The sequence below is a fragment of the Ylistrum balloti genome, unplaced genomic scaffold (genome assembly GCF_031769215.1).
Source record: "Ylistrum balloti isolate Yb309-2 unplaced genomic scaffold, AGI_CSIRO_Ybal_v1 Utg370512, whole genome shotgun sequence".
NCBI classification, from domain to species: Eukaryota; Metazoa; Mollusca; class Bivalvia; order Pectinida; family Pectinidae; genus Ylistrum; species Ylistrum balloti.
Genome location: NW_026782330.1, coordinates 709,833 through 854,011, shown reverse-complemented (window position 1 = coordinate 854,011; position 144,179 = coordinate 709,833). Strand labels below are relative to the sequence as shown.

General features: G+C 36.9%; 1 protein-coding gene across 1 annotated transcript; it reads right to left on the bottom strand.

The window, feature by feature from the left end:
- Nucleotides 1-87,034: 87,034 nt before the first annotated feature.
- Nucleotides 87,035-143,193, bottom strand: LOC132555754 (thioredoxin domain-containing protein 11-like). The gene is made up of 14 exons (XM_060220116.1): nt 142,982-143,193; nt 141,802-142,021; nt 139,069-139,189; nt 135,869-135,975; nt 134,422-134,515; nt 131,735-131,847; nt 131,237-131,305; nt 129,840-129,971; nt 127,855-128,616; nt 124,850-124,898; nt 120,470-120,624; nt 120,067-120,179; nt 112,390-112,470; nt 87,035-87,566 (listed from the first exon to the last, which is right to left on the bottom strand). Exons 1-14 carry the CDS (start codon nt 143,191-143,193, stop codon nt 87,035-87,037), a joined length of 2,760 nt encoding a protein of 919 aa, XP_060076099.1.
- Nucleotides 143,194-144,179: the final 986 nt, after the last annotated feature.

The window sequence follows — 144,179 nt, the reverse complement described above, 5'->3', positions numbered from 1 at the left end:
TAAACTTTCCTGTGACATCAATGGGAACAATCTGATATACTGTCGAGGTAAACTTTCCTGTGACATCAATGCGAACAATCTGATATACTGTCGAGGTAAATCTCCTGTGACATCAATGCGAACACTCTGATACACTGTCGAGGTACACTTTTCTGTGGTATCGTTATGAACACTCTGATACACTGTCGAGGTAAACTTTTCTGTGACATCAATGGGAACACTCTGATCTACTGTCGAGGTAAACGAGGTTTCCTGTGACATCAATGAACACTCTGATACACTGTCGAGGTAAACTTTCCTGTGACATCAATGGGAACACTCTGATACACTGTCGAGGTAAACTTTCCTGTGACATCAATGGTAACACTCTTATACGCTGTCGAGGTAAACTTTCCTGTCACATCAATATGAACAATCTGATACACTGTCGAGGTAAACTTTCATGTGACATCAATGGGAACACTCTGATCTGGTGTCGAGGTAAACTTTCCTGTGACATCAATGGGATACACTGTCGAGGTAAACTTTCCTGTGACATCAATGGTAACACTCTGATCTGCTGTCGAGGTAAACTTTCCTGTGACATCAATGTGAATAATCTGATACACTGTTGAGGTAAACTTTCCGGTGACATCAATGCGAATAATCTGATACACTGTCGAGGTAAACTTTCCTTGATATCAAAGGGAACAATCTGATACACTGTCGAGGTAAACTTTCCTGTGGCATCAATGCGAACAATATGATACACTGTAGAGGTAAACATTCCTGTGACATCAATGGGAACACTCTGATCTACTCTCGAGGTAAACATTCCTGTGACATCAATATGAACACTCTGATCTGCTGTCGAGGTAAACTTTCCTGTGACATCAATGCGAACAATCTGATACACTGTCGAGGTAAACTTTCCTGTGACATCAATGCGAACAATCTGATACACTGTCGAGGTAAACTTTCCTGTGACTTCAATGGTAACACTCTGATACACTGTCGAGGTAAACTTTCCTGTGACATCAATGCGAACAATCTGATATACTGTGGAGGTAAAGTCTCCTGGGACATCAATAGGAACACTCTGATACACTGTCGAGGTAAACTTTCCTGTGACATCAATGCGAACACTCCGATCTGATGTCGAGGTAAAGTTTCCTGTGACATCAATGCGAACAATATGAAACACTTTCGAGGTAAACTTTCCTTTGACATCATTATGAACACCCTGATCTGCTGTCGAAGTAAACTTTCCTGTGACATCAATGGGAACACTCTGATGTACTGTCGAGGTAAACTTTCCTGTGACATCAAAGGGAACAGTCTGCTACACTGTCGAGGTAAGAGTCCTTGTGATATCATTATGAACACTCTTATACGCCATCGAGGTAAACGTTCCTCTGACATCAAAGTGAACAATCTGATACACTGTCGAGGTAAACTTTCCTGTGACATCAATGAGAACACTCTTGTCTACTGTCGAGGTAAACATTCCTGTGACATCAATGGGAACACTCTGATCTGGTGTCGAGGTAAACTTTCCTGTGACATCAATGGGAACACTCTGATCTGCTGTCGAGGTAAACTTTCCTGTGACATCAATGCGAACAATTTGATACACTGTCGAGGTAAACTTTCCTGTGACATCAAATTGAATACTATGATCTGCGGTCGAGGTAAATATTTCTGTAACATTAATGGAAACACTCTGAAACACTGTCGATGTAAACTTTCCTGTGACATGAATGGGAACAATCTGATACACTGTCGAGGTAAATTCTCCTGTGACATCAATGTGAAGACTCTGATGTGATGTCGAGGTAAACATTTCCTGTGACATCAATGGGAACAGTCTGATACACTGTCGAGGGAAACTTTCCTGTGACATCAATATGAACAATCTGATACACTGTCGAGGTAAACTTTCCTGTGACATCAATGCGAACAATCTGATACGGTGTCGAGGTAAACGTTCCTCTGACATCAAATTGAACACTCTGATACACTGTCGAGATAAATTTTCCTCTGAAATCAAAGCGAATAATCTGATACACTGTGGAGGTCAACTTTCCTGTGGCATCAATGCGAACAATATGATACACTGTCGAGGTAAACTTTCCTGTGACATCAATGGGAACACTCTGATCTGTTGTCGAGGTAAACTTTCCTGTGACATCAATGGGAACACTCTGATCTGGTGTCGAGGTAAAATTTCCTGTGGCATCAATGGAAACACTCTGAAACACTGTCGAGGTAAACTTTCCTGTGACATGAATGGGAACACTCTGATCTGATGTCGAGGTAAACATTCCTGTGACATCAATGGGAACAGTCTGATACACTAGCGAGGTAAATTTTCCTGTGATATCATTATGAACACTCTGATACGCTGTCGAGGTAAACTTTCCTGTGACATCATTACGAACACTCTGATACACTGTCGAGGTAAACTTTCCTGTGACATCAATAGGAACACTCTGATACACTGTCGAGGTAAACTTTCCTGTGACCTCCATGGGAACACTCTGATCTGCTTTCGAGGTAAAATTTCCTGTGGCATCATTATGAACACTCTGATCTACTGTCGAGGTAAACATTCCTGTGACATCATTATGAACACTCTAATACACTGTCGAGGTAAACTTTCCTGTGACATCAATGGTAACACTCTGATACACTATCGAGGTAAACGTTCCTGTGACATCATTATGAACACTCTAATACACTGTCGAGGTAAACTTTCCTGTGACATCAATGCGAACACTCCGATCTGATGTTGAGGTAAACATTCCTGTGACATCAATGCGAACACTCTGATACACTGTCGAGGTAAACTCTCCTATGACATCATTATGAATAGTCTTATACGCTGTCGAGGTAACTTTCCTGTGACATCAATAAGAACACTCTGATACACTGTCGAGGGAAACTTTCCTGTGACATCAATGGTAACAATCTGATACAATGTCGAGGTAAACTTTCCTGTGACATCAATGGTAACACTCTGATCTGCTGTCGAGGTAAACTTTCCTCTGACATCAATGCGACTAATTCCGTGACCTACACTACTGTTTCTGTTTGATACACTGTCGTACTCTAATTCCGTGACCTACGCTACTGTTGGATACACTGCCTTACTCTAATTCCGTGACCTACACTACTGTTTGATACACTGCCTTACTCTAATTCCGTGACCTACACTACTGTTTCTGTTTGATACATTGTCTTACTCTAATTCCGTGACCTACACTACTGTTTTTGTTTGATACATTGTCTTACTCTAATTCCGTGACCTACACTACTGTTTCTGTTTGATACATTGTCTTACTCTAATTCCGTGACCTACACTACTGATTGATACACTGTCTTACTCTAATTCCGTGACCTACACTACTGTTTCTGTTTGATACATTGTCTTACTCTAATTCCGTGACCTACACTACTGTTTCTGTTTGATACATTGTCTTACTCTAATTCCGTGACCTACACTACTGTTTGATACACTGCCTTACTCTAATTCCGTGACCTACACTACTGTTTGATACACTGCCTTACTCTAATTCCGTGACCTACACTACTGTTTTTGTTTGATACATTGTCTTACTCTAATTCCGTGACCTACACTACTGTTTGATACATTGCCTTACTCTAATTCCGTGACCTACACTACTGTTTGATACATTGCCTTACTCTAATTCCGTGACCTACACTACTGTTTGATACACTGCCTTACTCTAATTCCGTGACCTACACTACTGTTTGATACATTGTCTTACTCTAATTCCGTGACCTACACTACTGTTTGATACACTGCCTTACTCTAATTCCGTGACCTACACTACTGTTTCTGTTTGATACATTGTCTTACTCTAATTCCGTGACCTACACTACTGTTTCTGTTTGATGCACTGTCTTACTCTAATTCCGTTCCGATATCAACATAAATAAACTGGACAATCCTGATATCTTCATAGATTGGTGTGCCTGATATTAACAAGAATATATATCGGACCGTCCTGATATCAACATGGATTTATCTGATTTTATTGAAACATGAAAATGAATACCAAGTTCGCTTCACTAGGCCCGTCTTACATGACTAACCTCCCTTTTACTTCTGTTGGACAGACTTTAAATCAGCTGAGTAGTTTATTGTACGCTTCGGTCCAATTCTGACCACGTCTACACCAGCCGTTATAAAACCTGTATTGTTCTGGACACCATTAGACTATCTGAGTTCTCATCTGAGCCTCCTGTCTCGTCCCTTTTTACCCTCCTATCTCACCCGGTCGATAGTGTAACCCCGGATAGTATATAAGGAAAGATACATAGTATGGATATTGCAGTTAATTTCAGCTAATTGTTGTATTTCTAGACTGAACACCGAATCACTGTCTATGTAATTCGTTTACTGAACATCTGAAAGATTTAACTGACATATTTGTCGTCTGGTCGATATCAAATATTGGTCCTGCAACATGTAAACAAAGTAATTAACATGTACAGTACATAGCCAATGTATAACACGGTGCAATCACTGGGTAACATTTCCTAGATATAGAACCTCCCACAATACTATTATGAAGAACCTCAAACATTATTTCTATGTAGAACCCCAAATATTATTTCTATGTAGAACCCAAAACATTATTTCTATGTAGAACCCAAAACATTATTTCTATGTAGAACCCAAATCATTATTTCTATGTAGAACATTAAACATTATTTCTATGTAGAACCCAAAACATTATTTCTATGTAGAACCCAAATCATTATTTCTGTGTAGAACATTAAATATTATTTCTATGTAGAACCCCAAACATCATTTCTCTGTAGAACCCAAAACATTATTTCTATGTAGAACATTAAACATGAATTCTATGTAGAACATTAAACATTATTTCTATGTAGAACCCAAAACATTATTTCTATAGAACCCAAAACATTATTTCTATGTAGAACCCAAAACATTATTTCTATGTAGAACATTAAACATTATTTCTATGTAGAACCCAAATCATTATTTCTATGTAGAACATTAAACATTATTTCTATGTAGAACATTAAACATTATTTCTATGTAGAACATTAAACATTATTTCTATGTAGAACATTAAACATTATTTCTATGTAGAACATTAAACATTATTTCTATGTAGAACATTAAACATTATTTCTATGTAGAACCCAAATCATTATTTCTATGTAGAACATTAAACATTATTTCTATGTAGAACATTAAACATTATTTCTATGTAGAACATTAAACATTATTTCTATGTAGAACATTAAACATTATTTCTATGTAGAACCCAAAACATTATTTCTATGTAGAACATTAAATATTATTTCTATGTAGAACCCCAAACATCATTTCTCTGTAGAACCCCACAAAGACTGACTGGCAAATCCTATACAGCCAACCTCCACAGGGAAGGACCATACCCTCCAAATTTTTTGCTGACAATCATCCACCAGCTCCTGATATTTTCCCCTCTTCATCTCGTATGCCTCCTCCAAACGTTTTTCCCATGATATTGTCAGTTCCACAATGATGGCCTGTTTGGTTGTCAGTGACCTCAGTACTGTCTGGTATCTGGTTTGTGGTGATGATTTCTCAGGGAATTTCCTTCTGCCGTTCCCTAACATGGTCCCTGTTCCCTCGACTCTTTCCTTTACAATTTCACCTGCTCAAATAAAATTAACAAACCTAGGCCCTTTGCCACCTTTGCTGTTTTTTACCTATGTACTTCCAGTGTTACTGCAAGTGAAGAAAGCCTTTTGTCGTGGCGCCAGGTATGTCGCCTGTCCTTCAGAGCCATTAGGCAGCATGATAAGACATATTCAAGGGCCACCTCTCTCTGGCACAAGGTACACTTCGGATGTTCAATAAGACCCAATGTACAAAGGTTGTTTGGGCTTTGCAGCACATCATACATTGGCCCCAGAAGAAATCTGATAAGCTGCTCCTCCATGAGAGTCCTCTCTCGAACCTCCTGGTAGTTCAGCCAACTCCCCTGTTTCTTCATGCATGCTGTCTTTACCATTCTCTACTCCTCTTCCATTTCCCTCACTTTCTGCACCAGTCCTCTCTATTGTTATGTTCATGCCTTACTCTGCATATGCTCGGCCAATGTTCCCAGTCTTTTATAAGAGGATTTTCCTGACCTTGGTAACCTTATATTCTTCTGTAAGAGATTTCAGAGGAATAAACAGCTTTGTACCTTCTCCATACAAGTCAAAGCTGCTAAAGCTTCTAGATACTCCCATCCATCTGCGTAGAAAGCTTGTCACCACGCGTTCCATCTTTTCAACTGCTGACATAGGTACATTATATACCAGAATTGGCTATAATATCCGTGGAAGCACACAATGTTGGTAATTCCAGGCCATTGTAATCCATCCCTTTACTTGTTCAAATATAGCGAGCTGTCTTATCGCTTTCCAAGGCACTTGATTGGTTTATCTGAGACAGTTGGAATCGTATCGCCTCCAGTCCTGAATTTTTCATCCCTCAGCTTTCCTTTCTTCAAGACCAAACTTCTTGATTTCGGTGGCGTGAACATTATAGTGCCCATGTGATCACTGTATCCAGCTTCTGCAATGTCCATTTTGCCTCCACCACTGTTTTGTTGGTTATCGTCATATCATCCACGAAGGCCTGTGTTGGCGGTTGACATATACCGGAAGCCATGTATGGTCCTCGGCTCAGCTTTTCGACAGACTTCACCACCAAATGCATTGCAGCAGAGAACAAACTAGTAACGATTCCGACTTCCACGCGCTGCCTTGATATTGTATAGTCCTGAACCGTGAATATCATTTTGAATTGGTTGTAGAATTCTTCCAGCATCTAACGAATCTTCACTGGCACCAGGTACCTCTCGAGGGTTAACTACACCATTGTATGCGGCAATGAACCGTAGGCATTTGCCTATACGTCTCTCTCAGTTACCTCTCCACTTCCTCTCTCTTGCATGTCAGTTTACCCGATCCCTTGATTCCTAGTATTCGTGCTCTAAACTAGTATGAATTTGATGTAAACAAATCCCTTTTCCTCATTCTACCTTTCCTTCGATGTCTAGACCTGCGCAGAACCTTCAGACTTTCCCTCAGAGTGACCCGTAACTCTGATAGTCCAGCCTTCTATTTCTTATATGCTCTCTTGAACTACTTAGTTAAAGCCCTGAGATCCTTCCAGATAGTGGATATGCTTTCCCCCTGGATTTTTCTATTTGCTCTGTTCTTGACGTGTCCTTGCCTTTCCAGTCCAAACCTGTCTATACATTTTTTAAATGTGATCGTTGTCATTGACTCCATTTTCCTGTCCATATTACCTGGTAATGAGGTGTTGAGTATAATATCCACATCCTTGTCAAACTGCTCCCATGTCAATATGTTATCGTTTGCTGGCCATTTCACTTTTCCTTATGAATGTGTGTCGTCTCTGCTCCTCCTTAGCGTGCACAATGCCTTGTTCATCCTCTCTGCTGTGCTCATCCTCCACCTCAGACACATAAAAGCTGAGATCACTGGGATGTTCATCCTGCATCTCCTCCTCCGTCTCACCAGATTCACCTGTGCTTTGTGCCTAATTCAGAGTTGTTGTCCATCTTGCCTCTGTAGGCCTTAACCAAACCTCTTTCGTCCTTTCCCGTCAGTCACTTGGTGTTCAGAATAGATAACCTTCATACATCTTGATGTTCCTGATGCCGGAGGTTTCATCTTCAGGTGGATCCTCTATCCTTGGTTTGCACCGCACTGTCCACTACACCCTTCAGAGGTGCGCCGAATAGGGTGATCAAATCCTAGCCTGTTCCACCATGTACCACTGCTGATGTTGTCACGGTTCTTTTGTAATTGATGTTGATATCACTAAACAAATGCCACATACTTCACTCCAAATCACAAAGTCTATATTGGTGTGATTCTGAAGAGTCACACAACACTACTTTGATGTCCCCAATTCTGCTCGCTTCCTCCACAGCCACATTGATACTGATTCTGTGATCTTCTTGCTGATATAGTGGTTAAAATATATTGGTGTAAAATACCATATTTGTGACCCAGTTCACATTCATTACTAAAGAAGTTACACAAAATTTTAATAGCGTAGTAGTTTGGCCCTCCATTCCCAAGAATTTGTATTTGCAAGCTTTCACAGTGACATTAGTGATCATTTCTAAATCTGTAAAACTCACTATCACGTGACATCCGATCTCTTGATTCCTTCGACATTGCAATAATGCTTTCCGTTGGATTTTACAGAGGAATACACGCGTGTGAATAAAAGTGTCCAATGTATCATTGACATTGTACTTTATGTTTATCCCGCGAATACATGTATCCTGTAAAACCCCAGCATTGTTTTCAGATAAATTTGATATTGAAGCACATAGTCTTCTTAAAAATACCAATAATATCAATGTTTTTCTGTCTACATAATACAAATAACTATTTTTTGTCAATGAAACTTTCTGTTGATGTCCAACCAACAAGATGTGGGAACTCGGAAGCGAACGTGGAGGGGATAAATATTTTTCATCTGCGAAGCAATATATCAGACGAAACTGAAGCAAAGCAAAACTGTTCGGTTGTCACGAAAAAATCATATATGGCGGAGTGTGAGGTACCGAAAGATGGCGCTGAGTACAATTTAGAAAACAGAAAAAAAATAATCTTGCTTCCTTATAAAATCACAAACCAATCACTATGAATTCGTCTTAAGAACCTTCGGTTTTTCATTTTAGCACTATTTTGTAAGGTAGTGAACTCAAAAAGACAAAAAAGCTTACTATCTGTATCAGTGTACAATGAGCCCAGATTATCCTAAACTCAGCCTCTCTGCACGTCCTTTCGTATCTCTCCCTTCTGTTTTACGTGGCCGTGTTAGACGGCAGAAAGAAATATAGCGATTTTAAACCTGTTATATCAAGGTCATATCAGTTAACGCCAAACTAAATCAGATTTTATATCGCTGAAAGAAACATACACAGTAATTGTATTGAGAAAGAGATGTCCTAATCAGCTGTAGATATCTGTAGATCGCTGGCAGAGACAAATTACACAGAATCCCATTTTGTTTACTGACAGCATTGCCTTTCCGTGACTGATGGTTTCTTATGCAACTTGGGTGAACTTTGTGAATTCTCTAGACGAACTACATAAAAAAAAACCTAGCACACGTTTCAACTTGATGACTCGCGGTGATATTACTCGGTAAGATATGGAGCTGGACTCCCGGGAGTGCCATTTTATGACAGACAAATCATCTGACGACAGATGTTTTCTCGCTAATTTTTCCTGAGGTCAAGATCGAAGATGATGTGTTATCAAATAAATAAAGCAAAACGGAGCCATCACATTGTCAGAAACATAATTACCCACATAATTGTGGACTACATATTACTGCAAAGACGATTTTTACATTTACCCAAATGCGGCAGTTTTCAATTGGGTTTCGTTGGGTATATTTCCTTGGGCGTTTGGAAATTCAACAAATGAGGACGTTATTAATTATTAGAACAGAATCTTGATGTGAACTGCTGCCTTTAAACAGCGTTCATTTGCAGAATTACCGGAAGTGTCATCAGTCATCCATCATTCACACAAGATCCACACGTTTTAATCTCTTTGACTTCCGATCACCAGTGTGGAATGGTGGCGCAGTGGTATTACACTTGGCTTCTACCAATGTAACAAGGACTGGAGTCTTAAGGTTAAGATAGTCCTGTGCAGCCATTTTTAATGTCATTTGTGCAGTGCCGATATTCCTGCAGATGACATTTCGGCTATTCCGGTATTTTTGGATTTTTTTTCTATCAATCGCTGACTAGTCCAGCTTCCCTTGACAATTCCATAACAATGACAAATGGCTAGTTTTGCCTTTTTTAATCTATGGGGTATATTTCAGTGTGTAGAAGAGCTTGGTTGTCCTCGTCATTATCTGGTAGTAATAACTATACACTTTGTTAGCAGTCATGTCTTATTTATCATTTTATTCCAATACATTGAAGATTTACTATTTTTAGACCTATGACTAATAAACAGTTCGCATCTAGGAAAAGAAATGACCAATCGCTGTCAGTCTATCTGTCTATAGACCTTAGAAAGAATAAATTACATAATTTTACTAGAATACCCATAAACAATTTTTTTTACTGTAACCTCGTTCTATTCCTTCATAGTTCCTTTGTTACACAGTGCGAATTGATTAAAGATAATACTTCTTAGTGTGAAATAAAAATTATTCTTTTAAATTTCGCGCGAAAATTCGAACTCAGACACATTGGCCCATTGATTAAACAAAGTCACCAGGTCTACAACGACAAATAAAAATCGCGAAAGGTTGTATAGGCAACAGGTCTGGGAAGCAACAGTAACATATCCTCGATACTATGGTGTTACAAACATTTCATGTCAAAGTGGAAGGTTCTTTGTGTGGATCAGACGAGAAGACCAGGTAGATGCTGTGATGTACATCAGACGAAGGTCGCATAACGGTATGTTCTACTGGCTTTTAGGCTGGATGTGACTCCTTTGTTTTCTTCAACGGATTGTATCAGCTTGTGATTGGTCTTTTATTTTCTCCCAAATTCCACACTAGACCAATCAAATTACTTCGCTTGTGCCTTTGGTTTTGCCAGGGAATGTCTCAGAAGCGCAGAGAGCGATAGTGATCGTAACCCCTAGAGTATAGAGGATGAAATCTACATTACGACTGGTTGAAACTGAAACAACACACAATTTTCGAAAACAGAGTTTAAGATAATGCCATAAGACAAGTGAATTGCAGTCTGAAAAGGACGATGGGATTTCCCGAGTAATAGGGTTGGCTTCACGTCACAAACACTACTTATTAATTTCATTGGCCTTCTCTACTGCCTATTTAGATACACACCATTCTGTTAATCCTATACACATGAATGTAGAATGTTTGCTTGAAGTGAAGTAATTTTTTGGGGTTGCCAACGAAGAATCTCATCTTTCTTCCTTATTGTAATTCTCTGTGTACTACGTCATCAAATCTGACGTTCATTGTTTTCGTGTATGAGAAAATAACCTAAATTTCTAATCCAGTACAACTGCGTGCTATAAATTAGATTAAGTGATCGTCCTTTCCCTCCATATATCCCTTGTCTAAATATAAAATGTAACTAAGAAATACTTCGTATCCTCTAGAGTGTTAGATAGTTTTCGACTCATTCCCGTGGAACAGTTGCAAAACAGTTATCTCCTTCTCCTGGTCTCCTTCCCATTGACAACGTTTTGTGTTGCTCGAAAGTCGTATTTTTGTTAAAACGATGTAATATCGCTAAGGGAATACCACTAATATAAAACGGTTTTTCGGAATATGTTCTATGTTCGGAAAATGTTATGGGCTTTTTTTATACTGGGGAATCAATTTTTTACTGTGGATATATGTTTTTAAAGTTGCCTTTAGATTTAAAATCTCATGCTATTTGCATATTTGTAAAAGACATCAGTCGGACAAACTTAGATATAAGATACATCTAAATCTATATTGTTTCGAAATAAACCCTTTTTCAATTTCTTCGCCGTAACCATTAAGTTCCCAAATGGATTCGTCACGCGCAGGTTTTGTATATGGAAGTACACGTGATTTACATGTCTGTGTGACTTATTATCGAGACAGCGTATTTTTTGTCTTGTTTCAATACATTGAATTGCATGGAGGTCTCGTTAATACCCGCCAAATACTATGTAAACGATGCCGATATACCAGATACAGTGACACAGCATTACCAAGGAAAATAATGACGACCTGCAGGTACGGCTATATATGGTTAGTGTATACCGCGGTATTGTGGAGAAGGGGATGCTTTATTTTTGTCTAATTTCTTCTTGTTTAAACCTAAAACATGCGGGACCATTGTAAACATTTGTACTTTATTTGACGTCTTTACACACATTAGATAAATTTCCTATCAATTTCAGTTAGAAATTCAATGTTTGTTGTCGATTGTTTAATATGATTTTAACGTAATGAATATTTAACATCAATCAGCATCAGTTGATATCGATCTCTCAGATGTATATGTTGAAATGAGACTTTGAAAAGGATCCACGTTATATCAAAACTCAATATCTGTACCACAAGGTTACAATATCTGTACCACAATGTTACAATATCTGTACCACAATGTTACAATCCTTGTCAATATCTGTACCACAATGTTACAATATCTGTACCACAATGTTACAATATCTGTACCACAATGTTACAATACTTGTCAATATCTGTACCACAATGTTACAATATATGTACCACAATGTTACAAAACTTGTCAATATCTTTACCACAATGTTACAATACTTGTCAATATCTGTACCACAATGTTACAATACTTGTCAATATCTGTACCACAATGTTACAACATCTGTACCACAATGTTACAATATCTGTACCTCAATGTTACAATACTTGTCAATATCTGTACCACAATGATAATTACTTGTCAATATCTGTACCACAATGTTTCAATACATGTCAATACCTGTACCACAATGTTACAATACTTGTCAATATCTGTACCACAATGATAATTACTTGTCAATATCTGTACCACAATGTTGCAATATCTGTACCACAATGTTACAATACTTGTCAATATCTGTACCACAATGTTACAATACTTGTCAATATATGTACCACAATGTTACAATACTTGTCAATATCTGTACCACAATGTTACAATATCTGTACCACAATGTTACAATACTTGTCAATATCTGTACCACAATGTTACAATATATGTACCACAATGTTACAATATCTGTACCACAATGTTACAATACTTGTCAATATCTGTACCACAATGTTGCAATATCTGTACCACAATGTTACAATACTTGTCAATATCTGTACCACAATGTTACAATACTTGTCAATATCTGTACCACAATGTTACAATATATGTACCACAATGTTACAAAACTTGTCAATATCTTTACCACAATGTTACAATACTTGTCAATATCTGTACCACAATGTTACAATACTTGTCAATATCTGTACCACAATGTTACAACATCTGTACCACAATGTTACAATATCTGTACCTCAATGTTACAATACTTGTCAATATCTGTACCACAATGATAATTACTTGTCAATATCTGTACCACAATGTTTCAATACATGTCAATACCTGTACCACAATGTTACAATACTTGTCAATATCTGTACCACAATGATAATTACTTGTCAATATCTGTACCACAATGTTGCAATATCTGTACCACAATGTTACAATACTTGTCAATATCTGTACCACAATGTTACAATACTTGTCAATATATGTACCACAATGTTACAATACTTGTCAATATCTGTACCACAATGTTACAATATCTGTACCACAATGTTACAATACTTGTCAATATCTGTACCACAATGTTACAATATATGTACCACAATGTTACAATATCTGTACCACAATGTTACAATACTTGTCAATATCTGTACCACAATGTTACAATATATGTACCACAATGTTACAAAACTTGTCAATATCTTTACCACAATGTTACAATACTTGTCAATATCTGTACCACAATGTTACAATATCTGTACCACAATGACAATAATTACTTGATAATTACAATATCTGTACCACAATGTTACAATACATGTCAATATATGTACCACAATGTTACAATACTTGTCAATATCTGTACCACAATGTTGCAATATCTGTACCACAATGTTACAATACTTGTCAATATCTGTACCACAATGTTACAATACTTGTCAATATCTGTACCACAATGTTACAATATATGTACCACAATGTTACAAAACTTGTCAATATCTTTACCACAATGTTACAATACTTGTCAATATCTGTACCACAATGTTACAATACTTGTCAATATCTGTACCACAATGTTACAACATCTGTACCACAATGTTACAATATCTGTACCTCAATGTTACAATACTTGTCAATATCTGTACCACAATGATAATTACTTGTCAATATCTGTACCACAATGTTACAATACATGTCAATACCTGTACCACAATGTTACAATACTTGTCAATATCTGTACCACAATGATAATTACTTGTCAATATCTGTACCACAATGTTGCAATATCTGTACCACAATGTTACAATACTTGTCAATATCTGTACCACAATGTTACAATACTTGTCAACATCTGTACCACAATGCTACAATACATGTCAATATCTGTACCACAATGATAATTACTTGTCAATATCTGTACCACAATGTTACAATACTTGTCAATATATGTACCACAATGTTACAATACTTGTCAACATCTGTATCACAATGCTACAATACATGTCAATATCTGTACCACAATGATAATTACTTGTCAATATCTGTACCACAATGTTACAATACTTGTCAATATATGTACCACAATGTTACAATACTTGTCAATATCTGTACCACAATGTTGCAATATCTGTACCACAATGTTACAATACTTGTCAATATCTGTACCACAATGTTACAATACTTGTCAACATCTGTACCACAATGCTACAATACATGTCAATATCTGTACCACAATGATAATTACTTGTCAATATCTGTACCACAATGTTACAATACTTGTCAATATATGTACCACAATGTTACAATACTTGTCAATATCTGTACCACAATGTTAAAATATCTTTACCACAATGTTACAATATCTGTACCACAATGTTACAATATCTGTACCACAATGTTACAATACTTGTCATTATCTGTACCACAATGTTGCAATATCTGTACCACAATGTTACAATACTTGTCAATATCTGTACCACAATGTTACAATACTTGTCAATATATGTACCACAATGTTACAATACTTGTCAATATCTGTACCACAATGTTAAAATATCTGTACCACAATGTTACAATATCTGTACCACAATGTTACAATACTTGTCAATATATGTACCACAATGTTACAATACTTGTCAATATCTGTACCACAATGTTGCAATATCTGTACCACAATGTTACAATACTTGTCATCTATCTGTACCACAATGTTAAAATACATGTCAATATCTGTACCACAATGATAATTACTTGTCAATATCTGTACCACAATGTTACAATACTTGTCAATATATGTACCACAATGTTAAAATACTTGTCAATATCTGTACGACAATGTTAAAATATCTTTACCACAATGTTACAATATCTGTACCACAATGTTACAATATCTGTACCACAATGTTACAATACTTGTCATTATCTGTACCACAATGTTACAATATATGTACCACAATGTTACAAAACTTGTCAATATCTTTACCACAATGTTACAATACTTGTCAATATCTGTACCACAATGTTACAATACTTGTCAATATCTGTACCACAATGTTACAACATCTGTACCACAATGTTACAATATCTGTACCTCAATGTTACAATGCTTGTCAATATCTGTACCACAATGATAATTACTTGTCAATATCCGTACCACAATGTTACAATACATGTCAATATCTGTACCACAATGTTACAATATCTGTACCACAATGTTACAATATCTGTACCACAATGTTACAATATCTGTACCACAATGTTACAATATATGTACCACAATGTTACAAAACTTGTCAATATCTGTACCACAATGTTACAATACTTGTCAATATCTGTACCACAATGTTACAACATCTGTACCACAATGTTACAATATCTGTACCTCAATGTTACAATACTTGTCAATATCTGTACCACAATGTTACAATATATGTAACACAATGTTACAAAACTTGTCAATATCTGTACCACAATGTTACAATACTTGTCAATATCTGTACCACAATGTTACAATACATGTCAATATCTGTACCACAATGTTACAATACTTGTCAATATCTGTACCACAATGTTGCAATATCTCTACCACAATGTTACAATACTTGTCAATATCTGTACCACAATGTTGCAATATCTGTACCACAATGTTACAATACTTGTCAATATCTGTACCACAATGTTACAATACTTGTCAATATATGTACCACAATGTTACAATACTTGTCAATATCTGTACCACAATGTTAAAATATCTCAATATCTGTACCACAATGTTACAATATATGTACCACAATGTTACAAACTTGTCAATATCTTTATGTACCACAATGTTACAATACTTGTCAATATCTGTACCACAATGTTACAATACTTGTCAATATCTGTACCACAATGTTACTGACAATATCTGTACCACAATGTTACAATATCTGTACCACAATGTTACAATATCTGTACCACAATGTTACAATACTTGTCAATATCTGTACCACAATGATAATTACTTGTCAATATCTGTACCACAATGTTACAATACATGTCAATATCTGTACCACAATGTTACAATATCTGTACCACAATGTTACAATATCTGTACCACAATGTTACAATACTTGTCAATATCTGTACCACAATGTTACAATATATGTACCACAATGTTACAAAACTTGTCAATATCTTTACCACAATGTTACAATACTTGTCAATATCTGCACCACAATGTTACAATACTTGTCAATATCTGTACCACAATGTTACAATATCTGTACCACAATGTTACAATATCTGTACCACAATGTTACAATATCTGTACCACAATGTTACAATACTTGTCAATATCTGTACCACAATGTTACAATATATGTACCACAATGTTACAAAACTTGTCAATATCTTTACCACAATGTTACAATATATGTACCACAATGTTACACAACTTGTCAATATCTTTACCACAATGTTACAATACTTGTCAATATCTGTACCACAATGTTACAATATATGTACCTCCATGTTACAATACTTGTCAATATCTGTACCACAATGATAATTACTTGTCAATATCTGTACCACAATGTTACAATACATGTCAATATCTGTACCACAATGTTACAATATCTGTACCACAATGTTACAATATCTGTACCACAATGTTACAATACTTGTCAATATCTGTACCACAATGTTACAATATATGTACCACAATGTTACAAAACTTGTCAATATCTTTACCACAATGTTACAATACTTGTCAATATCTGCACCACAATGTTACAATACTTGTCAATATCTGTACCACAATGTTACAATATCTGTACCACAATGTTACAATATCTGTACCACAATGTTACAATATCTGTACCACAATGTTACAATACTTGTCAATATCTGTACCACAATGTTACAATATATGTACCACAATGTTACAAAACTTGTCAATATCTTTACCACAATGTTACAATACTTGTCAATATCTGTACCACAATGTTACAACATCTGTACCACAATGTTACAATATCTGTACCTCAATGTTACAATACTTGTCAATATCTGTACCACAATGTTACAATATATGTACCACAATGTTAAAAACTTGTCAATATCTTTACCACAATGTTACAATACTTGTCAATATCTGTACCACAATGTTACAACATCTGTACCACAATGTTACAATATCTGTACCTCAATGTTACAATACTTGTCAATATCTGTACCACAATGATAATTACTTGTCAATATCTGTACCACAATGTTACAATACATGTCAATATCTGTACCACAATGTTACAATATCTGTACCACAATGTTACAATATCTGTACCACAATGTTACAATACTTGTCAATATCTGTACCACAATGTTACAATATATGTACCACAATGTTACAAAACTTGTCAATATCTTTACCACAATGTTACAAAACTTGTCAATATCTGTACCACAATGTTACAATACTTGTCAATATCTGTACCACAATGTTACAACATCTGTACCACAATGTTACAATATCTGTACCTCAATGTTACAATACTTGTCAATATCTGTACCACAATGTTACAATATATGTACCACAATGTTAAAAACTTGTCAATATCTTTACCACAATGTTACAATACTTGTCAATATCTGTACCACAATGTTACAATACATGTCAATATCTGTACCACAATGTTACAATACTTGTCAATATCTGTACCACAATGTTGCAATATCTCTACCACAATGTTACAATACTTGTCAATATCTGTACCACAATGTTACAATACTTGTCAACATCTGTACCACAATGCTACAATACATGTCAATATCTGTACCACAATGATAATTACTTGTCAATATCTGTACCACAATGTTACAATACTTGTCAATATATGTACCACAATGTTACAATACTTGTCAACATCTGTACCACAATGCTACAATACATGTCAATATCTGTACCACAATGATAATTACTTGTCAATATCTGTACCACAATGTTACAATACTTGTCAATATATGTACCACAATGTTACAATACTTGTCAATATCTGTACCACAATGTTACAATAACTGTACCACAATGTTACAATACTTGTCAATATCTGTACCACAATGTTACAATACTTGACAATATCTGTACCACAGTGTTACAATACTTGTCAATATCTGTACCACAATGTTACAATATCTGTACCACAATGTTACAGTATCTGTACCACAATGTTGCAGTATCTGTACCACAATGTTACAGTACGTGTCAATATCTAAACAATGTTTATACATTATTATCATTACTTGGTATTATATAGCGTTGATGTTTGATAACTGTTATACAATATACAAATGTTGTATATACTTCCCCAACCTGGTATTTACATATCAGAGTTGATTCGATATTCAATGACCTGTTCCCATTATCACGTTTTTCCTGCAAGATCAAGGGTTCAAATGATGCAGGCTGATGCATTGGGGAAGCTTGGGGGTTACCATAGTGATTTCACTAAGAAATATTTCATTTCCTAGTGTGATATGAAGCTGGGCGTGTTTTCATTAGAGAACGTGAAATTATTTACTTGGTTTGGCCAAGGTTTACACGGTGGGTGGCGTCGATGAAGCAGAAGACGCTTACTCTTCCGGAACACCTGGACTTATTCTTTTAGTACTTTTTTTCTGTAGTCGCCATGTACATCTTTCTTTTGTTTAAATTTTGCCCTAGTTGACTCGAATTAGAATTCGGATTATGACTATGTTGACATGTTGGTATTTTCTTGTTTTTTGTCCGATAGAAACACTTCATTAGAGGAAATCGTAATCCTTAGAGACCTGAAGCCATTTCTCATCTTAGGTATGTTTTACATGGAAACAGCTCGAAGCTTTTTATCAGTAGCATTGTTTCAACAATTCCTGTTTTTTGTTGTTTTGTAGTAACTAGATAGATGCAGACTGGAGCTGCCTCGATTGTAGGCGAGATATACCAAGGTTCAAAAGATTTAGATAGCATTGATGGTACCGATCATGTGTCGTCTGTTTAATCTACATCCTATTTAGTTGAATATCTCCACGTATCTTTCTAAATCGAAGTTCGGTTGTGTACACTGAAACCTGACTAAAGCTGTTCCCACGGAATATGAAATATTTTTTCAAGTCAGCTGGATTCGTCTTACATGTATGACGCTGACAAATTAATCATCGATAGCAAAATGGATACAGCCAGTGTGATGAATACGTGTCTTTGAAAACCCGTCAAAAAGTTTAAATCTCTGCAGAAAGCTAATGTATCGGTTGGTTTTATAGCTCGAGAGAAGTCCCAAGACACTCAGATATACATTAAATGAGACTACCACAGCGGCTGAAAGCTTCGGCAAAACCCAGGCTCTTTTGTACCAAAGCTAAAGAGTACTAGAATGGTGTCTACACATAACATTGTGGCTTTTCAATTTTATGGTCCATTTCGTAATGGGTGCAAATATAAAAACATCCTATTGCTCACTTCACAAATATAATGACGGGATTTATGGTCGAAATCTTGGCCGTTTGAGACAGGACTTGGTGTGTATGACGTGCACAGTAGTGGTACGTTATCCAACGCCACAAAATACATCTTAAGCGACCTTATCGATCCATTGCTGTAGCGACTAACAGTCCTGTCGCTCATAACGTTACAAATCTGGTCAGAATTAACACAATTGGACAATTAGTATGCTTCACATATCCAAGGAAATTCCATTCAAGAGTTTATTTTAAATTAATCAATGATGTTTAATGCACGAGTGCGGTTCCCTGGTTTCATATTTCTTCTCGTGCTGTCTCTATACAGAAAGTACATTCCATCAAACAACAACTGTCATAGTATCAGTGGTCATTGTATTGTCTTTTTCACTCTTTTTTAACCATTCTGTCTGTCCTTTACAAAATACATACATTCCTAAATCTATATATGCAACTGCTATCATCACACAGGAAATTACTCCGAAATAATAAACAATCGCACTTCTCACTGGCGTTTCAAGTGCTCCATATTCCCTAAAGAAGCGACGGTTCTCTACAGTTCCACGGAAACTATTTTCATCACAGTTCAGCTTGCCATCGATTGGAAATAAGCATAGTTGCCACAAACAACGATATTTACATTACAAACTTTGTATAGATATAAATTTGATACCAAACAACTTCCAGTTGAATGAGAGAGTCTTACCGGAGAGACTGTCCCATCTTGTTTCCCGTCACTCTTTGACGTTTGATGTTGTGTTAGTGTAACTCAGTGACGTTTGATGTTGTGTTAGTGTAACTCAGTGACGTTTGATGTTGTGTTAGTGTAACTCAGTGACGTTTGATGTTGTGTTAGTGTAACTCAGTGACGTTTGATGTTGTGTTAGTGTAACTCAGTGACGTTTGATGTTGTGTTAGTGTAACTCAGTGACGTTTGATGTTGTGTTAGTGTAACTCAGTGACGTTTGATGTTGTGTTAGTGTAACTCAGTGACGTTTGATGTTGTGTTAGTGTAACTCAGTGACGTTTGATGTTGTGTTAGTGTAACTCAGTGACGTTTGATGTTGTGTTAGTGTAACTCAGTGACGTTTCATGTTGTGTTAGTGTAACTCAGTGACGTTTCATGTTGTGTTAGTGTAACTCAGTGACGTTTCATGTTGTGTTAGTGTAACTCAGTGACGTTTGATGTTGTGTTAGTGTAACTCAGTGACGTTTGATGTTGTGTTAGTGTAACTCAGTGACGTTTGATGTTGTGTTAGTGTAACTCAGTGACGTTTGATGTTGTGTTAGTGTAACTCAGTGACGTTTGATGTTGTGTTAGTGTAACTCAGTGACGTTTGATGTTGTGTTAGTGTAACTCAGTGACGTTTGATGTTGTGTTAGTGTAACTCAGTGACGTTTGATGTTGTGTTAGTGTAACTCAGTGACGTTTGATGTTGTGTTTGTGTAACTCAGTGACGTTTGATGTTGTGTCAGTGTAACTCAGTGACGTTTGATGTTCTGTTAGTGTAACTCAGTGACGTTTGATGTTGTGTTAGTGTAACTCAGTGACGTTTGATGTTGTGTTAGTGTAACTCAGTGACGTTTGATGTTGTGTTAGTGTAACTCAGTGACGTTTGATGTTGTGTTAGTGTAACTCAGTGACGTTTGATGTTGTGTCAGTGTAACTCAGTGACGTTTGATGTTGTGTTAGTGTAACTCAGTGACGTTTGATGTTGTGTTAGTGTAACTCAGTGACGTTTGATGTTGTGTTAGTGTAACTCAGTGACGTTTGATGTTGTGTTAGTGTAACTCAGTGACGTTTGATGTTGTGTCAGTGTAACTCAGTGACGTTTGATGTGTTAGTGTAACTCAGTGACGTTTGATGTTGTGTTAGTGTAACTCAGTGACGTTTGATGTTGTGTTAGTGTAACTCAGTGACGTTTGATGTTGTGTTAGTGTAACTCAGTGACGTTTGATGTTGTGTTAGTGTAACTCAGTGACGTTTGATGTTGTGTTAGTGTAACTCAGTGACGTTTCATGTTGTGTTAGTGTAACTCAGTGACGTTTGATGTTGTGTTAGTGTAACTCAGTGACGTTTGATGTTGTGTTAGTGTAACTCAGTGACGTTTGATGTTGTGTTAGTGTAACTCAGTGACGTTTGATGTTGTGTTAGTGTAACTCAGTGACGTTTGATGTTGTGTTAGTGTAACTCAGTGACGTTTGATGTTGTGTTAGTGTAACTCAGTGACGTTTGATGTTGTGTTAGTGTAACTCAGTGACGTTTGATGTTGTGTTAGTGTAACTCAGTGACGTTTGATGTTGTGTTAGTGTAGTGTAACTCATTGTCGTTTTATGTTGTGTTTGTGTAACTCAGTGTCGTTTGATGTTGTGTTAGTGTAACTCAGTGACGTTTGATGTTGTGTTAGTGTAACTCAGTGACGTTTGATGTTGTGTTAGTGTAACTCAGTGACGTTTGATGTTGTGTTAGTGTAACTCAGTGACGTTTGATGTTGTGTTAGTGTAACTCAGTGACGTTTGATGTTGTGTTAGTGTAACTCAGTGACGTTTGATGTTGTGTTAGTGTAACTCAGTGACGTTTGATGTTGTGTTAGTGTAACTCAGTGACGTTTGATGTTGTGTTGTTTAGTGTAACTCAGTGACGTTTGATGTTGTGTTAGTGTAACTCAGTGACGTTTGATGTTGTGTTAGTGTAACTCAGTGACGTTTGATGTTGTGTTAGTGTAACTCAGTGACGTTTGATGTTGTGTTAGTGTAACTCAGTGACGTTTGATGTTGTGTTAGTGTAACTCAGTGACGTTTGATGTTGTGTTAGTGTAACTCAGTGACGTTTGATGTTGTGTTAGTGTACTCAGTGACGTTTGATGTTGTGTTAGTGTAACTCAGTGACGTTTGATGTTGTGTTAGTGTAACTCAGTGACGTTTGATGTTGTGTTAGTGTAACTCAGTGACGTTTGATGTTGTGTTAGTGTAACTCAGTGACGTTTGATGTTGTGTTAGTGTAACTCAGTGACGTTTGACGTTTGATGTTGTGTTAGTGTAACTCAGTGACGTTTGATGTTGTGTTAGTGTAACTCAGTGACGTTTGATGTTGTGTTAGTGTAACTCAGTGACGTTTGATGTTGTGTTAGTGTAACTCAGTGACGTTTGATGTTGTGTTAGTGTAACTCAGTGACGTTTGATGTTGTGTTAGTGTAACTCATGTTGTGTTGTGTTAGTGTAACTCAGTGACGTTTGATGTTGTGTTAGTGTAACTCAGTGACGTTTGATGTTGTGTTAGTGTAACTCAGTGACGTTTGATGTTGTGTTAGTGACGTTTGATGTTGTGTTAGTGTAACTCAGTGACGTTTGATGTTGTGTTAGTGTAACTCAGTGACGTTTGATGTTGTGTTAGTGTAACTCAGTGACGTTTGATGTTGTGTTAGTGTAACTCAGTGACGTTTGATGTTGTGTTAGTGTAACTCAGTGATTTTCATGTGTTTGTGGAACTCATTGACGTTTGATGTAGTGTTTTTGTAACTCAGTGACGTTTGATGTTGTGTTAGTGTAACTCAGTGACGTTTTATGTTGTATTAGTGTAACTCAGTGATTTTCATGTGTTAGTGTAACTCAGTGACGTTTGATGTTGTGTTAGTGTAACTCAGTGACGTTTCATGTTGTGTTAGTGTAACTCAGTGACGTTTGATGTTGTGTTAGTGTAACTCAGTGACGTTTGATGTTGTGTTAGTGTACGTTTGATGTTGTGTTAGTGTAACTCAGTGACGTTTGATGTTGTGTTAGTGTAACTCAGTGACGTTTGATGTTGTGTTAGTGTAACTCAGTGACGTTTGATGTTGTGTTAGTGTAACTCAGTGACGTTTGATGTTGTGTTAGTGTAACTCAGTGACGTTTGATGTTGTGTTAGTGTAACTCAGTGACGTTTGATGTTGTGTTAGTGTAACTCAGTGACGTTTGATGTTGTGTAAGTGTAACTCAGTGACGTTTGATGTTGTGTTAGTGTAACTCAGTGACGTTTGATGTTGTGTTAGTGTAACTCAGTGACGTTTGATGTTGTGTTAGTGTAACTCAGTGACGTTTGATGTTGTGTTAGTGTAACTCAGTGACGTTTGATGTTGTGTTAGTGTAACTCAGTGACGTTTGATGTTGTGTTAGTGTAACTCAGTGACGTTTGATGTTGTGTTAGTGTAACTCAGTGACGTTTGATGTTGTGTTAGTGTATGTGACGTTTGATGTTGTGTTGACGTTTGAGTGTAACTCAGTGACGTTTGATGTTGTGTTAGTGTAACTCAGTGACGTTTGATGTTGTGTTAGTGTAACTCAGTGACGTTTGATGTTGTGTTAGTGTAACTCAGTGACGTTTGATGTTGTGTTAGTGAAACTCAGTGACGTTTGATGTTGTGTTAGTGTAACTCAGTGACGTTTGATGTTGTGTTAGTGTAACTCAGTGACGTTTGATGTTGTGTTAGTGTAACTCAGTGACGTTTGATGTTGTGTTAGTGTAACTCAGTGACGTTTGATGTTTAGTTAGTGTAACTCAGTGTTAGTGTAACTCAGTGACGTTTGATGTTGTGTTAGTGTAACTCAGTGACGTTTGATGTTGTGTTAGTGTAACTCAGTGACGTTTGATGTTGTGTTAGTGTAACTCAGTGACGTTTGATGTTGTGTTAGTGTAACTCAGTGACGTTTGATGTTGTGTTAGTGTAACTCAGTGACGTTTGATGTTGTGTTAGTGTAACTCAGTGACGTTTGATGTTGTGTTAGTGTATGTTGTGTTACTCAGTGACGTTTGATGTTGTGTTAGTGTAACTCAGTGACGTTTGATGTTGTGTTAGTGTAACTCAGTGACGTTTGATGTTGTGTTAGTGTAACTCAGTGACGTTTGATGTTGTGTTAGTGTAACTCAGTGACGTTTGATGTTGTGTTAGTGTAACTCAGTGACGTTTGATGTTGTGTTAGTGTAACTCAGTGACGTTTGATGTTGTGTTAGTGTAACTCAGTGACGTTTGATGTTGTGTTAGTGTAACTCAGTGACGTTTGATGTTGTGTTAGTGTAACTCAGTGACGTTTGATGTTGTATTAGTGTAACTCAGTGACGTTTGATGTTGTGTTAGTGTAACTCAGTGACGTTTGATGTTGTGTTAGTGTAACTCAGTGACGTTTCATGTTGTGTTAGTGTAACTCAGTGACGTTTGATGTTGTGTTTGTGTAACTCAGTGACGTTTGATGTTGTGTTTGTGTAACTCAGTGACGTTTCATGTTGTGTTAGTGTAACTAAGTGACGTTTGATGTTGTGTCAGTGTAACTCAGTGACGTTTGATGTTGTGTTTGTGTAACTCAGTGACGTTTGATGTTGTGTTAGTGTAACTAAGTGACGTTTCATGTTGTGTCAGTGTAACTCAGTGACGTTTGATGTTGTGTTAGTGTAACTCAGTGACGTTTGATGTTGTGTTAGTGTAACTCAGTGACGTTTCATGTTGTGTTAGTGTAACTCAGTGATTTTCATGTGTTTGTGTAACTCACTGACAATTTTTTCACTATTCCTTCAGGTCAACTTTTTATATTCTACTTTACGTTGTGTCTCTCGTCATCATTTCCAGGATTCCCGACTCTCAGAGAACGCTTTGCTTTCTGTAAGGTTATCTGTTGTAGGAAATGATTGATTTATGAAGGAAATGCTAATTTACAGAGTTATGATGTATGTTGGATGTTCAGAAAGATGTTCTCCACCAATACAGTACACGAACTAAACCCAGTGACTGTCCATCATGTGTCATCGACAGTGATCCGGATATTAAATGATAAATGACATTATAGACAATATGGTTGGTAAATCGAATTCTTTTACAAAGGAACATAACCCATATAGAAAATAAATCGACTACCGTGTAAAATTGAAGAACGACTTGTATACACGAAATCATATGACAGTTATGTGTTAGGAACGTATATGTATATATATATATATATAGTATAGTTTTATCTTGTCATTATCTCACTGCTCATATATCAGGTCAAAAGATGCACATTTCTCACGTCATGTCAACTAAAATGTACAGGAAAATCCGAACCAGAAACGTTCACGTCACCAGGTTTCCTTGAAAATTTGTCAATCATTGCTAACAATTATTGCAAAAATATTGCCGGGGAATTTAAGTGTGGCCGTCATATAATATGATGGTGGTGCCACATGAAATTCTATCACTGCTAGCTATCATAAAGTCTGCAAATGGATAAGTTATCTACCATCTACAGTAACAATTTGGTAATGGGTTCGGTGTGGTGGAAAGCTAAGCCGCCATTGATGTGTGGACACCAATACCCATGATACTTCCGGAAGTCACAAGTCATTGCCGAGTTGCATGTCGCACCGACATTACACGCACAAATTCTGTCAGAATTTCATAATAAACACTGGCTTGTAATTCAACGACTGATTTTCAAATCAGAAAGTGTTTTTTTATTATTTGTAACGCAGGCTATATGGTCACAATACTCCAAGTAGAGGCTGTAAAATCTCCATCTCCAAAGTACCAGTCCACACGCCCTCTATGTCTCCTCCCTGGTTACAGACTGTGTAATCTCCGTCCCTCAGTACCAGTCTACACGCCCTCTATGTCTCCTACCCCGGATACAGACTGTGTAATCTCCGTCCCTCAGTACAAATCTACACGCCCTCTATGTTTCCTCCACCGGATACAGACTGTGTAATCTCCGTCCCTCAGTACCAATCTACACGCCCTCTATGTCTCCTCCCTTGGATACTGGTTGTGTAATCTCCTTCTTCGTGTGGTCAGGAGTCTCATTGACGGCAGTTTTCACGGACCTATTACCCTGGTCAGGAGTCTCAGTGACGGAAATTGTTACTGTCCTATTACCCTGGTCTGGAGTCTCAGTGACGGAAGTTTTCACTGTCCTATAACCCTGGTCTGGAGTCTCAGTGACGGAGGTTTTCATTGTCCTATTACCCTGGTCTGGAGTCTCAGTGACGGATGTTTTCACTATTACCTTGGTCTGGAGTCTCAGTGACGGAATTTGTTACTGTCCTATTACCCTGGTCTGGAGTCTCAGTGACGGAAGTAGTCACTGTCCTATTACCCTTGTCTGGAGTCTCAGTCCTATTACCCTGGTCTGGAGTGTCAGTGACGGAAGTTGTCACTGTCCTATGACCCGTGTCTGGAGTGTCAGTGACGGAAGTTGTCACTGTCCTATTACCCTGGTCTGGAGTCTCAGTGATGGAAGTTTTCACTGTCCTATTACCCTTGTCTGGAGTCTCAGTGACGGAAGTTGTTACTGTCCTATTACCCTTGTCTGGAGTCTCAGTGACGGAAGTTGTTACTGTCCTATTACCCTTGTCTGGAGTCTCAGGGTCTGGAGTCTCAGTGGACGGAAGTTTTCGCCGTCCTATTACCCTGGTCTGGAGTCTCAGTGACGGAGGTTTTCACTGTCCTATAACCCTGGTCTGGAGTCTCAGTGACGGAGGTTTTCACTGTCCTATTACCCTGGTCTGGAGTCTCAGTGACGGATGTTTTCACTATTACCTTGGTCTGGAGTCTCAGTGACGGAAGTAGTCACTGTCCTATTACCCTTGTCTGGAGTCTCAGTGACGGAAGTTGTTACTGTCCTATTACCCTGGTCTGGAGTGTCAGTGACGGAAGTTGTCACTGTCCTATTACCCTTGTCTGGAGTCTCAGTGACGGAAGTTGTCACTGTCCTACTACCCTGGTCTGGAGTCTCAGTCACGGAAGTTTTCACTGTCCTATTACCCTGGTCTGGAGTCTCAGTGATGGAAGTTTTCACTGTCCTATTACCCTTGTCTGGAGTCTCAGTGACGGAAGTTGTTACTGTCCTATTACCCTTGTCTGGAGTCTCAGTGACGTAAGTTGTCACTGTCCTATTACCCTGGTCTGGAGTCTCAGTGACGGAAGTTTTCGCCGTCCTATTACCCTGGTCTGGAGTCTCAGTGACGGAAGTTTTCACTGTCCTATTACCCTGGTCAGGAGTCTCAGTGACGGAAGTTGTTACTGTCCTATTACCCTGGTCTGGAGTCTCAGTGACGGATGTTTTCACTATTACCTTGGTCTGGAGTCTCAGTGACGGAAGTTTTCACTGTCCTATTACCCTGGTCAGGAGTCTCAGTGACGGAAGTTGTTACTGTCCTATTATCCTGGTCTGGAGTCTCAGTGACGGAAGTTTTCACTGTCCTATTATCCTGGTCTGGAGTCTCAGTGACGGAAGTTTTCACTGTCCTATTACCCTGGTCTGGAGTCTCAGTGACGGAAGTTAAACATAAAATTATTACTGCCTATTAATAAAGATCATTACGCATATTTTGATGAGTCAGTGTCACCGTGCTGTACCGTACTGTTTTGTTTAACTGAGGGATAACACTGAGCTTGCAAACCCAGAATTCGCGTGATGAATGCATGCAATATAAGGAAGCTCCACAAATTAATAGAAGAAACAGGTTTTAATATTTCCATAAATTCATCATTCACGATCGAGGAGACTGCTAAGATATATCATTAGTGTCCCACGTTGTAGGTTATTATCACATCACAGTTGACAAGTCCCCATACACAGAGGCACTCATGTGCTCTTATACTGTGCGGTCTGTGGCATCGATTTCTGACCGAGATAAGACTGACTTCAACTAAACAGCTCGGATGAATTTCAATACAAAAATGATGTGATTAATGATAGATTGTATCAAATGAAACTATGTAAGAAACGCATAGACTAGAGAAAATATATTCCATTGTTACGAACGCCGGTATTTTTTACCAAATATGGTAGTACTTAATTTGGTATTGGTAGTATCAAATATAGATTAACACAGCACTGAGAGAACGACATTATTGGAACTACATATAGGATATCGCCCAAACTGATTACAACAAAAACAGCCTTTTCCCGTATGCCACTGTAAAATTCTCTCCCACACAATTCCATCAGAAAAATAAGGACACCACTCTAGCCTATTGGATGTACAGCCCTGGTTCTTAACCCTGTTTCTTCTAATTCTATTATTGTACCGTCCTATTAATATCCAAATTCTTTGTACTTATTAGTTCACGTCGCTGTATAAACATCAATTTTGATGGACACAACGTAAATGTAGATTTAGATCGCTGAGAAATGATACCTGCATTTAATTTAATTTTATTTTACAACTTATTCGATAAATACAATTTACAAGAATATTAGATAATGTCTATTAAAAAAACTCCTCCACCTGTGAAACAGATCATAGTGTTTAACAGAGTGTAGCCGAATTGACTACAGTACATTATAATCTTGTGTAATTTCTAAGTCTAATTTTTTTTTGCCATCTCGTCACTCTGTTTTCAATTTAGTGTACATAGCATTATAGTTCAGTCGCAGTACGCTCCATACTGATACACGTGACCGTATAGTCATGGAAACGTCACAATCTAAATTTCTATTGGTTGTGTTATATGATGAAGGTGACCGTGTAGTCATCGTCACAATCTAATCTTCTACTGGTTGTGTTATAAGATGAAGGTGATCGTGTAGCCATCGAAACGTCACACTCTAATCTTCTACTGGTTGTGTTAAAAGATGAAGGTGACCATGTAGTCATCGTCACACTCTAATCTTCTACTGGTTGTGTTAAAAGATGAAGGTGACCATGTAGTCATCGTCACACTCTAATCTTCTACTGGTTGTGTTATAAGATGAAGGTGACCATGTAGTCATCGTCACACTCTAATCTTCTACTGGTTGTGTTATAAGATGAAGGTGACCGTGTAGTCATGGAAACGTCTCACTCTAATCTTCTACTGGTTGTGTTATAAGATGAAGGTGACCATGTAGTCATCGTCACACTCTAATCTTCTACTGGTTGTGTTATAAGATGAAGGTGACCGTGTAGTCATGGAAACGTCTCACTCTAATCTTCTACTGGTTGTGTTATAAGATGAAGGTGACCATGTAGTCATCGTCACACTCTAATCTTCTACTGGTTGTGTTATAAGTCACACTCTAATCTTCTACTGTTTCTGTTATAAGAACTTCTTTTCTACATGCATATGACCACATTTACATATCAATGTGTCTGATTCTGTCAAGTAAACAAGATAAAAATATTTTTGAATATGTATTTTCATTTCAATCTATGTGAAAATTATTTCGACAAATGTACACGCTTTAACGTTCGTGTTCCATCCTGTATTCCAACACAAAGTAAAGGAAAGTAGGAAACATACATCTATCTCAAGTTTTTATCAGTGTATGAAAAGTTCCGCAATACAAAGCTGTTTCTCCTGTTTTTATGTTCGGCAGAACACAGGAATTTAAAGCCTGCCTCCATCTAACCCATACGTCCAACTTTACCGCGTTTCTGGTCCCGGGGGGCGGGGTAGAATCAACCATCGGATTAGTTTTCAATGCTCAGTGGTATTTATCTTTGCATATGAAATAGGGCAAAAGCTTAAGCTAATAAGAGAAGCTGAGGGAGGAGATAACGTCAAATTTGTAAGAAGCACAAGTTTTCTCTACAATTCGCGAAAAAGGAGTACTGGTTTAGGGTTCCCTGCTTACGGTTCCGTTATTTTAAATTGTAACACGCATGTGTACAGTCAAACAGTCTGAGTCCCAAGTCAATTTGTGTATATTAAAGCATTTAGAGGGTTTAAAGACTTTGTCTTATACAAAATCTATCAGTGAGCTCACGTTCCGATTGGGCCATTCTATAATTGAAAGTTATGTAAATTTGCAACTATAAGACAAAGCTTACACTATACGAATGCCTGTGTTGTCGAACACCGTAAACCCCGAGTATCTCCTAGGCATACCGATGTAAGCTTCTTATTCCAACAACTTTGTCAAACATTTTAAACTCATGAAATGGAAATAGCATTATACAATTACAGCCTTTTGATGAGGTGGATAAACCACGTATTAACCGAAATCAAAAGGCTTTAAGAGTTTTATTATAAAATGGCATTTTTGTTTTTAGTTGATGAAATGAACGTGTTGTGCTTAGTGTTATAAGATCCCGTGTTATCGAGAGAACGGCAAACTGTTCTGTTGTCAATCAGTGTCAAGGTCGATGAAACACGTTTACGTCATCAATCTATTTTTAGAAACTTTCAATCAACCAGCTTTTTTTTACTATACAATAACAGTATGTTGATAAAGTCGATCCATGATTTCATTTACCAACCAAGAACAATACTGACCGAGGATGAAGTCTGAGGTTGACATTTTTTTTTTTTTTTTTTTGCGTTTGTGCGATAAAAACATGGATTGACCCATATCAACATGCTACAACTGCTATATAATTTAACTAATAATAAAATTTCTGCTGATTGGAAACGAAATTTTCAAGTTAGTCTTGATATTTCGAATGTTATCAACAACCACAAGAGATAATTATGGTTCTTACTTGGTGGAAAATCACAGTAAAGTTAGCGAAAGTTGAAAAAGTGGAGAGACAATTATTTACAGAGGGAAGAAGCGGTTCACATCTCGAGGTAGAAGTTTGATATTTTCCCATCTATATTCCATCGAGAGGAAATCTGCAAAATCTGCGCATCCTTGCTTGAAGAATTTTCCCTGAATCCGCACCATTTTGTAACGTCATACTTCAAACTGTGTTGTGATGACAGTCTAATATACTTTGACATAGCCAACCCTGTCCGTGAGTTTCTAAAAATTGCTGGCCTTCTAGTAACAATCATTGTTGTCTTGTAAGCATCTGAATGGATAAAAATTAGAGGTGTTCCGACAACTAAAAGCAAGACCTTCCAAATATATATCTATTTATAGAAACATCAGGTTTACAATGTTCTCATAGCACATTTTATGACTTGTTATGATTTGTCACGTGTGTCCTTCCTGGCCAATAGAAAACGCGGTATTACAATGAAAAATAACACATGCACGGCCGGTCAATATGATTGAATTTGAATGAAATTTTGCAGGAAAAGAAGTCTGTTATCAGAGATAATCTTTGAACTGGATACTTCTTGTCTACGATTTCATTTTTATATATTTAAATATATAACTGAAAGCTGTCACCTGTAAGTGAGTAAATACATGTCCTACACGTGTTTACTGGACAGAATCTGTACACCTACATCGGGAAAATCGTCTGTCAGTGAGTGAAAACTTTGTAAATGTAGTTTATTGTTATTGATCTTGTCTTTTCCTTGTAGGTCATTTTGGTACTTAAGATGTAAAAATCGAACCGTATTTGGTTAAACACACCTCCGATCTGCACGTGAGGTCGATTATACCAACTCTTTCGACAGAGTTCGGTTCATCAAAGGAGCTAACCCGTTTAATTAGAACTCACTTAACGCGAATATTCGGTTATCTCGAAATTTTCCCTTGGTCCCGCCGAGTTCGAGTTAACAAGGTTCGACTGCATATACCCCAGATATTACTTTATTTGGCTAATTGAGCCCATCTTATCTTGTTGATCGTTAATACTTATAACTGTTGTATGTTGTAATCCTTGATAACCAAGGAGAGTCGTTTTCCGGACGTAGCTCAAAATTTATCAAGAATACACCCATAAATCATTTTAGCTACTTCTGGGATTTTAAAGAAAACTTGCAACAATATTGACAAAAAGGATGCATTGCACTTTTGTAGTCATGTAGCGGTCTAAATGACGCATGCTGTGCATTTCAACACTTGACAATTGGCCAATCTTTGGTAATTGAAATAGATGGTTCTTGATCAATTAATAATGGTTGCCAATTAACACGGCCAGATTAGGAATGATAAACAGTGTTTTACTCTGGCAGTCACCTGATTTTTAAAAAAAAAAAATTTTCTTTTTTTTATTCTGTTACATTAAATGAATGATTAGTATCCGAAGAGAGAGTTTTCCTAAATAAAATTGTCATGGAGCTGACTTTTGTCGAGTGCTGATTTGGAAAGACGAAGGGTACATGTAATTATATATGTATGGAGTATGATAGAGGAGGAGGAGAAGGAGGAGGAGGGAGGAGGGAGGACATCTTAGTCATCTCTAATCGTCAGGATTATTGATGGAGGTAGCTACTCCCTCTGGAGGAGTGAAAATATACAGAGCTAATTTGCTTCACGTGTGTACTTTCCTTTCTCCGAAAATACGCCATAATGGTGGTGATCCCGCCTCATATATTTTATGGCAACTACGATCTTCTGTCGACGTCGATACACCAGACAAGGAAGATATCGTTCATGACGTCGATACACCAGACAAGGAAGATATTGTTCATGACGTCGATACACCAGACAAGGAAGATATTGTTCATGACGTCGATACACCAGACAAGGAAGATATCGTTCATGACGTCGATACACCAGACAAGGAAGATATTGTTCATGACGTCGATACACCAGACAAGGAAGATATCGTTCATGACGTCGATACACCAGACAAGGAAGATATTGTTCATGACGTCGATACACCAGACAAGGAAGATATCGTTCATGACGTCGATACACCAGACAAGGAAGATATCGTTCATGACGTCGATACACCAGACAAGGAAGATATTGTTCATGACGTCGATACACCAGACAAGGAAGATATCGTTCATGACGTCGATACACCAGACAAGGAAGATATCGTTCATGACGTCGATACACCAGACAAGGAAGATATCGTTCATGACGTCGATACACCAGACAAGGAAGATATCGTTCATGACGTCGATACACCAGACAAGGAGGATATCGTTCATGACGTCGATACACCAGACAAGGAAGATATCGTTCATGACGTCGATACACCAGACAAGGAAGATATCGTTCATGACGTCGATACACCAGACAAGGAGGATATCGTTCATGACGTCGATACACCAGACAAGGAAGATATCGTTCATGACGTCGATACACCAGACAAGGAAGATATCGTTCATGACGTCGATACACCAGACAAGGAAGATATTGTTCATGACGTCGATACACCAGACAAGGAAGATATCGTTCATGACGTCGATACACCAGACAAGGAAGATAGTGTTCATGACGTCGATACACCAGACAAGGAAGATATTGTTCATGACGTCGATACACCAGACAAGGAAGATATTGTTCATGACGTCGATACACCAGACAAGGAAGATATTGTTCATGACGTCGATACACCAGACAAGGAAGATATTGTTCATGACGTCGATACACCAGACAAGGAAGATATCGTTCATGACGTCGATACACCAGACAAGGAAGATATTGTTCATGACGTCGATACACCAGACAAGGAAGATATTGTTCATGACGTCGATACACCAAACGCAGAGGAAGTTCAACTCGACTTGGATTTACAAGGTGAGGGAAATATTTAACACTATCTACACGAAGCCAATATGTAGCGCCTGTTGCTGATCGTAAACGTCCAAAGGAGATGTACATGATATGTATGTTTCTATACGACATGATCTAAAGTTCAAACAGATGATATTTTCTACGACAACTATTTATATATACTCTAGTATCCGATAATCTAACGAGTAGTTCAGCTTTGTTAACCATCACTATAGATATATCCAAATCGGTTTGGTGAAAACCTGTCACCACGGAGGAAATTTATGATAATACTAGTTGTTTGGTGACCCCCGGGGACATGTGATCTACCAGTAGTATAACAGACCTAGTATAGTAATACTAGATGTTTGGTGACCCCCGGGGACCAGTAATCTACCAGTAGTAAAACAGACCTAGTGGTAGTAATACTACGTATATGGTGACCCCCGAGGACCAGTGATCTACCAGTAGTATAACATACCTAGTAGTAGTAATACTAGGTGTATGGTGACCCCCGGGGACCTGTGATTTACCAGTAGTATAACAGACCTTGTGTAGTAATACTAGATGTTTGGTGACCCCCGGGGACCTGTGATCTACCAGTAGTAAAACAGACCTAGTGGTAGTAATACTAGGTATATGGTGACCCCCGGGGACCAGTGATCTACCAGTAGTATAACATACCTAGTAGTAGTAATACTAGGTGTATGGTGACCCCCGGGGACCTGTGATTTACCAGCAGTATAACAGACCTAGAGGTAGTAATACTAGGTATATGGTGACCTCCGGGGACCTGTGATCTACCAGTAGTATAACAGACCTAGTGGTAGTAATGCTCGGTATATGGTGACCCCCGGGGACCAGTGATCTACCGGCAGTATAACAGACCTTGTGGTAGTTATAGAAGGTGTATGATGTTCCCCGCAGATCCGCAATCTACCAGTTGTAACATCAACTTAATGATGAACAGAAAAAGATGATTTGATTGACAAACAGAACATGATTTGTGTTTGTGTTCGTACACGTCTGTTCTGGATGTGACAGTTGGACAGTTACATGGATGCCAAACTAAACGCTCTTGTCACGATAATTAGTTGTTAGACTTTAATTGAAAATTCTCCTTGATTACACCTTTAATATTGATAATTTTCTACAGCATGCATTATCCGAATGAACTTGTCATGATTAATATTAGATCAGCTGAAACTAGATATGAAACGATTCTAATTATTTTGATGCTTTTGAACTCCGTGTCAGTAGCACTCGAATATTCCTAACATACAACAAGATATTGGTAACTGAATTTTATATTTGAAAGTGTATTATAGGAATAATAATACTGATAGCTGTGAGAGGTGGGGGTGGGGGCTTGGGGTGGCGTGGGGTGGGGGTTTAATACAGCTTACTTCCAGTGGATTGCATGTATCCGGGGGAATATGCACGAAGCGAATGTAGACTGATACTGGGGGACGGGGATTACACAGTCTGTATCACGGGTAGACAAAGGGGGGGCGCGTAGACTGGTACTGGGGGACGGGGATTACACAGTCTGTATCCCGGGTAGACAAAGGGCGCGTGTAGACTGGTACTGGGTGACGGGGATTACACAGTCTGTATCCCGGGTAGACAAAGGGCGCGTGTAGACTGGTACTGGGGGACGGGGATTACACAGTCTGTATCCCGGGTAGACAAAGGGCGCGTGTAGACTGGTACTGGGGGACGGGGATTACACGGTCTGTATCCCTGGTAGACAAAGGGGGCGTGTAGACTGGTACTGGGGGATGGGGATTACACGGTCTGTATCCCGGGTAGACAAAGGGGGCGTGTAGACTGGTACTGGGGGACGGGGATTACACAGTCTGTATCCCGGGTAGACAAAGGGGGCGTGTAGACTGGTACTGGGGGACGGGAATTACACAGTCTGTATCCCGGGTAGATGTCACAGGGTAAATTGGAGTAAGTGTCTGTAACGTCCTGTTTAATTTGTATCCGTTACTGTCAGTGCATTAACGTGTATGTCCTTATTTGGAGTGTTCCCTGTTAGGTAGTGTCCGTGTCTGTCCTTATATGGTGTTGTCTTGAGACGCGTACATATCCAGGTGTGACAGGTGAGGAAGTCGTGCAAGAGTGAGTGTGTAGGGTAATAAAACTAGGGATACCCCTAGGTGCTGGGCAGAATCACAGATTAGCCACGTCGCTCTGGACGTCCTCGGGAGTCTAGGCGCCACATATAGCTACGGTTAAGTTACTGACACGACCCGACGGTCGGTGTAGTGAGGTGGTTGTAATCCTAAACCAGGGGTATTAATAAAAACGTTCAACACACAACGAATTCGATTTGATTGTGTGACATAGACATAGGGGGCGTGTAGACTGGTACTGTGGGACGGAGATTACACAGTCTGTATCCAGGGTAGACATAGAGGGCGTGTAGACTAGTACTAGGGGACGGAGATTACACAGTCTGTATCCAGGGTAGACATAGAGGGCGTGTAGACTGGTACTAGGGGACGGAGATTATACAACCTGTATTCAGGGGAGGAGACATAGAGGGCGTGTAGACTGGTACTAGGGGACGGGGATTATACAACCTGTATTCAGGGGAGGAGACATAGAGGGCGTGTAGACTGGTACTAGGGGACGGGGATTATACAACCTGTATTCAGGGGAGGAGACATAGAGGGCGTGTAGACTGGTACTAGGGGACGGGGATTACACAACCTGTATTCAGGGGAGGAGACATAGAGGGCGTGTAGACTGGTACTGTGGGACGGAGATTACACAGTCTGTATCCAGGGTAGACATAGAGGGCGTGTAGACTGGTACTGTGGGACGGAGATTACACAGTCTGTATCCAGGGTAGACATAGAGGGCGTGTAGACTGGTACTGTGGGACGGAGATTACACAGTCTGTATCCAGGGTAGACATAGAGGGCGTGTAGACTGGTACTAGGGGCGGAGATTACACAGTCTGTATCCAGGGTAGACATGGAGGGCGTGTAGACTGGTACTAGGGGACGGAGATTACACAGTCTGTATCCAGGGTAGACATAGAGGGCGTGTAGACTGGTACTAGGGGACGGAGATTACACAGTCTGTATCCAGGGTAGACATAGAGGGCGTGTAGACTGGTACTAGGGGACGGAGATTACACAGTCTGTATCCAGGGTAGACATAGAGGGCGTGTAGACTAGTACTAGGGGACGGAGATTACACAGTCTGTATCCAGGGTAGACATAGAGGGCGTGTAGACTGGTACTAGGGGACGGGGATTACACAACCTGTATTCAGGGGAGGAGACATAGAGGGCGTGTAGACTAGTACTAGGGGACGGAGATTACACAGTCTGTATCCAGGGTAGACATAGAGGGCGTGTAGACTGGTACTAGGGGACGGGGATTATACAACCTGTATTCAGGGGAGGAGACATAGAGGGCGTGTAGACTGGTACTAGGGGACGGGGGTTACACAACCTGTATTCAGGGGAGGAAACATAGAGGGCGTGTAGACTGGTACTAGGGACGGGGATTATACAACCTGTATTCAGGGGAGGAGACATAGAGGGCGTGTAGACTGGTACTGTGGGACGGGGATTATACAACCTGTATTCAGGGGAGGAGACATAGAGGTGTGTAGACTGGTACTAGGGGACGGGGATTATACAACCTGTATTCAGGGGAGGAGACATAGAGGGCGTGTAGACTGGTACTACGGGATGGGGGTTACACAACATGTATTCAGGGGAGGAAACATAGAGGGCGTGTAGACTGGAACTGGGGGAAGAGGATTTAACAACCGGTATCCAGGGGAGGAGACATAGAGGGCGTGTACACTGATGCTGGGGGTAGCATCATGGTGATGATCTACATTGTAAAACATCTATTAACATCTTGGTAATAATCTACATGGTAAAACATCTATTAACATCTTGGTAATGATCTACATGGTAAAACATCTATTAACATCTTGGTAATGATCTACATGGTAAAACATCTATTAACATCTTGGTAATGATTGGTAAAACATCTATTAATATCTTGGTAATGATCTACATGGTAAAACATCTATTAACATCTTGGTAATGATTGGTAAAACATCTATTAACATGAAAGACGAAAAATAACGTTTTGTAGAATTACAATATCTAGAAACATAAAACCTTCTGACAAACTGGATCTAATTAATAGCTGATCAAACACATTAGTTTTATGTTCAACTGTCTCATGTGTCTTCGGCTGTAGCGTGGCAGCGTGTTAACGCCATCATCAGTCTCCTGCCTCCAAACTCATTCGGCACTTTTATATCAAAAGCTATAAATGTCTTATCCATTTTCGTGCATCTTTTACAATCGACAGGAACTTTGAAGTTTTATGGGTTTTAGATGACTACATTCCACTAGAACATTACGCTGTTCTTAGAACTATGGAAATTGAGCAACATTACCGAAATATTGCGCCCTCAAACCCCCATGTGTTTTTTCCATGGATCTGCTGGCTTACTTTGGGCAACAATGTCTTCTTTAAAAAACTTTCTGAGTTTACTAGTCTACATCTCTGCACGCAATGCATTTTAGATACCCAGGATCACAGAGGAGTGTCAAGGAATATAAGAGGGGCGACAACCCAAACAATTCATCTCTAAATACATGTTGTTTCTGTGTAATATTTGTGTAAATAGCGAGTAAATTCAGTGTAATCAGTGGTTACTGTAAATAGGAGGAGTCCAGACAAACAATCTAATACTGTATATACCATAACACCAGATGTAACATGGAGAGGCTACAATCCTAATCTTATCCGGTATAATACAATGGTATCGTGACAACCAACACACTATACTGAACTCGCCTTATTAATCAATTCGTAAAGCTAAGGAACACCAACACTTACTTATATCTGTCATGTTCAATTTTCTAACCAAAGGTATATATTTCATTTAATATTCTACTCTGCTGGCAGTTCATGATCTGATAATACATATCTTACTTTGGTCATGTTACACAGTAGCAAAGCCATACAATCGTAAATATTGCTTTATGAAAGTGATGTGATCATCGGAAACCTCGAGCTGGCGCTAAACTCCGAAACATCGACATTTGAATATCGTTATGATAAGGAGTAACTTTACATATATAACAATGACTTTAAACTTTGGTATTTCGGAGCTTCGTTAATTTTCTTGATTTCGCTATCTGTGATTAAAAGTCGACTGTATATTTCTATGTTATGCTTAGGAGCACTGAGATACATGACCTTACAAGGTCAAGAAGCTGGTGGATACTAAAATCGACATTCTCCGTGTTATATCGGTATTTCCCGGAAGCGTCACCAGGAGAGAATTTTTAATGTCTTCTGAAGGCATTTTTGTGTAAATATAGTGATGTTAAGCCACTTCGAGTTTCACGTCATTACATTTCTGTAGACTTTGTGTCATACGTCTATATACACTCTCAATCATACGTTTGTTGATGTTGTCTTTTATCTTTGTACACTTTGTGTAACATGACTGCACTTTCAGGATTACTTCTGTATACGTTTTGTTGCACGAATTAGAACTGTGTTTAACACTTCTGTAAATTGTGTGTTATACCTCTCTATACTTAATATCACATGATCATTTTGTAATACACGTGTGTACTTTTTGTGTTACCCGCCTGTGCAGTTTGTGTTAAATGTTATATTCGTAATACACGTCTGTAAACTTTGTTATGTGTACACTTTGTGATACACGTCTGTACACTTTGTGATACACGTCTGTAAACTTTGTGATACACGTCTGTAAACTTTGTGAAAACTTTGTGATACACGTTTGTAAACTTTGTGATACATGTCTGTAAACTTTGTGTTATATGTAAACGTTGTGATATATGTAAACTTTGTGATACACGTCTGTAAACTTTGTGTTATATGTAAACGTTGTGATATATGTAAACTTTGTGATACACGTCTGTAAACGTTGTGATATATGTACATTTTGTGATACACATCTGTAAACTTTGTGATACACATCTGTAAACTTTGTGATACACGTCTGTAAACTTTGTGATATATGTACACTTTGTGATACACGTCTTTAAACTTTGTGATACACGTCTGTAAACTTTGTGATACACATCTGTAAACTTTGTGATACACGTCTGTACACTTTGTGATACACGTCTGTACACTTTGTGATACACGTCTGTACACTTTGTGATACACGTCTGTGTACACTTTGATAAGCACTGTCAGTGCATACGCGTAGTAATATCGGTATACGGACAGTTGGGCCGTCGTCATGGTAACAAGACACGTCCACATTAAAACAAATCAAGCTATTAATACGCCATACAACTCATTTTATTGCCCATCTTTCGCTTTGTATTTTGGGATCACCATAAAAACCAATACTTATGTAAAATATGATATAGATAATTAAATAAGAAAGATATTAAACGGTATTAATGAATAGGGCTGACATTTTCCATATGGCATAACGTGACCAATCGGCTTTAATGATTGCTTTTTAAACCTTCGAAACTGAAAAAATGGATTTCTTTTGTCGACGAAATATACCTCTGAGAGTACTATCTAAAGCTACAATAACGGTTTGGCTTGATGTCTCTGCATGGAGAACGCAATACATTCTTTGTAGAAGTTTTCATTGGAAAAACTGTATTCCATAAAATATTGTTTTGAAGGTCATGATACAAGACAGCCTGGATGTTTTAATGCTATATCGGGTGTCATCACTCATTGTGCTGTACTTTGGTTTATTTTTTTAACTTGTCTGTAAGTAGATAAGTATTCTGTGTACTGTGAGTAACGATATTTATATATACATATATATCATATATAAAAGTGAAATCCTTTCTTCTTTGATTCACGATCATTCCGTCAGTAGAAAATGCTTTAAAATGTTCCCGACGACACCTATGTCCATTTATCTGGTGTGTTGTTGGTAGTGTATGTAATTATATATTTTACACACTTTTGTTCATTTAGGTGTGATTTTGTAAATGTCATTTATTTAATCAACAACTTGATGAACAATCGTTTCTCTACAACTGGGACAGGTTTTGACATTTTGAAATTTTTGTGATATGACAGCATTAATTTGAATCCCTCCCACGGTTGACAATCAGTACAGTACAATGTCCTTGGTAACTTAATCACTTCAATGAGCCATAGATTTTATTTTCTTCTGTCAGGCCCGTACTACCAGACAGACTATGAGGATGATGGAGATGAAAGATTGTACAAAAGACTCACAAGTAGATAACACTTTTTACTTAGAGTTAGATACAGTAGAGTCAAATGATGAATTAAACTTCATCATACAGTTGTTTCGTCCTTCTATGACTAGTCAGTGATGCTGTATCATACAGCTGTTTCATCCTTCTATGACTAGTCAGTGATGCTGTATCATACAGCTGTTTCGTCCTTCTAAGACTCGTCAGTGATGTTACATCATACAGCTGTTTCGTCCTTGTAGGACTCGTCAGTGATGTTACATCGCACAGCTGTTTCGTCCTTGTAGGACTCGTCAGTGATGTTACATCGCACAGCTGTTTCGTCCTTGTAGGACTCGTCAGTGATGTTACATCGTACAGCTGTTTCGTCCTTCTAGGACTCGTCAGTGATGCTACATCGTACAGCTGTTTCGTCCTTCTAAGACTCGTCAGTGATGTTACATCGTACAGCTGTTTCGTCCTTGTAGGACTCGTCAGTGATGTTACATCGTACAGCTGTTTCGTCCTTGTAGGACTCATTAGTGATGTTACATCGTGCAGCTGTTTCGTCCTTGTAGGACTCGTCAGTGATGCTACATCGTACAGCTGATTCGTCCTTGTAGGACTCGTCAGTGATGCTACATCGTACCGCTGTTTCTTAATTGCAGGACTCGTCAGTGATGTTACATCGTACAGCTGTTTCGTCTTTGTAGGACTCGTCAGTGATGTTACATCGTACAGCTGTTTCTTCCTTGTAGAACTCGTCAGCGATGTGACATCGTACAGCTGTTTCGTCCTTGTAGGACTCGTCAGTGATGTTACATCGCACAGCTGTTTCGTCCTTGTAGGACTCGTCAGTGATGTTACATCGTACAGCTGTTTCGTCCTTCTAGGACTCGTCAGTGATGCTACATCGTACAGCTGTTTCGTCCTTCTAAGTGATGCTACATCGACTGTTTCGTCAGTGATGTTACATCGTACAGCTGTTTCGTCCTTGTAGGACTCGTCAGTGATGTTACATCGTACAGCTGTTTCGTCCTTTTAGTATTTGTCAGTGACGACATTTTGAAGCCTAGGAGTCGACAGAGGGAAATGGAAAGTCCATATCTATATCATCATTTATGATAGGTGCCGTGATAAGCTGTCGTCCTCACCACACCGTTAGTGAAACATGTGTCACATGTACTCTCTAAATCCGACGTCCATTAAAGTTAGATCTTAGATAACACATACGTAATGTGTCTCTGTATTTACATCAGATGGTAACACAAGACATTCAAGACTCTTGCGATGTCTTGTTCTTCTCTGTGTCCAATGGACTTGAATTGATTCCCTATCACAAAGATACGACAGCCGCGGTAAACTTCTGCTGTCTCCTCATATTCAGGTGTAGGAACATGGAATGGTAAACAAAGTTTGGTGGGATAAATACCAAACTATCATCATCCAGTGTATCGGTTGGAAAATGCCACAATTCAGCTCCACATCGACGGGTCTTTACTTGTGTCGTCTGTTTACCAACTCCTGATCTGGCCGACATACATTCAAGGGAAACGTGATGAATAGCACATCACATCAGCAACCAAGGTCAAAGTCACAAAACTGAAGGTCAAAGACATATAAGATCCTGGCTTAGATTTTGAAAGATGTCGATGTTATCTTTTTGATACACTGTAATTTGGAATCTTCATATCCATACTTCACGTAAAATGTCTTTGAGATTACAGAATACCTTATGATTTATGCCGTCTCATAATGCTAGTCTAATCAGGGGTTTCTGGACAACCAACCACAAAAGCAACACATTTTGGCAGTATATAGTACAAATGTAGATATTGTGTCGGTAAGGCAATCAGGCCTATTGGGACTCTTTGTTTTGAATACTTATAAGCGATCTGATCCCGAGTTGTCGCGGAGGTTCAGCCGCTGTACATTCATCTTTCCTGTTTGAACCAAATCGTTTATTTTTTGGAAGGAACGACTGTGGTTTTGACGATCCAATATGCTTGTGACTGAGTGGTTTAGCAGTATGTTGGTGGCTTGTTGTTTCAGAGTAGACTGAAGTCTTGGCGAGACTTCCCGAGACTACCCGAGACTACAAGGTCAACTTTTGCACTCATCCTGCTTGGTGATTTTCTGAAAAACATTTTTTTAAGACGTATCGCAATTTTGTTTTGCTAAGTCTAGACGAAGACGTCTGCGACTGCCTGATTATGTTGAATCTGCTGGGAAAACAACATAAACACTGGTCTCTCATTTGTCTGACTGGTCGAGGGAAGACGATCCTCATTTTATACCACTATATATCACAATGGCGATCAGAATTTCCTCTGCTTATATCTACTTTATTGATAGTATTTTTATCGAGACAAAGCAATACCCAATTGGAATATGATACCTTTCTCGAATGGGATACTTGGTCCTGTTCGAGCCGCTTAATATCGCTGTTTTATATAAAAACCAATTTCAAATGGAAGCCGTATTTATGGCCCCCGAGTGCTGACAGTCATGTCCCCTCCTCGTGGTTTCATTGAGGTACCGTGACACCGCAATGCTTCAACACCAACGGCTGACGCACTCGTGACAATGGATTTTCCAACCAGGTAAAAAGTATCGTAGGGGTATCAAGTTGACTGGCGATATTTTCACTTAATATGGAAGGATATAAAATCTAGCGCACATGTTGGAGCAGACAAAGAGTTAATCTCGATTGTCGTATCGATGTTTCTTTTTAAATGACTATACATATTTGATCTGAGACGAAATTACAAACCTGCTGCTATCATTGATATGTCTGCTACCCATCCTTGTTTAACTTAATCATAAAGGTCACTAGGATGATAAAAGGATGGGCTGGAAGTGAAATTTATGACTAATTCCAGATCAATGATATAGATGAAATGTGTATTTATAATTTGGTTTGAGTTATATGAATAATATATAGATGTTATCGTCCTTTTGATATTGTATTTATCTATTGATGCAGTTATTGATTTCTTTTCAATCAGTCTAATTTTTTCCAGCATTCATCTTTTCTTCATACAATTCACACTATTTGAAACGGTTCCATAAAGTTTGGTGCCGTCTTCACCCTATCTGTTATGTCGAAAATCTGTAATCCTCCCAATCAATTATTATCATACATGTAGTTTCAAATCTCAGTGTCTGGTATCTAGAATCCTGATGATTAAACCCTCTTCAGATCACACGTAGAAAACGCTGTCACTGAAGACATGATGATGGTGTTTTCATTCTTAAGACAAGTGTTCCGAGTAGATATTTTACTTTCGAGCATTCTTTACCATTATCATGCTACTTTACACATGATTTTTCGATAGACGATGAATTTATACTAGTCGAAATGATTATTGGCTTCGTGGTTAACAATGCTTGGATTCCTGACGTGACATCCTTAATGTGTACAAACCGTTTTATCGTCACCCGGTAGCCGCTAAAGCGAAAGAAATGGAATTGTGTGTCGCGTAATGGAGATTCAGCTATTTAAAACCTACAGTGAAACTGTCAATATCCTCCTTATACTCACCGTTCTCAAGCGTCCTATAAAACCTGGTAGACGTTCAGAGAAAAAACACCATTGTCTACTACTGTATAAGCGATAAAGAAACGCTGGTCCCATATGTCCCTGGGAGAAATCTGAAATGGGGTCAACCCTCCAAGTCAGTATACCCTAGGGATTCTACAGTGTTGGAGTCTCGCAACTCGCGCACCTGGGAATTCATCCTGGTGTCATTTTTTACTATCTGCTGGGAGCGGATTACAATGCGCTCCTATGTGACATCAGGCCTGGTTGTGTTCTGTCATCACCATGGTTAAGGTAATATCGATACCTATCACATCAGGACATTTTCTCAAATCAACAATGCAGAAAGATCCGACATGATGACATGCCTAATTCAGGTGACTCAGTACATCAGTTTGTCTTCTGACTTAAGATTTTTTTTTTTTTTTTTTATAATCCCGTTTTTTCACCTCTATGTTTCCCGGATTACTACCAGCTCATGTTGTCATGTACTTTGTTTTGGTGACGTGTTTGGTTGTCTACACGTGCAATACACATGCCGAATGATGACAAAATCTTCATGGTATAGCTGTCTTGTCTCTCTTGGAATTTTCAGCATAGATAGGATCACATAAAAAACAAATAAGGGGGAAATTAAAATGGTCAAATTTTAAAACCAAAGTGCATTTTCATTTCATTCCGTATTTGTTTGCACTTTCACCATTCTTATACCAGTTCGCCTTCATCTTAAAACTGGTCCTTCTACTTTAGTGTTTCTAATACTCTCTAAATTCTTTTTTTATCTTCATACTGGTTACAAAGTTTATTATAAGCCGACAGATTTGATTTTCTAGTATATCACTTTCAACACTGTTTTCTTCCTTCCTAGTATTAGCTTTAGCTATTTAATATGTTATTGCAATAGACCTATTTTTTTCCATTTCAAGATTTCATAAAAATAATTGGTCATTTATTCTTACTGCTAGTGTCTCGTGACTGTCCTTATTTCCAGAAACGTAATATCCCTCAAAAGTTTCGGTGATGCAATCTTGTACTTTTTGTACGTACATTAAATTATTCAACAATGATACATTAGGTTTTCAATGCCCTTTACCTTATTCTGAATTTTTGAAGTTGCTTCCAAAACAATACATGAATGATACGGGTTATAACCTGGTAATTTTTTACAATCCTTGGTTCTCCAATAAATATCATTCGAAGTAAGAAAATACTCAAGTCTGCTTTGCCTAACTGGATTTCTTTGCCTCCATGTAAACGATTTTAAATCTAGATGAAACTGTCACCAATGTTTAACCAATGTTTTATCACTTTTTGTGCCTTAGGATATGTTTAAATCGAATCCATTGTTTTAAACTTCCCGGTCCAGTTGTTCTCAGGGGTCTTCGAGTCAATTTTCTCTTAATCTGCCCACTTGTTATTAATCTATCTGCCCACTTGTTATCAATTTATCTGCCTACTTGTTAAATTTATCTGCCCACTTGTTATTAATTTATCTGCCCACTTGTTATTGATTTATCTGCCCACTTGTTATTAATCTATCTGCCCACTTGTTATCAATTTATCTGCCCATTTGTTATTCATTCATCTGCCTTCTTGTTATTAATTTATCTGCCCACTTGTTATTGATTTATCTGCCCACTTGTTATTAATTTATCTGCCCATTTGTTATTAATTTATCTGCCCATTTATTATTGATTTATCTGCCCACTTATTATTAATTTATCTGCCTACTTGTTATTGATTTATCTGCCCACTTGTTATTAATCTATCTGCCCACTTGTTATTAATTTATTCGCCTACTTGTTATTGATTTTAGTTTGAATGAAAATTCCATTGACATCGATATATTATTGTCTTTAAAAATATTATCGTGAACATTGTGCTTTTTTCCACATCTTATAGTGAAAAATAGTAATCACCTTTAATCGAGAGTTATCTCGCTGTAACGTAAAGTAAACAGTATCTTTAAACTGAATACGGATAATATAATTAAAAATTTTAAAATCTAATTTCACATTTCATTTTAGTCACTTTACCAAACTCTTTGTCGGTTTTTAAATTCATCTCTCATTTTATTTTTTCCTTTTTCAGGAATATATCGCTACCGAAGAAAAACAGAATCAAGGTTACAGAAACTCAACAAATTTTTCCTCAAACATTAACCGTACCGATGTTCAGGAATGGTACTCGTCTCCCTATCACCATAACCAGTCCTTAATAACGCTTGTAAACTCTTTTTTGCTGGTTGCTTTCTAACATTCCGACATGATTTTTTTTATAATTTAATCATCCTCCAGCGAAATGTTACCAACTCTCTGACTAGGGTTATAGGCTACATTTATGTACGCGTTCAAACATCATATAAATCGACAATGAATCCTGAAATTGGAACCTCATTCCATTTGTTTTGCTAGAGTTTAAATTTCTCTACATTACATTGTCGGGAAAAACCAAGCGGAGTCATATGTACAGTAGAGATGTGTTCCTTACAAATTCGTCTGTATATTTTCTAACTCTAATAGCTTTTTGAAAAATAATTATGTGCTGATAGAAGCTAGGTCTGTCTTTCGACATTTTCTCTCCTTTGCTAATTCGCCTGCTCCTGTGACTTGCAGTATTAATTGAAATTTGATTGAAGTGGATGGTCACATGTTTAAGTTATACACATTGTGTGTAAAGTCGGAGTCGTTTGGCTTGCTTTGTGTTGAGTCTACAGCCTGTAATACTGATGGCATGAAGTTAGATAATTCTCTTCATTTTATCTCATATCATCATGTCACTTAAAGAGGTGGGGGTAGAGAAGTATAGATGACCAAATTTCTATCTGACGTTAACCAGGTTAAAGGAAGCTTACCTTAGTTATAGATTCACACAACCAAATACAAGTAATGCGAGTCAAGCTAGAACACAAGGATCAGATTATCAAATCGCCGCGAAGATCCATTACACGTTGAAAACGGGAAATTAAGTCGCCGCGAAAATAAGTTAGTTTACAGTATAAAGACAAAGAATTGAATTTCAAATGAGAAATACATCTGTAAACAGTATGTTTAACAATGGATGTAATTCATTTTGGAAGTATGTTTATTTTACTATGTTCACTCCACTGTACCACACAATCGGAAGTCTCCCGACGCAGAAAGTGTCTCCGAGTTGTTATTTTATCTAGCCATGTGTAACTGACCAGTATCTTGGTAGGGAAATAGAACCTGAATACGCATGAAGAATTGTTAAATTCGAAGAAGGGAATCTAGATGTCCGATTTTGTACATATTACTGAAAACCTTGGAGGCACAATAGTTCTATATAAACGTAGGAAACCACAGAGTAACTTTAATGATGTAAGAACATATGTCATATTACATTATATACTCATAATAGACGTCTTTGTTAAGTGCGCAAACGCAAACATGTTTTTATGGCGTGATGGACGTCATGACATTATACTCACATTATACGGACGTCATGACATTATACTCACATTATACGGACGTCATGACATTATACTCACATTATACGGACGTCATGGCATTATACTCACATTATATGGACGTCATGACATTATACTCACATAATACGGACGTTATGACATTATACTCACATAATACGGACGTCATGACGTTTTACGCATATAATACGGACGTTATGACATTATACTCACATTATATGGACGTCATGATATTATACTCATTTTTCGTTTTTAAACAACATTATACGGATCACGTATTACTTATATTATAACAACCTCCAGTATTAGCAAGGAGGTCTGTAAAGTGTTCCTCTCACTGTCTCCAGAAGGAGGATTTAATTGTCAGACTTTTAGTAAGGAACATATAGACTGATTTGCTTGTCTGCGATGTTGTTATGTAAAATTTCATCATCTCCATGGCTCACTACAGAAAGGTCACCATTCACTTTTTATTGTAACTGAGTCATTGTTTCACAAACTTCTGCCAAACCACATCCATTATACTCAATACCACACACAGACTTTAACGTTCCGTGGATATAACACCAATGTTAGAACGTTAGTTTTAATCTGTAGCAGTAAGAATCATTTATATAGAATTTGACGTTAGGTCCTTTTTTTTTCTTCAGCAAGCGTATAAAATGATCTTTTATAAAGTTGGTTGCCATGACATCGGAGAAAGCACTTTTTCAATATCTAATCTTATTCGCAAGAGACCAAGTAAGAAGTCACCTATTGGATGTAGGAGAACTCGGTACTTACAGGAAGTCTAGGTCGGTATCTGTTGTAAACATGCACGAATATTACAAGAAAATGAAGTTACATATATTTAGTGCTCCTAGATAGGAAATCCTGATAACTGTTTGGAGAATAATTTAAATATAAATTATATTTAATACTTAATTGATTACTCTGAGATGTTTGACCTTTACTTAGATAATGACAATGGGAAAAGGTCGTGTAAATCCACGATGACAACCAGCATAACATGGATCTCAATAAAAATTGTAGTTAGGTCAATATCTGTAATGGTATGTTGGAGAATTTCCTTTTTTTCAGTCTGTCAGCAGAGAAATACTACTTCCTGGTTTGTGTGATATTAATTCACAATACATGTGGTCGGTCGTGCAGGTCGATATACGACATTCTACATTCAGATTTCGAATGTTGCACAGCTGGACAAAATTCTGAATGTTGAATGAACTATGTAGAGCTACGAAAATTGAAATTCTGCGAGTTGAATATTGCACATAAAACTACAAGTATTTATTATTATACCAATGTACCAGCAACACGTAACCTCTTACCTGGAAAATTTCATCTCTATGTTATTAGACAGTGTTGTTGTTAATGCCGCTTTAGATAAAAGAGTAGACGGGGCATTGGTCAATGCCATTGGTCAGTTATGGTCTCGCGACAGCCTGACGTGGTATATAGCACGTAATAACCAGGATCAAGAAGCTGTCATAGCCAAGGGTGACAGTTAAAGAGTGGTGTGACCTCTGAACTTACTAGCCCACCACAAGTCTCTACTCAATCCTTTAGATATACGCCATCTCTCCTACTTGTACATTTTCAGGAGTCGACGTGTAAGTCATTTTTTTGTTTATATTTTGCCCCAGTTTTAGATAATTTGAGTTTGGATTAGGATTGTGCTGACAAGTTGGTATTTTCTTCTTGTTTTTTTTTTTTTTTTACTCTTGTGTTTAATTACCTGGTCATACATATATGTAAACGGCGATCGGTATATAAAACCTATATTGTCTGGCCTTTAACATAACATAATTATATTGATACAGACATCCGGGCATTGTAAAGGGCTTCTAACATCGTTCATAACGTAATTATTCTACATCTAATTTATGTGTGTTTGTGTTATATATTTTATTTACGAAGATAGACGAGTGTCAAATATATGCTTGTAGGTTTTCTCTAAAAAAAATAGCAGTTTGTTTTGTGAGCTCGGGTTTACAACTAACCATTATTCTGCGGTCACTATGCTGGCTTCTGTTGGTATAGCAAACGAATAGGGAATTGTCTTGTCTCCTTCCTGTTTACATAGAAACACAAAGAAAAGACATTGCTGAGTCAATAATGGTTTCCATTGCGAAGACACATTTCGATTGATCAAATTGTTATCCTGATGTGTTTGACCTGCAGTCTTCTGAAAGCACTGATAACTTTGCCGTGAACGACATGAGAAGACCTCGATGTAAAATGTGTGCCACTGACCACACCATAGCATTTCATCTTGTCATATAGGTCATGGGTTTGTCTGACTTTCCGAACCTTCACTGTTCAATATTTCGTAATAAAGAGCTGCCAACTCCGAATAGTTTCACTTCCATCACTCGACTGTCACTGTACTACAGACATGTATGACCTTCGGAACTGTATTGCTCCATCATGCAGTTTAGTGTAAACACATACACGTATAACCTTCGGAAATTTCAATTGTCATCCTACTTTACAATGTAAACATTTATGGCCTTCGCAGCCGCTTGGTTTTCGTCTCTGAGGAAAGTTTGATGTAGCAACAAAGAAACGATTCTCTGAAATAAACATTCATTCAGAAGTGACCTAATTCATGCTGCTCAACGTCATTTATATTCGTTCGGTAAATGTCGTTTTAAATACACTTATCGTTTAAATCTGAATTCAGTGACTGTTAGTTTTTAAAAGCAGGAAACAAAACATATTGATACATACATGTAAAAATTTAAAACAAAAAAGTCACTCAACATTAGACGTAGATGGAATCTATGACATGCGCCTTGAACAGTCTTACAATTCTATTTATATCCCCACACCTTTATAAATGGTACACAGAGATATACAATATAAGTAATACAGTGCGCATGCGTGACTATACAGAGGGAAGAATATATCATAGATGTAATGTACGTTGTTAAACTTATAATTACACAGGAGAACATACATGATTTAATTTTCTCCATGAAGATACATAACGTGTGGACGGATACTGGTAGCCTTGTGGACAGGAAACTATTGTTAAATTGAGTGACGGATACTGGTAGACTTGTGGACAAGAAACAATGGTCAAATTGAGTGACGGATACTAGTAGACTTGTGGACAAGAAACAATGGTCAAATTGAGAGACGGATACTAGTAGACTTGTGGACAAGAAACAATGGTCAAATTGAGAGACGGATACTAGTAGACTTGTGGACAAGAAACAATGGTCAAATTGAGTGACGGATACTAGTAGACTTGTGGACAAGAAACAATGGTCAAATTGAGTGACGGATACTAGTAGACTTGTGGACAAGAAACAATGGTCAAATTGAGAGACGGATACTAGTAGACTTGTGGACAAGAAACAATGGTCAAATTGAGAGACGGATACTAGTAGACTTGTGGACAAGAAACAATGGTCAAATTGAGAGACGGATACTAGTAGACTTGTGGACAAGAAACAATGGTCAAATTGAGAGACGGATACTAGTAGACTTGTGGACAAGAAACAATGGTCAAATTGAGTGACGGATACTAGTAGACTTGTGGACAAGAAACAATGGTCAAATTGAGAGACGGATACTAGTGGACTTGTGGACAAGAAACAACGGTCAAATTGAGTGACGGATACTAGTGGACTTGTGGACAAGAAACAATGGTCAAATTGAGTGACGGATACTGGTAGACTTGTGGACAAGAAACAATGGTCAAATTAAGTGACGTATACTGGTAGACTTGTGGACAAGATTAAGTCGTTGGAGTGTAAAACTTTCATATTTCCAGTATTTCTGGGGTCCTTACTGACATATCTTCATTGCTTACTTAGAGAGAATACTGACATATCTCCATTGCTTACTTAGAGAGAATACTGACATATCTCCTTTGTTTACTTGTAGATAATACTGACATATCTCCTTTGTTTACTTAGAGTGAATACTGACATATCTCCATTGTTTACTTAGAGAGAATACTGACATATCTCCTTTGTTTACTTGTAGATAATACTGACATATCTCCTTTGTTTACTTGTAGATAATACTGACATATCTCCTTTGCTTACTTGCAGATAACACTGACATATCTCCATCGCTTACTTAGAGAGAATACTGACATATCTCCTTTGTTTACTTGTAGATAATACTGACATATCTCCTTTGTTTACTTGTAGATAATACTGACATATCTCCTTTGCTTACTTGCAGATAATACTGACATATCTCCATCGCTTACTTAGAGTGAATACTGACATATCTCCATTGTTTACTTGGAGAGAATGCTGACATATCTCCATTGCTTACTTAGAGAGAATGCTGACATATCTCCATTGTTTACTTGGAGAGAATACTGACATATCTCCATTGTTTACTTAGAGAGAATACTGACATATCTCCATTGTTTACTTAGAAAGAATACTGACATATTTCCGGTGATGAATCTATGCTACCTGTTACTGTCCACACAAAGTGTGTCACAGCCATTGACTAATACTAATATCTCATCAACTTCAATGCATCTAGATACTTCTAACTGAAATGGAAGAGCTCGGGGAGGCGGGCGGTAAACAAGGTGTACTTCTGCTTCTACCAGTTCAGGGTACATGTCAACTCCACTGAGATCGAAAGCCTGTCATCTCATTTACATAAACATATAAGTCAAAGGTCACAAACACTTAACTTTCCAATAACTCACGTCCTATCTCATATGTACCACAAATTCTCCGGAGACCTCTCTATCAGTCACGATATCATAGATTGGCTGGTAAATACAACATATAAGGACTCCGTTTAACTTATAACACTAGCGTGGAAAACAAGCGCTGGCACAGGCAAACGTCGTTCGTACCGTCAAGGGAACGTCCGATTGGATTTCCTCATAAGATTATCCGACATTGATATCACTACAATATAAACGTAAATAGAGAAATGATGATTTAGTTCGACAGTAGATATTCCCCCGCGAACTAGCCACAGGACTTGGTTGTCTCCCTAATGGCCTCCTATTACGTTTGTAATGTGAAGGTCGATGGCAGCTGATGACTGAAGTGTGCCTACGTCATAATGGCAGTTAACCCAATAACTCAATGCCCTTAGACCTCTGTACCTGGCCAGTTACACAATCAATATTCTATGACCTTAGTTAAAGGGTAGACACACCTAGTCCCGGGACAAAAACATAACCCCGAATAGCCTTTGATGTCAGTACCAGATATACTAGTAAAAACATCACCTTAGTTGGGGGATAGACACACTTACCCGAGTGTCCTTTACGCTTGACGAGGAGAGGTATCTTATGGGATTTTTGGCTTTTAATTTGAAAGGCATGCATTCTTCCATCAAGGTCGTAGGTTCCTTTTCATAAAAATACATTATATGGCGTATAAGATAGAGGAAAGAAAAAAAACATTTTTCTGGAGATTGTGTTTAAAAAGCATCGCACTACTTAATTCACAAACAGCATTTTCTCTGAATTAATTGTTGAGAACAACACTGTACGCATGGTTTGGCTGCAGACATTGCGCTTCGCATCAGACATTTGTTATCGATAGGAAATTAACCAATTTTGGGATTTAAAACAAAAGGAAGGTAGTGATCTGGCCTTGAAGGAACCCTTATCAAGGAACACGTGATCTAAACGATGCCTTGGAGAAAGCGCCCATACCTCAGTCGATATAAAATCTAAAAATTGTGAAGCAATTTTATTATTGTTGGTTGAAGATCTTTCCGACATGCAGCTGACAGTTACGGGTATAATAAACATCGCTTTTATTTCGAAAGTGGGAACGAGGTCATCCGGATTTAACGGTTGGGCAAAACTAAAACTATTCAAGGTCAAAACTCTAAAATTCCTACGGGAACTTTTAATGAAATTTCTGTTATTACATAATATCCATATTACTTGGTTTTATGTCGCTTATAAACAGAAGTATATACTAGTTACTTTGGTCATCATTGGTTGGAAAATTTGTACAAACTTATCTGGTGCTGCAGTCTTTCTAAAAATAGTAACATATATCGATGATATGACGTATCAACATCCACGTGATTCTGTTCCATTGAGAAGATAATGTCGATATGTGGTTCCTCAACCTGAAAAATCATCTGTTATACTACTATGGTTTTTATCAATCCCTGAAGTAATCAGATGTCACAGAGAGCTCTCCTACAGGCATCGGTCGACAGCTGGTACCAAACAGAGTGTGAACATTTCATGATTGAAAAAACATGTTCTTTACACACACCTATTTCATAATACCATCATAATTAAGAAAATTGAAATAAAAATACAACTCGTGGTTGATATTACCGCGATACCACTTACAGACAAAATAAATGTGAACAGGTTTGTCCACTGTAACAGGAAGTAAACAAATGACACGGATAGGGAGTCGACCATAGCTTAATGTCGTCAGTTAAGAGCAGTTTGGTCTCCTATAGTCACTGTCGTGTACCCGTTAAAGACCAATATGCGTAACATTCACCAAAACTTTAGTGTAGAATTACACATAATTATTGAGATATTCTCTAAGATGTAGTTAAAATTAAGTTATTCAAACAATAGTTACCATGACTTTGTGCATAAAGTATTGATATATGAGCAGTTGAAACTCGCTATTTGTAAACACACCTCCATTTTAAACACGCCGCCATCGAAATTACGATTGTTGTCGAACAACGTCGGAAAGTTCATGACCTGATCTCGCAAGAGTTGAGGTTTCTACTTATAGAGGAAGCACGTGCAGATATGTCTACGGTAAGTTTTTGTTTACAAACATTGTTTGCGAAATCTTGTCGTAGACTTGAGGTATTCCTGTGATAAACATTCAGTTTTTTGGGAAATTATTAGAAGGAATAATTAGTTTAGAAACGATACGACGCACAATTATAACGTAAGAATTCAGAACTGGCCTGATGTATGATTGGAAAGAAAGGAAGCGACTAGTGGACGTCTGTACTGTGTCTGCCATGTTTACACGCGGAATATACGCATGCGCAATGTCATCGCTACGAGCGGTAATGTATGAATTATTGTGGGTCCCACATTGTTTATTTTCCGATTTTTTCAATTTTTATTTAAATTGAAAACAGTCAGTTTTATTTTGTTTGGAAAGTATTTGTTTTGTTACATATATTACGGGGAAAATAAGATAAAGTTTGTTTTTTCATTGTGATTTTTACGTATATTGGGGCTTTAAGGAATGGTCTTTTCAAGATGGCGGACGTAGACAGCCACAAAATGTAGGTGCTCATTTAAACTTTAAAAAAATCACTGGTTTTCCGACACGTACCATGCGAAACTCACAAATACTCGAAATGTGTATTAACCTATTTGTATGGTGCTGTTATAGTCATACATAACAAATAGTGACCCCTTCGTAAAGTCGAGCGAACTGTTGAATTCGACATCGAGGTGAGACTTGCTGTGAGATTTTGCTTACATCGGAATATTTAAGCAGCCTAAGGATTTCATTGTCAGAAAGACACTCTAATAACACCTGCTTTTAAGCGATAAATAATTCATGCTCTTCGCCCTATAATATTCACAAAAACGAAAGAGAACAATCTTGTTAATGTTACAGACTGGTCCTTAGGAATATATAAAATCTTTGGCAGAAAAAATAACGATTTGCCCATCTCTTTATATCTCGTCACCGGCGCTGTCATTGTCCGAATACATCTGTCACGTGTTTTTCATGTATCACTTAAACCTTGATTTTTTTCGCAATCTGATATCTGTTTAAATTAGCGATTTTCTTTGTTGTAATGAACAAGTTAATTTATGAAAATTCGTCAACGTGCTATAATATTCATTGAAGTGTTGAACTATATTTCCGCGCGGACTGTTATTTTGCTTGCCGTCATCAGGCCTTATTCAGCATAATATTCAGGAAAACGGAGATCGAACATTAAATGTTGAAATTTTAAAGTTTAATCTCACTGTCCAACACACGGTTGGTAGTCTAAGAGGCTGACCATGTATTCGCTACATATTTCGAATTCCATTTTGGCACAACCTGCCAAGCTAATTACACCGTGTTGTCAATAGAATCTCAATGGATATGATTATAGTTGAAGATGAAAGTGATAAGTACCATTACAACATAACAGTAGATCATTCTGAGGATGAACCACAGGTGACTATAGCAGGAAGTGACCCTGTCAAACTGGCTGTAAGTATATATCACACTACTAACTCCAAAGTGAACGAATTAGCCTAAAAGGGGAAAGTTGATGAGAATCTCGACACCTTCTATTGTTTTACAAGAAAAGGTGGAATCTACAATCCCCGTACTCTCATATACATTTCACTGGACAGACACAGCACGATGGGAATTAATAGCAAAACTCACATCAAATCCATCTCTCAAAATTATACATAGTCCCTCATGCGCTCTTACGGAAATGAAATGGCACGTCACTTCGAATCATTTTGGGAGGTGGTTGTTGCCTGCCTTTATGAGGCCAGAGCGGTGTCTGTGGATTTTACGATCTGAGCCCCTGCAAGTGCCGGCCAGACTCTCGACATTTCCTTCCTGACATCAATACATTTTACTGACGGGGAAGAAAATGGAATTCTTTCCGTTTTTCTTCCAGTTTTCTTCCGTTTTTTTTATCGTACGTGTATCAACCGGACTTATATCAACGCCAACCATCAACATAAACTCTCCTATGTGGCGGCGCAGTTTGTATCTTGATAATTTTTGTTCCTTACATTTGAGCTTGATATATAAATGATCAAAATATCACATATGGATGGATACCGATTCTACTAGCTTATAATCACCCTTCACATAATGGTTTGACTTATAAATACAAAGCAAGTTGCAGAAAATACTTCGATTTTAAAGGAGGGAGAGCGAGAGAGAGAGAGAAGGAGAGAGAGAGAGCGAGAGGTGGAGAGAGAGGGGGTGGAGAGAGAGAGAAGGAGATAGAGAGAGAGAGAGAGAGAGAGAGAGAGAGAGAGAGAGAGAGAGCGTTTTTTTCAGAGGTAGAGAGAGAGGGGGGTAAAGAGATTGAGAGAGATAAGAGAGATCACAGGTAGAGAGAGGGGTTTGATATAGAGAGAGGACTTTGTATAGAGAGAGAGAGAGGGACATCGCACAGAGAGAGAGAGACTTTGTATATACACCGTTTTTTGTATATACACCGCACACTTTCTATATAAATTGCATATACACCGCACACTTTGTATATACACCGCACAATTTCTATATTCACCGCACATTTTGTATATACAACTCACACTTTGTTTATACACCGCACACTTTGTATATACACCGCACACTTTCTATATACACCGCACACTTTGTATATACACCGCACACTTTGTATATACACCGCACACTTTGTATATACACCGCACACTTTGTATATACACCGCACACTTTGTATATACACCGCACAATTTCTATATTCACCGCACATTTTGTATATACAACTCACACTTTGTTTATACATCACACACTTTGTATATACACCGTACACTTTGTATATACACCGCACACTTTGTATATACATCGCACACTCTCTATATACACCGCACACTTTGTATATACACCGTACATTTTGTATATACACCGCACACTTTGTATATACACCGCACACTTTCTATATACATCGCACACTTTCTATATACATCGCACAATCGATGATTTCTACAACAAGTCCATCTGAATCCTTAAAACAATTGTGTTTCCAGTGTGTGACTTGTATTTATTTTTCTATATTGGATATTAATTTAATTTCCGTACGGTTTATCGTTATAGGTTAACACTGATGAAGAGGTTGTCTCCTCTTTTCTCTCACACAAAGTTAATTGTTTCTACACACACCATTACAGAACGAAAGGCCACAGGCCTCTTAGGTATCTGGAAACTTGTTTACGTCTCGAGGAAGCAATTCTAAATATAAAAATCAAGAGGAATGTTTAAAGTTCCATAAAAGGTGAATATCACAATGACAAAAAGACTGACAAATCGACACGGGAAGATTTCTGTAATAGCCAGCATAAAGTGAACATTGAAGTTATGACCGTGTGACAGTTGACAGACAACTGCCCCTATACAATGTTCAGTACAATAAATTGACGTGACTGTGACACAGTAATTCACCTGGTCTGTCTGTTCACTAGTGTGTTTGGCTCTAATGGAGTATCGGTTGAAGTTCTTAAACATTTTGTTCTAGCAGGCTATGGCCTAAATAATTTAGGGTTTAACTTCAAACACAATGAATTTCAAATCAAACAGACCAAGTATTTTCAGTCTAGTATTACAAATAGTGGATAGATAGAGATGTCATTTTGATCTTCTTGTGTAAGTCATCCATTACTAAATCTTTGACCTGATCTTTTTAAATCAGAATATGGTCTAAACAAGGGCTAAATTATATCGTAATGAAATCAAATTTACTCACGAGTAATACATGGCTGAACCTATTTAATCAACAAGCAAACAAACGTTATAGTATAAGGCGTCAATTCATTGCTTACATGTCATAAGATCTATGATTTTATACTGAAGTGATCATTATTTCTAAGGTAAGGGGGAGTGTCTTAAATATCTCAGCACCTCCCACCTATCTCAGGAGCTCTCCTGAATGGAGATTTATTTTTTGCATACTCCAAGGTAATAAATGGCTACTTTTCTTGCCACCTCGTTCCTCCGAGCGTCATGCAGTCTACCTGACAACAAATGTACATTGATGATGCTTCATCTGTCAATGCGGGCAGTACTGGAAAGATGAAAGCTTTTCACTGACATGATTCACTTCCGGGTAAAATTTTGTGCATACAAAAGTTACAGAGAAACGGAGGGATTTGCTAATCAACAGCTAAGCTTGATGATAGAGAAGATAACACACTTCACGAACAGAGAGGCCAGTTCACTCCGAACAGTACACGTCAGTCTCAGGGGGACATAACTAATGCAGACCTCTCGTCTTTGAACACTGTAATTGTTCTTTATCACATGGGTATGCCTGTCCTAGTCTGAAATGGGAAGTTGACCAAGCGAAGCTGTATTGACCAAACGTATTAATATTGATTCATATCACTGTCCAAGCGTTAAACACCATTTAAGGCCAATGTTCCAGTAAATGCATGGAAAAAATGAAGTGTAAACACCGTACATAGATTGTATTGATTTCAGCTATGTCCTATTACAGTAGAGGTCAAGCGTCCGGAGAGCTAAACGAAGTCACTCGCCCTATCAAGTATTTACGTGACACCGATACAGTACAGTTCTCTAGAAATCAGGACCGGATATTGACCCTTGTGTATATTTCCGTGTGATTCTCACCTCTCATCCATAACAGTGTCGTGTATTATTAGACTTAGTAAAGACTTGTTTACACGGACACAGTTGATTGAGCGCGGAAACACAAATTATTTTGTCTGAGAGGTGAATTCTTGATATCATAAGTAAAACGTAAAAATTGCTTATAGCACAAGAAAATAGGTTAAAATAAAATGTTATTGATACAGGAAAACTGTTTATAATAAAAAGTGAAATAAGAACACATATAAATGCTGTGGTTCAGAATATGTACAATCTCTTCCTGTTATTTTAGTATTCAATATATCAAAAATGTAAACAACGTGGTTACCCTTAAGACAGTCTAAACAATTTTGATCGAAAAGAATCAACTTCATTGGCCGATCATCTCCTAACCAACCAATGCGGTCCTCACCACTCTCAGACTGGCCTGTCCCTGGGATTCCGTAACGGCTCTTTTCACAGATATTTCCCAGCCTTGTCCACAAATGGTTTCGGCGTTTCAAAAAAAAAACAACTTCCAGCGTATTGCTAGACAGTGAAAGAAAACAATTGTTGAAGAATATCAGTGCTAATAGATGTCACGTGACCTAAATCGTGTCTGTACCAGATGACCTCGACCATTTTACGGTCTTCAAGAAAGTCTCAGGTTGTGTAATTGATCTGTTGAGCTTTTAACGTCTAGACGTGAATTCACAGCAACCTTTACATCTGGCTAATCACAGCGAGACAAAAAAAAAAAAAAAAAAACAGCAGCAAAACGACTTATCAGCAGGTCGATTATGGTTTTTGTCAATGATAGGTATGTCTCTGTGGTTTTTCGCTGTGCTCTAGTGGCGTCAAGCAACCGTTTACAACCCAACAGTTGTCCACAGGAAATCTTAGTACCACCAAAGATCTGAGAAAGAGGATCAAGGTAGGGCGTTCTACAAGACTTCTTGTGTCCTGATCTCCCCTCTTAAACCAGGAAATGAGAGAGATCCCATGGGGTTTAACGTTAGATCAGGAAACATCGCAGTGACAAAGAGCTGGGGACTTCTACATCAAATACATCTACTTCCACTGTACACGAGCATGCCATAGAGACTGATAATGAGACAGATCGTGAGTTTGAAACTGATGGAAACATGACAGAGATACCAATAAATTCATTCCTACCAGACTGTTTACCCAACATTCTAAGTAGGGAGATGTCAACAGTCTTCTATCTACGGCAACTCTAGCTTGATCACGACTTGACGTCAACGTCTGTATAGCTACGTCACTCAAACAACACCACCTAGCGTTCACCACAAGAGTGAACAACGCCACATAGCGTTCACCACAAGAGTGAACAACGCCACCTAGCGTTCACCACAAGAGTGAACAACGCCAGCTAGCGTTCACCACAAGAGTGAACAACGCCAGCTAGCGTTCACCACAAGAGTGAACAACGCCAGCTAGCGTTCACCACAAAAGTGAACAACGCCACCTAGCGTTCACCACAAAAGTGAACAATATGGACCTTAGTACTTATCGAAAGGTTTTAGTGGTCTTGCATTGGAAGTTGTAGCATTTAAAAATATAACCCAGTCAAGAAACAGGAGGAAGACTCCTTCCTGCCACTTCTGGTCTCGTGGTGCTCACAGAGATACACGACCGAATACAGCAATCCAGCCCGGCCTTAGTTGGGTAAGACCAAGACACCAACGATCAGGAATACTGAATAAGGCGTGATATAGCATATATCACTTAAAACCAAAATATCAACATATAAGAGTTTGTGAATTATATACCGACCAGGAGTTGAGAATGGTAGATCTTTCACTCCTCTACACCAGACACCGCGCATGCTTATAGGACTTTGTCTGGGAATATAAAATTCCTTCAACTTAATTTTGCCTTTTGTAATTTTGTCAATCCAGTTTCATGAAAAGTCTTTGCGATAATTATTATGACAATCCACACCTGGTAACAAACTTTGCAAGATATACTCTTATGATGCAGAACTTTAAGGCTATATAGCATAACTAAAAAAAACACTGATGTTTTACAGTTGTCAAATGGCCGATAAAACCGTAGTAGTTAGCAGCTTAAAAAACAGGAAAATACCAACAGGTCAACACATAATTATAATCCAAACAATCCAAATAAGACAAGTTGTTCCGGATGAGTGAGCCTCGTCTGCTTCATCGACGACACCTGCCATGTAAACCTTGTCAATCCGAGTAAGTAATATCACGTTCTTAAATGAGAGCATGGTATGTAACAACGGGACCAACAGGCAAAATCGTGATAATGGGACCAGGCCCATTCACAATAGAGAAATGGAGAGCCACCTTGTTGATTTCTTGGTTAGATCGAGATAAACGACTGATGTAGAAGAGTTTGCCGTGTCCTTGATTTCCAATTCTGATGGGTATATACGATGAAACTGGTCAATAAATTTCTTGTTATTCAAAGACAACTTGTCATTAATATATCTGAAGGTGAAATTAAACGACTTCGCAAGGTCTTCGTGACTTGTTTTGATTAGCTCTTCAATAAATTCAGCCTCGTTTGAAAACAAAAACAAGTCGGCCAATAGAGGAATGCAGTTAGTTTCCCAAGGTTACCACCAAACTCGACGAAGATGTTGTCAACCAAAAACTCTATCATTTTTATGATTTCGACCTCTGTATATTTCTTTCTTGATTTTGATGTATTTTTCACTGATCCAAGGCTTTTTTAACTGTTTCAAACAGTTACAAATATTAACAGCTAGATTCTGAGCTAATTGACTGAGGACTAAGAATGGTGATATGTCGGCTAAATAACAACACCCGCTATTGCTAATTTTTACCATGGGCGCCATGTTGTGCTGAGGATACAGCTGTCGTATCCATCAACGTTCTATCTTCCACACGTGACCTACATTGTACAACAAACAAATGAATCTTGCACACGAAAATAGAAAAAATACCGTAACCGTAAATTATATCGGTGTGATTCGACCTACATTTGTGTTGGTGACCTATTTCCTGTAAATGGTATCCGTGTGATTCGAACTACATTTGTGTTGGTGACCTATTTCCCGTAAATTGTATCCGTGTGATTCGACCTACATTTGTGTTGGTGACCTATTTCCCGTAAATTGTATCTGTGTGATTCGACCTACACCTGTATGGTGACCTATTTCCCGTAAATTGTATCCGTGTGATTCGAACTACATTTGTGTTGGTGACCTATTTCCCGTTAATTGTATCCGTGTGATTCGACCTACACCTGTGTTGGTGACCTATTTCCCATAAATTGTATCCGTGTGATTCGAACTACATTTGTGTTGGTGACCTATTTTCCGTAAATTGTATCTGTGTGATTCGAACTACATTTGTGTTGGTGACCTATTTCCCGTTAATTGTATCCGTGTGATTCGACCTACATTTGTGTTGGTGACCTATTTCCCGTAAATTGTATCCGGGTGATTCGACCTACATGTGTGTTGGTGACCTATTTCCCGTAAATTGTATCCGGGTGATTCGACCTACACCTGTGTTGGTGACCTGTTTCCCGTAAATTGTATCCGTTTGATTCGAACTACATTTGTGTTGTTGACCTATTTCCCGTTAATTGTATCCGTGTGATTCGACCTACACCTGTGTTGGTGACCTATTTCCCGTAAATTGTATCCGTGTGATTCGAACTACATTTGTGTTGTTGACCTATTTCCCGTTAATTGTATCCGTGTGATTCGACCTACACCTGTGTTGGTGACCTATTTCCCGTAAATTGTATCCGTGTGATTCGACCTACACCTGTGTTGGTGACCTATTTCCCGTAAATTGTATCCGTGTGATTCGAACTACATTTGTGTTGGTGACCTATTTCCCGTAAATTGTATCCGTGTGATTCGAACTACATTTGTGTTGTTGACCTATTTCCCGTAAATTGTATCCGTGTGATTCGACCTACACCTGTGTTGGTGACCTATTTCCCGTAAATTGTATCCGTGTGATTCGAACTACATTTGTGTTGGTGACCTATTTCCCGTAAATTGTATCCGTGTGATTCGAACTACATTTGTGTTGTTGACCTATTTCCCGTTAATTGTATCCGTGTGATTCGACCTACACCTGTGTTGGTGACCTATTTCCCGTAAATTGTATCCGTGTGATTCGAACTACATTTGTGTTGGTGACCTATTTCCCGTAAATTGTATCCGTGTGATTCGACCTACACCTGTGTTGGTGACCTATTTCCCGTAAATTGTATCCGTGTGATTCGAACTACATTTGTGTTGTTGACCTATTTCCCGTTAATTGTATCTGTGTGATTCGACCTACACCTGTATGGTGACCTATTTCCCGTAAATTGTATCCGTGTGATTCGACCTACACCTGTGTTGGTGACCTATTTCCCGTTAATTGTATCCGTGTGATTCCAGGATCACATTGTATAAATGCTTCTGATTGTAGAAGTACAACGACAGTCATTAAACTTCTGGATTATGGTAGCCTCATATCTATATTACGACTTTTGTGACTGTATTGTTGTCTCTCGGGGAATTTAATATCTTCTAATGGTCAGGAGACCAGCAACGGTTACCTGGGTTCGTGTCCATTGATACATCAATTTTTTCATCCACAGAAATATTTTTTGAGCATGAAGTGGAGAAGTATCACTTTAAAAAGTAATGACGTGAAAAAGATATTGCCGCTTTTCTAACATAAAGATTATAGTAACAGAACTCGTCCATAGCAAAAATCACTTAAAGAATTAAAACATCTACTCATACAGAAGTGTAATATATATAGTCATACAGACATGTAATATATATAGTCATACAGACGTGTAATATATAGTCATACAGACGTGTAATATAGTCATACAGACGTGTAATATAGTCATACAGACGTGTAATATAGTCATACAGACGTGTAATATATAGTCATACAGAAGTGTAATATATAGTCATACAGAAGTGTAATATATAGTCATACAGACGTGTAATATAGTCATACAGACGTGTAATATAGTCATACAGACGTGTAATATATAGTCATACAGAAGTGTAATATATAGTCATACAGACGTGTAATATATAGTCATACAGACGTGTTATATATAGTCATACAGAAGTGTAATATATAGTCATACAGACGTGTAATATATAGTCATACAGACATGTAATATATATAGTCATACAGACGTGTAATATATAGTCATACAGACATGTAATATATATAGTCATACAGACATGTAATATATATAGTCATACAGACGTGTAATATATAGTCATACAGACGTGTTATATATAGTCATACAGACGTGTAATATATAGTCATACAGACGTGTTATATATAGTCATACAGAAGTGTAATATATAGTCATACAGACGTGTTATATATAGTCATACAGAAGTGTAATATATAGTCATACAGACGTGTAATATATAGTCATACAGAAGTGTAATATATAGTCATACAGACGTGTTATATATAGTCATACAGAAGTGTAATATATAGTCATACAGACGTGTTATATATAGTCATACAGAAGTGTAATATATAGTCATACAGAAGTGTAATATATAGTCATACAGACGTGTTATATATAGTCATACAGAAGTGTAATATATAGTCATACAGACGTGTAATATATAGTCATACAGACGTGTAATATAGTCATACAGACGTGTAATATATAGTCATACAGAAGTGTAATATATAGTCATACAGACGTGTAATATATAGTCATACAGACGTGTTATATATAGTCATACAGACGTGTTATATATAGTCATACAGACGTGTTATATATACAGTCATACAAAAGTGTAATATATAGTCATACAGACATGTAATATATATAGTCATACAGAAGTGTAATATATAGTCATACAGACGTGTAATATATATAGTCATACAGACGTGTAATATACAGTCATACAGACGTGTAATATATATAGTCATACAGAAGTGTAATATATATAGTCATACAGAAGTGTAATATATATAGTCATACAGAAGTGTAATATATATAGTCATACAGAAGTGTAATATATATAGTCATACAGAAGTGTAATATATATAGTCATACAGAAGTGTAATATATATAGTCATACAGACGTGTAATATATATAGTCATACAGACGTGTAATATACAGTCATACGGAAGTGTAATATATATAGTCATACAGACGTGTAATATATATAGTCATACAGACGTGTAATATACAGTCATACAGACGTGTAATATACAGTCATACAGACGTGTTATATATAGTCATACAGACGTGTAATATATAGTCATACAGAAGTGTAATATATATAGTCATACAGAAGTGTAATATATATAGTCATACAGACGTGTAATATATATAGTCATACAGACGTGTAATATATAGTCATACAGACGTGTAATATATATAGTCATACAGAAGTGTAATATATAGTCATACAGACATGTAATATATAGTCATACAAACATGTAATATACAGTCATACAGACGTGTAATATACAGTCATACAGACGTGTAATATATAGTCATACAGACATGTAATATATATAGTCATACAGAAGTGTAATATATATAGTCATACAGACGTGTAATATACATAGTCATACAGAAGTGTAATATATAGTCATACAGACATGTAATATATAGTCATACAAACATGTAATATACAGTCATACAGACGTGTAATATACAGTCATACAGACGTGTAATATATAGTCATACAGACATGTAATATACAGTCATACAGACGTGTAATATACAGTCATACAGACGTGTAATATATAGTCATACAGACATGTAATATATATAGTCATACAGACGTGTAATATACAGTTATACAGAAGTGTAATATATAGTCATACAGACATGTAATATATATAGTCATACAGACGTGTAATATACAGTTATACAGACGTGTAATATATAGTCATACAGACGTGTAATATATAGTCATACAGACGTGTAATATATAGTCATACAGACGTGTAATATATAGTCATACAGACGTGTAATATATAGTCATACAGACGTGTAATATATAGTCATACAGACATGTAATATATATAGTCATACAGACGTGTAATATATAGTGTAATATATAGTCATACAGACATGTAATATATATAGTCATACAGACGTGTAATATACAGTTATACAGACGTGTAATATACAGTCATACAGACGTGTAATATACAGTCATACAGACGTGTAATATATATAGTCATACAGACGTGTAATATACAGTCATACAGACGTGTTATATATAGTCATACAGACGTGTTATATATAGTCATACAGACGTGTAATATATAGTCATACAGACGTGTAATATACAGTCATACAGACGTGTAATATACAGTCATACAGACGTGTTATATATAGTCATACAGACGTGTAATATATAGTCATACAGACGTGTAATATATAGTCATACAGACGTGTTATATATAGTCATACAGACGTGTAATATATAGTCATACAGACGTGTTATATATATAGTCATACAGACGTGTAATATACAGTTATACAGACGTGTAATATACAGTCATACAGACGTGTAATATACAGTCATACAGACGTGTAATATATATAGTCATACAGACGTGTAATATACAGTCATACAGACGTGTTATATATAGTCATACAGACGTGTTATATATAGTCATACAGACGTGTAATATATAGTCATACAGACGTGTAATATATAGTCATACAGACGTGTTATATATATAGTCATACAGACGTGTAATATACAGTTATACAGACGTGTAATATACAGTCATACAGACGTGTAATATACAGTCATACAGACGTGTAATATATATAGTCATACAGACGTGTAATATACAGTCATACAGACGTGTTATATATAGTCATACAGACGTGTAATATATAGTCATACAGACGTGTAATATACAGTCATACAGACGTGTAATATACAGTCATACAGACGTGTAATATATATAGTCATACAGACGTGTAATATACAGTCATACAGACGTGTAATATATAGTCATACAGACGTGTAATATATAGTCATACAGACGTGTTATATATAGTCATACAGACGTGTAATATATAGTCATACAGACGTGTTATATATAGTCATACAGACGTGTAATATATAGTCATACAGACGTGTAATATACAGTCATACAGACGTGTAATATACAGTCATACAGACGTGTTATATATAGTCATACAGACGTGTAATATAGTCATACAGACGTGTAATATACAGTCATACAGACGTGTAATATATAGTCATACAGACGTGTTATATATAGTCATACAGACGTGTAATATATAGACATACAGACGTGTAATATATAGTCATACAGACGTGTAATATACAGTCATACAGACGTGTAATATATAGTCATACAGACGTGTTATATAGTCATACAGACGTGTAATATACAGTCATACAGACGTGTTATATAACGCCATACAGACGTGTTATGTAAAGATTATATGGTGTGATATTAAATTTGATACACTATACGATCGACATCAGTGATGTAAACATCTCCAAAAAGTTAGTTCGACTGGAGACAAAAATTTCCTAGGAGCGTCGTTTGGAGCATAGGTAGAAAAATTTGTAATAATTCTTTTTTAAATAGACCATGATCTACACCGAAGTAAACTGATGTAGACATTGCGATCCTTCAAAGTAACACGGGACTATCTAGATGTCTTTGAGGATAACTAGAATATATGGTTGTATACTCTCATCATTTTTGATTGATTTACGTTATAGAACATACTTCAGCTTCAATGAGACAAGTACGAGCGCTACCCGCGTCAGATGTCATCCGCTTTACTGGCCGGTCCTCTACACGCAGAAATGGGGATCATTTTTTACACTGATACAATCAAACCATGTCACGTGTAAAATATACACTGATGGTAAATTTCATACATGTGTACATTTTTGGTGAACGCTCATTTATCGGACCAGTGATGCAGAAGCTAACACGAACATAATTTTCTTGACTTTAACGTCACAACATTGTCTTCCCCTAATTTTGCCTTCATTTTCTGTGATCAATTAAAAGAATGTGTTGTTTTAACTTTAATTTTCATTATACCTATCCACATATGTGTCTATTTTCTGTGTATAATATCACGTCGGTCTGATAATAACATTGCTGTGACCTTTCCCTTCTTTATTATCGATATTCTTATTTATTTATTTGCTAGTTTAAGGGATTTTATGTCCACCATTACGGCCTTTCAGCGGAATGGAAAAAGATAGGAAAATGAGTAAAAGGGGACGATAGAAAGCGATGGGATGGAGTGGGATACAGAGATGAGGTAGAGAGGGGACGTCTACGCTTCTAAAACTATAAGTAAGAAGGCGACTTCCTGGCCTAGTTGTAGACCTAGCCTAACACTGAGTACTTCGCAACAAGAGGACAGAGAGACAGAGAGGGAGAGGTAGGGGGTCCTACACTGGATATATTCCGATATGTTTATAGTATTTTGGAAGTCAGTCAAAACACGTAATAAATAATCCCCATTGCTAACCTTACCCTAACCACTGGGCCGGCATTATCACGTCAGTCCATTTTCGAAAAATCACAGGCCACCATTTTAAGTCCCATCCGACGGTCTTGGTTAGTGGTTAGTTGTTAGTAAGGTGCTGGCGGTGATCTGTTTTTGTCGTTCATACAGATTTTCCATTTCTATTTGTCATTTTATATACTGTTCGCATTATAAATGACCATACTAGCAGTATAAAAATGTCTATCTGCATTCACTGGTGTGTTCTTCAAATAGAAACTAATGGAGCTCCTGTAAAACATCAGTTTAAGATGTGATTCTCTCTATCTTAACGTTAGAATTATCTAAAACGTTACTGATTGTAGTTTTATATGCATTTATATCTCTGGTCTGGTGGCGTCTTTTGCCCAGCTGTCCGTGGTTCGATTCACGGCACTAACTAGGAAAGGTATCGGGGGTCATCTGCCCGATCACGTGGGTTTTCACGGGTACTCCGGCTTCCTCCAACATATTAAAATAAAAAAAAAATACCGCGCTTCCATTCAACAAGAGTGATTAACATATAAGCTGATAGCTTTTGTTGTAAATAAATAAAGTTGATATATTTATCTATTCATCTTTAAATTTTGTTATCAGCTGTGGCGATAGCAACAGTAAAACTGTAAACATTTCTGGGTGTTAAGCTTTCAGGCCGTTCTTAACAATCACACAATACTAGGATAAGACACTGCTGATTACTCCACTTCTAGGATAAGACACTCATGATAACTCCACTTCCAGAATAAGACACTCATGATAACTCCACTTCTAGGATAAGACACTGCTGATTACTCCACTTCTAGGATGATTACTCCACTTCTAGGATAAGACACTGCTGATTACTCCACTTCTAGGATGATTACTCCACTTCTAGGATAAGACACTGATGATTACTCCACTTCTAGGATAAGACACTGATGATTACTCCACTTCTAGGATGATTACTCCACTTCTAGGATGATTACTCCACTTCTAGGATGATTACTCCACTTCTAGGATAAGACACTGATGATTACTCCACTTCTAGGATGATTACTCCACTTCTAGGATGATTACTCCACTTCTAGGATGATTTCTCCACTTCTAGGATGATTACTCCACTTCTAGGATGATTACTCCACTTCTAGATTACTCCACTTCTAGGATGATTACTCCACTTCTAGGATGATTGATTACTCCACTCCACTTCTAGGATGATTACTCCACTTCTAGGATGATTACACTTCTAGGATGATTACTCCACTTCTAGGATGATTACTCCACTTCTAGGATGATTACTCCACTTCTAGGATGATTACTCCACTTCTAGGATGATTACTCCACTTCTAGGATGATTACTCCACTTCTAGGATAAGACACTGATGATTACTCCACTTCTAGGATGATTACTCCACTTCTAGGATGATTACTCCACTTCTAGGATGATTACTCCACTTCTAGGATGATTACTCCACTTCTAGGATGATTACTCCACTTCTAGGATGATTACTCCACTTCTAGGATGATTACTCCACTTCTAGGAGGATTACTCCACTTCTAGGATGATTACTCCACTTCTAGGATGATTACTCCACTTCTAGGATGACACTTCTAGGATGATGATTACTCCACTTCTAGGATGATTACTCCACTTCTAGGATGATTACTCCACTTCTAGGATGATTACTCCACTTCTAGGATGATTACTCCACTTCTAGGATGATTACTCCACTTCTAGGATGATTACTCCACTTCTAGGATGATTACTCCACTTCTAGGATGATTACTCCACTTCTAGGATAATTACTCCACTTCTAGGATAAGACACTGATGATTACTCCACTTCTAGGATGATTACTCCACTTCTAGGATGATTACTCCACTTCTAGGATGATTACTCCACTTCTAGGATGATTACTCCACTTCTAGGATAAGACACTGATGATTACTCCACTTCTAGGATGATTACTCCACTTCTAGGATGATTACTCCACTTCTAGGATGATTACTCCACTTCTAGGATGATTACTCCACTTCTAGGATAAGACACTGATGATTACTCCACTTCTAGGATAAGACACTGATGATTACTCCACTTCTAGGATGATTACTCCACTTCTAGGATGATTATTCCACTTCTAGGATAAGACAATGATGATTATTCCACTTCTAGGATGATTACTCCACTTCTAGGATGATTACTCCACTTCTAGGATGATTACTCCACTTCTAGGATGATTACTCCACTTCTAGGATGATTACTCCACTTCTAGAATGATTACTCCACTTCTAGAATGATTACTCCACTTCTAGGATGATTACTCCACTTCTAGGATGATTACTCCACTTCTAGGATAATACACTGATGATTACTCCACTTCTAGGATGATTACTCCACTTCTAGGATGATTACTCCACTTCTAGGATGATTACTCCACTTCTAGGATGATTACTCCACTTCTAGGATGATTACTCCACTTCTAGGATGATTACTCCACTTCTAGGATGATTATTCCACTTCTAGGATGATTACTCCACTTCTAGGATAAGACACTGCTGATTACTCCACTTCTAGGATGATTACTCCACTTCTAGGATGATTACTCCACTTCTAGGATGATTACTCCACTTCTAGGATAAGACACTGATGATTATTCCACTTCTAGGATGATTACTCCACTTCTAGGATGATTACTCCACTTCTAGGATGATTACTCCACTTCTAGGATGATTACTCCACTTCTAGGATAAGACCCTGATGATTACTCCACTTCTAGGATGATTACTCCACTTCTAGGATGATTACTCCACTTCTAGGATAAGACACTGATGATTATTCCACTTCTAGGATGATTACTCCACTTCTAGGATAAGACACTGATGATTACTCCACTTCTAGGATGATTACTCCACTTCTAGGATGATTACTCCACTTCTAGGATAAGACACTGATGATTACTCCACTACTAGGATAAGACACTGCTGATAACTCCACTACTAGGATAAGACACTGATGATAACTCCACTACTAGGATAAGACACTGCTGATAACTCCACTACTAGGATAAGACACTACTGAAAGCCCTCTCCTTACAGTGCATAAACAAGTATACAGACACATCAATCAAAATTAGAGATAACAGATAATAATAATATTAGGAATAAGAATGTAGAAGATAGATTCAAATGGATGATTATATAACCGAAATGCAAAATAGGCATCACCATCGTTTGTATTATTGAGTACCAGAACAGTAACATAAACTAAAAAATACAAATTAGGTATCACAAGATATTACAAGACTGGGTCAAAATATGTCCATTTGTGGTGGGACAGGCTGCAGGTTCAAACAGTCCATATACCGTAAGGTTTACCGTTGTCTACAGTTTTGTCCATTGTATTTTTGTAAGTAAGTTTAAAACTGAACTTACACAAGCCCACGTCATGGTAATGAAAAAATCGGCTTTGTGAAATAAATAACTGTTTAGTTACCATGGTTACCATTCTTCCTACTGTATATCAGCATAGGTACCAATGACATGTCCTATGCAGAGGTATTACTGACATGTCCTAGAAGGACAGTTGCATGAGGTATCTAATTCTTTATTTACATTAAAATGCGCTATTCCCGTTTTTGTCTTCTGTACAATCTTTGAGGTTTGACGTAATCAGAACCATTTGTAAACTTAGGAAACATTTCTAGCGCTTCATGACTTTTGGTATCGTTATTGTCATGTTCTTTTCTATCTTGACCCATTTTTAACGTCCCCTTTCCTTGTGTTTAAAAGTCACCAACAACCTGCTCCTGAGTCTCTAGACGCCCTTGTGCATCCGTTTCGTCACTCCTAGACCAATAATTTACCTATTTCTTCGTTATGTACACCACCGCCATCTTGTCTACATCATCGACATAATTCTTGGCCTCGAGCCACAACCATAAAGATAACCTTTTGTCTCCAAACGCCATCATCATGATGTTTCTGGGTACTTAAACGCCAGAGACGAAGGAGCAGGTTGTTTGTAGCTTGAGTAAATATCCGGTATCTAGATGCCTGCATTTCCTCATCACCAACTTAACAATGGTATCTAAACACAGTAATCAACTGATTGGCCTAAATCTGCCTCCGCCATAAAGCTTACCAAAAATCCCGTATCTATGCTTTCGAATTCAGACGCCAGCAGCTTTCTGTTCACTTGACATGTCCGTTTAGTTGCTAAACGCAATCCCTTTGTTGCTAGCCATTCCCTCCGTTGCTAGCCAGTCCCTCCGTTGATAGACACAGTATTTTGATTACTAGACGCTGTCCTTTTCCATTGTTAACCAGTCCCTCCGTTACTAGCCAGTCCCTCCGTTGTTAACCAGTCCCTCCGTTGCTAGCCAGTCCCTCCGTTGTTAACCAGTCCCTCCGTTGCTAGCCAATCCCTCCGTTGTTAACCAGTCCCTCCATTGCTAGCCAGTCCATCCGTTGATAGACACAATACCTATATTGCTAGAAGCTGTCCGTTTTGCTAGACATTGTATTTAGCTGCTAGACGCAGTCAGATCGTTGCTAGATAGGCCTATGTTGCTAAGCACCCTGACTAGTCGTGTTCGGAAACCTTCGTCCATCTGTTTAGTCGTCTTAAGACACTACCCTCCAGTAGATACATGGTCATTCGTCATCTCCCATCAACCCATTGCTCTGTCCACTTGTTACTAGACAATGTCATTGATTGATGCCCTTGTTTTAAGACACTAAAATCGACCTGCCCTTTTGTCTCAAGACGCCAACATCCATAACAATTATCCACGTTATTGGAAAATTTATTACTTTCTCGTGCGTCAAAAAACTCAAATCAGACTCCAAAACAATCACAATTGAATTGATTAACTTTATTAGTTTGATACAAATAACCAAAGGAGGAATTATCTCAGTGATTTTACAAAATTAGCTCAGGGGAAATATTAGTTACACAAACATTTCTGTAATGATATCACAGATTGAGACCAAACACGATTCAGAATTTAAATATGTGGATTATAACAAAACAGTGCATAGATTTAAGTTCTCTCAGCAAACCACCACATCCATGGGCCTGCATCAAAACATCTTTAACACCAGATACATATCATCACTCCTCCTTAACACCAGATACATACCAACACTCCTCCTTAACACCAGATACATACCAACACTCCTCCTTAACACCAGATATATATCATCACTCCTCCTTAACACCAGATACATATCATCACTCCTCCTTAACACCAGATACATATCAACAATCCTCCTTAACACCAGATACATACCAACACTCCTCCTTAACACCAGATACATATCAACACTCCTCCTTAACACCAGATACATATCAACACTCCTCCTTAACACCAGATACATATCAACACTCCTCCTTAACACCAGATACATATCAACACTCCTCCTTAACACCAGATACATACCAACACTCCTCCTTAACACTAGATACATATCAACACTCCTCCTTAACACCAGATACATACCAACACGCCTCCTTAACACCAGATACATACCAACACTCCTTAACACCAGATACATACCAACACTCCTCCTTAACACCAGATACATATCAACACTCCTCCTTAACACCAGATACATACCAACACTCCTCCTTAACACCAGATACATATCAACAATCCTCCTTAACACCAGATACATACCAACACTCCTCCTTAACACCAGATACATATCAACACTCCTCCTTAACACCAGATACATACCAACACTCCTCCTTAACACCAGATACATATCAACACTCCTCCTTAACACCAGATACATACCAACACTCCTCCTTAACACCAGATACATATCAACACTCCTCCTTAACACCAAATACATACCAACACTCCTCCTTAACACCAGATACATACCAACACTCCTCCTTAACACCAGATACATACCAACACTCCTCCTTAACACCAGATACATACCAACACGCCTCCTTAACACCAGATACATACCAACACTCCTCCTTAACACCAGATACATACCAACACTCCTCCTTAACACCAGATACATACCAACACTCCTCCTTAACACCAGATACATACCAACACTCCTCCTTAACACCAGATACATATCAATACTCCTCCTTAACACCAGATACATACCAACACTCCTCCTTAACTTAACTTATACCAACACTCCTCCTCAACACCAGATACATACCAGCACTCCTCCTTAACACCAGATACATACCAACACTCCTCCTTAACACCAGATACATATCAACACTCCTCCTTAACACCAGATACATACCAACACTCCTCCTTAACACCAGATACATATCAACACTCCTCCTTAACACCAGATACATACCAACACTCCTCCTTAACACCAGATACATACCAACACGCCTCCTTAACACCAGATACATACCAACACTCCTCCTTAACACCAGATACATATCAACACTCCTCCTTAACACCAGATACATATCAACACTCCTCCTTAACACCAGATACATACCAACACTCCTCCTTAACACCAGATACATACCAACACTCCTCCTTAACACCAGATACATATCAACACTCCTCCTTAACACCAGATACATACCAACACTCCTCCTTAACACCAGATACATACCAACACTCCTCCTTAACACCAGATACATATCAATACTCCTCCTTAACACCAGATACATACCAACACTCCTCCTTAACACCAGATACATACCAACACTCCTCCTTAACTTAACACCAGATATATACCAACACTCCTCCTTAACACCAGATACATACCAGCTCTCCTCCTTAACACCAGATACATATCAACACTCCTCCTTAACACCAGATACATACCAACACTCCTCCTTAACACCAGATACATATCAACACTCCTCCTTAACACCAGATACATACCAACACTCCTCCTTAACACCAGATACATACCAACACTCCTCCTTAACACCAGATACATACCAACACTCCTCCTTAACACCAGATACATATCAATACTCCTCCTTAACACCAGATACATACCAACACTCCTCCTTAACTTAACACCAGATATATACCAACACTCCTCCTCAACACCAGATACATACCAGCACTCCTCCTTAACACCAGATACATACCAACACTCCTCCTTAACACCAGATACATATCAACACTCCTCCTTAACACCAGATACATACCAACACTCCTCCTTAACACCAGATACATATCAACACTCCTCCTTAACACCAGATACATACCAACACTCCTCCTTAACACCAGATACATACCAACACGCCTCCTTAACACCAGATACATACCAACACGCCTCCTTAACACCAGATACATATCAACACTCCTCCTTAACACCAGATACATATCAACACTCCTCCTTAACACCAGATACATACCAACACTCCTCCTTAACACCAGATACATACCAACACTCCTCCTTAACACCAGATACATATCAACACTCCTCCTTAACACCAGATACATACCAACACTCCTCCTTAACACCAGATACATACCAACACTCCTCCTTAACACCAGATACATACCAACACTCCTCCTTAACACCAGATACATACCAACACTCCTCCTTAACTTAACACCAGATACATACCAGCTCTCCTCCTTAACACCAGATACATATCAACACTCCTCCTTAACACCAGATACATACCAACACTCCTCCTTAACACCAGATACATACCAACACTCCTCCTTAACACCAGATACATATCAACACTCCTCCTTAACACCAGATACATACCAACACTCCTCCTTAACACCAGATACATACCAACACTCCTCCTTGACACCAGATACATACCAACACTCCTCCTTGACACTAGATACATACCAACACTCAGATAGACTTGTGTACAGTAATACAGTAATATCAATGATATTTTTGTACATAATATTAAACCACTGTGATACACAATGGCAACATTTAAATCCTTTGCATAAGGAGCATTAACATTCACATAATCTTTGTACAGAATATTTCAGCTCACATACTTCTAACTGATTGAAATAAAATCTTCAGATTCTCTCCAATTTTTTTTATTAAATATGCAAGCATATTTTTTCTTAATTGCCAATTACACAGCTTGCTAGAATTTAACATAGCTCATCCTTACAGAACTGCTATTGGTTGATGAACACAACGTCCCACATAGATCTGAATACGGCTCATTACATGTAATCACACCAACAGATACATAACATAGTAATTACCTTAAATCTCAAGCACCTGACAGTTATGTATACGAGAAGCTGATTAATCACAGTCTTACTGCAATTCTAATCTGCAATTAAAACTGCAATATAGGAATAAACTTTTCAAATAACCCAGTCTTTAAAATGTTACAAATTACTGTTGTTGGAATGATAATGTTTTTAAATATGAATGAATAGCAGGAGAATGACTGCCAGTGACAGATGATGATGATAAGGCTATGTACAAATGTATGTTTATTAAAGAGAATGGCATGATACATATGTCAGAAACCTCATATTTGAATTGGTATTCTTGAACACTGATAATTTTGGTTTGGAATTAATCAAAATAAATTTAATAAACATATTTTGCTAGGCTGATTAAACTTTCAGAATTTGAGTTTGACCTACTTCCTGGTAGTATGTGTTGATACCTATAACAGGCACGAACACTCTCTTCATATTCCAAATGACATAAAAGAATTTAAGTAAACAATAATTGCCTTTATTTAACACTTGGAGAAGTGACTGGGGCCAACAATGAAAATTAGAGTTTTAAATCTACTTTAGCTAACCTACCCTGATTAGCTCACTAATCTACAAACAAAATCGTAGGATTATAGATCTATCAGACATCACTCATTTTACACATCTGGCAAACTTCTACATAAATAACACAAAGTTAACACAATGTGTGATAAGTTTCCTCAACCAATTAAAAAATCAATTAAAAAAAGTTTTAAACATTAATCTGTTTACCTTATACAATGCTAGTTACGTGATTTAGGTTTAAACATTAATCTGTTTACCTTATACAATGCTAGTTACGTGATTTAGGTTTAAACATTAATCTGTTTACCTTATACAATGCTAGTAACGTGACTTTTGGAAGTGCTATGTCTCATACTTTGAGCTAACTCATCCATTACAATCTCCCTGACTTAGAACAGAGCTCCTGAGGGATTCAGTATAACACAACACCACCAGGGCAACTGTGGTCACAAACAATTTCAAATTCATTCTCTAATGTGTATTTAATGGCAAAATCTTCTTGATTATAAACACTTTCCAATATTTCAAGCAAGTCAAAAAAAAAAAAAAAAATAGAGTAAAAAGAATCCTTATAGTAAATCAATGTGAACACCTAACAATAACATAAATCTTATATATGATGCATAAGTAACAGAAACAATATTCAGGTATAGATAATTATAAGTAAATCACTTGATACAAGTCAGACTAGTTATAGATCATTAGTTACAAAAAAAAGCTTTCATTTGTTTAACTATAACTTAAATCAAACTGATGTATACGCAACAAATCTAGATACCCTGATGGAGAAAAATCCATCACTTGTATAAACCTGTTTACCCTCAGAATTCATCACTTGTACAAACCTGTTTATCCTCACAGGGAAGAGTCCATCACTTGTATAAACCTGTTCACCCTCACAGAGAAGAGTACATCACTTGTACAAAACTTTTCACCCTCCCAGAGAAGAGTCCATCACTTGTATAAACCTGTTCACCCTCACAGAGAAGAGTACATCACTTGTACAAAACTTTTCACCCTCCCAGAGAAGAGTCCATCACTTGTATAAACCTGTTCACCCTCACAGAGAAGAGTACATCACTTGTACAAAACTTTTCACCCTCCCAGAGAAGAGTCCATCACTTGTATAAACCTGTTCACCCTCACAGAGAAGAGTACATCACTTGTACAAAACTTTTCACCCTCCCAGAGAAGAGTCCATCACTTGTATAAACCTGTTCACCCATAGAGTTCATCACTTGTAACACTCTCACCCATTTGTCTTTTTACAAAACAGCACATTTAAATCATCATTTCAGCCATGACACCAACTTTTTGCAACATCCCAAATTCCTCCTATCTTTGGCTAAACTGAGGTATAAACTTGTGTGTTAGACATGAATGTCCTTGCTCCTATCCCTATAAGTAACTTTGTTTGACCATTTAACCTTGAACTACTTTCATACAGTAAGGTGAAATGTTACTTTAGAGTAATATAAACCAAATCTCTTGTGAGGCTCTCAAGATCTGACATTGATTCAGAATGAGACGTTGGTAACACAATGTACATACACTGATGTCCCTCCAAATAAAATGCTTGGCATGATCTTAAATATGAACTAGACTTAGGTAACAAAAATGAAGAAAGTAATACTTCAAATATGAAACAGATACAAAAAATAGCCCTAAGCTAGAAAAAAATAAAGATAGTGCTGTTATAGGTGATAAATTGGGACATGTGATGGAATTTAAGCAGCACTTACCACATCCTCAGAGGTATTCAGACAAAATTTGGTTATTTTCAATGGCATAAAGATATTGTAAACATAATAAGTCACAACAAGTGACACTGAGGTAGAAGAACTGATTTCAGTAACAGAATCTGACCAATAAAACAGTTGAACTTAAACATGTTTGGCAGTATATAAAAGATATGACCTGATGAAGAGGAACAGAAATAGGAAAACAGAGTACAGACCTGTCTTGTAATACCACTGGTGACTCACAGAGTACAGACCTGTCTTGTGATACCACTGGTGACTCACAGAGTACAGACCTGTCTTGTGATACCACTGGTGACTCACAGAGTACAGACCTGTCTTGTAATACCACTGGTGACTCACAGAGTACAGACCTGTGATACCACTGGTGACTCACAGAGTACAGACATCTCATGTGATACCACTGGTGACTCACAGAGTACAGACCTGTCTTGTAATACCACTGGTGACTCACAGAGTACAGACCTGTCTTGTGATACCACTGGTGACTCACAGAGTACAGACCTGTCTTGTGATACCACTGGTGACTCACAGAGTACAGACCTCTCTTGTGATACCGCTAGTGACTCACGGAGTACAGACATTTCGTGTGATACCAATGGTGACTCAAAGAGTACAGACCTGTCCTGTGATACCACTGGTGATTCAGAGTACAGACCTCTCTTGTAATACCACTGGTGACTCACAGAGTACAGACATCTCATGTGATACCACTGGTGACTCACACAGTACAGACCTGTCTTGTGATACCACTGGTGACTCAGAGTACAGACCTCTCTTGTGATACCACTGGTGACTCACAGAGTACAGACATCACATGTGATACCACTGGTGACTCACAGTACAGACATCTCATGTGATACCACTGGTGACTCAGAGTACAACCTCTCTTGTGATACCACTGGCGACTCACAGAGTACAGACCTCTCTTGTGATACCACTGGTGACTCACAGAGTACAGACCTCTGTTGTGATACCACTGGTGACTCACAGAGTACAGACATCTCATGTGATACCACTGGTGACTCACAGAGTACAGACCTCTCTTGTGATACCACTGGTGACTTACAGAGTACAGACATCTCATGTGATACCACTGGTGACTCACAGAGTACAGATACAAGAGGCCCATGGGCCTTAACTGTCATCGGACTCTAAAGACCTACATTAAAAAAAGTCAAAATTGGTCTAAATATATTGCTCAACTACTCTACAGCTTACATAGAAGACATTGTTGGTTCATCAAGACATTTTCTGTAAACTTATTAAAATTCTTTATACATAAACTACACAATTGCCATTACTCTTGATGTATTGCTTGTTGATAAAGCAAGCTCTACAGGCTCAATATCAAGACCCTTGGCCTTTCAGTTATCGAAAAGAAATTGCTCAAATATTTCAACACATTTGACCTGTGCGACCTTGAAAGTTGGTCAAATATCAGCACCGTGGTCCTTTTCGTAATTGAAAAGAAGTCATTTAAACATTTTAATACATTTGATATTTGTATTCTTGTGAAAGTGGGTTAATGTCATTCACATTAACAAAGTTGGTAGCCCTTCATCCTAGCATGCTACAGGCCTAATATCATCCTCTTGGTCCTTTAGGTAATTGAGGAGAAGTAATTTAAAGGTTTTACCATATTAACAAAGTTGGTAGCCCTTCATCCTAGCATGCTACAGGCCTAATATCATCCTCTTGGTCCTTTAGGTAATTGAGGAGAAGTAATTTAAAGGTTTTACCATATTTGATCTCCATGACGTTTCAGGCCGATCAATGTAATTCATCAGGCATGAATTAACTTTCTGACTTAAAAAAAATTTCCATACTCTCCATGATGTTTTAGACCAAATTTAGTTGAAATCCATTCAAGCATTAAAAAAGAGTAGCATTCTGAAGCAAAATTTTGTCTAACTTCCCAATTTGGGGCACTGCTCCCAAGTCCCTACGTGCTGAATCAAGTTTTTGAATATAGGAATGATTCTCCACTCTCAATGATGTTTCTGACCAAATTTGTTTGAAATCCATTCAAGCATTTAGGAAGGGTAACATTATGAAGCAAAATATTGACTAACTTTCCCATTTGGGGCTCTCTGCACCCCCAGGTCCATAGGGGTCAAATCAAGATTCTGAATTTAAGAAATGATTCTCCACTCTCAATGATGTTTCAGACCAAATTTGTTTGAAATCCCTTCAAGCATAAAACAAAGGAGTAGTGGCATTTTGAAACAAAATTTTGTTTTATTTTCTCTTTGGGACCCCACTCCAAAGTCCCAAGAGGTCAAATCAGGTCCCATCCCTTGACCTCTCGAAGTCAAGCAAAATTCTAAATTGAAGAAATGATTACTTTAACCCAATGATGTTTCAGACCAATTAGGTTGAAATCCATCCAGGTATGACACAGAAGTAGGGTTTTAAAGAAAAAGCTTATGTACGATGACGGCGCTTGATGACAGACGAAGGACAATGGTAATAGGTCATTTTGACTCTTTGGTTCGATCTTCCTATCAAGTTTCATGTACATACCTCTTATAGATTTTGTGATATGCTCCCCACAAAATTATGGGGGACAATCAGACGGACAGATGGACAGACAAAGTGGTGGCTATATGCTCTCCCTTCAGGGAGATAATAAGGAAATATAAAATGACAGTGAAGAAATGTTGCAGGTTGATATATATACCAATAATATTTGACCACTGATAAGTTATAGAGATAGAGTTATACAGGGTTATATAGACTTGTATACCCTATACTCAACAACATGTGGTTTCTGGATAGAAAAGAACACTTAGCAGAAAAAACACAAAAACATAAATTTTGAAAATAAATAAAAGATTGCTCTCAAACACTAATTTTTGTCTGGCATGTCCATTATCTACCATAGAAAATTTGGATTGTTTCTCTAAGAAATGTGTATGTTGTACATGTATCATTAAACAGCTTCTAGAAACAAAAAAACATCATTTTCTACAGAGGCAGTATTGTTGGCCATCGGTTACATTTGTAGGATTATGACTGAACAGTCAGGGATAAGTTACAGATCAAACAGTGGAAGTGAAGCCTTCCTCAGATAAAACAGCATTCAAAACAGTCTTTGTAATACAAGTGACAAAACTCTGTTACAGTGTAACTGCTGGGGCCATCCTCATCAATTTTTTCAACAAAGAAACAAGATGAAGAGTCCAGTGTTAAAGTGGAACAATTTACAGTAAATGCTGTAAACACACACACAAATTTGTAGCAACAATTATTTCTTTTTAATGAAATTTGAAGTGTAAAAAAAAAATTTGAGTGAAGGCAATACACACAATGTTATTGTAAATATATTCATCAGAAGTAACAACCTGGCCCCACTTGCATAAAACATGTCAACTTGAAATTTCCTCAAGTCGAAATTTTCCTCAGCTGATATCTCCTCAAAAACGGCTTGTATAAAATTTTCTCAAGGAACAGGAGGAAGGCATCGGCTAGGATGTCCTGAAATTCCTTGAGGAATTTTCATACAAGATATTTTCAAGGAGATATTAGCTGAGGAAAATCTGGGCTTGAGGAAATTTCAAGTTGAGATGTTTTATACAAGTGGGGCCTGGTGGAACAGATGAACTCCTGCTGAAGTCAACTTACAGTAAAGATACGTAGGGAAAGTTAGGATCACCTTACCAGTCCCACCTAGTAGGAACAAGAGATCCCAGAGGGATCTTGGCACCCACCAATTGAGGATCTGTTTTCAGTTCTTTGAAGATTTGTTTATTTTTTTTTTGTGTTACAGGTTTTGTGAATGTTCATGAACTGGTCTTCATTGAATGTACTCAATGATGGCACAAGATATTTTTATTAAGCACCTATTAGCAAATATCATTTGAAAAAGATCCCAAAGTATTATTAGATAGCAGTCAGTTACAGGTGGATAATGGACATAGTCTTGAATCAATATGATAGAATATTGCAGAAAATATGTTTGTGCTGTATTACTGTCGACATTCAAGATGGCTGCACGTGGGCGTACTTGATTTCAAATCAGTCCAAAAAAAATACAATGCACAACTAGGGACCAAGGGGAACCTGTATATGAAATTTGAGAAAGATCCATCCAGTACCTTCCAAGAAATAGCGATAACAAACTTTTACTTCCAAAATCCAAGATGGCTGTCTCTCAGCCATCTTGAATTCGAATCAGTCCAAAAAAGGTACAATGCACAACTAGGGACCAAGGGGAACCTGCATATGAAATTTGAGACAGATCCATGCAGTACTTTCCCAGAAATAGCGGTAACAAACTTTTACTTCCAAAATCCAAGATGGCTGCCTGTTGGCCATCTTGAATTCAAATCAGTCCAAAAAAAGTACAGTGCACAACTAGGGACCAAGGGGAAACTGCATATAAAATTTGAGAAAGATCCATCCAGCACTTTCCAAGAAATAGCGGTAACAAGAATTGTTTATGGATGGACGGACGGACGGACGGACGACAGACCACGGATGCAGGGCGATTTGAATACCCCACCATCTGATGATGGTGGGCTAATAACCCTTTACTCAAACCATAGGATGTCTGACTATGTCCCCTTACCACCCTCACCTTGTGGTAATAACCCTTTACTCAAACCATAGCATGTCTGACCATGTCGCCTTATCACCCTCACCTAGTTGGAATAACCCTTTACTCAAACCATAGCATGTCTGACTATGTCCCCTTACCACCCTCACCTTGTGGTAATAACCCTTTACTCAAACCATAGCATGTCTGACTATGTCCCCTTACCACCCTCACCTTGTAGGAATAACCATAGCATGTCTGACTAAAGACTGAAGGGTTGCAAGTTTGAACTTCATCACAGACAAAATATTTTCATTTCTGCTTCCTATTACTTTGGTGTTGTTGGCATGTCCAATGATAGAATGTTTAGGAGAATGAGATGCTACCTTTTGAGCTAAAGAACCTGCGTATCTTCAATATAAAGAAGCAGGCAGTAGTGTAAAAGGAGAGTTAATGCCCCTTTCTAGTCAAGCACTCTCCCTTCAGTCAAGTGGCATAGTGCTTTTTCTAAAGACCAAACAGTCACTTGTTCAAATCCCAGTGGTGGCAAGGCGTTTTTCATTACTCCTATTTCACAGGGTTATACACAAAAACCTCAATTGATTGCCTCCTCTGTAAGGTTATCAACACACTTTAAAACATCATCAGGATTAATTTACTTATCCTATAAAATGTGTGCTGATGAGAACACAAAGGAGTTTCACTCCAGAAACCATTAATTCCATTGTATTGCATGGCTGAGGTATATTGAACAAATACAATAGCTACACTTAAAAAAGGTGTTGACTTTGGAATGTTACAAATTACCACATTTTAAACCATTATAAAATAAAACTGTAAAGCAGACAGAAAGCCCCATAGGTATGAATAAGAGAATGCTTTCTACAGGAGAAGTATCATTTAAATGATTGCAAAACATTTCGATGTTGCCGCTGCCAACTCCTCCTAACCACATTTTCCAGTGACAACAGGTTGATATCTGAACCATGCATCACTATAAATCCTATCTGTATTAATGGTATCCATGACTTTTATTGTTCCAGGAATAATTGAAGTTATTACAAAACTGATATTCTGAGATATCAAACTAATTCTAAACACAAAATCTATTTCATTTCCATGTTATCGTATCTGTGATGAGTTTAATTGATTTTCCTAATACCTTCCATGAGGGGTTTATACAAAGCCCAAGTATCCCTCAGTTTTAATGTTCAGAATTTTAGTATAATTTGTTTAGGATGGAATTAGCTAACACAAAATACCAAGAAACGTGGTGTGTTGTGGTAAGTAGCTATCACACAATACCAAGAAACATGACATGTTGTGGTAAGTAGCTTAGGCAAAATACCAAGAAACATGACACACTGTGGTAAGTAGCTAACACAAAGTATCAAAAGACATGACATGTTGTGGTAAGTAGCTAACACAAAATACCAAGAAACATGACATGTTGTGGTAAGTAGCTTACACAAAATACCAAGAAACATGACATGCCTTGGTAATTGTCCAATCAAGTATCAATTATGTAAACTGTTGTCATACTTACACATAAAAGTGTTGATTTGATACAATTACCCCTGGCCAAAAAACCGATGACAACCATCAAAAATAAGACAACTGGAATAATTTCTTGTATCTTCTCTTGCCACTTTAGACACAAGACAAATTTCAGTTCAGTAATTCCATCCAGCACCAAGAACTTGAGTGGAAACAATTAATTCCTGGAAATTTTCCAGTATCGTCTTACCCTGCATCTTTTCATTTCACAACTTCAAATAAAATTTATTTCTAACTATCAAGGGGTAAATGACCAGAGACCGACTTATTGAGGAATGATAGAACTACTACATTACTATATTACAGTATTTCTATGGTGAAGGAAAAATGTTAAACTGTAAATCAGTACTGGCTGTATTCTATTTAAGTCCAGACAGTTCTTGTTTCCTAATTGTGATATAAGTTTGGATATCTTTCATTAAATGAAAGTTTTCTAGATTTTAGCACACGATCCAATCAGAACTACATCAGTGCTTACTAGTTTGTTTTACATCAGTGAATCAACATGAGGGGCTGATCTTTGGTACATTAGAGATAAGATCTTCTTGAAAGAAAACAATAATGACACTTTTAACTTATATCTGGGATCATATTGCCTTTTTCTGAATCTTTGGTATGATAATTCAGTATCATCTTGTATGCTGACCTTTGGCACATTTCTTTATTGGCCTTGCATAGTGACCTTGGCATCAAATTTCGAATGACCCTTATCACTTCACAACCATCAGGTTATAAATGGTTTCATATGGGGCCTCTAGTAACTAATGTTCCTATGTTTACACCCATCTTTATCTGAAAATACTGAAGTATAGTTTCTGTAGAACTTTGCTACACTAATAGGATAATTTCTGCAGTTTGGATGGAATGCTGAGTTGATCTGACTTGGTTTTTAATATTCGGATGAGATACAACCTCTATAGTAACATTAAACCAGCAACCTTACAATCTACACAGATTAAAGTCTACACCTGTAATCAATAATCTGTGGAGATCATCTTTCAGGTATAAATAATTACCTGTAATCACCTGTTAACTAAATCACAGATGTTCTACTTACCTTCCTGATTTTGCATGTTTCTATTACAACCTTACATCATTGGTAATGGTTAAAATGTAGCTTGGCAAAAATAGGATGATGAATTCAATGACATTGTGCTTGGTGACATAGTGATTAGTGTATGGAAGAAACCCTGTACATGTGCATATAAAGAACTCAATACAACTACTGCAAAGTTCATGAAAATAAACAATTATACAGGACTAAAAAGTGTTGGCAAATCAAGTTTTGACCATAAGCTTCATCTTTAGATGTATATGAAAAGTATATGTTATAAAAATAAATAATGTAGACATAGGTTTTTGACCACAATTAGTATAAAATGGCAACAATGTTTCCTGATGCTAGCTTTTTGACTTTTTATCTTTAACATGGGGGGAAAAATATTCAAATAATTCTTCTTTTCCAGATAAAAAATTTTTATGACTTAATAAATATTTATTTAGATATTCAGCATCTCTGACCCTCTTCTCTGTTTTGCGTATCTGTTTTTGTACATATGCTATAGATGAATGAATTTTGCGTCTTCTTTGCAACATAAGTTGGTCATCAGGAAGACCTGGAACAGAATTGTCAATGGAAGATTTTCCTGGTAAGTATTCAGATGTTGTGTCTGGGTGATGCTTGGGAGCGTTGTTGAGTGAGGCCAGATGTGACATGAGTCTGTGCAGTCTCTTTGCGTACTGATGACTCTGTGATCTCAAAGTCTCTACTGTTACTGCTACAACCACTCGATTGTGTTTAATACACAAGTCAGAGCAGATGTCCGCTGCTGTGTCCAGACGTAGGTCATGAGTTGAGTGGTGAAGCACAAACTTTATCAGGTTGGGAAGAGTCTTTGGTATGGAAGCTGGAAACACCACACTGTCAGATTTCCTGTAAACAGTGAAAAATATTTTGAATTTGTAGTATCATTCTAAGCATTATGATATCATGGTAAATAGTACATGACAATATTACCTTATGTTATTTATCATTGTGCCTTTAATACTGTTAGGGAATCTATAGGACATTTTACATTATTCTTTGATGCCTTCAATAGCAATATCATGATGTATTTGTCACAACTGACAAGATATAGCTGATGACAATTTGTCACAACACACAAGATATAGCTGAGGACAATTTCTCACAACAGACAAGAAATGGCTGATGACAATTTGTCACAACACACAAGAAATGGCTGATGACAATTTGTCACAACACACAAGATATAGCTGAGGACAATTTGTCACAACAGACAAGAGATTGCTGATGACAATTTGTCACAACTGACAGGAGATGGCTGATGACAATTTGTCACAACAGACAGGAGATTGCTGATGACAATTTGTGACAAATGACAAGAAATGGCTGATATCAATTTGTCACAACACACAAGAAATGGCTGATGACAATTTGTCACAACACACAAGAAATGGCTGATGACAATTTGTCACAACAGACAAGAAATGGCTGATGACAATTTGTCACAACACACAAGAAATGGCTGATGACAATTTGTCACAACTGACAGGAGATTGCAGATGACAATTTGTCACAACACACAAGAAATGGCTGATGACAATTTGTCACAACACACAAGAAATGGCTGATGACAATTTGTCACAACACACAAGATATAGCTGAGGACAATTTGTCACAACAGACAAGAGATTGCTGATGACAATGGCAATTTGTCACAACACACAAGAAATGGCTGATGACAACAGGAGATTGCTGATGACAATTTGTGACAACATGACAAGAAATGGCTGATATCAATTCGTCACAACACACAAGAAATGGCTGATGACAATTTGTCACAACACACAAGAAATGGCTGATGACAATTTGTCACAACAGACAAGAAATGGCTGATGACAATTTGTCACAACACACAAGAAATGGCTGATGACAATTTGTCACAACACACAGGAGATGGCTGAGGACAATTTGTCACAAAACACAGGAGATTGCTGATGACAATTTGTGACAAATGACAAGAAATGGCTGATATCAATTTGTCACAACACACAAGAAATGGCTGATGACAATTTGTCACAACACACAAGAAATGGCTGATGACAATTTGTCACAACAGACAAGAAATGGCTGATGACAATTTGTCACAACACACAAGAAATGGCTGATGACAATTTGTCACAACTGACAGGAGATGGCTGATGACAATTTGTCACAACAGACAGGAGATTGCTGATGACAATTTGTGACAAATGACAAGAAATGGCTGATATCAATTTGTCACAACACACAAGAAATGGCTGATGACAATTTGTCACAACACACAAGAAATGGCTGATGACAATTTGTCACAACAGACAAGAAATGGCTGATGACAATTTGTCACAACACACAAGATATAGCTGAGGACAATTTGTCACAACAGACAAGAGATTGCAGATGACAATTTGTCACAACAGACAAGAAATGGCTGATGACAATTTGTCACAACACACAAGAAATGGCTGATGACAATTTGTCACAACACACAAGAAATGGCTGATGACAATTTGTCACAACACACAAGAAATGGCTGATGACAATTTGTCACAACACACAAGAAATGACTGATGACAATTTGTCACAACAGACAAGAAATGGCTGATGACAATTTGTCACAACACACAAGAAATGGCTGATGACAATTTGTCACAACAGACAAGAAATGGCTGATGACAATTTGTCACAACACAGAAGAAATGGCTGATGACAATTTGTCACAACACACAAGAAATGGCTGATGCCAATTTGTCACAACACAAAAGAAATGACTGATGACAATTTGTCACAACAGACAAGAAATGGCTGATGACAATTTGTCACAACACACAAGAAATGGCTGATGACAATTTGTCACAACAGACAAGAAATGGCTGAGGACAATTTGTCACAACAGACAGGAGATGGCTGATGACAATTTGTCACAACAGACAGGAGATGGCTGATGACAATTTGTCACAACTGACAGGAGATGGCTGAGGACAATTTGTCACAACTGACAGGAGATGGCTGATGACAATTTGTCACAACTGACAGGAGATGGCTGAGGACAATTTGTCACAACTGACAGGAAATGGCTGATGATAATTTGTCACAACAGACAGGAGATGGCTGATGACAATTTGTCAAAACTGACAGGAGATGGCTGATGACAATTTGTCACATCAGACTGGAGATGGCTGATGACAATTTGTCAAAACTGACAGGAGATGGCTGATGACAATTTGTCACATCAGACTGGAGATGGCTGAGGACAATTTGTCACAACAGACAGGAGATGGCTGATGCCAATTTGTCACAACAGACAGGAGATGGCTGATGACAATTTGTCACAACTGACAAGAAATGGCTGAGGACAATTTGTCACAACTGACAGGAGATGGCTGATGACAATTTGTCACAACTGACAAGAAATGGCTGAGGACAATTTGTCACAACTGACAGGAGATGGCTTATGACAATTTGTCACAACAGACAGGAGATGGCTGAGGACAATTTGTCACAACAGACAGGAGATGACTGATGACAATTTGTCACAACAGACAGGAGATGGCTGAGGACAATTTGTCACAACTGACAAGAAATGGCTGAGGACAATTTAACAAAACTGACAGGAGATGGCTTATGACAATTTGTCACAACAGACAGGAGATGGCTGAGGACAATTTGTCACAACAGACAGGAGAGGACTGATGACAATTTGTCACAACAGACAGGAAATGTCTAATGACAATTTGTCACAACAGACAAGAGATGGCTGAGGACAATTTGTCACAACAGACAGGAGATGGCTGAGGACAATTTGTCACAACAGACAGGAGAGGACTGATGACAATTTGTCACAACAGACAGGAAATGGCTAATGACAATTTGTCACAACAGACAGGAAATGGCTAATGACAATTTGTCACAACAGACAAGAGATGGCTAATGACAATTTGTCACAACTGACAGGAAATGGCTGATGACAATTTGTCACAACAGACAGGAAATGGCTGATGACAATTTGTCACAACAGACAGGAAATGGCTAATGACAATTTGTCACAACAGACAAGAGATGGCTGATGACAATTTGTCACAACTGACAGGAAATGGCTGATGACAATTTGTTACAACAGACAAGAGATGGCTAATGACAATTTGTCACAACTGACAGGAAATGGCTGATGACAATTTGTCACAACAGACAGGAAATGGCTGATGACAATTTGTCACAACAGACAAGAGATGGCCGATGACAATTTGTCACAACAGACAGGAGATGGCTGATGACAATTTGTTACAACAGACAAGAGATGGCTAATGACAATTTGTCACAACTGACAGGAAATGGCTGATGACAATTTGTCACAACAGACAGGAAATGGCTGATGACAATTTGTCACAACAGACAAGAGATGGCCGATGACAATTTGTCACAACAGACAGGAGATGGCTGATGACAGTTTGTCACAACACACAGGAGATGGCTGATGACAATTTGTCACAACAGACAAGAGATGGCTAATGACAATTTGTCACAACTGACAGGAAATGGCTGATGACAATTTGTCACAACAGCACAACAGACAGGAGATGGCTGATGACAGTTTGTCACAACACACAGGAGATGGCTGATGACAGTTTGTCACAACACACAGGAGATGGCTGATGACAGTTTGTCACAACACACAGGAGATGGCTGATGACAGTTTGTCACAACACACAGGAGATGGCTGATGACAGTTTGTCACAACACACAGGAGATGGCTGATGACAGTTTGTCACAACACACAGGAGATGGCTGATGACAGTGTAGAAAATTCTCATCTTTATATTTAGATATTGATATTTAAAATACACGGCAAAAATGTAACAAGAGTAAAGTACATATATATAGTGGAATTGAGGAATTTCTTGAGTCAAGACTTATACAAGGAAAACCGTCCAGATCTTTACAAGGACAAACATACAGAGAGTCAAGACTTAAAACCAGGACAAACATATAGAGTTATAAAGTGTAAATCCACCTCCCTCCCACCCAATCGACCTCTTTAATAGTAGCACAGGCTGGATGTGAGTAATATGGTTTTTGCATGATAACTATGAGAAAAAACAGACTTTGGAAAATGACAGTGTTTCCATATCCTTGGGGACGTTCTTCAAAAAATGCATTTATCAAAATTGTTCACTAGTACAAACCATCAAATTTATCAAAATTCAACTTATCTCCACAAAAAAAACATCAAACTTCATGCAATGAAATCAATTTCCAAGACAAATTTCACAAAAGCACTGGCTGTGTTTGCAAGTGTGATGCATGTTGATGCAAGCATGTGGAAGCCAGGAGTTCATGGATGCTGATAAAAAGTCATCCATCTCTATCATTATAATTGTTCACAATACCTTTAGCTGCTCAACATTTTCCCAATCACCGAGTTCTACCATGGCAGCATGCGACAGCTGGCATTAACTTAAACCTTCCTGTAGAACTATCCAGATTTTAAATCCATAATCACAGGAGAAATACCATTGATCATAAGCACAGCCTTAAATCCTACATAGTCATCATTATCTCCCAAAGGATCATAGCAAACTCTTATAAACCATTTAATGTAGTTACCAGCCAACTGTTTGTGAAATGTCATTATCTAAAAACAATTCTGAGTGATTAGGAAGTCATTGAAATCATGTTTATTTCCATTTCATCTCGGTATTCATGGCTGGCACTTCGTTCAATCATAAGTTACAATAACACATTATTTGTATTTCTGAGAGGACAATGAAATACATACTACACAAGAAGAAAAAGTGTTGAAACCTTATGGAAGCAAACAGAACATTCCAAACCAGTTGTGTTGATTTTATTCCACAAGTCCTGGAAAAAACTAATAAATTCAGCTAAATGTCTGAGCCTCTCATAAATCATCCCTCTTGTAAATCATCCAACATTTAATAGTGGAGACAGAGATACAGGCCGAATCTCCAGCACACTGACTGATGGGACAAAGATACAGGCTGTATCTCCAGCACATTGATGACAAAAAGATACAGACCGTATCTCCAGCACATAGACTTAAGGTCAAAGATACAGGCTGTATTGCCAGCACATTGATGGCACAAAGATACAGGCTGCATCTCCAGTACATTGCTTGATGGTCAAAGATACAGGCTGTATCTCCAGCACATTGATTGATGGTCAAAGATACAGGCCGTATCTCCAGCACATTGACTGATGGTCAAAGATACAGGCTGTATCTCCAGCACATTGACTGATCGTCAAAGATACAGGCTGTATCTCCAGCACATTGACCGATGGTCAAAGATACAGACTGTATTGCCAGCACATCGATGACACAAAGATACAGGCTGCATCTCCAGCACATTGCTTGATGGTCAAAGATACAGGCTGTATCTCCAGCACATTGACCGATCGTCAAAGATACAGACTGTATCTCAAGTACATTGACTGATGGTCAAAGATACAAGCTGCATCTCCAATACATTGCTTGATGGTCAAAGATACAGGCCATATCTCCAGCACATTGACTGATGGTCAAAGATACAGACTGTATCTCCAGTACATTGACTGATGGTCAAAGATACAGGCTGTATCTCCAGCACATTGATGACACAAAGATACAGGCTGTATCTCCAGTACTTTGATTGATGACACAAAGATACAGGCTGCATCTCCAGCACATTGCTTGATGGTCAAAGATACAGGCTGTATCTCCAGCACATTGACTGATCGTCAAAGATACAGACTGTATCTCCAGCACATTGACTGATGGTCAAAGATACAGACTATATCTCAAGTACATTGACTGATGGTCAAAGATACAAGCTGCATCTCCAATACATTGCTTGATGGTCAAAGATACAGGCCGTATCTCCAGCACATTGACTGATGGTCAAAGATACAGACTGTATCTCCAGTACATTGACTGATGGTCAAAGATACAGGCTGTATCTCCAGCACATTGACTTGTCAAAGATACAGGCTGTATCTCCAGCACATTGATGACACAAAGATACAGGCTGTATCTCCAGTACTTTGACTGATTACCAAAGATACAGGCTGTATCTCCAGCACATTGCTTGATGGTCAAAGATACAGGCTGTATCTCCAGCACATTGACTTGTGGTCAAAGATACAGGCTGTATCTCCAGTACATTGACTGATGACCAAAGATACAGGCTGTATTACCCATGCATTAATGTATGGTAGAAACACATGAGTAAATGGTATCACAGATCATCAACTCATTATTAAAAGATACAAATCATTTCGTTTCAAACAATAATAACAGGTATTATCAATGCATTAACTTAAAAAGAAAAGAGGCTTAGTGGCTTGACAGTCACCTGAGGTAAGCAACATTGAATATACAGGTTAAAGGATTGTTATCAAGTGTCATGAATTTGTGACACTGAATATAGTAAGCCAGTGTCAATGTGCCTACCATCAAAACTGTCATCCTATACTGATAACTCTTATAAAGTTATTTCCAGTGGGATATAACCTAAGTTATGTTCAAAAATGCTATTTTTCTATGAAAATTACAGTAAAGTCTAAAAAAGATATTCCTCCCTAGGAAGAAATGTGAGACTCATTTTGGTAATTAAAGCACCTTAAGATGCTTCCATTCATGAAGAGCATTTGATTCTACCATATATAGATCTTGAGAAGATTTTTGAAATTTAAGTCAATTTTACCCCTTCTGACCCTGCCCATCAGCTCCTGGGGATCAGTCAGGATCAAAATGGGCATACTATTGGGCCCTCACCCTTCACTCATAAATATAACCAAGTTTGAAATATTTTCAATGGGAACTAAACAAATTATGCTCAAAAATCTAGTTTTCCTGTATAAAATAGAGTAAACTTTAACCCCTCCCCATGTGGATATGCAAGACCCTGGGTCAATGAATTTCACAATTTTCCCAAAGCACCTAAGATGCTTCCATTCATGCAGAGCATTTAATTATACCATATCTGGGTCTAGGGCCCTAGGCCCCTAGTGGTGTAGAAAGTATAATACACAAATTTGGTTCATCTCAGGCGAAGGAAGGTTTCTGCAAAATTTCACTGAAATCAGATCAGGGTTTTTTGAGAAGAAATTGAAAGTATTAAATTGTTAACAGACACACCACACAACCAGATGAAGAGTATTAGAACAGGTTACCATGATACTCCATTCTCGACAGACTTTCTGGGAGCATCAACGATGGGTTAGAATCAAACCAACAGAACATTAAATATTGGCTGAAAACTCTTTGCCTTTTTTGAAGTCACAATTAATATGACCTTGAATTTGACCTTCAGACCTCAAAAGTAATCCAAAGCAACCTTTGCACCTGAAAAGCAATTCCAAGCAAGTACTTCGTATGAATGGTGGCACTTTGTCTCAGTATTTAATAAGAAAAACCCTGATATTAGGTTGAAGATAGATTGACTGAACAGTCAGAGTTAAAAAATACCACATGGACTTGGTTCCGGGATGATGATAATGGTAAATTTGAATTTCAGTCAATAAGTGAAAGCCATACTTGTACGAGAGATAATTACATAGAACGTGTATGGAAAGTTTCAGGACTATAAGATAAGAAATTAAGTCTACAGATAAGATTTTAAAGGGTATCTGAGGAACAGTAACTTTGTAACCTAAGAAGACTAAAAGAGAAAACAGAAATGATGTCTATAAACAAAGGCATAAAATTTTTTTAACATTCAGATGCGAAATAAGAACTGTTAATTGATAACATTACCAGGGATATAAAATACACACAGGCAGATCCCTAAACACTACCAAAAACTCAAAAAATAATGATTGGTAATAATAGGACAATGTATAATTAAGACTTGCAAATTTGTCATTTCAGCTTTACTGAAGACTAATCTTTCTGAACTAAGGGACGACATCAACATTAACAGGTCTACTGTAGGATCTTGTTAACTCCAGCATTCATTAGCTACAGTCTCCAATATAGCTAAAACGGTGTAACTGTTCACTGAAATAGAATTTCTATATATAGTGCAAATATATCTAAGTTTGGATGTAAGGAAATGTCTTCTCCTGAAATAAAGGTGTCACTTGTAAAAAGATTAACACCACAATGTCAGAAACATTCACAAATAAGTAGTATCATAGCAATATTTATGAATCCTAAACTCAAAGTAAGGCAAATCTATATGGTAACCTTGACAACAACCAATCAACATTCAAGCAGTACAGCACGAGTCACGAAAGAGTCATCCCCTCCTCTCAGTACAGAATGAGTCCACCCCTCCTGTCAGTACTGAATGAGACCTCCCCTCCTGTCAGTACAGAATGAGGCCACCCCTCCTGTCAGTACTGAATGAGTACTTCCCTCCTGTCAGTACTGAATGAGGCCACCCCTCCTGTCAGTACTGAATGAGTCCTCCCCTCCTGTCAGTACTGAATGAGGCCTGACCTCCTGTCAGTACTGAATGAGACCTCCCCTCCTGTCAGTACTGAATGAGTCCTTCCCTCCTGTCAGTACTTAATGAGGCCTCCCCTCCTGTCAGTACTGAATGAGGCCTGACCTCCTGTCAGTACTGAATGAGACCTCCCCTCCTGTCAGTACTGAATGAGACTTCTTTTAAATAGAAATCCTATTTCTGATCCCAACAGTAGTTCTAGAAGACTTCTTGTAAATAGAAACCCCATTTCTGATCCCAACAGTAGTTCTAGAAGACTTTGTATAAATAGAAATCACATTTCTGATCCCAACAGTAGTTCTAGAAGACTTCTTGTAAATAGAAACCCTATTTCTGGTCCCAACAGTAGTTCTAGAAGACTTCTTGTAAATAGAAACCCCATTTCTGATCCCAACAGTAGTTCTAGAAGACTTCTTGTAAATAGAAATCACATTCCTCATCCCAGGAGTATTTCTAGAAAACCTCTTAGTCATAACTCAATACATTATTATAATCAATGAATCGTCCCCAGTTCTAGGCTCAGTGTAACTGAATGTCTATAAAGAGACTATTTCCATTTAGAAATTGTACTTCATCAATTATAATAGCAAGAATCTGTCACAAAATATTAATCATGAACTTTGAAATGATGGACAAGGGGAGACTACTCAAAAGTCATTGATGTCAATTATGAGTTTCTAAACACTATTAAAATTGGTCCAAGAAGCATAGTTATTAATGCAGAAAGTAGCTTGGATATCTTTGAATGCTTGTTCATAAAACACATCAGTGCAGAATTTATTTTCATCTTTCCTTGATCTCATACAGATACATGAAATAATTCAAAACCATATATAATTCCATTCACAGAAGATGTCTTGTGAAATATATCAGGCAAATTTTTTGACAAGAAAATCTAAAACTCAATAATTAGGCAAAATCAAAATTAGGGAACAGTGTATCTTTTGTCTGTTCTTAATTATTACATAATGATTATATAACAAGAATTGTGAAACCATGTGTCTACCGCGAGTGTTGTAGTCCCCCAGCATAGACCTCACCAATTATATCATAGAAGGAAAATGAAAACCACTCATCTGTTTGTAAATTGGCATCTGAAGGCTTTAATGATCCTTATCATGGCGTACAGATATTTCTGAAGCGAGAATCTAAACAGAACCAACAATTTACAGATGAAAGTGCAAAATACATCAACATTACCTAGATGTCAAGTCCTTGATGAAAAATGCAACACATGCACACATACACTTCCAATATTACAGTGATTTGTACATAAAAACTTAAATATGCCGGTACATCCCTCCAAAGATATTCTTCAAAATAACATCAATATAGATAAATACAGGATAACCTGGATATATCTTTAATCAATGACAACATGAAATCTGACATCTTTTCTTAATCATTTCTTTTGCGCTAAATAATGTGGACATATTAACAGAAACAACACTATTGATGGCCTATGAATAAAAATCAATACTTATTTCATTAAAACTGAAATACAACTGCATGATCTTCTCACAAACTGTTTCTATATGACAGTTAAACCAATGGGATATTTTACAACCATGTATTAATATTATGACACATCACTCTTGGTTAATCTGTTTAATCTTATGTTATTTATGTCCTTTCCATATAACTGTGTTATTGTCTTACAGTTATCATCTACTTTTTTATTTCAAATCTCTTCAAAAATTAAAAGCTAATGCAAAAAAAAAAAAAAAAAAAAAACAAAAAAAAAAAAAACAGGCTGATTTCAATTTTGACATATATCAAAGATGCCTTACTTATCACACGATATAGTGTACATCACAAAGATGCCTTGCTTATCACACTATATAGTGTACATCACAAAGATGCCTTACTTATCACACGATATAGTGTACATCACAAAGATGCCTTACTTATCACACTATTATCACACTATATAGTGTACATCACAAAGATGCCTTACTTATCACACGATATAGTGTACATCACAAAGATGCTTTGCTTATCACACGATATAGTGTACATCACAAAGATGCCTTACTTATCACACTATATAGTGTACATCACAAAGATGCCTTACTTATCACACGATATAGTGTACATCACAAAGATGCCTTACTTATCACACGATATAGTGTACATCACAAAGATGCCTTACTTATCACACGATATAGTGTACATCACAAAGATGCTTTGCTTATCACACGATATAGTGTACATCACAAAGATGCCTTACTTATCACATGATATAGTGTACATCACAAAGATGCCTTACTTATCACACTATATAGTGTACATCACAAAGATGCCTTGCTAATCACAATGTTTTTGGCATGCATCATTTGTAACAGACAGAAAACCCTTACAACATAAAAGGGAACAGATTTGAACAGGTATAAAAGGACTTTGAAGTCAACATCTGTGATATGGCAGTAATATATCAAGATTTTGGCTGTACATGTGAAATATTCATCTATATAAAATCTTTGGTTCTCAAGATGAATACTGTCCTAACAGATTTCTCTATCATATAATTCTTTACAATGTTCAAGAATAAATTTGAGCAATTTATCAATAAAATCTAGACAATCAGAAAAGAAACACAACATTTGAACATTATGTCAGCAGATTGAGCTGTGTATTGATTACATAAGGTATACTTAATTTCAGCCCGTACCAGATTTAGGGAGTCAATACAACACTGCATCAGACAAGGGCAGATAAATGATATTGATCAAAACCTTTCATCAAACAGTATTGTATTTAGTGTTGTGAGAGAAAAATTTCACCAAAGTCTTTATCCATTTCTTACAATGCGATTAAGGCGTGGAGATTATGTAACACCTACAGTCATCAACTTGGTATCACTGCCTCGGAGACCATTAATGCCTATCAAGAAAGGAATGTTAAAGTCTTTTTCTAGGAATTGTATACAAGTTGGTATCAGTCCATTGTTAATTCAAGTTACACAATCTATATACTGTCACATATCAGTTACACTAGTGGGAGAAATAATTTTTCATCCGTTTAGACAATCAGTTTTAATTTCTACTGTCACAGTATTGTGTATTCCATCCAGTTAAAACTCAGTGTACTGATGGTTTAAAGTCTTTATAATTTCTACTGTCTGTCACAGTATTGTGTATTCCATCCAGTGAGACTCAGTGTACTGATGGTTTAAAGTCTTTATAATTTCTACTGTCACAGTATTGTGTATTCCATCCAGTGAGACTCAGTGTACTGATGGTTTAAAGTCTTTATAATTTCTACTGTCACAGTATTGTGTATTCCATCCAGTGAGACTTAGTGTACTGATGGTTTAAAGTCTTTATAATTTCTACTGTCTGTCACAGTATTGTGTATTCCATCCAGTTAAACTCAGTGTACTGATGGTTTAAAGTCTTTATAATTTCTACTGTCTGTCACAGTATTGTGTATTCCATCCAGTGAGACTCAGTGTACTGATGGTTTAAAGTCTTTATAATTTCTACTGTCACAGTATTGTGTATTCCATCCAGTGAGACTCAGTGTACTGATGGTTTAAAGTCTTTATAATTTCTACTGTCACAGTATTGTGTATTCCATCCAGTGAGACTCAGTGTACTGATGGTTTAAAGTCTTTATAATTTCTACTGTCTGTCACAGTATTGTGTATTCCATCCAGTGAGACTCAGTGTACTGATGGTTTAAAGTCTTAGGTTCAAACCTGAGTTGAAACAAACCATTACCCACTGTAATCATAGTCTTGTCGTAATTGGATGCTATTTCATCGCTGTTCTGCCATTTTAGTGCTTTGCATCAGAGAAACAAAAATGGGCCACTTTAAAGTAAAAGTTCTGATTTTCCTCTCATTCTGTGATAAAGTTCCCCTACACAAACAAGTGGTGATAACTAGTCTTTCATCCTTTTATGAAAACTTCTGTTTGAATTGTTTACTTCACGAAAAAAAATGTATACGTTTACAAACTATTCTCACTGAATCATCAAACTTTTCAATTATACTATTATTGATTAGAATCTCAATTAACCAAGCTTCCGACCACCTCGAAGCAGTCGCACATAACCACAACTAAAACTGACTAAATCACATAACTATTTCCTACTAAATAACTACATGTAGCATCAAATGTAATATTAAGCAATAGGACAACCGTACAAAAATTCATCTGACCAAGTCCAGTCTGAAGGCCAGGAAAACGAATATCAACAAGGAAATGCAATCTCGATTTGTTAAATGTTCCAAATTTTGTATCTGTACGCTGAACATATATTGAAGGGATGGATGGAGAAGGCATGTGTGTATAATTTTTAGCCAACTCCAAAATAAGATGTGAGGAACCCATATATTGCAGGAATGTCAGATACAATTAGTAACATGATTATCTAAATACTGAGATGGATTGCCTACAAGAGTATTATATGTACCTACTTTTAAGATGTGAACTGGATATCGTGCTAAAACAACTAAAATAGCAAGAACTCAGGGCAGGACTATTAATACACAATTTACAATAACACTCAAGCATTCTGAATTTAATTTAAAATATATAAATCAATGACCCACACCACCCCTCATCAACTCATGCAGATCTCAATGAACCTCATAAAAACCTCCATTCACTGCCAGGGTTTTAATCACAAAGAAAATATAATTGAAGTTACTCATATGATTAATAGGAACCAAAGACCTGATGACATTGGTAAACATCCACATATTAACATCAATAAACATGCTTATAACCTTTGACCTCTTAGCAATCCGAATCGCCCTTCAGAGGTTGTATGAAGGTGACATGGTTCAGTCAATATATTGTCACACACAAATTTTCTTATTGCTTGTGGTATATGAAATCTATTCAGAAAACACAGAGCTGTACAATTCCTTAATTCTTACTCTGTGATATTTCCTCTACAATTTCATACTCTGTGATATTTCCTCTACAATTTTTACTCTGTGATATTTCCTCTACAATTTTTACTCTGTGCCTCTACAATTCTTACTCTGTGATATTTCCTCTACAATTCTTACTCTGTGCCTCTACAATTCTTACTCTGTGATATTTCCTCTACAATTTCGTACTCTGTGATATTTCCTCTACAATTCTTACTCTGTGATATTTCCTCTACAATTCGTACTCTGTGATATTTCCTCTACAATTCTTACTCTGTGATATTTCCTCTACAATTCGTTAATCTGTGATATTTCCTCTACAATTCGTACTCTGTGATATTTCCTCTACAATTCGTACTCTGTGATATTTCCTCTACAATTCTTACTCTGTGATATTTCCTCTACAATTCTTACTCTGTGATATTTCCTCTACAATTCCTACTCTGTGATATTTCCTCTACAATTTCATACTCTGTGATATTTCCTCTAAAATTTGTACTCTGTGATATTTCCTCTACAATTCGTACTCTGTGATATTTCCTCTACAATTCTTATTCTGTGATATTTCCTCTACAATTTCGTACTCTGTGATATTTCCTCTACAATTCTTACTCTGTGATATTTCCTCTACAATTCTTTCTCTGTGATATTTCCTCTACAATTCGTACTCTGTGATATTTCCTCTACAATTCTTACTCTGTGATATTTCCTCTACAATTTCGTACTCTGTGATATTTCCTCTGCAATTCTTACTCTGTGATATTTCCTCTACAATTCTTATTCTGTGATATTTCCTCTACAATTTCATACTCTGTGATATTTCCTCTACAATTCTTACTCTGTGATATTTCCTCTACAATTCTTACTCTGTGATATTTCCTCTACAATTTCGTACTCTGTGATATTTCCTCTACAATTCGTACTCTGTGATATTTCCTCTACAATTCGTACTCTGTGATATTTCCTCTACAATTCTTACTCTGTGATATTTCCTCTACAATTCTTACTCTGTGATATTTCCTCTACAATTCGTACTCTGTGATATTTCCTCTACAATTCTTACTCTGTGATATTTCCTCTACAATTCTTACTCTGTGATATTTCCTCTACAATTCTTACTTTGTGATATTTTCAGTAAAAACCTCAACAATTTTGACTCTGTGATATTTCCTCTACAATTCGTACTCTGTGATATTTCCTCTACAATTCGTACTCTGTGATATTTCCTCTACAATTAGTACTCTGTGATATTTCCTCTACAATTCGTACTCTGTGATATTTCCTCTACAATTCTTACTCTGTGATATTTCCTCTACAATTTCGTACTCTGTGATATTTCCTCTACAATTCTTACTCTGTGATATTTCCTCTACAATTCGTACTCTGTGATATTTCCTCTACAATTCGTACTCTGTGATATTTCCTCTACAATTCGTACTCTGTGATATTTCCTCTACAATTCGTACTCTGTGATATTTCCTCTACAATTCTTACTCTGTGATATTTCCTCTACAATTCTTACTCTGTGATATTTCCTCTACAATTTCGTACTCTGTGATATTTCCTCTACAATTCTTACTCTGTGATATTTCCTCTACAATTCGTACTCTGTGATATTTCCTCTACAATTTCGTACTCTGTGATATTTCCTCTACAATTCTTACTCTGTGATATTTCCTCTACAATTCTTACTCTGTGATATTTCCTCTACAATTCTTACTCTGTGATATTTCCTCTACAATTCTTACTCTGTGATATTTCCTCTACAATTCGTACTCTGTGATATTTCCTCTACAATTCTTACTCTGTGATATTTCCTCTACAATTCGTACTCTGTGATATTTCCTCTACAATTCGTACTCTGTGATATTTCCTCTACAATTTCGTACTCTGTGATATTTCCTCTACAATTAGTACTCTGTGATATTTCCTCTACAATTTCGTACTCTGTGATATTTCCTCTACAATTTCGTACTCTGTGATATTTCCTCTACAATTAGTACTCTGTGATATTTCCTCTACAATTTCGTACTCTGTGATATTTCCTCTACAATTAGTACTCTGTGATATTTCCTCTACAATTCGTACTCTGTGATATTTCCTCTACAATTCGTACTCTGTGATATTTCCTCTACAATTAGTACTCTGTGATATTTCCTCTACAATTCTTACTCTGTGATATTTCCTCTACAATTCGTACTCTGTGATATTTCCTCTACAATTCTTACTCTGTGATATTTCCTCTACAATTCGTACTCTGTGATGATATTTCCTCTACAATTCGTACTCTGTGATATTTCCTCTACAATTCGTACTCTGTGATATTTCCTCTACAATTTCGTACTCTGTGATATTTCCTCTACAATTCGTACTCTGTGATATTTCCTCTACAATTCTTACTCTGTGATATTTCCTCTACAATTCTTACTCTGTGATATTTCCTCTACAATTCGTACTCTGTGATATTTCCTCTACAATTTCGTACTCTGTGATATTTCCTCTACAATTCTTACTCTGTGATATTTCCTCTACAATTCGTACTCTGTGATATTTCCTCTACAATTCGTACTCTGTGATATTTCCTCTACAATTCTTACTCTGTGATATTTCCTCTACAATTCGTACTCTGTGATATTTCCTCTACAATTCGTACTCTGTGATATTTCCTCTACAATTCTTACTCTGTGATATTTCCTCTACAATTCTTACTCTGTGATATTTCCTCTACAATTCTTACTCTGTGATATTTCCTCTACAATTCTACTCTGTGATATTTCCTCTACAATTCGTACTCTGTGATATTTCCTCTACAATTCTTACTCTGTGATATTTCCTCTACAATTCGTACTATGTGATATTTCCTCTACAATTCGTACTCTGTGATATTTCCTCTACAATTCAATCATCGTACTCTGTGATATTTCCTCTACTCTGTGATATTTCCTCTACAATTCTACAATTCGTACTCTGTGATATTTCCTCTACAATTCGTACTCTGTGATATTTCCTCCTACAATTCGTACTCTGTGATATTTCCTCTACAATTCTTACTCTGTGATATTTCCTCTACAATTCGTACTCTGTGATATTTCCTCTACAATTCTTACTCTGTGATATTTCCTCTACAATTCGTACTCTGTGATATTTCCTCTACAATTCTTACTCTGTGATATTTCCTCTACAATTCTTACTCTGTGATATTTCCTCTACAATTCTTACTCTGTGATATTTCCTCTACAATTCTTACTCTGTGATATTTCCTCTACAATTCTTACTCTGTGATATTTCCTCTACAATTCATACTCTGTGATATTTCCTCTACAATTCGTACTCTGTGATATTTCCTCTACAATTCTTATTCTGTGATATTTCCTCTACAATTCTTATTCTGTGATATTTCCTCTACAATTCTTACTCTGTGATATTTCCTCTACAATTCGTACTCTGTGATATTTCCTCTACAATTCTTACTTTGTGATATTTTCAGTAAAAACCTCAACAATTTTGACTCTGTGATATTTCAGTAAAAACCTCTATCATGCTGTAAATATCTTGACTAGCTATAGAATGATGTCACTGAGGCACATATGTCACCAGACAATTCCTCTCTGGTACATCAAAATCAACTTTCACTTTTGATAACCATTTTAAGCTTGTCCCACCATAATAGTGCATAACAACATCGCCTTTTGCTTATCTGACAACAAACTGACACCATCACTCTCCCATGTATTGATCTGTCCATTTTTATCAGATCTAATTTCCAATATATAACAATTCAAAGCACTGAGTTGTGAGGCATATCTCATCCCCTAAAGCAACTATCTAGCTACACAAAAGTGTTTATCCACTATGAAATACACCACATTGCTAAAATCATAAAACATGGACTTTGTTTATACACAGGTACTGTTCATACTCAGTATATCGTAATGGCAAAAAGTCATCATGTGGAACAGGAAAGAAAATAGTGTACTACCACCTGAGATCGAACCCGCATCCTCCAGTTCTCTAGTTGGACTTTCTACTACTGAGCTAAAGGGAAAATGCCTCTAGTGCATAGCTAAAGGTTGACAATGGATCTTTTGTACAATTAAATCTGCCAAACATGTATACTTAAAAGTTTCAGAAAAAGATAATTAAAATAATTTTCTCATTGGGAATTTACAAATTTATACATTATACACGTTTGTCCTAACACATCACCCTGAAAGTCAGCCACGGTCAATATGTGTTTATCATCATACAGTCATCTAGTACTAATAATTCTATCCAAGTTTTAAGTCATTTGAAATCAAAATTTAAAAAAAAAACATTAAAAAATATAATCTTAATACATAAACTATTAATAGCAAACTGAAGTGCCTCCCTTTTATTGGTCATGTGCACAGTACCTACTCTTTATTGGTCATGTGAGTAGTGCCTCCCTTTCATTGATCATGTGAACAGTGCCTCCCTTTCATTGGTCATGTGAGCAGTCATTGGTCATGTGAGTAGTGCCTCCCTCTCATTGGTCATGTGAGCAGTGCCTCCCTTTCATTGGTCATGTGAGCAGTGCCTCCCTCTCATTGGTCATGTGAGCAGTCATTGGTCATGTGAGCAGTGCCTCCCTTTCATTGGTCATGTGAGCAGTCATTGGTCATGTGAGCAGTGCCTCCCTTTCATTGGTCATGTGAGTAGTGCCTACCTCTCATTGGTCATGTGAGCAGTGCCTCCCTCTCATTGGTCATGTGAGCAGTCATTGGTCATGTGAGCAGTGCCTCCCTTTCATTGGTCATGTGAGCAGTGCCTCCCTTTCATTGGTCATGTGAGCAGTGCCTCCCTTTCATTGGTCATGTGAGCAGTGCCTCCCTTTCATTGGTCATGTGAGCAGTCATTGGTCATGTGAGCAGTGCCTCCCTTTCATTGGTCATGTGAGCAGTGCCTCCCTTTCATTGGTCATGTGAGCAGTCATTGGTCATGTGAGCAGTGCCTCCCTTTCATTGGTCATGTGAGCAGTGCCTCCCTTTCACTGGTCATGTGAGCAGTGCCTCCCTTTCATTGGTCATGTGAGCAGTACCTACTTTTTATTGGTCATGTGAGCAGTTCCTATCCTGTGATTGGTCATTTGACCAGTTTTCATGTTTAATACAGCTGTGATGAAGGAGTTTGAAAGAGACTTTGACAAGAGTGTTATATTATGTGTCTAAACTCTACACACTTATACCAAAACAAATTACATGTACATCAGGACACAAACTGAATCAGAGAGTGTCATTATATAGACACAAGCACATTTCTTTATTGAATTATCCTTTGACGAATGCTGGGTCGATGGCTGGGGCCAAATTATGTTGGTTTCCTTTATAGTTGGTATGTAGCAATCCCTGATGTGATTCATCTATTCTGACTTGGTATCTTTACTGTAAGATACCCTTCATTTACTTCATGTCCTTTCTAATACAGAGCATTACCATGGTAACATCATGTCTGCTAGGCAATGCAAAGGCCCCAGAACATCAGAGATATTTCTATATGTCCTTATGTTTAGAAGCTCTGACAAGATCCTAGAACAAAAACTTTTAAGTAAAAAGGTAAAAACTCAATATTTTTTCACAACAGAAATAAATAATTATTTGGGATAACACTAAATACTTTATCACAACAGAAAGAGATTAATATTAATTTGGAATAAAGACAGTACCAAACACTCTGTCAGATTAGTAGCATGTTATACAATCTATGGCACAAAGTTTATAACTTAGGAAATATTGCACTTAAACCAGTTCCAGTGATCAAGAAATATATATATTGATATGCTGATGTAGTGACTTGTGTACTAGTTTGTGAGGCACTTTAATTTACCAATGATCTTAGGTTACAAATGTACTAGAGTGGGTGACAGGAAACTGCTTAAAATCCACAATTGATTATCGGTTAAAACTGGATAGACTTTTCCATGAAGTTTATTAATTACATAATCAGCTGACTGTGTTCAAAATTCGTAGCAAGTCAAAGCGTTTTCTACTGAGATCATATATTTCTGTCTTTTGTAACTTCAACCTAAAACACCTCTTTACCTTGAATTTACCTAAGAATGATTACCATCTGTATTATGCACAAAATGAGTTAGGTTTTTGCTAAAAAACATGAAAATATTAACGTAACGATGATGGATTGTGGGAGAGTACAATTGATTATCGTATCAGATGAAGCTGAACGATTAGATAATCAATTATATCCGATCATCGTACTTTCACTACAAGAAACCATCTATTTCAAAGATGCTGCAATCATATTGTTGATTGATTTCAGTATGAGAAAAAACAATAAATATTAGTTTCACCAACATGTTGACGGGCACAAAAAATTGGGTCTTGAAAACCACAGGATTTGATGGTATGTTGTGTCTCGGGTTATAAATGGTTCTATACAATGATTTTTATAGAAATATGATGTTTTAAGTGAATTGGCATATAATGATCAGACACAGGAATAAATAAATGAGTGTTGTGCTACATTATCTGACCCAACCTCCGGCTCTGTGTCCCTACTGAGACTGCCTTAATTACTGGAACATGACACAGCCCAGTGAATTATTAAAATATCCGGGAACCAAACAATCAGTTATGGCAGCCAAAATTATATGTACACATATCTGGCCTAATATTGAGTCCCCAGTCAGTAATTTACTGTACATGAAGGCTTCACTTCCCATTTAAATAAACAGTGGTGATCAATCCCCACGAAAATTCCTTCAAATTTATGACAGATTCATCAGACAGTTATCAATACAGATCTGTGGAGGTTAGAAAAGAAAGCCACAACACTACCACTAGCTATCCCCACACACAACACTACCACTAGCTATCCCCACACACAACACTACCACTAGCTATCCCCACACACAACACTACCACTAGCTATCCCCACACACAACACTACCACTAGCTATCCCCACACACAACACTACCACTAGCTATCCCCACACACAACACTACCACTAGCTATCCCCACACACAACACTACCACTAGCTATCCCCATAAAACCAGTCATTTTCCACAAAACCAGCTTTCTAAATTATACTTGTAAGTCATTTTCGAAAAAACCTTGGAAACAATCACAGACATGGAGCTGATACCCTTGTAAACAATCACAGACAAGGAGCTGATACCCTTGGAAACAATCACAGACATGGAACTGATACCCTTGGAAACAATGACAAGACAAGGAGCTGATACCCTTGGAAACAATCACAGACATGGAGCTGACACCTTGGAAACAATGACAAGACAAGGAGCTGATACCCTTGGAAACAATCACAGACATGGAGCTGATACCCTTGTAAACAATCAAAATACAAGGAGCTGATACACTTGGAAACAATCACAAACATGGAGCTGATACCCTTGTAAACAATCACAGACAAGGAGCTGATATCCTTGGAAACAATCACAGACATGGAGCTGATACCCTTGGAAACAATCAAAATACAAGGAGCTGATACCCTTGGAAACAATCACAGATATGGAGCTGATACCCTTGTAAACAATCACAGACATGGAGCTGATACCCTTGTAAACAATCACAGACATGGAGCTGATACCCTTGTAAACAATCACAGAGATGGAGCTGATACCCTTGGAAACAATCACAGACATGGAGCTGATACCCTTGGAAACAATCACAAACATGGAGCTGATACCCTTGGAAACAATCACAGACATGGAGCTGATACCCTTGGAAACAATCACAGACATGGAGCTGATACCCTTGGAAACAATCACAAGACAAAGAGCTGATACCCTTGGAAACAATCACAAGACAAAGAGCTGATACCTTCACAATTAATTCCAAACAGGGAGCTGAGAGAGAGAATAACACCAGAAATAAGCAGGCAACATCATTTAATGAAATGTAACATTCTAAAGAAATTGTTTATGTTTCTGTAAGAATAATGTTTCCTATTTCCATGTTTCATGTCCTATTTCCATGTTTTATGTCCTATTTCCATGTTTTATGTCCTGTCCTATTTCCATGTTTTATGTCCTGTCCTATTTCCATGTTTTATGTCCTATTTCCATGTATTATGTCCTATTTCCATGTTTTATGTCCTATTTCCATGTTTTATGTCCTGTCCTATTTCCATGTTTTATGTCCTATTTCCATGTTTTATGTCCTATTTCCATGTTTTATGTTTTTCATTCAGATTTTCTAAAATTAAGCCACATGATTGTCTACATTCCATGTTCATTTTGTATTGACCTCTTCTGATGCTTCCATAATTTAAAGTTTCATTGGATGGCAGTTACTTGCAGATTTAAACCAACCCAATTTTATAAGAAAAACTTTTTTTTTGCTGAAATATGAATAAAAGTTAGTGTTCTCATAAATAACTCTACAAGAGTTTTAGTGTGCACAGCAATGTCATCTCCTGAATTTCAAACAGGGAACAATTTCATGACAGCAATGCTTTTTGATATTTACCTCGAAAATGTAACAATGGACAGCAAAACAGCCTAGAGGCATACTCCTAGATACACCTAGATGTGACATTTCAAATTACAGTGATAACTTACAGTTGACAGCTGGATACACAATTTTTACTCAGTATTAAGTATACATCTAGCAACCTCACCTAGACATCTGAGTAGTTTTCAAAGAGGCATTCTTACATAATGTTGAACAAGGCCAAGATTAATCAAGGCCAAAAGGACTTGTTACAGTGTCTATTTAAATCCATGGTAATTACTTTTACCTTGGCTAATGTACATGGAGAATAATATCAAGATAATATTTCATCAAATCAAAAGTTTGAGTGACACCCAGAAAGCTAATTTTAGTGCATGAAAACTTAAATGGAGCTGGGGAAAAAAAACATACATCACATTGGTAGACAATCAGAAAATAAATCTCATCTTCAGTAAACAAAGAGAAGATAAACACTATGACTGATCTACCAATCAGATGTGATTATATTTACATCCCTCCCGCTCAAGGATCAAAGTAATTACATTAAGCTGTGATATCACAACTCAAAAAGTTGCTGAAATCAGAAATTCTATTTCAGAACAAATAAAAAGCAAGACTTTAAAAATATTCAAACATTCTGGACATTTTCTGGATGGCCAAGTGTCAAAGACAACAAAACAGTCAAACAGCGACTTCCCGCCTTCAAATTTTCAGGATAGCTAATCAGTGACTTGCCACCTTCAAATTTTCAGGATAGCCAATCAGCAACTTGCTACCTTCAAATTTTCAGGATAGCCAACCAGAAACTTGCTACTTCCAATTTTCAAGGTTATCCACTCAGTTACTCACAGATATGAAGAAGAACAATCAGACCTGCATTTTCAAAATGGCAAGCCAGATTTTCATGACTGCCAATCAGAGCTGTGTGACAGATCAAATGACCCATCAGAGCTGTGCTGAGAAGAAAATGACCCATCAGAGCTGTGCTGAGAAGAAAATGACCAATCAGAGCTGTGCTGAGAAGAAAATGACCAATCAGAGCTGTGCTGAGAAGAAAATGACCCATCAGAGCATTGCTAAAAAGGCAACGATCAACAAAACAAAAACATAGCTGTGCCAAAGCCAATAGATCAATCCGTAGTATTTCTACTTTATAAAACACTTCAGTTCATGCTTTCTTCTGCTTTTATAGAATTATTTTTCTAATACAAATGTAGAATTTCTATTCTCAATGAACAATAAATATTTCTCATTCTAGTTAAAACTTTATTGTAACCTTCTGATTATGAATTATCCTCGTTTTCACAAAATAGCAATTAGGGACACAAATCTGACATGATTTTTATCTTTACAAGACAGAAGCAAATGAAGAAAAGGTAGCAGAAACATTCATTATATCACTGGTGTCTCAATTTAATGGCTTCTCTCTGGAGAAATCAACCAACAAAATTAATTAAATTCTTCAAATGCTTGCACCCTACAGACAAAAGCACAATGAGTCATAACACACATTGGATTCCAACGAAATGTCACGACTGATGACCTATTGATCCCATTATCTCTCATCTGATTGGCCAACAGAGCCACTTCAGTGCCACAATTAACACCACAACACGCTGATATACTGACAGCACATGTTCAACTGTCATCTTTTATGCTTTTCAAGTTCAGTAGAAGACAAAAGTGAGCAAACATTTGCAGACCTGATTGGAAATTCTGATTTGACATTTTACTCTGTATATGTTGATGAATGATAAGAGTAATGATTCTAAATAACAAAAAATCTGTTATCAGGTAATTCCTTGATCATACACAGATATACAATCAATAAAACTAAACACGTGTTGATTCCTACTGAATCATGGGAAAAGTGATCTAAGCTCTTTCATTACAGAAAGTATTGGCCAATCTTCATCAAAATCAGATACATCATTCTTGTAATCTTTATTTCTTTTTCTTTCTCTCTTCTAACCTTGTTTTTTGCAAGAGCAATTAAATAAAGTTGAAAATTCCTCTTTAGATATGTTAATCTTTAACTGTCAAATCCAAGATTGTCTCCTGTGAGCTAATTTTTTTCATTCTCATTCATCCCGAATTCTAAAGGGCACAACAAGGGACCAATGGAAAAATACCTATTAAATCCGAGAAACATTCATATTAATACTTCACAGGAAATTGTGGTATCAAACTTTCCTTGTGAAAATACAAGATAGCTGACTCTGCCCTTCTGTTTTTCAGATCAATCTCAAAATTACAAGGAACAAGGGAAAACTTTACAAGCATATGAAATATGACAAAAGATCCATTCTGTTTGCTCAAGAAAGGATGACAACAAAGGCAAAATCACCAGTTCTACAGCTGATGATGTCAGTTACCATGTTGACCTTGGAAGTCACAGACTGGTACAAGTACTGATCTAGTTGGCGGTGAACTGGGAAGGCCACAGACTGGTACAAGTACTGATCTAGTGGGCGGTGAACTGGAAAGGCCACAGACTGGTACAAGTACTGATCTAGTTGACGGTGAACTGGGAAGGCCATAGACTGGTTCAAGTACTGATCTAGTTGGCGGTGAACTGGGAAGGCCACAGACTGTTACAAGTACTGATCTAGTTGGCGGTGAACTGAGAAGGCCACAGACTGGTACAAGAACTGATCTAGTTGGCAGTGGACTGGGAAGGCCACAGACTGGTACAAGTACTGATCTAGTTGGCAGTGAACTGGGAAGGCCACAGACTGGTTCAAGTACTGATCTAGTTGGCGGTGAACTGGGAAGGCCACAGACTGGTACAAGTACTGATCTAGCTGGCAGTGAACTGGGAAGGCCACAGAATGGTAGTACAAGTACTGATCTAGTTGGCGGTGAACTGGGAAGGCCACAGACTGGAACAAGATTTAGTACAGATCTACTTACCGATGGGCAGGGAAGAAGAGGAGTGTTGGGTAGCTACTGACTGTATACTCCCATGGTAAATCATTAGAATCAGCATTGATCCTGGAAAAAAGATATTGAGATAATTACTTAAATTCTAATTTATTATCATTATTATCTAGTAACATCTGCAACAATCCAGCAGAACAGTGTGTCTACGACAGAGTGCAGTCATATATTGTTCACATGTAAAGTATAATTATGATATCTTGTCTGCTACAGAATAAAACAACAGCAAGTAAAATGGCCAGTTGATATTGTGGTATGGAAAAACCTGTAGTGAATCAAATTTACCTGAAGCCCATTCACTTTACTCATTCTGGAGTAAAAGTACATCATTTGAGTATTACTAAATATGTATAGAATTCAATGGCCAGCACTAGGACTCCACGTTACCCTAATAGCTTGACTGGCTCATGTTTTTCCCTGAGAAGAACCTAAGTTAAATAACTTATCTAATACAGCAACTTAAAAAATATGACTTATGTGTCCTGTTGATTAATATCCAATATGAATTACGGTCCAAAAATTACAGTGGTCAGATTGGTCTGAGCTATCATGGTTGAACCTGCCTATGGAGTTTGAAGTTGATCTGTTGAAACTACTTTTGCTATCAAGCAGACAATTTGGTAATCATTAAAGGGGCCATATTTTCGGTCCAAAATTTACAGTGATCAAACTTGTCTGAGCTATCAGGGTAATGAATTTTTTTCCTATGATGGTTGAAGTTTGTCCATTGATAACTACTACTGATACGGAGTGGACACTGTTTCTGTAATCAACTGAAGGGCCATAATTCCAACAACTGCAGACTCAATATCACTTCTCTACACTAAGTTAAGGTCATATTAATTCAAGGTCAAAGATAACCTACAGACTCAATATCACTTCTCTACACTAAGTAAAGGTCATATTAACTCAAGGTCAAAGATAGCCTACAGACTCAATATCACTTCTCTACACAAAGTTAAGGTCATATTAACTCAAGGTCAAAGATAGCCCACAGACTCAATATCACTTCTCTACACTAAGTAAAGGTCAAATTAACTCAAGGTCAAAGATAGCCCACAGACTCAATATCACTTCTCTACACTAAGTAAAGGTCAAATTAACTCAAGGTCAAAGATAGCCCACAGACTCAATATCACTTCTCTACATAAGTAAAGGTCAAATCAACTCAAGGTCAAAGATAGCCCACAGACTCAATATCACTTCTCTACACTAAGTTAAGGTCAAATTAACTATGCCCTATGCCTAAAGATAAAAAGTTCCTTGAACATTTCAACATGTCTTACTTCTGTGACTGTGACATAATCCTCAGTCATTGATTCTAACAAATTTAATAGCCCATCACCAAGCAAGAAAGGTTGAAAATTATCAGGTTACGGTTATTCCTTCAACAACCTTAAGACTTCCTGCGACCTGATGACCTAAACAGAAAGTTAACGTTATGTTGACAATTTTCCTTCTTCATCAACTTTCAGTTTCATTTGGATCCTTTCCTAAGTTTGAAGACATAAAAATAATAATCAGTTTGCTGGTCTACGAAAACTACTTGGAACATTCTGTATTGTTTCAACCTGTTCTATCACCTGTTTACTACCAAGGAAACAAAATGAATATTAAACTCTGCTGAAGATACAACTCAAACATTTATCACTGAAATCTTGTCAAATATAACTAGAAAGCATTCAGAAAGGCTGCTGAAAGACATCAGCCAATCAGGTCACAGCAGCCTCATAAATTATGCATAGAATTGGCCGATAATCGAACCTGAACAAGGAATTAAGGTTACAAGTCTACAAAGAAAGATTCCTATAAAATCTTATCATTCCTTCATAAGATAGTGTGCATAAAGCATTCTCATAGAGTGATTACAGAAATCAGCCAATCAGGTCATTTTAGAACATGTGACAACAGGTACACAAAAACCAAGATCCTTTATCACATAACCATGATAGCACAGGATGATCTGTGATCTCAACTCTCCTGTGAAACATTAAGCCCTCTTGGTAGGGAGTAACCATGATATCACAAGATGATCTGTGATCTCAGCTCTCCTGAGAAACATTAAGCCCTCTTGGTAGGGAGTAACCATGATATCACAGGATGATCTGTGATCTCAACTCTCCTGTGAAACATTAAGCCCTCTTGGTAGGGAGTAACCATGATATCACAGGATGATCTGTGATCTCAACTCTCCTGTAAAACATTAAGCCCTCTTGGTAGGGAGTAACCATGATATCACAGGATGATCTGTGATCTCAACTCTCCTGTGAAACATTAAGCCCTCTTGGTAGGGAGTAACCATGATATCACAGGATGATCTGTGATCTCAACTCTCCTGAGAAACATTAAGCCCTCTTGGTAGGGAGTAACCATGATATCACAGGATGATCTGTGATCTCAACTCTCCTGAGAAACATTAAGCCCTCTTGGTAGGGAGTAACCATGATATCACAGGATGATCTGTGATCTCAACTCTCCTGTGAAACATTAAGCCCTCTTGGTAGGGAGTAACCATGATATCACAGGATGATCTGTGATCTCAACTCTCCTGAGAAACATTAAGCCCTCTTGGTAGGGAGTAACCATGATATCACAGGATGATCTGTGATCTCAACTCTCCTGTGAAACATTAAGCCCTCTTGGTAGGGAGTAACCATGATATCACAGGATGATCTGTGATCTCAACTCTCCTGAGAAACATTAAGCCCTCTTGGTAGGGAGTAACCATGATATCACAGGATGATCTGTGATCTCAACTCTCCTAAGAAACATTAAGCCCTCTTGATTGGGAGTAACCATGATATCACAAGATGATCTGTGATCTCAACTCTCCTGAGAAATATTAAGCCCCCTTGGTAGGGAGTAACCATGATATCACAAGATGATCTGTGATCTCAGCTCTCCTGAGAAGCATTCCCTGTTGGTGATATTAAACCACACCCCTCACATCTTTATCTCAGATGACATTTTTCTGATGGTCTAACTATGCTATTGCAGTCCTACAGCATTCAGTGTAACAAGTATTTATTCACGCTAGTACAGTATGGTATGTACCACAATACATTGTTAAGGATGTGAGTGGTGTCGTAAAACCTCTAGCATCACCAGAAAATCCAACTAATGACCAATATAAGTAGGTGAATGACTTGAGTAAACAGCTCTGACAGCAAGTGTTGTGAATGATGTAAAGAATGTGACAAACATTGGCAACGCACGAAAATTAAATACACACACTTGATAGACAAAGCTGAATGATTCATCCTAATAGAAAGCATTTCTGACAGCTTAGTGAACAAAAGATGAGTCTCCAAATCTTGGTAAATGATTGATGTGACTATAGATTTTATTCCCCGATACTATATAATAACTCACCTACCTAAGCATTTCCACCACTCAGGAAGTGAACTTAAGAGAGTAGAATGCTCACATCTCCCTACAATTACTGGAGTGGAGAAATCCCTCTAAAGTTAAAACTTGGAAAGCTTAAGGAAAGTGGGTGGGAATGTCCAGAAGAAAAAAAGCTTACAACAAGTTTATTACAACTATTATAATTCACAATTTCAGTTCATCTTAGGCCAGGAAAGGTTTCTGCAAAATTTCATTGAAATTAGATCAGGGGTATTTGAGAAGAAGCCGTAAGTGTTAAAATGGATGCACAACACCAGATGAAGGGTAATAGAATATGTCACCATGAGACTTTGTCTCGGGTGACCTAAATATATTGCCATCCTTGGTATACAAAACTCTACCTTTTCTTGGCATACAAAACACTGCCATCCTTTCTACATACAAAACACTGCCATCCTTTGTATATACAAAACACTGCCATCCTTTCTACATACAAAACACTGCCATCCTTTGTATATACAAAACACTGCCATCGTTTCTATATACAAAACACTGCCATCGTTTCTACATACAAAACACTGCCATCCTTTCTACATACAAAACACTGCCATCCTTTGTATATACAAAACACTGCCATCGTTTCTATATACAAAACACTGCCATCCTTTCTACATACAAAACACTGCTATCCTTTCTATATACAAAACACTGCCATCCTTTCTATATACAACACACTGCCATCCTTTCTAAATACTGCCATCCTTTGTATATACAAAACACTGCCATCCTTTGTATATACAAAACACTGCCATCCTTTGTATATACAAAACACTGCCATCCTTTCTACATACAAAACACTGCCATCCTTTGTATATACAAAACACTGCCATCGTTTCTATATACAAAACACTGCCATCGTTTCTACATACAAAACACTGCCATCCTTTCTACATACAAAACACTGCCATCCTTTCTATATACAAAACACTGCCATCGTTTCTATATACAAAACACTGCCATCCTTTCTACATACAAAACACTGCTATCCTTTCTATATACAAAACACTGCCATCCTTTCTATATACAACACACTGCCATCCTTTCTAAATACTGCCATCCTTTGTATATACAAAACACTGCCATCCTTTGTATATACAAAACACTGCCATCCTGTGTATATACAAAACACTGCCATCCTGTGTATATACAAAACACTGCCATCCTTTCTACATACAAAACACTGCCATCCTTTGTATATACAAAACACTGCCATCCTTTCTAAACACTGCCATCCTTTGTATATACAAAACACTGCCATCCTGTGTATATACAAAACACTGCCATCCTTTCTACATACAAAACACTGCCATCCTTTGTATATACAAAACACTGCCATCCTGTGTATATACAAAACACTGCCATCCTGTGTATATACAAAACACTGCCATCCTTTCTATATACAAAACACTGCCATCCTTACTTTATACAAAACACTGCCATCCTTTTAACACTGCCATCCTTTGTATATACAAAACACTGCCATCCTGTGTATATACAAAACACTGCCATCCTTTCTATATACAAAACACTGCCATCCTGTGTATATACAAAACACTGCCATCCTGTGTATATACAAAACACTGCCATCCTGTGTATATACAAAACACTGCCATCCTGTGTATATACAAAACACTGCCATCCTGTGTATATACAAAACACTGCCATCCTGTGTATATACAAAACACTGCCATCCAGTGTATATACAAAACACTGCCATCCAGTGTATATACAAAACACTGCCATCCTTTGTATATACAAAACACTGCCATCCTTTGTATATACAAAACACTGCCATCCTTTGTATATACAAAACACTGCCATCCTGTGTATATACAAAACACTGCCATCCTGTGTATATACAAAACACTGCCATCCTTTCTATATACAAAACACTGCCATCCAGTGTATATACAAAACACTGCCATCCTTTGTATATACAAAACACTGCCATCCTGTGTATATACAAAACACTGCCATCCTGTGTATATACAAAACACTGCCATCCAGTGTATATACAAAACACTGCCATCCTGTGTATATACAAAACACTGCCATCCTGTGTATATACAAAACACTGCCATCCTGTGTATATACAAAACACTGCCATCCTTTGTATATACAAAACACTGCCATCCTGTGTATATACAAAACACTGCCATCCAGTGTATATACAAAACACTGCCATCCTTTGTATATACAAAACACTGCCATCCTTTGTATATACAAAACACTGCCATCCTGTGTATATACAAAACACTGCCATCCTTTCTATATACAAAACACTGCCATCCTTACTTTATACAAAACACTGCCATCCTTTTAACACTGCCATCCTTTGTATATACAAAACACTGCCATCCTGTGTATATACAAAACACTGCCATCCTGTGTATATACAAAACACTGCCATCCTGTGTATATACAAAACACTGCCATCCTGTGTATATACAAAACACTGCCATCCTGTGTATATACAAAACACTGCCATCCTTTCTATATACAAAACACTGCCATCCTGTGTACATACAAAACACTGCCATCCTGTGTATATACAAAACACTGCCATCCTGTGTATATACAAAACACTGCCATCCTTTCTACATACAAAACACTGCCATCCTTTCTACATACAAAACACTGCCATCCTGTGTATATACAAAACACTGCCATCCTGTGTATATACAAAACACTGCCATCCTTTCTATATACAAAACACTGCCATCCTGTGTATATACAAAACACTGCCATCCTTTCTACATACAAAACACTGCCATCCAGTGTATATACAAAACACTGCCATCCTTTCTATATACAAAACACTGCCATCCTGTGTATATACAACACACTGCCATCCTTTGTATAGAAATGAATAAATGAAGAAAATGTTTCGATGATATCTCAATTTCAACCAATCAGAAGCCTCAATTCTTTTTCAATGGTAATGGTTCTGAAACACCTGAGGAGTCCAACTGTAGGCTTCAATACAAGTTACAATATCTGACCAAGTTTCATCAAAACTGATCCAGTAAGGACAAATGAGCTTGTGGCCATTATACAAAAAAGCAGTGTATAGTGACCCAGGCAACGAAATTTTCTACAGGAAAAAAAAAATTTAACCAAATGCACATCTACACATGCACCTTAACATACCTGTGCAGTTTCACAGAAATCAGTTCACAAGTTAAGGAGGACAGACAGACCGACAGACAACCTAATTCCAGTATACCGCCCCCACCCCCCTTTCCTCTAAATTCATTGCCAGGGTTAAAAAAAGACTAGATAATGATTAATAGCCCACTTCTAGCAACTATTTATTTGACATTTTTGAAGTCATATACCTAAAAACAAATATTTTTTTTACCAAAACCTGATGTAAACAAACTTATTACAAACTAATTACACTGTAAATAGAGTGGTGTAGAATATAAATTTAGTAATACTATGTCTGCTAAAGATAAATCAGTACAATATCAGCTTGTTAAATGTAGGTGTAGTAACATGACATTCCAAGGACACCTAATTCAGTAAACACTAGAGAAAAAGTTGATGTCTACCTAGCCAGCAACACCCAGAATAATATGTCCTACTATGTGTAGGCATATCATACACACAGAAGGCAAGAAATGCAGTATTACCATGCAATTAATAAGTTAATAACATTTTTGCCAGTGAAAAATAGAAATTTATCCATTTGGTAAAAATGTATATGAACATTTCCAGTGATGATATAACTTTTCTAGTATTATAATTTAAATTTTGACCAACTACATCAGTGCTTTCATGTCATAACATTGAATAATTGCCGGTTTCCATGTTTGGATGCAAATGAAGGTTGAATAAGATTTTTCTCTATCAAATAACTGCAATTTCTGGTTTTCTCTAAGTTGGCCTCTAAGTTTCAAACACCCCCTTAGTTCAAGTCTGAATTGTTTTATCATTTTTTTCACCATTTTTTTTCCTTTAGAAATGAAATAAGAGTATCAATATTCTGTCAGTCTCGTGAAATAGGAATGATATTAAGAGGAACCCATTAAATATCCTCTATACACGGACTTACCATTTGTCTTTACTAGTAGCACTAGGATCTGTATTCCTTGTAGAGTAATAAGGTTGTCTGTCTGTCTGGTCTTTTTTCTAACAATTTCAGGTAATTTCTTTCTATTAGGGAAATGCTCTACACAAAAGCACTTATATGCAAGTTTATCAAAATATTATGTAAATAAATAGTAATACTTCTTTTACCTTGCAAATATCAGGTCCTGTGCTGTTTTGAAATATTTTGCCAGATTCAGATAGAGATGAGCAAACCCAGCACAGAAGCCACACCAAGGAGCATACAGCAGTACAAGTACATCCTGTGGACAATACAGCTGGTTATAAGGCAGGCAGGACATAAAATTTGACTCAAAATTGTTAATTGATTCAATAATGAATACTGATATGTTCATTCACATGTATGATATCATATATCAAAAGACTTCAGAAAATATATTACTTATTTTACGATAAAAAAAAACCCAAATTTTGTAGCCATGTTCTTCTTTTTTGATTTAACATTATATTCATTGCAGTACTATGTCAGTACTTGTAAAATTTTCCAACTCCTTTTAAAAAAGATGGAATACAAAGAGAGGTAACTCCTCACCTTGTCCTGCTGTAGAATTATGTCTTGGAATGATTGTGATGTTGCTTCCCTGATACAGACACCGATGTGATCGCCGTAACAAGGAGAGTTGTTCAGAGTTCCTGACCGCAGATAACGGTCTAAGTCACTGGAGGTGTAGTTCATTATAAACTGGGCTGTAATTGGAAAATATGAGAAGTTAAAATAGCATGTTTGTGATATTAGATGTAAATATCTTTTGTATACTCACAGCCACAGATGTCTATGTCTCATAAACTGCTGCAACATACCAGCCTTATTGACAACACAGATCTTTGAAAATATAACCTCAATTCTTCATAATACAGGTCAGCAAGGATCCAGTACAGGAAACCCCTGGTATTTAAGGTCAGGATGACTTACAGGTATGATGACATAGTTAGAGCTACCTATCACACCTGTATTCAATGACAATCAAGCTGATTTATTTTGAACAACTTTGATCATTCTGATAACGAAATGCAAACTTCAAGCTATCAAACACCATGAACCTATGCTTTATGGTTCTTATGGAAATATAGAAAAAAAATATACAGTAATTAGATCTATAAGGGATGATGACGGATGAAAACGGTTGATATGTCACTTTTGGGTCAGGATATCTAACTAAGCGTATTTATTTGCACTAAATAAACTGTATTGTAGTTACCTTTTATAACAAAAAAATGCATTTAAATATGTTTTACCTACGTATGGCAAACATTATCTGCCATTGAACTTTACCATTCTTAAAATTCATTCTGTAAATATTCAAAGCAAAATTCAAATGCTTTAAGATATGTTTGTACAGTACATGTATATGGAATACAAAGGAAAGCCATCACATGCTGTAGATACATGAAATAAATCTCTATACACACACACACACTGCCTCTGTGAGGCTGTGATTAATGGTGAAATAAAATCCCACCAGATAACATACATGTTTAGTAATTTAGGATTTGAAAAGCACACTATTCTTGTCATATTTGTGAAAGAATCAATATTTCAATGTCAGTGTAACTGCTACTGTTAACAGTTATCATATGTTTGCAATCTGAATTTGTGATATTCTCAAAAATCAATGTTTTAATTCCATTATTTGTGTTGTTTCTAGTTTTCTAACTGTAAAATGATTTCCACGTTTCAAGCTCACAGTAACAAGTGAAGCCATTTCCTGGCTGTCCTACTGATACATGTCAAAGAAATGTGTACCCTGTATTAACATTCCACGCCACATTCAGCACTTAATTGACTATGTATGTAGCACTGCTCAATCACATGACCACCAGGCCTTTAAATAGTAAATGTACTTTTCAATCCAGCTTAATTTTGAAAAGATGCATAACCTTCAATTCAATAACTGTCAAGATACATTTTAAAACCATTTGCGAGTTTGAAATCTTTTTTTTTTTTGTTCTTTACTATGCACGTGCCTGGACTGATGCATCCCTTCAAATTTAATGGTGATCATCATTTAACTGTATCAATCAATACAATATGTATCTGAACAGTTCTGGGCATTCATGACAATGTACATCAAAATTATTGACATCCAAGATCAAACACAGGTCAACTCTGGCAGAATTGAAATACAAAACTGAAATTGAATAATAAACTGCAGGCTTATGATCATTTATAAATTGGATAATGAAATTCAATGATAGAATTTTATGTATTTCATTGTTCCTTTACTGAACATTTCACAAGCTCTTAAACATAACAATTGCTTTCCACACTTTGTTATCACAGCATTACCACAGATGTCTTGATTGCGACACAAAACTGTAATATTCAAGTGTCAAAGCCATTTTTTTTTTTTCTTTTTTCCCTGAAAATCATTGACAAAACAAGTCATGGACTCATTAGGAATACCATTTAGAAAGCTGTTATGAATTCTCATTGTACAAAATGCATTGTGTTTGAGACAGTAAAATACCAGGAGCATATATCTATGTCAACCGCTGACACTTCAGCAACACACGAGGGAGCTGTAATTCACATCCATTTTCACTCATTCTCATTCTTGGAACATGTATGACGAAACTCCAGTAAACTTGCTGTTTGCACTTTCTGTAGAGTTCAGGGGAATGATAAGAGAATACTTTGTTTGCTGAGTGACATAGAGAATCATTCCTACACATCTCTACCGAAACAAGAGATCCCAGAGGGATCTTGGCGCCCACAATTGTTTTATCTTTTTTTGCTCTTTTGAAGTTGGATCTTTTCTCTGTTTTTGCTCTCAATGATAAGAAATTTGAACAATCTATTGCAGAAATAGGGATGATAATTTTTACCTGCTAAATCCAAGATGGTCGTCTGTCAGGCATTTAGATTTTCTGATCAGTCCCAAAATAAAACAAGCACGAGAAGAGACCGAAGGGAACTTTGTTTGAAATTTGAGAGAGATACATTCAGTACTTCTGAAGTAAGGACAACAATCTTTACTAGGCAAAATCCAAAATGGCCGTCTGTTGACCATTTTCTTTTTCTGACCAGTACCAAAATCAAATGGGCACAACTAGGGACAAAAGAAACCTACATATGAAATCTGAGAGAGATCCACCGAGTGCTTCTGAAGAAATAGTAATAAAAATCTTTACTTGGCAAAATCAAAGATGGATGCTTGTCAGCCATTTCGTCTTTTTGATCAGACCCAAAATTAAATAGGCACATCTTGGGACATAGGGAAACCTATGTATGAAATTTCAGAGATATTCATCACGTGCTTTTTAAGAAATAGTGATAACAAACTTCACTGGAAAAATCCAAGATGGCCAGCTGTCAGCCATTTTGTTTTTCTGATCAGTACTGAAGAGACAATGGTGAAGTTACATAAGAAATTTGAAAAAGATCCATTCAGTACTTCTAAAGAAATAACAATAACTGTTTACGGACGGACGGACGGACGGACGGACGGACGGACAGATGGACCACGGACGTAGGGCAATTTGAATAATCCATCATCCCACGATGGAGGGCTAAACACATTAGCAAATTCATCAATAAAAAATCATTACATCTGATATTGCTTCAACACAAAGCATCAGCTAGCATCATAATTGTTCAGCTAAAAAAGCTGTGAGTTATAGTTACACTATGTTTAATACAACAATCAACAATATGCTCTCTGGAAATTTCCTCGTTATACAGAAATCCAAACCCTATTCAAAAGGTCTCACTTTATGTGAAGGGGTTTTAATATCTAATTTCTCATTTCAGAATTAACAACAGAAAACTTAATTAAATATCACAAACCAAAACAAATTAGCTATATTTTCTTGATTAATTTTCACTGGATTTAATCCCTGTAGGGATCACAATTGCAGATTCGACAACATCACATAAAGTAATGGATTAATGACACCAGTAGTGTTGTAACAATAATATAATTACTTTTGATTTTTACAACTGATTCCAGACAAGACAGCTATGCAGTCCACTATATTTCAATGGCTTTATTTCATATAAATGTTACACTGACAACAAGTCGTATAAAAAGCAAGAGGCCTAGAGATCTTCACAGTCACCTGAGATAAGCAATATTGAATATAAAGGTTAAAGGATTGTTATCAAGTGTCATTAAACAGAAATTGTGACAATGAATATCGTAAGCCAGTGTCAATACATGCATACCATCAAAACTGTCATCCTATACTGATAATTCTTACAAAGTTATTTGCAAAGGGAAATAACCAAAGTTATGTTCAAAAATGCTATTTTTCTATGAAAATTACAGTAAAGTCTAAAAAAGGTATTCCTCCCAAAGAAGAAATGTGAGACTCATTTTGGTAATTAAAGTACCTAAGATGCTTCCATTCATACAGAGCATTTCGTTCTACCATATCTGGGTGTTGAAAAGATTTTTGAAATTTAAGTCAATTTGACCCCTTTTGGCCCTGCCCATCAGCCCCTGGAGGTCAGTCGTTATTAAAATGGGCATACCGACAAAATACAAATTAACTACAGACTCACAACACAAATTAACTACAGATTTACAAAAATTTAAACAACAGAGATTAACAATGAAAATTATCCATGTTTTAATATGCTTGATTAATTGTCATAATTTTTATTTGATAACGGAGTTTGTCAATTCAAAGTTAATGGCATTTAGGATCATTTTACATGTAGTCTTGTTATGGAGTATTTGATTCATAGAAGTTGTGTTTGATAACTCAATAGAATCAAATGGTTTGTTAGTACATCAGTACAACAAGCCATACAAGCTGGGAGACAATTGTGACTGTCCTTCACCTAGCTATGAACTGATCTGCATCCCTAACTCCCTTAACTTACCTGGCATGGCTAAATGAGTACCTGGAAATGGGGATCTCTATAAGATGTTAATGAAAATTACTGATAAGAATAGATGTAACTTACCTAAATTTTTCTTGCTGAATGTTTCCCTGAGAACATATTGAGCTTCATTCTGTTGAAAAAACAGAGGAGACAATTGGATGAATCAACAGAAGAAATATCATTCTAGTAAAATACTGTTATAATTAATGGGTGAGTGTTACATAAGCACCCTGTCACCTGAACTATTGTGAAGTACACACAGATCAAAATTTTACCAGGAATGTTACAAACTTTCCTAGCCTGGAGCCAGTTACACACAATCATGGCTTCTGAGACAAGAACAAAATCTCAACAATTAGATGAAAACAAGCTGACTCCGTCCCCTGAGAGTCCTCATCCTTGTTGTTATATGCCAGGTTATCATTAAAGATTAAATACAAAGCCTGGAGACACATCAGTGTATGGGAAGCAACTCTTGCTACAAAACATGCAACACATTAAGGTCACATGTACTTGGGGGAATTTGCATCTAAAAAATGTTATTTTCTGAAAATGTTTTGGCACTTAATCCCCAAGTTAAAATTTACAAGGAATAATAGAATCATTTTTATTGAATACACTGGAGGTACTTCATGATTAAAAAATGCTGTTGATTTTTAATATTAATTCAATGAAAGAATGCAATGTAATTGAAATGATAAAAAAAAGGTTTACCTCTACACATGCAGAACAATGTCCATATCTTTTTGATAGACAGAAAGCATGTAAGTCCTCACAAATTATATGCATATGACTTGTACAATACAAAGTTCCTTCTTGTAACGTGCATACAGGATGCACAATATCCATACCTTTATATACATAAGAAGCAAAATATCCCTGCCTTTAAAAACACAAAACACACAATGTCCTTACCTTTTTATATACAGGAAGTGCAATTCCCTAACCATTATACACACCAGAAACACCATGTCCTTACCTTTTTATAGACAGGAAGTACACATCCCTAACCATTATACACACCAGAAACACCATGTCCTTACCTTTTTATAGACAGGAAGTACAATTCCCTAACCATTATACACACCAGAAACACCATGTCCTTACACACCATTATACACACCAGAAACACCATGTCCTTACCTTTTTATAGACAGGAAGTACACATCCCTAGCCATTATACACACCAGAAACACCATGTCCTTACCTTTTTATAGACAGGAAGTACACATCCCTAACCATTATACACACCAGAAACACCATGTCCTTACCTTTTTATAGACAGGAAGTACAATTCCCCATAACACACCATTATACACACCAGAAACACCATGTCCTTACCTTTTTATATACAGGAAGTACACATCCCTAACCATTATACACACCAGAAACACCATGTCCTTACCTTTTTATACACAGGAAGTACAATTCCCACACCAGAAACACCATAACCATTATACACACCAGTCCCTTACCTTTTTATACACAGGAAGTACACATCCCTAACCATTATACACACCAGAAACACCATGTCCTTACCTTTTTATATACAGGAAGTACAATTCCCTAACCATTATACACACCAGAAACACCATGTCCTTACCTTTTTATAGACAGGAAGTACAATTCCCTAACCATTATACACACCAGAAACACCATGTCCTTACCTTTTTATAGACAGGAAGTACAATTCCCTAACCATTATACACACCAGAAACACCATGTCCTTACCTTTTTATACACAGGAAGTACACATCCCTAACCATTATACACACCAGAAACACCATGTCCTTACCTTTTTATAGACAGGAAGTACAATTCCCTAACCATTATACACACCAGAAACACCATGTCCTTACCTTTTTATAGACAGGAAGTACACATCCCTAACCATTATACACACCAGAAACACCATGTCCTTACCTTTTTATATACAGGAAGTACAATTCCCTAACCATTATACACACCAGAAACACCATGTCCTTACCTTTTTATAGACAGGAAGTACAATTCCCTAACCATTATACACACCAGAAACACCATGTCCTTACCTTTTTATAGACAGGAAGTACACATCCCTAACCATTATACACACCAGAAACACCATGTCCTTACCTTTTTATACACAGGAAGTACAATTCCCTAACCATTATACACACCAGAAACACCATGTCCTTACCTTTTTATAGACAGGAAGTACACATCCCTAACCATTATACACACCAGAAACACCATGTCCTTACCTTTTTATATACAGGAAGTACACATTAACCATTATATACACACCATTATACACACCAGAAACACCATGTCCTTACCTTTTTATAGACAGGAAGTACACATCCCTAACCATTATACACACCAGAAACACCATGTCCTTACCTTTTTATAGACAGGAAGTACACATCCCTAACCATTATACACACCAGAAACACCATGTCCTTACCTTTTTATATACAGGAAGTACACATCCCTAACCATTATACACACCAGAAACACCATGTCCTTACCTTTTTATAGACAGGAAGTACACATCCCTAACCATTATACACACCAGAAACACCATGTCCTTACCTTTTTATACACAGGAAGTACACATCCCTAACCATTATACACACCAGAAACACCATGTCCTTACCTTTTTATAGACAGGAAGTACAATTCCCTAACCATTATACACACCAGAAACACCATGTCCTTACCTTTTTATATACAGGAAGTACACATCCCTAACCATTATACACACCAGAAACACCATGTCCTTACCTTTTTATAGACAGGAAGTACAATTCCCTAACCATTATACACACCAGAAACACCATGTCCTTACCTTTTTATAGACAGGAAGTACACATCCCTAACCATTATACACACCAGAAACACCATGTCCTTACCTTTTTATAGACAGGAAGTACAATTCCCTAACCATTATACACACCAGAAACACCATGTCCTTACCTTTTTATAGACAGGAAGTACAATTCCCTAACCATTATACACACCAGAAACACCATGTCCTTACCTTTTTATAGACAGGAAGTACACATCCCTAACCATTATACACACCAGAAACACCATGTCCTTACCTTTTTATCCACGATCACAGCTGCAGGTGAGTTGACATCAATTAGATAGCCTGGCGCTAATCTCTCCAAGAACACAGAGTGATGCTTGATATCCATCACATGTAAATTTAATGTTCTGTTACTTCTACAGTGTAATCCCATCACTTTCTCCAAATCAAAACGACTAAAATCCTTGACAAAATCAAATGGTGATGTCAAATTCTGTTCTTCCTGCAATTTTAGTGTTTTGCATATTAGGTTTAGAAAAATAAAATTACTTCTAGCAATGAAAGGGTCAGTTGTTTTTCTAGAAGAACACTTGTCGTTTGACAACACATTATAACTGCACTCTTTACAACACAAAGTCCGGTATTCGTTGGTGTTATAGTCCTGGCCGGTATTGAGACAATGGGGTGGACTATGGGCAAGACCACTGAACATAGCTCCAGTTGAAAGACTTGTGGGTGTATCTAGCATGCACAGATGTGACCTCTCCTCCAGTGAAGGCGTGGTTTTGACATGTTTACAGTACTCGCACACAGTTCGAGAGTCCTCTCTACTATATTCTTTATTATGACTAGTCACCAAGGAAATACAGCAATTTTTATCACTGGCTGGAGACATATACAGTGTATTTTTGTACACTTGCTTGTAGAGACATTTGTCAGTATGTTTTTGGTGTTCCTCTATACTTGCTATCCGCTGTCGTATACTTAGTTCAGTGGCGTCCCGCATGAATAGACTGTCATTACAATTCAAGTAATGTAAAGCAACTTCACGGACCTGCAAAACAAATAATAGAGTGATGGTGATGAACCAACATTAGTAACACTATATGCCTGTTGCCCTCCCTCTCTCTATCCCCTCCCCTTTCTACCCCCTCCCCTTCACTACCTCCTCCTCCTCTCTATCCCCTCCCCCTCTCTATCCCCTCCCCCTCTCTACCCCCTCCCTCTTCTCTTTCACCTCCCCCTCTCTATCCCCTCCCCTCTCTTCCCCCTCCCCCTCTCTACCCCCTCCCCTCTCTATCCCCTTCCCCTCTACCCCCTCCCCCTCTCTACCTCCTCCCCCTCTCTACCTCCTCCCCCTCTCTATCCCCTTCCCCTCTACCCCCTCCCCTCTCTCTCTCTATCCCCTCCCCTTTCTACCCCCTCCCCTTCACTACCTCCTCCCCTTCACTACCTCCTCCTCCTCTCTACCCCCTCCCCCTCTCTATCCCCTCCCCCTCTCTACCCCCTCCCTCTTCTCTTTCACCTCCCCCTCTCTATCCCCTCCCCTCTCTTCCCCCTCCCCCTCTCTACCCCCTCCCCTCTCTCCCCTCCCCTCTCTTCCCCCTCCCCCTCTCTACCCCCTCCCCTCTCTATCCCCTCCCCCTCTCTACCCCCTCCCCTCTCTACCCCCTCCCCCTCTCTACCCCCTCCCCCTCTCTATCCCCTCCCCTTTCTACCCCCTCCCCTTCACTACCTCCTCCTCCTCTCTACCCCCTCCCCCTCTCTATCCCCTCCCCCTCTCTACCCCCTCCCTCTTCTCTTTCACCTCCCCCTCTCTATCCCCTCCCCTCTCTTCCCCCTCCCCCTCTCTACCCCCTCCCCTCTCTATCCCCTCCCCTCTCTTCCCCCTCCCCCTCTCTACCCCCTCCCCTCTCTATCCCCTCCCCCTCTCTACCCCCTCCCCTCTCTACCCCCTCCCCCTCTACCCCCTCCCCCTCTCTACCCCCTCCCCCTCTACCCCCTCCCCCTCTCTACCTCCTCCGCCTCTCAATGCTGTAATCAATAAATGTCTTCTGGAAATTAGTAGTATTTGGGATGTTTAAAAAAAGTCCCCATTAACTTCATGTTTATGTGTATTACCGAAAAATGTCTTCAATGGCACATTTAGTATTCAGTGAGAATGTATCAATGATAAACACACATTAAATGAGTACACAATAAGACCTGTGAGTTCATAATTATATAAATGACATTGCCATTATCACCATGGATACTTCTCTATAAAGTACAACCTACCATGTTGTAATAAAAACTGTTTGTATGTAACTGGTTGACTGGGATGAACACTACTAATGCTGGTCCTTGGTTTATTGCTGTTGATAAATGTTGTGTCTTGTGTCCAGGGGGAGATAACCACTTCACCAATGGCTGAAAATATTAAGTTCCATGTTACAAGAATAATTAAAAAATAATTAAAATATTTATCATAATGTGCCCTGTCCTGTGAAACATCTTGCTGTTTGATGTTTTCACAATCATCTTGCCGAAGTCAATAACATGGATACTATAACAATCCCCGCGTATCCTTGAGGTAAGTCATGACCTCCATGTCAAATACCATCAGGATTGATTAGAGAGTTCCCTTATGATTGGTCATGCCATGTATGAATACACTTTTAAAATTTCTTAAAAAGTTTTTCTTAATTTTTCTGTGTTTTATGCGATATCTAAGTGAAATTTTAACTCCAGTGAAAATAACAAGTTTCCACTGGTGTTGGGAATTGGACAGAAAATCACAATTAAATATCAATGATTAATGAAATAATCAAAGGTTGCTTGATGCATATGTTTGTTATGTGTTTATAGTATTTTAGTCACTACGTTGATGTCATTTTGTGTTCCTGCATGCTTGACCATGTATTGTAACTGATTTATATCTTAAATATAGAATTCTTCTTTTCTATGTTTTGAATTTGTTTTCTGAGCAGATTGTATTGGTACATAGTTTCCTGAAATGTTACACTGTAAAACTGGTTCACAGTTTAATATGAATTAGAACAGATTTAGTATTACACACAAGAGAAGACTAAGATGGATTGAGTCAAACAAGATGAGCATGAAGAATTTCCATAATCAGCACTTGAACTGTCTCGGATATGGAAACAAATCTTCGATCTCAACATCATGATCTGCTGTGTACATTTGTTTTCCAGCTGCTTCACATGGGCATGTTTTTGTACTTTTCTTCACTCAAGCAGTTACGCCTAACAAGAGGGTTAGTTAAGAAATGATGATTCACATCAATCTTCTATATTTACTTTGAGTTTCAGGTTTATAACAATTGTTGACAACTATATGCAAACACAGAACAAATTAGGTTGATACTATCTTTACTTTATGAATTCTATTTATTCCACTACAATAGTGAAGGTTAGGCATGATGACAACAAAATCCTGAATATTTTCAATTTTCCAATCATAACTCAGTGCTTAAATTTACAATTGAGCACTTCACATTTCAAAATGATTCATCTATTTTTAACTATTTTTCGATCATTAGCAGACCACTAACTGTATTGTTATTGATGACAATACTGACAAATTATAAGATATATATTATTATAGGTGGGAATCTCATGTATTTCTCTGTTTACTACTAAGGTCTATTTTATCACAAAGTCTTTTCTTAATACCTGTTGTTTGTGAACACCAATCCAATGTGTTAAGTATTCATCTGTAAAGTTGCCTTCTTGGGGATAAAGCTGAAAATTGAAATAAAAGCTTCATATTTTATGTGTTATGTATCTAACACCAGTCTAGTTACATGTAAAGACATCAACAAACTTATCTGTCACTAGACGGAACACCTAATTACAAGACAGTGTTACAAATGGACATGGAATTTATGTAGCAATATTATAAACACACACTGCTTATGTGGAAACTTTGCCACAGTTTGACTTTCATCCATTTTGCTCTTTCCCAATTTAGGACAAAAATAAATGGGAGGCTAACATTTAATGTTATAGATGAAATGTATACATATATATTGACATCAAACTTGACCTGGGTTGAAAATCATCTTCAGGAAATGCTTCCCTATATATAGAGTAATTAACAGTTACAGTGGTCTATTCTGTCAAACTTTATAACCTAAATATTACATCTCATTATCAGTGTGTTGAACTTACCAAAGTAGTATTTGTCAGGCGATGTAAAATCAAACTTTTTGAGTGATGTAAACCCAACAGACTAGCAAGACCAGGCTGTGTGATAATGGCTGACCGTACTGGCTGATAGAAGTCTACAAATGAAAATAAAACATAATAAAATAACATGGTACATGAGTAAACCCTCCTTCAGTCATATAAAGGCTACAAGAACAGTCTAGAAACCCAACACTCAAGCAGCTTTCCTTAGAATTTCCTTTGTGAAATATGAGAGTAGCACCATACTAATATGAAAAGTATTACTTCTTACCGCTCTTAAAATATGGACTTAAAAAAAATTAATAAAAATTAAATAACCGCTCGTCAAAAAAATAACAAAATTCCAGTTTTTTTGGGGGGTCAGACCACTGTAATTTTATAGATCCCTAATTTTAGTCACATAGACGCTTGAATCACCACAAAAATGAACACAAGTAAAGCATTTTTATGATGCAGATAAAAAAACACATTTTGTTCTATATAAAGGGTGGGTATACAAAAAATTTAATGGGGCTATCTTAGTACTATAAGCTTGAGAAGCTATGATGAAAACTATGTTTCATACCTTAACATTGTGATAAAAGTGGAAATTGTCAGGAAGCTGTATAAGCTATGGGTTTGTGGTTAATTACTGTCTTTGTCTTCGCTTATCTGGTCTTATTCTTTGATAAAACTGTATTAATGGTTAGAAAACAATTATACATATGTTATGCTATCACGACTTAGATTTTTCATGTTTGTAAATAAACATCCAAATTTTTACTAGCTGATATGCTTTAGAATAAATTCAGAATTTAATGTAAGATTTTCTGGATGTATTTTTCTTGTTATTTGTCACTTTGGAGTTGTTTTTTATTCAGGTTTTTTTATTTATTTTTTTGTTTTTTGTTTAACCATTCCACTCATAACTGAATTTATATAGTATGAACTATTTTGGAACACAATGGAAACACTGTGCGGTGAAAAATAATTATCATTTTCAAGTGTAATATTTATCACATGTTAGAATAAAAAATTTGTGTTTGAATGTTTTCAGTAAAAAGAAGATCGCTTAAAAGCATAAAAAATACGATGTCAATTATCCAATGCATGCACCTTTAGAGGCATTAAAATCCATAGCTGTTAGATTTTACTTCTGCTCTCACAAAATTTACCAAAATTAGAAAAAAAAATTGATTGATTCTCTGCTCCCGTTTTATTTGAAAATTTTCCAAAGAACTACTTTTCAAATTGGTGTGGCCTAGGTAAATATTTCTTTTGTTGTCTTAAAAGTTTATCTTAAAGTTGACAATTTTTCATACAAATGTAACAAAATGCAAGTTCCTTAGTTTAGACAAGACACCTAATTAGGGTATAGTATAATATTGTCAGAGTCTATCCATATGTCCATAAAATTGTACAATTATCATCTGTTATAGAAATATCAACTGATGCTGTTAATTGTTGGGGACTCCTGAGGGATAAGGTTATAACCATCTGTTATAGAAATATCAACTGATGCTGTTTATTGTTGGTGACTCCTGAGGGATACGGTTATAACCATCTGTTATAGAAATATCAACTGATGCTGGTTATTGTTGGTGACTCCTGAGGGATAAGGTTATAACCATCTGTTATAGAAATATCAACTGATGCTGGTTATTGTTGGTGACTCCTGAGGGATAAGGTTATAACCATCTGTTATAGAAATATCAACTGATGCTGGTTATTGTTGGTGACTCCTGAGGGATAAGGTTATAACCATCTGTTATAGAAATATCAACTGATGCTGTTTATTGTTGGTGACTCCTGAGGGACAAGGTTATAACCATCTGTTATAGAACTATCAACTGATGCTGTTAATTGTTGGGGACTCCTGAGGGATACGGTTATAACCATCTGTTATAGAAATATCAACTGATGCTGTTAATTGTTGGTGACTCCTGAGAGATAAGGTTATAACCATCTGTTATAGAAATATAGAAATATCAACTGATGCTGTTAATTGTTGGTGACTCCTGACGGATAAGGTTATAACCATCTGTTATAGAAATATCAACTGATGCTGTTTATTGTTGGGGACTCCTGAGGGATAAGGTTATAACCATCTGTTATAGAAATATCAACTGATGCTGTTAATTGTTGGTGACTCCTGAGGGATAAGGTTATAACCATCTGTTATAGAAATATCAACTGATGCTGTTTATTGTTGGTGACTCCTGAGGGATACGGTTATAACCATCTGTTATAGAAATATCAACTGATGCTGGTTATTGTTGGTGACTCCTGAGGGATACGGTTATAACCATCTGTTATAGAAATATCAACTGATGCTGTTAATTGTTGGTGACTCCTGAGGGATAAGGTTATAACCATCTGTTATAGAAATATCAACAGATGCTGTTAATTGTTTGTGATCAGGTGACTCCTGAGGGATAAGATTATAACCATCTGTTATAGAAATATCAACAGATGCTGTTTATTGTTGGTGACTCCTAAGAGATAAGGTTATAACCATCTGTTATAGAAATATCAACTGATGCTGTTAATTGTTGGTGATCAGGTGAGTCCTAAGGGATAAGGTTATAACCATGTTAGAGGAAGTGATGTCATTGGGTTCAAAATCTAACATGGTTCTATACTAAACCAGTCCAGTTAATCCACTATACAGAATCTATCTCAGGACTGACCTTTTTCAAGCAATCTCATAGCTGTCAGGTAAAACTGTCGGTAACCTGGAGGCTGGGGGGAGGCATGGAAGTCAAAGAATCCGATCATGGCATTCTGTAAACAAGGACACACAAGTCAATACATCAAAATAAAAAAAGATACATTTTAAATAAATATTGACATAATGAAAGTTCTGAGCCTATATTCCAATACAATTTAAGTAGGGGATGCATGGTAGAAAATTGGATATAGCAAAAGCTGGATTTTAAGTAGCAGTTACATGGGAGAAAATTATACATATTAAAAGCTGGATTTTAAGTAGCAGTTACATGGGAGAAAATTATACATATTAAAAGCTGGATTTTAAGTAGCAGTTACATGGGAGAAAATTATACATATTAAAAGCTGGATTTTAACTTCTTAAATAGAACACTCCATTTTAACATTTAAGGAATTTTTAAGACTTCATTCGGAAAAGAAATCCACACAATCTTTTGAGAATAGGGCCTAAATACAGCCCAAAACACAGAGGCAGGAAAAACACATTCACTGACAAGACAGAATTTAGAATGGGCAATACACAGCCTGTACATTGTACTGTAATAAGGTTAGGACAGCATGTTATCCCTGGTCGAGTTCTAATAGTGAACTTGACTGGAGGTCATCATCGATTACAGAGCAGATCCTGGTAATATGGTACAATTTCTGTTAGATCTCAATTTCACAAAACTTAACATTGATGTGTCATTGAAGTTACTTTCACAATACATGTTTGATCTCAATATTGAAAACATATTGATTCCATCTCATTTCTATCTTCATCTTTTGAAATTCCATATAGCTTGTTTCCAATGACTAAATCATTTATAAGGATAGTAGGAAGTGTTAAAGGCCTTTTTTAACTATTTAGACATAAAAGACTGAGGCATCTATTAGATTTCATTGTGTTAGGCATTATACCTTAACTTATATATACTATAATCAAAGTCTGACAGCAGTACTTGTCTCTAGTTATACAGGACCAAATTATTTCATTTCATTCACCCTACAAGTGAGTTCTAAATGGAAGCCAACCATATCAAGCACTAATGTACACCATATAATTCTAATTTAATTATGTCAAACACACAAATCTCGACCATTAAACAATGTATGTTGAAATATTTCACACATTCAATCCTAGGTTCTAAATTGTTTCTAGGTAATGCCAAGAAATGTATTTCTTTAAACAGAATGAATTCTTATATTGCAATGTGCATAAAGCGAAAGTAATCATGATCATTTTCTAGCTACTATAATCAAGATGATTCAGGATTAATTAAAATGGTATATTAGGAAGTTGCATTGAAGCCTTCCAATACAAAAATTGTTCTAAGGAACTCAAACCATGTGAATTTAATCTGAAGTAAGAAATATCTAGTGCTTAAAGCCCTGGCATCAAATTCATCTTAGACAGTATATACTTGCATCATATCTTGAATTAAACTCCTTAATCTGTTCTCTTGTGTGTAGAATCTTCAACGGGTAGAGAAGATCTTCTGTAAATTGAATCATATAATCTGCTGTTGGTATCCCTGAAACAATAGAACAAAAATTAGGTACAAAGTGCACTTCATCCAAGCTCGGTCAGCAAAATATTGGACAACTGTACAACTAAAACCTTTGGTTACAATTTGTCAGTCAGTATTATAAATTAAAAACAAAATAATGCAAAGCAAACGCAAAGTGTGACAACCCCTCCCCCCCCCCCAACCCCCTACTCACTGACACACAGTCATATATAAACAGGTTGATATTACATGTATTTACTCCATCCCCCATTGTTACTGATATATTGATGAAGATCGTTTTTCACGGTGGTTGTGTTGTGTATAGTTTTAGTGTCATTTCCAAATTTAAGACGGTATAATCAGTAATCTTATTATTTAACTAAGGGATATATATATATACATATAAAATGTAATGAGGGTTACTTATAAACTTTGAAATTCTTTCTAAATGATTAACACACCTTTTGATAGACAACAGAAAAAGAAATCTATATCTAAATGATTAACACACCTTTTGATAGACAACAGAAAAAGAAATCTATATCTAAATGATTAACACACCTTTTGATAGACAACAGAAAAAGAAATTGATATCCAAATGATTAACACACCTTTTGATAGACAACAGAAAAAGAAATTGATATCCAAATGATTAACACACCTTTTGATAGACAACAGAAAAAGAAATCTATATCTAAATGATTAACACACCTTTTGATAGACAACAGAAAAAGAAATCTATATCTAAATGATTAACACACCTTTTGATAGACAACAGAAAAAGAAATCTATATCTAAATGATTAACACACCTTTTGATAGACAACAGAAAAAGAAATTGATATCCAAATGATTAACACACCTTTTGATAGACAACAGAAAAAGAAATCTATATCTAAATGATTAACACACCTTTTGATAGACAACAGAAAAAGAAATCTATATCTAAATGATTAACACACCTTTTGATAGACAACAGAAAAAGAAATCTATATCTAAATGATTAACACACCTTTTGATAGACAACAGAAAAAGAAATCTATATCTAAATGATTAACACACCTTTTGATAGACAACAGAAAAAGAAATCTATATCTAAATGATTAACACACCTTTTGATAGACAACAGAAAAAGAAATCTATATCTAAATGATTAACACACCTTTTGATAGACAACAGAAAAAGAAATTGATATCCAAATGATTAACACACCTTTTGATAGACAACAGAAAAAGAAATCTATATCTAAATGATTAACACACCTTTTGATAGACAACAGAAAAAGAAATCTATATCTAAATGATTAACACACCTTTTGATAGACAACAGAAAAAGAAATTGATATCCAAATGATTAACACACCTTTTGATAGACAACAGAAAAAGAAATCTATATCTAAATGATTAACACACCTTTTGATAGACAACAGAAAAAGAAATCTATATCTAAATGATTAACACACCTTTTGATAGACAACAGAAAAAGAAATTTATATCTAAATGATTAACACACCTTTTGATAGACAACAGAAAAAGAAATCTATATCTAAATGATTAACACACCTTTTGATAGACAACAGAAAAAGAAATCTATATCTAAATGATTAACACACCTTTTGATAGACAACAGAAAAAGAAATTGATATCCAAATGATTAACACACCTTTTGATAGACAACAGAAAAAGAAATCTATATCTAAATGATTAACACACCTTTTGATAGACAACAGAAAAAGAAATCTATATCTAAATGATTAACACACCTTTTGATAGACAACAGAAAAAGAAATTGATATCCAAATGATTAACACACCTTTTGATAGACAACAGAAAAAGAAATCTATATCTAAATGATTAACACACCTATTGATAGACAACAGAAAAAGAAATCTATATCTAAATGATTAACACACCTTTTGATAGACAACAGAAAAAGAAATCTATATCTAAATGATTAACACACCTTTTGATAGACAACAGAAAAAGAAATTGATATCCAAATGATTAACACACCTTTTGATAGACAACAGAAAAAGAAATCTATATCTAAATGATTAACACACCTTTTGATAGACAACAGAAAAAGAAATCTATATCTAAATGATTAACACACCTTTTGATAGACAACAGAAAAAGAAATCTATATCTAAATGATTAACACACCTTTTGATAGACAACAGAAAAAGAAATCTGTATCTAAATAATTACTTCTTCCAGAAGTAAAATAATAAGAGAAAGTGCTAGACTGTAAAAAGTTTAGGAGTCCTTTCTATTATCAATTTAATTGCTAGGCTCTGGAAACTGTGAAAATTGTAAGTTTGCTTTTCTGTTTCTGAACTTAAATAGAAACTGTATTTTTTCAACAATTGCGATCAGCTTGAATGAATTATTCTTGTTGGCCCAGATGGAAGCACACAGGAGTCTAAATGTGGGAGGAAACTGGAGTACCAACGGAAAACCCACATGGTCAGAGCAGGTGTCCCCATACCTTTTCACAATAGGATTTTAAGTGAACAAGGTTTCCTGTAACTGTCTTGAAAAGTTCTAACATTTTACAAAGGAAACAGCCAAATTGGTAGTTTTGCCTGTTCCCATAGTAACCAAAAATAATATTAAAATGTAGATGAAAACAATATCTTTTGCGTAGTACAAGTCCTTTGTTGTGAGAATGACCTATTTATTGCAACATGTATTAGTTTTTTTTATATTTACATATGTTGATTTCATAATCATCATGTGATTTGTACATTGTGCATGCCTTGAGTAACTTTGTGCAAGCCCACAACTATACAATGTACCAAATATATAACCTAGGAACAGGTGGCGGATTTATCACCTCTGTCACTCACCAAATCATGGTTTTGTCAATTTTCTGAACTATAGATGTGTTGCTAGATAGAACAGTAATACAAATTTTACCGATAGTATCTCTGATTGTATCTTATGGAAAATTCCTGATCAGAACATGCATCATTCAAGAAGCTAAAACTTGATATAAGTGGTTATTGAAACTGATTATCAGTCAGCTCGTGGTCAAAGCCATATAAATATCTATACTGTAGATATAATCACCACAAAAATATATATCTATATGCTGCGAGTACTATCACTTCCCATACCTTTGTACTTGAATCCATCAAGATTTGTGTGGTAAACAAACAGCTCTGGATAGCTGATCAGCTTATAACTCGACCTACATTCTCCACTTGGCCACCAACAGTTGACCGCAACAAAGCGAATCTATATCAATTAATAATAAGTAATAATAAGTAAATAATGGACGCAGTCAAATTAAATCTTATACAAATTCACTTTCAACAGACAAAACAAACTCTTTTAAACTGATGTTATGTACAAACCCTACTCTAGACAACACCACTAGATGTCAAACAAAAAGATTAAAAACACTGACAATATGACATTTCAATAACATAATAAATAAAATAAACGGAGTTACATAACTCTGCTATTCATTTATCAGAATACAGTATACATATTGTCAATATATTTCCATTACATCTTTGCACATAAAATATGTAACCCTGGTTAACTACTTGCCGCAATATACCACTCGGCTAGAGAGAACTTCTCTTTAGCTCGATTGGTTGAGCTTCAGACTAATAAGCCAGGGGTCCCGGGTTCGATTCCTAGCGGAGGCATTGAAATAAATAATGACCTCTGTTACAAATATAAAAATCTATCAACTTGATAAAAACTTTCATCGTCACTGCGAGAAATCTCATATCCTCGTGATCACTAGTAATTAAATAGCCTCTACAGCATGTGCCAAACTTTAAAAATCTTTACATGTCATTTGGCAGGTTACAGGTCCAAAGTAAATTTTGCAGGTCCACAAAATCTTTATTTGAAAACCGCAATTTTCTCTCAAATTTTATAAATCTTAACAGGACTTTAGTAAGGTAAACTAAAAAAATTTCCAGACTGAAGAAACTTACAATCAGCCATGCTCTTTTGTAGCTTCTGATTAAATGACCAGTTCTGAAATTCCTTTAAGCCAAACTCAGCATGCTTTGTCATTTCCAATGTGATTGTCTAGACCATAATAACTTGCATATAACTTTATCTACTAAACATTCAGTGATGCTGACCAGTGAATATGTGTATTAAGTGATTTTTTGGCCTCAAACTCACCTGTTTTCAAGAGGACATCGCAAAATCAATTACTGTTATAACTTGTTCCTAATAGAATTATTGATAATAAAACACTCCTTATTATCAGTTGACTTCTGTAATGTAGCAATCTACCTATACAGACTCAGTTAGAACTCCGTCACCATGGACTTATATCTTGACACGTCCGTCAGTCATACATAGTTTAGAAAAACCTCTCTATTTACCTACACAGTCATACATAGTTTAGAAAAACCTCTCTATTTACCGACACAGTCATACATAGTTTAGAAAAACCTCTCTATTTACCGACACAGTCATACATAGTTTAGAAAAACCTCTCTATTTACCTACACAGTCATACATAGTTTAGAAAAACCTCTCTATTTACCTACACAGTCATACATAGTTTAGAAAAACCTCTCTATTTACCTACACAGTCATACATAGTTTAGAAAAACCTCTCTATTTACCTACACAGTCATACATAGTTTAGAAAAACCTCTCTATTTACCTACACAGTCTTACATAGTTTAGAAAAACCTCTCTATTTACCTACACAGTCATACATAGTTTAGAAAAACCTCTCTATTTACCTACACAGTCATACATAGTTTAGAAAAACCTCTCTATTTACCGACACAGTCATACATAGTTTAGAAAAACCTCTCTATTTACCGACACAGTCATACATAGTTTAGAAAAACCTCTCTATTTACCTACACTGTCATACATAGTTTAGAAAAACCTCTCTATTTACCTACACAGTCATACATAGTTTAGAAAAACCTCTCTATTTACCTACACAGTCATACATAGTTTAGAAAAACCTCTCTATTTACCTACACAGTCATACATAGTTTAGAAAAACCTCTCTATTTACCTACACAGTCTTACATAGTTTAGAAAAACCTCTCTATTTACCTACACAGTCATACATAGTTTAGAAAAACCTCTCTATTTACCTACACAGTCATACATAGTTTAGAAAAACCCTCTCTATTTACCGACACAGTCATACATAGTTTAGAAAAACCTCTCTATTTACCGACACAGTCATACATAGTTTAGAAAAACCTCTCTATTTACCGACACAGTCATACATAGTTTAGAAAAACCTCTCTATTTACCTACACTGTCATACATAGTTTAGAAAAACCTCTCTATTTACCTACACAGTCATACATAGTTTAGAAAAACCTCTCTATTTACCTACACAGTCATACATAGTTTAGAAAAACCTCTCTATTTACCTACACAGTCATACATAGTTTAGAAAAACCTCTCTATTTACCTACAGTCATACATAGTTTAGAAAAACCTCTCTATTTACCGACACAGTCATACATAGTTTAGAAAAACCTCTCTATTTACCTACACAGTCATACATAGTTTAGAAAAACCTCTCTATTTACCTACACAGTCATACATAGTTTAGAAAAACCTCTCTATTTACCTACAGTCATACATAGTTTAGAAAAACCTCTCTATTTACCGACACAGTCATACATAGTTCAGAAAAACCTCTCTATTTACCGACACAGTCATACATAGTTTAGAAAAACCCTCTCTATTTACCGACACAGTCATACATAGTTTAGAAAAACCTCTCTATTTACCTACACAGTCATACATAGTTTAGAAAAACCTCTCTATTTACCTACACAGTCATACATAGTTTAAAAAAACCTCTCTATTTACCTACAGGACACAAATCTCACCCTGTTTTGGAAATATTTGGCTGCTTTTGCAAATTCTCCTCGAATCTGCTTTGACTTTGAACACCACGGTGCATAGTACATCATAAATATTACTTCTTCTTTAACAAGCAGATTGGTAACAGGATTGATGTTTCCATAAGGGAAATCCAAGACAGCAGACCCAACTGGAAAAAATCTCTCCGGTGGTTTTGGAGGAATCACCATCTGTTTTCCTTTAAAACTGGAAACAATAAAAGAAAAACAATATTTTTCAATATGAAAATCAAATAATATATTTATCGTGTCACATTATAAAAAGAGGTTCATATAACTGTATATCAATGAACACGTAGATTTCTATTGTATAAAATGATGGCTTTGATTCAATGTTGGCTTTAAATACTGCTATATATATATATATATAAATTAAAAGACTGGAAAACATGATGAGCTCTAAAACATAGGCACTTTCATTTCTTCTTCAGATGTTCAGATGTAAAACATCTGAAGAAATGAAAGCGCTTATGTTTTACAGCTCATCATGTTTTCCAGTTTTTTAATTTATTTTATTTTTGCTGGGCACAGAGAATTCATCACATTTTCACTATATATATATATACAGTGTAACTGGATTGTAACATGCTAACAATAAACAACTACACAAAATATATACCTGTAAGATTCACAATATCATCACGCTCTCTACCTGGAGTATCATACAAGATATAATGCCATTTTATAATATCACTTTATCAATGGCATATCCTTAGTGTTGCTGTAAAATGTTTACAGGTAATAACTGTCACTTGAACCGATTGAAGTATGTTACATATTCTATACTTATGTTATACTGTACACGTTGTTCTGTTGTTTTTTTTTTTTTGCTTTTTTATATTTATTATAACTGAACAATTGAATTTGTAGACCCCTTTCATCTGTTCATATCTGTGACTGAAACCATCTGTCAATCACCGTAATCGTTAATCTGATACAGTAATTTACTACTAATCATTTCTCTTTCATTATCTTTTATGTGATATTCTCAAACAAATTTTGTCTGTGTGGTTGTCATACAAATTTAACATGTGATCAGCATGGCTCTGACACATGTCATGTTCCCAGGTCCAGTATTGCAAAACATCAGATACAGCGCAACTTCTTCATCACTTGTTTTCAACCGAACGAATGCAAAAAGCAATACCTGTTGCAAATATTTATAAGCAGAAACAATGTGACTCCAATCAAGGTAACAGACATATTTGGGTGTTTAGCCATCTTCTTGTAAAAGCCGCGTGTTCGATGTAGTAACCCCTTACGTTGGATTTCGCATGTTGTGTTCGCCATCGAACAGTTAACCACGTCGATTTCACGTTTCAAACGAGATTTCGCATCACCGAAAGCATCACTTTCCATTATGTGGTTATATCGTAGATTTTTACCATTTATTTTCTTCTACTTAAAGATGTTTTGATGCAATTATTCACTTTTTTGCAAGTGTATACAATGTATCAATTTATGACTATCATTTTAGCTACAATGGCACTTCACGTTCAGATACCAAATCATATTTTCCCGTCTGGGCCTAGTTCAGCCGTGATAACCAAATAAAGGCAATCATTGTTACAGTTTTACCGGACTGTGTTATTTATTATTTATTGATATAATTATGGTAAAATCGTTATTATTCAACCAGATTGTGTACAATCAGGGACGTCCCTGGTGCAATGGTATGTAGGTCTACGTTGGAATAACAATATGAGTCATCTACCGTTCTCTCTAAATCAGATACGTCGAAACTTAAATAGGCTATATAGGCACATACTAAATATTTTTACAGTGCTTGGGCGTTTAGAACAAATGAGAAGAGTATAACGTTCTCTGTCATTACAATTAATTTTCCTGAGAGCACGTTTTCATCCCTCAGTTTATGTAACACTTCTACTGGAAATTTCGAATAACGTGTGCAAATATCGGTGTTCGAGGATGACCATGACCAGCAGCCGGTTCCATTATAGTTATCAATTAAAGTTCTTTACGGAGGTTTTACAAAACTGAGGTCAAAGTTTAATAAAATGGTGTAACAGATGTCATCCGAGACCTCTGGCTCTCGAGCGAGAGAGGCGTTATCTCAAGGCGAGCTCTATATTGGCATTGGACAGCCGCACTGCCCCTGACTAGGACCGGCGCTGACTGGGACCATAACGATAGATAACTCGTGCGGACTTACACCATGCTACTATCGCTTATCACTGTCTCTGTCAGTGAGGTGACAGATATTCGTTTAACACTAAAACCAAACAAGGCTGTTGGGAAAGATAATATTAGTCACGAAATGTTGAAAAATACTGCTGCAACTGTTTTCATACCACTACAACTGCTTTCTAATTTATCTTTAAATC

Coding starts and splice junctions, on each gene's coding strand:
- LOC132555754 (XM_060220116.1), bottom strand. CDS start 143,193: ATGGAAAGTGATGCTTTCGGTGATGCGAAATCTCGTTTGAAACGTGAA. Junction 134,516..135,868: donor AGTTTAATTCAAGATATGAT/GCAAGTATATAC, acceptor CCTTGTTTACAG/AATGCCATGATCGGATTCTT. Junction 87,567..112,389: donor CTCTTCTTCCCTGCCCATCG/GTAAGTAGATCT, acceptor CACTGTTTACAG/GAAATCTGACAGTGTGGTGT.